At 42.4% G+C, this 121,806-nt stretch overlaps 1 protein-coding gene and 1 pseudogene across 11 annotated transcripts; one reads left to right on the top strand and one right to left on the bottom strand.

Annotated features, from left to right (window-relative positions):
• Positions 1-521: 521 nt before the first annotated feature.
• MARK3 (microtubule affinity regulating kinase 3) lies at positions 522-117,914 on the bottom strand. 11 transcript variants are annotated; one of them, XM_054449374.2, is made up of 18 exons: positions 117,216-117,914; positions 98,137-98,328; positions 75,463-75,516; positions 54,922-54,970; positions 51,939-52,004; positions 47,005-47,075; positions 41,777-41,833; positions 38,455-38,691; positions 38,160-38,279; positions 37,809-37,908; positions 37,064-37,176; positions 36,088-36,241; positions 29,048-29,265; positions 23,795-23,898; positions 12,331-12,588; positions 5,837-5,863; positions 4,162-4,206; positions 522-1,473 (listed from the first exon to the last, which is right to left on the bottom strand). In XM_054449374.2, the coding sequence occupies exons 1-18, from the start codon at positions 117,264-117,266 to the stop codon at positions 1,128-1,130; spliced, it is 2,262 nt and encodes a 753-aa protein (XP_054305349.2). In that variant the 5' UTR covers positions 117,267-117,914; the 3' UTR covers positions 522-1,127. The 11 variants fall into 11 exon arrangements, with proteins under 11 accessions (XP_054305349.2, XP_054305353.2, XP_054305351.2 ...); XM_054449378.2 differs by having other exon boundaries at positions 36,088-36,193; XM_054449376.2 differs by lacking the exon at positions 4,162-4,206.
• On the top strand, positions 82,520-91,436 carry LOC129013184 (large ribosomal subunit protein uL1-like; annotated as a pseudogene).
• Positions 117,915-121,806: the final 3,892 nt, after the last annotated feature.

Genomic DNA, 121,806 nt, shown 5'->3' with positions numbered 1-121,806 from the left:
CAAAGTTCTGGGCTCACAGGTGTGAGCCACTGTGCCCGGCCTCCAGACTTTCATACTCCGACCAACAACAAACCCAGAACCCAGAATAGCACACCAATCAGTGTGACAACTTCCCTGTGAGAATAAAGCAACACAATGAGTTATGAGCTCATTACCCCTACACAACCATGTAGGTGTTGGACAAAAGCTGCAGGTCTGATTCATGTACTGAATCACAAGAAAAGAGAAAGGAAATTTACATACTTCACAGAGAACCAACCCAGAACTGTTAAGACCTGGTGTTTCTCCATAGGGCTGTGCCACAACTCCCAGGGTTAAGCTGCAGCTGCTTTGGATTCCCTTCCTTCTTGGGTCACCATGAGGGCCATCTTCTCTCTTTACTGCCTTGGGAGAAAAAATATCCTGGTAATCACGAAACACTGGGATCCCTGCTAAGGTCCACGTGGCCCCAAGCCTTCATACACATTACTTTTGCTCAATTTGAGGGTGTGTTAAATACAGCATTAGGAGACAATGCAAGATTTTACTGAGAAAAAGTGAATTTTTAATTATCTTGTGAATCTACTTAGAAAAACACACACAAGCAATGTTCACAACTATAAATTTAAACCTTTTGCACTAAAAAAAAACACAAAACAACAAACACAAAACCACAGGCATGAACTGTAAACCTGTATTAACTATGAACTAGTCTTAAGGTTAATTCTTAGCAGTAATTCAGTATTTTCCTCCTTGGCAATTGTAATGTTTTAGCACCAGATGATCTCCCGCAGAGGTACTAGTAATGACTGGCTGCCAGTGTAGGGAGATGCTTCCATATACACCACTTCACACACACACTGTCCACTCTCACACCCACCCAGACGGGAGGCACATGGAGATGGGGCCACACACTGACTCTCAGGGCAATGGAAGTAGGGCAGGGGGCGCATAGGTTGCACATCTTTAATGTAGTGCATTCGTAGAAAAAAGGCCAGCTTTCGCTCCCAGGCGTGCTCTCGTCCTCAGACTTTAATATCATGATTTAGAAGATGCAGACGTTATTGCCTAAATATTATTCTATACATTTCCATCAGTGTTCAGGAAAACACTTTAATTGCTACTTAATTTACATCATAATTACTGGGTTACAGCTTTAGCTCATTGGCAATTTTGGAAGCAATATTTTTGAAGGCTATGGATGTCCCCGATATCCGCTTAAACCGGACCCCGTTCAGAGACAGTCTTGGCAGCTTGCATACTTCCATTTCCCACTGCACGAGGTTCTCTGCGTGCCCATCTCCGTGGACACAGAAGAGCAAGAAACGCTCCCTCTGCTCATAGTCGCAGTTATTGGCATCCAACACTTTGCGGATTTCCCGCATCATGTCCCCGGGATCCATTGAACTAGTGGTTTTCATGCTCCAGGTGAAGCGTAGGGATCGAGGCTTTGCTTCTTTGTTTTCATCTTTTTGCTCAGCAGATACATTGCGACTGAAATGCATAGAGGCAGGTTTATTTTTAACTGTACAGGAAAATCAACCTCTTATACTTCAGCTAGTTCCTCATTCACATCTTTGATACAACACAACTAACGACTGACCTCCACATTTTCCTGCACAGACTCACATTTGTAACTAAGTCTATTTTCGTCTATTTTCTTCCCCCACCCCCTAAAAATCATAAGCCACATACAAAAAGATCTACCTGGCTGGAAAATCTTCAGCAGCCACCTGTGCTTACTAAAATGAACAAAGTAATTTGTTAAGCAGAATCCTTGGAAATCAGGCAAAAAGGACAGCCCCACTCCTCAGGGCTCTGCAGGCCCAGCTCAGGGAGGGAGTTGGCAGCCAGCTCCTGCCCACCCCACCCATCCACCCTGGGCTGTCCCTCTCCTGCAACACTGTTCTTTCAGATGTGAATCACTGTAACTGGCACTCAGGGTAACTGGAGACTCAACACCCGCAGTCTAAAATTGCTTTGCTGTACAGCCCTGAGGCTGAACATGATGCTCTACCCACCTCGTTGTTTTTCCTCCTCTCTGGTTTGTTTATTAAACGTCCAATTATACAGTTAAAGAAAATCTTAGATGACACAATCTTACTACTGGAATAGATGGAAAAATGCAATGGGACACTTCTCTTGTCTGTGGAGGACTGACACCACCCATGTGGATGCCCTGTGGATTCAGAATGTAAGCCTTGGTCTGATGCCCAAGAGGCAGCATAAGTAGGGCCCAGGCCTGGGTCTCTAGGGAACACCATGGTTTACCAGCCATTCCTTGGCATTTAGTCATTATTGCCACAAGCCATTATTTATATTCTCATGTGTGTATCTGGTGGCCTCAATTAAGACAGTGAGTGCCTAGCATTCTTGGGAGTAAAATAGTCTATGTACCTTAAGTACACTCCAGCCTATGGCCAACTAACCAGAGGTGAGGGGCTACAGCTTTTACATATGCACATAGCTCTCCGTGTCACCAACCTGCTAGTATTCAATTTGGTTCACATCCACCAATACTGATGAGAAGCTTCCTGCGTATCAAATGCCACGTTGGATACTAAATGGGTTACAAAGATAAGCAAAAGCTCTCAAACTCATCTGGAGCCAGGAAGACTAAGGTGAGGCAACCGTGGCAGCACAGGAAAGGTTGGCCATCTCCTAGAGGGCAGCAGAAGAGGTGGAGCCCGCCTAGCAGGAGAGTGTGACAGGCAGGATGAGACAAGGAGGAAATGGCATGGGTGGGGGTGGGCCTGCATCTGAGGAGAGCTATGAAGAGCCATGGGATTTCGACAAAATGCAATGAAGATAGGGAAGCGTTTTTGTTTTGAGTAGAGGGGATCACAGCCAAAGGGAAGGTAGGAAAGTACAGGATGTGTCTGTGGCATAATAAAGTACACAGACTGAGTGGAACTGGAGGCACAGTGTCATCACCCCTACAACAGCTGGTGGCACTTAATGAGCACTTGTGGTAGTCAGGCCCCAACTTACTTGATGCCCACGTAGCCTCCATTATCTCACCTTCCTATTATGGGTGGGGAAACCAACCAGGATCTAGAGCCTGCTCCTGGCTGGGATGGGCAGGCCTGGAGGGGGAATGCTGCCTGGCGCTCACCCCAATGCTCTGCCTTGATGGGGCAGCGGAGCTGGGGCTGCTGGGGCAGCCTGGACCACGCCACTCAGGGCCTCGCAGGGACGTGTCCGGGTGAAATAGTGGAGGTCGCTGAAGGTTTTAATTCAGAAAGGTCATATGGCCAGAAGCGGGCTTTTAGAGAGACCAAAAGGACAAACGGTGAACGAGGACCTGAAATAGCCTGCTGGTGACTGGCATAAAAAAGGGCACAAGTGGAAGAGACCTAGAACAAGGCACATAGAGTCCTAAGGCTACCTGGTGATTGCCTCCCCCCAAATCCATGCAATGATAACTACACAAAATGGAAAAGCAAGGCCAGGCGCGGCGGCTCATGTCTGTCATCCCAGCACTTTGGGAGGTTGAGGTGGGAGGTTCACTTGAGCCTAGGAGTTTGAGACCAGCCTGGCCAACATGGCGAGACCCCCATCTCTACAAAAAATACAAAAATTAGCCAGCATGGTGGCAGTGCCTGTGGTTCCAGATACTCAGGAGGCTGAGGTGGGAGGATCGCATAAGCCCGGGAGCCTGAGTAAGCCGTGATCACGCCACTACACTCCAGTCTGGGTGACAGAGCAAGACCATGTCTCAGAAAAAAAAAAAAGCAAAACACTCAACTATATAATCACCATTCTTAGAAGAAAACATATCTAGTTTGAAATATTGACATTCTATTAAGTACTTTGCTTTTATTCCTTGTGAAGAGAATCATGTGAGGAGTCAGTGATGAACTGAGAGCTTATTTCTCTGAGCACTGCTACCCAACCCAGACCTCCAAAGGCTGTTAACGCCCAGGCAGGAAGGCTGAAGGCATCGCCATGCTTTTAACACAAACACAAATGTAGAGCAGAGGCCGAGCTGGATCTGGACGGTGCTCATGGCAGGCTGGCGCCCCCTTGTGGCCACCCTCTCTACCTGATGCCAACCTCTCTAAGTAACTCCTACAGAGACAGCAGGAATACAGAAGGGAACATTCAGAAAATAGTGTCGCCTCTGCCACAGAAATGAAGTAAACAACTGAAAAAATTTTAAGTAAAAATCATTTCCCTCACCTTGAGCCCTCATATCTCCCGTTCCTCTCATATTCAGTTGGAAGCCTCAATGAACAGAATGTAGAAGCAGAGAGAAGAGGGAAAGAGAAAAGAAATCTTACATGCTAGTACATGACCACCAATACCAACACCAACACCATAAAATGAACAAAGCCAAAACACGTTTTAAACACCAGCTGGGCTTATGAAAACTCTTCCTCTCATTTGACTGAGCCAGCGCTACCTTCTTCCATAAGGCTGCAGGGGTGTGCACAGGGGCCAGCTCCATGCTGCACACTGCACACATCACACACATTGCACGCCATACCGCTGCACACTGCACACACTGCACACCACGTACGCACAGCGGGCACTCCTGCTGGCTCTTCAGCCTGAGCACACTCGGCCTCAGAATGGGGTTATTCTCACTTTCTAACCGTGCCACACAGTATAATGGGTTTCCAATTAAAAGCCAGTGAGGCTATCAGCTGGATTCTATATTCAGTTATTACCTGTTCCGTCCAAGGGAAAATCAGACAAGTGGGAAGATCAATTAAAAAATAATAATACAATGGAACTGCTAACAGGAAGAAAGTGCTTTTCCCACAGTTTTGACCTGCAGCTTGGCCTTCTGGTGACTTGAGAGGCACAGGTACAACGTAGCCCTTCATGAAAGATTTCCTGCCTCGTGTGCATTAAGAAAGCAGTATTTTTGGTCTCTTGATTATCACCATCAAAAAATATGTTTTTCTTTTTTGCGGCGGGGTCTCACTTCCCTAGGCTGGAGCACAGTGGCATGATCATGGCTCACTGCAGCCTTGGCCTCCCAGGGCTCAGGTGATCCTCCTGCCTCAGCCTCCTGAGTAGCCGGGACCACAGATGCGTGCCACCACGCCCGGCTAATTTTTATATTATTTGTAGAGGCGGGGTTTTGCCATGTTGTCCAGGATGGTCTCGAACTCCTGGGCTCAAGTGATCCGCCTGCCTATGCCTCCCAAAGTGCTGGGATTACAGGCGTAAGCCACCATGCCTGGCCTAAGAAATATTAATAAAATCAGAACACCACTTTCTGTAGTGCTTTAAGTAAAAATAATGAGATACTCTTTCTTCAGTGGTTGCTGGAAAGTGGCTTTCAACTCTGAAAATATTAAAACATTTCTGCTACGCAGCTGTTCACATTTTAATTTCTGAAAAAGCCAAATCAAATGAGGCTGTAGCTTTGAATTTTATGCTTGTTTTCTGTATTAGCTAATTTTCCTGTCATTTTAAAGCCTTTTGCTAATTCCATCCTCAGTGAAATAAAAATAACACAATTACCACTTACCTTCTGCATGCCTGTGGATAATCATTAATTGTACATTAACATTACTGAGCATCTCATTCTTCAAACAGGAGCATGCTAAGTGTTATTAGTATGAAGACAGAATTATTTGGATGCTAAATAATTCTACCAAAGAAAGAAAATACACAGAGCATGCATCAGCCTTTTGTTGCATGGGTGCCATAGTCCCTTTAAAATGCCTGACAGAGTTAATCTATTTCTTTTCAATTTCCTTTCAAGGAATTAAGTACTTAGTTCTCAGCAGAAAGTTTAGTTTACAAGGAAAAAACAGGGCCAGAAAGCCAAACCTAATGTTAATTGCAGGAGCCATTTGGGAGTGAGGATGAAAAATAAATGTGTATATATAAATCCTACCTTTTGATAAACCTGAATGACATGTTTCTAAAAGGAATTAAGTAAAAAAAAAAAAAAAAAAAAAATTAACAAAAATAACTCGCACAAATTAAACAGAAAATCTAATCAATTACAGAGAGAAAGAAAAAAACAAAGCAGGGTTCCTTCTCTGGCCAATCAACAAAGAAATGCTGACATTTGTTGAAAAAGTAAAATTATTACAGGTAATTAAATGAGTATGTGATCTTTTAATATATCAAAAAAAAGTAAGAAAAGGTTTAGCAGTACATATTGACATTAGCTGTAATTAAAAGTTCTTCAGATGGACATACTCTTTTTTTTTTTTTTTTTTTTTAAAGACAAAGTCTCGCTCTGTCACAGTGCAGTGGTGCAATCTCAGCTCAATGCAACCTATGCCTCCTGGGTTGAAGCAATTCTTGTGCCTCAGTCTCCTGAGTAGCTGGAATCACAGGTGCGCGCCACCATGCCCAGTTAATTTCTATATTTTCAGTAGAGACAGGGTTTTGCCATGTTGGCCAGTCTGGTCTCGAACTCCTGGCCTCAAGTGATCAGCCCACCTCAGCCTCCCAGAGTGTTGGGATTACAGGCATGAGCCACTGCACTGGCCAGATACACTTTCTAAGATAAAGTTTATGTCTTATGTTAAAGAAGTGACAAGACATTTGCAATGTACTAGTAATAAAACATTTTTCAATTCTCTTCAGAATACCTTATGAACAAAAATCTTGCCTTATTATGTAAACATTAAAAATTTCATTATAAAATATTTAACCACTAAGAAAAAATCATTACTTCTTTCAGGAAAATGAAACAAACATTAACATATTATTTGCTACAGTGGTATGACGTAAATCACTTTTTAAGAAACAAATAGGTGACTGGGATTTAAACTAAAGTAGACTTTTCAGTCTTAGATCTCAAAATAAATAAAAACTAAGTGGCAAGACAACAGTATGAATTTTATGTAATAAACAGGAAGAATTCTATTTAAAAGGGGTAACTCTGGTCATTAAAAAAATTTAAGGAGATGTGCAGGTTGTGCTGAAAATAATCTGACAAAATATTTTTCAAACTACGAATGAGGTTTTTATGATCAATGCGATCAGCTTCTCTGGGCAAAAATAGGCTGAGTTTGTTCATTTCTATTTGTAAAGTCCAGTTCCGTAACTGTACATAGCAGGCAGTCATCTATATCTGCTGAATGACTGAATTAATGAAATCCTTGGTTGGGATAACTTTGGCATTGCTTTAGGTATTAATTTACCAATTTAAAAAAAGTCTAACTACTATAAATAACTGCTAACCACTTCATAATCAGATCAGTGTATACAGCAGGGTCATCAACAGTACAATCATGCATGTGAAAATCTTTAATATATACTGCCTAAATATAAGGCAGTATTATCCAAAATATTTTAGTTGAAAATAATTAAAAAGTCTTTAAGATATATTTTTATTTCCTAATTTTCTTTTACTTTTAAATATTTATTTATTTAGAGACAAGGTCTTGCTCAATCACCCAGGCTGGAGTACAGTGGTGTGATCATAGCTCACTGTAACCTCAAACTCCTGGGTTTGAGCAATCCTCCTGCCTCAGCCTCTCAAGTAGCTGAGACTACAGGCATGCGCCACCACTCCTGGATAATTAAAAAATGTTTTTGTAGAGATGGGAGTCTCATTATGTTGCCCAGGTCAGTCTTGAACTCCTGGCTTCTAATGATCCTCCTGCCTCACCTTCCCCCAAAGTGCTAGGATTACAGGCATGAGCCATGTACAGTGCCTGGCCCATTTCCCAACTTTTTTTCTTTTTATTAAAAAAATAAAAGGCTGGGTGTGGTGGCTCATGCCTGTAATCCCAGCACTTTAGGAGGCTGAGGTAGGCGGATCACTTGAGGTCAGGAGTTTGTGACCAGCCTGGCCAACATGGTGAAACCCTGTCTCTACTGAAAATACAAAAATTAGCTGGGCGTGGTGGCATGCACCTGTAGTCCCAGCTACTTGGGAGGCCGAGGCAGGATAATCGCTTGAACCCAGGAGGCAGACACTGCAGTGAGCCGAGATCATGCCACTGCACTCCAGCCTGGGTGACAGAGCGAGACTCCGTCTCAAAACAAAAAAAAAAAAAAAAAAAGGTAGAGATGGGGTCTCATTATGTTGTCCAGGCTGGTCTTGAACTCCTGGGCTCAAGTGATCCATGTGGCTCAGCCCCCAAAGTGCTGGGATTACAGGCATGAGCCATGGTGCCTGGACATTTCCTAATCTTCCACCAGGAAAAATCAGGGTTACTGGTCAATTACTATAGGAGTGCTTTTCTTAACTTTTCCTCCTATAATCCCTTGAGGTATAAAGAGGAAGGAAGCAGCTGCAGGAGGAGGCCTTCACACTGCCCATGACAACATGGATCAACCTGAGGGCAGAGGCACTTGCGTGTGCCTGGCTGTTCTGCCTGCAGGGTATGGGTGACTCTGCAGTCTCTGAGCAAGGCCAGGCCTGATGCCAAGGGGAAAGAGTTTTGCTCCTGACTACAAAGGGCCCATAGCTCTCCAAAGCCATATGCTCTCCAAGCAGAGTGCAGGCTTCCTGACTCCAGCCCCCTCCAGACCTGGCCACACCAGGTCTCCCTTGCAGCATCTAAGTGCAAACACCTCAGCCTTTCAGGCAATGCAATTTTAATCCTAGCAATTATTGCTAAAGGAGGATAAGAACTTTCAACCACTCTAGCAAGGATTTTGATTGTTTTTAAGAACGAACTGTCAATAGCTGATTAAGTATAGCACTAAGGGCGACAACAGACCTCAGTTAATAAACTTTAACAAGACAGAATAAAAGACTATCTTTCTGCAAAAATCTGGGGGTGGAAATAGCCTGGAAATTGTAAATAAGATGACCATTTAGAATTTTTTTAAACAACAAGCCTGAGTCTCCAATGTTAATTCAAATATATGAAATAAATGTAATGCAACTGTCACGCCTGCAACTGTTTTTTCTAAGGGGAGCACAGTGTAGTGGCTAAAAGGGCAGAGTCTGGTCAGATAGACCTGGCTTAGCCTGATACTTTTTTTTTTTTTTTGAGACGGAGTGTCAATCTATCGCCCAGGCTGCAGTGCAATGGTGTGATCTTGGCTCTCTGCAACCTGCGCCTCCTGGGTTCAAGCCATCCTCTTGCCTCACCCCCACAAATAGCTGGAATTACAAGCATGTGCCACAACATCAAGCTAATTTTTGTATTTTTAGTAGAGATGGGGTTTCACCATGTTGGCCAGGCTGGTCTTGAACTCCTGACCTTAAGTGATCTACCTGATCTACCTGCCTCGGCCTCCCAAAGTGCTGGGATTACAGGCGTAAGCCACTGCACCAGGCCCTGACACTTTTTAAAATATGTGCCTTAATCTCTCCAAACTTCACCTTCAGTATCTTTTACAAAATGGGGTGGATTATGGAGATTAAATTAAATGAGTGTGCGTGCACACTTGTACATGTGTATAAATATACTCATTTCACACATATAAGTGTGTATATATGATACTCATTTTATACATAAAATATGCATATATATAACGTACATACATATTTATATGTATAAAATGAATATGACTGTATCTATGTATATAGACATCTACCTTAGCACATAATAAGCATTCAAATAATGGTAGCTTTGGCTGGGCGTGGTGGATCACTTGAGGTCAGCAGTTCAAGAGCAGCCTGGCCAACATGATAAAACCGGGTCTCTACTAAAAATACAAAAATTAGCCAGGTGTGATGGTGGGCGCCTGTAGTCCCAGCCACTTGGGAGGCTGAAGCACAAGAATCACTTGAACCTGGAAGGCGGAGGTTGCAGTGGGCTGAGATCATGCCACTGCACTCCAGCCTGGGCGATAAAGTGAGACTCTGTGGGGGATAAAAAAAGAGGTAGCTGATATTTTTATCAATGATAATCTTGTTTCCTTTTTTCCATTATATACATGTAATAAAATCAATGCTAGTCTTTTTTTTTTTTTTTTGAGACAGAGTTTCACTGTTGTTGCCCAGGCTGGAGTGCAATGGCGTGATCTCAGCTCACCACAACCTCTGCCTCCCAGGTTCAAGTGATTCTCCTGCCTCAGTCTCCCTGGGATTACAGGCATGTGCCACCATGTCCGGCTAATTCTGTATTTTTAGTAGAGACTGGGTTTCTTCATGTTGGCTAGGATGGTCTCAAACTCCTGACCTCAGGTGATCCACCTGCCTCGGCCTCCCAAAGTGCTGGGATTATGGGCGTGAGCCACTGTGCCCGGCCAATCAATGCTAGTCTTTTTTTTTTTTTTTTTTTTTTTGAGATGGAGTCTCGCTCTGTCATCACCCAGGCTGGAGTGCAGCGGAGCGATCTTGGGTAAATGCAACCTCCGCCTCCCAGGTTCAAGCGATTCTCCTGCCTCAGCCTCCAGAGTAGCTGGGACTACAGGCGAGCGCCATCACCCCTGGCTAATTTTTGTATTTTTATTAGAGATGGGGTTTTGCCATGTTGGCCAGGCCTGTCTCAAACTCCTGACCCCAGGTGATCCGCCCCCCTCGGCCTCCCAAAGTGCTGAGATTACAGGCATGAGCCACCCGGCCCAGCCCAATACTAGTCTTAAAATGACTGAAAAAAGAGTACAAAGAAGAAAAATAAACTCAAAGGTTTTTTTTTTTGTTTTTTTTTTTTGAGACAGAGTCTCGCTTTGTCACCCAGACTAGAGTGCAGTGGTACCATCTCGGCTCACTGCAACCTCTGCCTTCCGGGTTCAAGCAATTCTCCTGTCTCAGCCTCCTGGGTAGCTGGGACTCCAGGTGCCCACTACCATGCTTGGCTAATTTTTGTATTTTTAGTAGAGATGGGGTTTCACCATATTGGTCAGGCTGGTCTCAAACTCCTGACCTCAGGAGATCCACCCGCCTCGGCCTCCCAAAGTGCTGGGATTACAAGTGTGAGCCACCACAGCTGGCCAGGAAGGAATGATTTATTCTGAGAGTCACCAGACTCTTCTCAGATTGAACTCACTGTCTCTCTTGCCGGCTGGTCATGAATGGGTGCCCCAAACCTGGCAAAGCTCTTTGGCTGATTCTGTTTTGCCCAGTTTAAAATGAGGTGGCTTAATAAACGGGCTAGGAAGTGAGTAAGAGGGTAAATAGAAACCTTCTGACGCATCTGACTTCTAGTTAATGCTAATGGATGTCAGAAATCCTCCCTAATCCAGGCGGAGGTTGAAGTTAGCCAAGATTGCACCACTGCACTCCAGCCTTGGCGACAGTGAGACTCCGTCTCAAAAAAAAAAAAAGGAATACTCCCTAATCTATTCCATGTCCTAATAATAAGTAGATCAGACTTTAATGTGACTCACCGAAGTTTCAGATGATTGAATATAAGATTACATTTAGCTTAGTTTAAATAATGGAGATGGAGTGAAATGAAGTAATAGGCTATAGGCCATAGGGAATGCAGAAAAACAGAGGAGGGTACTGATCATTTCAGACACGGGAAAGACTCCTACTGCTGTCCTGTAAGCTACAGATGACAAATAAGAAGGTCCATCCCAGGCAAACCTGCAAGATACTACAGACAGACTCATCCACAGCTAGGCTTAATTTCAAAACATTTCCCCAAGGATGTCCTGAAACTGCAGGGGCTCTTGGGTTTCCTGGGCTCCTTCTCGGAAAGGTGCCTTTCACTATTGTTTATGGTTCAAAGTGGTATCCTTTCTTTTTCCTCTTGAAGCAGCCAGTATTTCTGGGCTTTTGTAACAGGTAACAAGGTTATGGAAATGAAGTTATCTCAAAGGACCCTTGAGAGTTTACTGAGGCCCCAGATGCTAGCCTACTAGACACATGGAACTTTTTAAAAAATTTCCAGGACCATCAGCCAAGAATCATGCGGCATTTAATAAAAATAACTTAATAATACTAACATTATTTTTTGATAATAAACCAGAGATTTTATCTCTAAAACTATACCATTTAAGGACATTACCTTGCTCTCAACATAAATTACTAAGACTGAGAGAGAAACTTTCAAGATTTGGATTCTAAGAAACTTACTACTCCTTAATAACAATTAAGTGAGAAAAGAGAAGCTGTCTCCTCTGGGGCTGGAGATGATTATGAAAGACATGCATGGCCTTTCCTGCTGATTGTTACAGAGTGCCAGCCCCCCACCCCACACCAGAACTTGAGGTCTGCCTGCTCAACAACAACGAACATGCCATGCAGACAGATACGTGAGCAAAAGGAACAATAATTAAAGAACAGTAACAAAAACCTCCTAAATGCTAGTTAACTTTTAGTGTTATGAAGACTCTGAGCTCTACAATTTCTACTTTAAAGGTTTTAAAGTATAAAGTTAGATATATATAAAACCAGAAAACCATGAGCCGAAGGCAGACTGAAAAGCATCCAGGCAGCAGTGGCTTCACACAACAAAAAAGACATCTTTCCTTTTGCTCTACGTGTTCACTCCAAAACAACCAGCACCTAGCACTTACCTCCTTGTGAGTTTTGAAGTTAATTTACTAAAGAGATTAGTGGAGCCTCGGCTTCGAGTCTGGGACAACGGTGTGGCTTCATGGGACAGGCTGGGAGAGGCAGGAGGGCCATTATATGTTGCGGTTCGCCGTTCCCGGGGCTGGCCGTGGAAAGTGCTACGACTGGCAGTGCCTCTTGGGAAACGGATTCGATCCGGGGTGGCTGCACTACTAATACTGTGTGTTGAAGCAACTGGAGTTCTCTGATCAGGAATAGTGCTATGAGATCAGAAAGTAAGAAGCTCTCAGAATATGATTTACAAAAATTTACAGTCACAATATACCTTTTATACACAGTGGAGAAAATCGGGTATAAAAAATCCAGATCCAAGGGGTATTTTATAGGACTTAGGAGCAAAAGGTAAGTTAAGTGGGAAAGGGTACCAAAAGAACAATACATAATGAGACAAAGCCTCATGGAGTTTAAGGGACCAGTATTATATATATTTTCAAGGACAAGATTAATGCAGGGAAATTCTAGGACAGAGAACAGCTAACTCAAACTTTTCCCCTTTGCTTCCCTCTCAAATTGCTTACATACAGAGAACTGTGCCAATACGAAAGAAATAAAGGATATGCAGGCGTAACTGAAGAACAGGCAACTAAAAAGTTTTGGAAGTACACAAATGATATATGTATAAAATTCCACATGCTGAAAGCAACTTGGGAGGAGCAGGAACTTCTTATACACTTTGTAGTACGCAAAGGCACGAAGACACACAATACACAACCGAGGACATCATGACACAAGATGTGCTTAACTAAAATCACATGGAGGAAGGACACCTTGTGGACAACTGTAACAAAATCTCAGACTATAAAATCCACAGCACAAAATTAAGAAGCAGTGGGTACACATTAGTTTCACAAAGAATGTGTATTTTTCTTACATAGCCTTGAAGTTATCTCCTTCACTGTCTATTGGAGGTAACATCATCTTGGGGTGCCCAGAGGCTGACATGGACATCGACTTCTGATGTCTCAGCCGACAGGTAGATGTACAAACTGAGGCAGGGCTAGCTGCGTAAGCGAACATTTCTGTCAGGCTGGGAGGGGTTTGGGTTCAGGCAGAGGCAGAAACACAGTATGAAGGAGCAGTGACCACAGAGCAACCTGTGTGTAATGCACACACCTTCCTCCCAAGCCATCTCATTTTTGGTAAAGAATAAAAATCTCCTAAGCTTGTTTTGGAGATTCTGGAGCAACTGCTAACCTATAGTTGCTTTTTTTTTTTTTTCCAAACAGTAATCATAAAAATGTATTACCTTAAAAGAAAATAGCAGATTACGTGTTTGAATATCTGTTTCTATGAGAGGGACATGTCCTCTGAGGGTATGCACAAAATAAAACCTATTCTAAGAGATGCCGCAATTCAAATCTAAGTGGTAAAATGAATATATAATATGAGTATGCTATGCTTTCAATCTGTTCCCAAAACACACTGACATATTTTATTTTTTATTTACTTTTTTTTTTTGTAGAGACAGGGTCTCGCTATATTACCCAGGCTGGTCTTAAATTCGTGGCTTCAAGTGATCCTCCCGCCTTGGCCTTCCAAAGTGTTGGGATTACAAGTGTGAGCCACCACACCCGGCCCACACTGATGTATTTTAAATGAATTAATAAGATTATAGGTATAGGAACTAGCTGTTACATAACAGAGTATCCTATGTTGTTTGGTGTTTTTTTGAGACAGGGTTTTGCTGTCACCTAGCTGCAGTGCAGTGGTACGATCATGGCTCAATGCAGCCTCAACTTCCTGGGCTCAGGCAGTTCTCCCACCTCAGCCTCCTAAGTGGCTGGGAATACAGGTGCACTCTACCATGCCTGGCTAATTTTGTATTTTTAGTAGAGAGTTTTGCCATGTTGCCCAGGCGGTCTTGAACTCCTGGGCTCAAACGATACGCCTGCCTTGGCCTCCCAAAGTGTTGGGATTACAGGCATGAGCCACCATGCCCAGCCTTCCAATGTTGTTTTAACAATATAGTCTAGAACCTTCCTAATCAAAGGACATTTACTCCAAGATAAAAAACGGTCAGCAGAGCCCCCTTCTCCGAGATGGGCAAATTCATCAGAGCAAATTAACTGTTTACAGACACGGTAAGATAGAGTGGCTGGAAGTCTGCAGTCTCATCTAACACACAAAACTACCCACAGGAGTCTCACTGGGACACATTATTTGGAATTCCAGCTCAGTAATCATGTCCTTGGAATTCAAGGGCAGTTTCTTTCCTTTAAGGGTAAGTAGGAATACAGCTCTTCCAGTGTCTTTCTGCAGAAATCCTTTGGAAGGATTAAAACCTGGAAACTGGCAAGTTCTTCCTTTCCCTCACTCCCCATACACAGACTAACGACATCTTATTGGTGTCAACTTCCTAGTAGCTCTTCAGGTGGCCCATCTGCTCCACTCCTACCAGGGCCTCAGTATAGAGCCTCACTCCTTGTCTTCACTGGGTCCCCTGCCTTTGCCCCAACACCTCCAATCTATTCACCTTACAGCTGAGAACTTCTTAACATATAAACCAGACCTTGTCACTCATCCGCTCATACTTCTACAGAACACCAAGTCTTTGGTACAAAGTTCAGTCTCCTTGACTCGGAGCGCAAGTACACACCCCAGGCCCCTGAAGTCTGGCCCCTGCCATCTCTCTACGCTTTGCTTTCTATCATTCCCTCCTGGAACTTAACTTTCTAGCATTCCTGATGACGTGTGGTCCATTGGTCAAGCACCAGGTGAGAAAATGTTTGCAGGAGTTATTCTCTTGGTATGGAGGGCTGGGATCTTTCTATTCACTCTTCAAAAATGAACCAGACATCGTCAGCTCCATGAAGTATTATCTGATCCACTTTCCCTCTGAGAGTTAAATCACTTCTGTTTTTAGCTCATGCATGCCACATTGTATCCTAGTGACCCTTCTCTGCTGGAGGTCCCTGAAAATACAGCCCAAAATCTTGTCAATGTGCCCCACACCAGTGTAAGCAGAAAGCTTGGCAGGGCAGGTATTCAATAAATGTTCTCCTAACAGAGCAGATTAATCAATTAGCAACTGGAATTCTGATAGTCCCAACATAAGGGAGATACGTCTTTAAAATCAAGAACTGCTTGTCCCTGAATTAAAACATTTTTATTTAAATTTTTATTTTTGGAGACAGGGTCTTGCTCTATTCACCCAGGCTAGAGTGCAGTGGCACTATCACAGCTTGCTGCAGCCTCAATCAAGGGGTCAGCCTCAATCGCCTGGGGTCAAGCGATCCTCCTATCTCAGCCACAGGAGTGTGCCACTATGCCTGGCTAATTTTTAAATTTTTTGTAGAGATGGTGTCTCACTATGATGGCTAGGCTGGACTTGAACTCCTGGGTTCAAGTGATCCCTCTGCCTTGGCCTCCCAAAGTGCTGGGATAATAGGCCTTGTGAGCCACTGTGCCTGGTTCTGTCCCTGCATTTTTGTTTGAGAATTCTGCCCTCTGACTTGGGAGAATTTATACAGTCTGAGAAGGACTGGAAACAAATGTCTTATAAAGGCAAAAATTTATTCAGTTTCGTATTTCTGCCACTCAGTATCCATTCTTTTCCTGTAGCAACAATACTCAAATTTTGGTTTGGTGGAAGCAACTCTAGGCCCCACACAGATCAAGGAGACAACCTGAGGGCTTCTGGTTGAGCATAGCTGTGTGCGGGAAGAAGTTATGTCTGATGGTGCCGAGCCCAATCATGGAACTACGGCCAAGGAGGCAGAAGCAGATGGACTCTAACTCTAGCCCTGGACTTTTTTTAGTTATATGAACTAACAGCCCTTTTATATTTAAGCCTGTTTAGACTGGGTTTTCTGTCACCTGCAACAGAGATAGTTCTAACTGACTAAGGTTTTTAAAGAAATGCTCAGTTGTTTTTTGTACATGTGTACAGACACGCGTACACATGAATGCACACAAATGTTATTTTTTTTTTTTGAGACTGAGTCTCACTCTGTCGCCCAGGCTGGAGTGCAGTGGCGTGATCTCTGCTCACTTCAAGCTCCGCCTCCTGGGTTCACGCCATTCTCCTGCCTCAGCCTCCCAAGTAGCTGGGACTACAGGCGCCCACCACCACGCTCGGCTAATTTTTTGTATTTTTTGTAGAGACAGGGTTTCACCTTGTTAGCCAGGGTGGTCTTGAACTCCTGACCTCGTGATCCACCGCGCCCGGCTACACAAGTGTATTTTTCTAACAAGATACAGCTAAATACAACTATCTCTTGTGCCCCTACCTTTCAGGGTGAGTCCAGGGTCAACACACTCTACCTCCAGCTGTTGACTTTTTTCTTGCCCAAATTAGGAGCTAGTATCAGTAGATGCGCCAAGAAAAGCAGGGGAAGAAGATGCAGGAGTTGTTTGACCCTTTCCCTGGTGAATACAAATGGTCCCAAAATCTTTGGAGAAGGAAAAGGCTTTTAGTCAGCTTGCAGGCAGGAGGGTGCTGCATCGATTCCCAATGAAGCACACTGCTGACAGGCCAAGCTAGATCTTTAAGGCACACAAGCATGGTAAGAGGGTGTGGACAGATGCTTTGCAGCAAAAAAACCAGATCCTCTAGAGACCTAAGAAGGAAATGTAAATTTATTTTCTCATTATAAACTAAAAAAAATTTTTTTGGTAGAGATGGGGTTTCTTCATGGCCCAGGCTGTTCTGGAACTCCTGAGCTTTGGCAATCCGCCCGTCTTGGCCTCCCAAAGTAATGGGATTATAAATTATTAACTTGAGGCTGGGCGTGGTGGTCCACGCCTGTAATCCCAGCACTTTGGGAGGCTGAGGCGGATGGATTGCTTGAGGCCAGGAGTTCGAGACCAGCCTGGCCAACATGGCAAAAACCCATCTCTACTAAAAATACAAAAATTAGTTGGGTGTGGTGGCGGGCCCCTGTAATCCTAGCTACTCAGGAGGCTGAGGTATGAGAATCGGCTGCAGTGAGCCGAGATCATGCCACTAAACTCCAGTCTGGGTGACAGAGAGAGACTGTTTCAAATTAAAATAAATAAATAAATAAATAATAAATAAACTTTTTGACATACTAATTTTAAAGGCAATTAAATAAACTTTTTAGAAATTTAATCCATGTCACATCATGAGTTTCACAAAGCAAGCAACAAAATATTTCCGATTTTTCTGACTTCTACAGTAGGCCTAACACCCAGAAGGAAACAGTAATCTCAGTAAGATGTTTGCAAATTTCAATTTTGTACAATCGAGCTCACAAAAACCCTATTTACAATTTACAACAGGCAGCCTCAACATCACAATGGTCTACATATATATTCTAAAAGGTCATCAAGTTAATTGTTATGAAATTCGAATAATATTTTTCCCCAGAAAAGTGTTAAAAATGATAGTTTTATTTCCTATTCTAGCCCACAATCTACATAAGCAAAACACCAGCAGCATTACATTTTTTTTAATAATTAAAAAAATTTAAGTTTTTGTGGGTTCATAGTAGCTGTATTACATTAATTTTTTTTTTTTTTTTTTTTGAGACTGGGTCTGGCTCTACCGTCCAGGCTGGAATACAATGGTGTGATCTCAGCTCACTACAACCTCCATCTCCCAGGCTCAAACCATCCTCCTGCCTCAGCCTCCCAAATAGCTGGGACTACTGGCGTGTACCACCATACCTAGCTCATTTTTGTATTGTTAGTAGAGACGGGGTTTCACCATGTTGGCCAGGCTGGTCTCAAACTCCCAACCCCAGGTGATCCACTTGCCTCGGCCTCCCAAAGTGCTGGGATTACAGGTGTGAGGCACTGCGCCTGGCACCCAGCTAATTTTTTTATATTTTTGGTAGAGATGGAATTTTACCATGTTGCCCAGGCTGGTCTTGAACTCCTGGGTTCAAGCAATCCTCCTGTCATGGCCTCCCAAAGTGCTGGGATTACATGGTGGCGTGAGCCACCATGCCTGGTCTACATTTAAACCTTAATTGATAGAAATAGCAATGTTTTTCTTAAAATTCAAGTTGCATGAAGTTGAGTTCCTATTAATCTTCCCAACTGTTTTGTATTCATGACTATTTTTTTAAATTAAAAAAAATATATTTTTATAGAGACAGGGGTCTCAAGCTACTTTGTCCAGGCTGGTCTTGAACTCCTGGCCTCAAGTGATGTTCCTGTCTAGGCCTCCCGAAGTGCTGGGATGACAGGCCTTGTGAGCCACTGTGCCCAGTCTTGACTATCTTTTCTAAAACATTAATCCACTTAAGGTTACTAAAGGATAGGCACTTTGAATTTGTTGCTATGACCTCTAGCCCCTATCAGAACATTCTGATAAGAAATGTATTGGCTGCTGATTAAAAGCATACTCAGTGATTGGACAGAAGCAGAATTAAAAATATAGTCCAAGGGCAGGCATGTTGGCTCATGCCTGTAAGCCTAGTGTTTTGGAAGGCTGAGATTGGAGGATCCCTTGAGGCCAGGAATTTGAGACCAGCCTGGGTAACATGGGAAGACTTCATCTCTACAAAAAATAAAAAATTAGCCAGGTGTGGTGGTCCACGCCTGTAGTCCCAGCTACTCAAGAAGCCAATGCAGGAGGATCGTTTGAGCCCAGGAGTTCAAGGCTACAGTACACTATGATCACGTCTGTGACTAGCCACTGCACTGCAGCCTGGGCCACACTGCAAGACTCCAACCATCTAAAAAAAAAAAAAAAAAAAAAAAAAGGCAGCCTTTTTTTTTTTTGAGATGGAGTTTTGCTCTTGTTGCCCAGGCTGGAGTGCAATGGTGTAATCTTGGTTCACTGCAACCTCTGCCTCCTGGGTTCAAGCGATTCTCCTGCCTTGGCCTCCCGAGTAGCTGGGATTATAGGCATGCGCCACCATGCCTGGCTAATTTTTGTTATTTATTTATTTTTTTTGTATTTTTAGTAGAGATGGGGTTTCTCCATGTTGGTCAGGCTGGTCTCAAACTCCTGACCTCAGGTGATCCACCCACCTCAGCTCCCCAAAGTGCTGGGATTACAGGCGTAAGCCACTGTGCTCAGCCCTTTTTTTTGTTTTTGAGACGGAGTCTTGCTCTGTTGCCAGGCTGGAGTGCAGTGGCGCTATCTCGGCTCACTGCAACCTCTGCCTCGTGGGTTCAAGTGATTCTCCTGCCTCAGCTTCCCAAGCAGCTGGGACTACAGGCGCATGCCATCACGCCCAGCTAATTTTTAGACAGGGTTTCACCATGTTGGTCAGGATGGTCTCAATCTCCTGACCTCATGATCCACCGGCCTCAGACTCCTAAAATGCTGGGATTACAGGTGGGAGCCACTGCGCCCGGCCTAAAAAAAGCAACTTTTATATGTAGTCCAAAGATACATATGCTAAGTGTCCTCAATCCTTCTTTGTTCAATCTCTATGTGGCTTGATGCAGGGTAAGTGGATAAAATAATAAGCCACTTCACAATTTTGAAACTTTACAGTAATATCCAATATCTAAAATTTATTTGAAAGATTCTGGGCCTGGCACAGTGGCTCATGCCTGTAATCACAGCATTTTGGGAGGCCAAGGCAGGTGGATCACTTGAAGTCAGGAATTTGAGACGAGCCTGGCCTAGTGAAACCCTATTTCTATTAAAAATACAAAAATCAGCCAGGTGTGGTAGTGTGTGCCTGTAATCCCAGCTACTGGGAGGCTGAGGCAGAAGAATTACATGAACCCGGGAGACGGAGGTTGCAGTGACCCGAGATCATGCCATTGCACTCTAGCCTGGGTAAAAGAGCGAGACTCCATTGCAAAAAAAAAGAAAAAAAGAAAAAAAAATAGAAAAGATTCTTTTTGCATTACTGTAACATAAGCACGTCACTTCTCTGGGGTCTTTAAATGAAGTAGTCTAAACAGTGTCGTCCGGGTATCTAAAGCATATGAAATCATAGGAGCAGAGTGTCTCTGCTATGTAGGTGGTTTAGCAACATTATTAACTTGAAAGATTAGGTTTAGTCAGTGCAAACTAAGAAAGTTCTGCATAACCTTGTCTGAACAGTCTATAATTAATAATGAAAGCTAACACTTGTTGAGCACTCACTATGTGTCAGTGCTATGTGGTTTAAGACTCACTGCAAACCTATACCATCATGATAGAATCATACAATTGAAGGTGTAATCAAACCTTCTCATGCCTAGTTTACAACAACCATTAGTCACACCTGGAATCTGGCCATTTTTTGAGAATATTATCAGAAGGCAGAATAATTACAGCAGAAAGTGGGCTGGCCTTCAGCACGACCAGTTTAAAACTAGTCTCAGAAAACTACTCACAGGTGTTTGTGCCAAAGTAACAACTGGCCCTAACCTATGCTCCCTGCGTCATTAACTTTATTGTTCCCACAGGAAAGCTGATAAAGATTGGCCTAGTAAGAACCAATTAATAAAACTAATTTTCAAAAGAAAAAAGCTATTAAAATTAATTATATTGCCTATGACGAGAAAAAGCCTTGCATTTAGTAAGCCTTTAAAATATCCTGTTTACAGTAGGATTCTGAAGGTAGTAAGGGCTTAAGATATGTGGAGTCTTTGGTTTAAACCTTTACACAGTTTTTAAAAAATTAGCCATCATTATTCTCATGTTGAAATTCTGTATGAACACTCATATAAAGAAGAAAACATTTAAGGCTAAATGTCGAAAATATTTAAGGCTAAAATTGGAACTTAACGTGTTTGTTTCAGAAGTTAACATAGGTCCAGGCATCCTACAGCTCACTCATATTTTAAATTAGTGAAGAAATAACATATATGGGTGGGTGAAGAGAGGGAAAAGGAACAATTTGCCGAAGAAGTCATCTGTGCAGGGAAAGCTACTTGTATCTCACTGAAGACTCAAGCATCAATTTTAAGGGAAAGTTGTCACGTTTAGTGCCTTAACTAAAGAAGTTAAACCCAATAATTTTCCAGTCTTTTAATTCATTTATAAGATAGGAAAGGAAAATCCAAATATTATTATAACGATGGGCCCTGTCTTTTAAGGTTTGGCGCTGAGACTCTCTTTGACTAAAGAGAAAGACGACACACCTTCAGAAGCAAAATATTTCAATGAAATACTAAGAGAAGCAATGAGACAGGTCAGGATACGAAAGAGTTGGCCCCAACAAGGCAGGTGTCTCCAGGGGGAATGCAGAAAGGAAATGATGCCAAAGAAATTAAAGAAGTCTTAAATATTATTTCCAAAGAGTGAAACGAAAAATTTTAGGAAAAGAGAATCAGAAGACACAGGCATATATGCATGTGCCTGGTGTATGATACATGTAGCACAGGATGGGAGCAGAGAGCAGATCTTAGTCTTAACACCCTTGAGGAGACTGACTCTGCACCTCAGACAGTCACATATCCTAAAGTTCAGAAGGAGCTGGGTAGTGCATTTTCAGAATTTAGAAGTAGTAAAGGTAATGAAACTTTTTTTTTTTTAGACGAGTCTTGCTCTGTCGTCCAGGCTGGACTGCAGTGGCGCAATCTCAGCTCACTGCAAACTCTGCCTCCCGGATTCAAGTAATTCTCCTGCCTCAGTCTCCCTGGTAGCTGGGACTACAGGCGCGTGCCACCACACATGGTTAATTTTCGTATTTTTAGTAGAGACGGGGTTTCACCACGTTGGCCAGGCTGGTCTCGAACTCCTGACCTCAAGTGATCCACCTGCCTTGGCCTCCCGAAGTGCTGGGATTACAGTTGTGAGCCACTGTGCCTGACCATAAAACATTTCTGTAGTCCTGTAGACTACAATCTATAACACCAGAAACTTCTAATTAAGTCTTCTATTGATATTTTCTATTAAGTCACTTTTGAACTAGAAGAAATTTGAGAGTTAAGAATTGAACTATAATACAAATCTTCCAGAGAGTAGACTACTATTAAGAAATACCTGGCCGGGTACAGTGGCTCACGCCTGTAATCCCAACACTTTGGGAGGCCGAGGCGGGTGGATCACAAGGTCAGGAGATGGAGACCATCCTGGCTAACATGGTGAAACCCCGTCTCTACTAAAAATACAAAAAATTAGCTGGGCGTGGTGGTGGGTGCCTGTAGTCCCAGCTACTCGGGAGGCTGAGGCAGGAGAATGGCGTGAACCCGGGAGGTGGAGCTTGCAGTGAGCCGAGATCAGGCCACTGCACTCCAGCCTGGGTGACAGAGCGAGACTCCGTCTCAAAAAAAAAAAAAAAAAAAAAAAAAAAGAAATACCTATACCAATCATTATCTGTAAACTGTCTACCCCAGCTCAAGTTCTTAATAGTTTTTAATCATAAGAAAAGACAATGTTGAAACACACACACACACGAGTCAGAAAAGAGAACAAGAGAATGTAAATATTGCTAAAAATTCAATGAATAATAACCATAATCTTACAGAACAAATGTTACTCCTCATATCAACTCAATCCTAAGTGGCCTATGGAACAGGGAAGTGATAAGCAGTTTGGAACTAAGGATGAAGGAGGAGAGAATTTTTGATTAGGCTGTCACAAAATGTAGTGATCAAACATTTTGTTTGACTAATGAGATCAAACATAGGTTAGGATTAAGAAACAGAACCTTACACTGTAACTGCAGAAAGTAAATGTCAGAACAATTCTGATGCAAACAATGTTCAAGTTAAAAGAATGATGTACACTTACTGCTCTTCCAAAAACAAAGAACGAAAATCCATGCCAGCCTGGGAAATTTGTTCTGAACAGAATATAGCATATTTAATGATTCTCTACCAATCTAACTTCTCTTTTCTCTCCACCCAGACTAACCCCACCTCAGAGTCTCTACACCTATCTAATCCCATTTTACTGACTCTACTTATTTTATTTCAAAACCCCAAGAAAATCATGTGCATGATAGGATGCTCTCCTTATTGACATGTAACATCATTGTCTTTTTAAAATCACGCTCATCCTATGTATGCTTGCTATGTAGCCAAATTAAAAGCATTCAGAAGGCTGGACTCTCCACTTCTCTTGGCTTCTCCAGTGTTTCTATTTAGACTCAGCCATCTCGACCCTTTGGTAAACTGCTGACCTTTAATGCTATCTGGTGCTGTACCTTCTCCCGAGGTATGACTCTCTGCCTCACGTCCTTATCTTCCCCACTTTCGGCTTTTGCTCAAGTTATTAATGAGCACAAGACAATCTCCATTTCCTTATTCATTGTTCTACAACATAACCACAGCTTACTATCTACTTACTCTAGGAAACCTCCTGGGTTTAACTCAATCCTTTTAACCATCATACACAGCCAGGCAGGAGGATGATGCTCTGGACAACAAAAAGAATTTAGAATTCTAGTATCTTGCTAAAAATTAGTATACAAATTTAACTTACCTTCAGAGAATACTTACAGTTTTAATTTGAAAATGATTATAAAAACAGAGCAGTAAATAACATGCTTCCATTTCTCTTGGGAAAAACAACTTTTCTTACACACAGGTAGAATTTCCTACCTGTTTTCTTTGCCATTCTGAATCACTGAGTGTCTATCAGCTGTAGTTCTCTCACTGCAAACATAAGTATTTCGTCGTGTCATTCCACCAGATGCTGTGTTACTCTATAAAAAAGGGCATTTTTGTCTTAAATTTATTTGGTAAACACAGTACAATGAGAAAAAATGAACTTATCTACATAAATAGGAATACCAGTCTTTTATTTACCTGTTTTTTGAGGCAAGGTCTTACTCTGTCACCCAGGCTGGAGTGCAGTGGAGCAATCTTGGCTCTGCCTCCCAAGATCAAGCAATCCTCCCACCACAGCCTCCCAAGTAGCTGGGAATACAGGCATGTGCCACCACATTTGGCTAATTTTTTTTTTTTCTTTTTTGAGATGGAGTCTTGCTCTGTCGCCATGCTGGAATGCAGTGGTGCGATCTCGGCTCACTGCAACCTCCCCCTCCTGGGTTCAAGCGATTCTCCTGCCTCAGCCTCCTGAGGTGCCTGGCCTGACAACCTAATTTTAAAATCGGCACCTTCAATAGATATTTCTTTAAAAAAGCTATACAATGGCTGGGCGCGGTAGCTCACACCTGTAATCCCAATACTTTGGGAGGCAGAGGTGGGCGGATCTCCTGAGGTGAGGAGTTCGAGACCAGCCTGACCAACATGGAGAAACCCCGTCTCTGCTAAAAATACAAAATTAGCTGGCTGTGGTGGTGCACGCCTGTAATCCCAGCTACTCAGGAGGCAGGAGGCTGAGGTAGGAGAACCACTTAAACCTGGGAGGCGGAGGTTGTGGTGAGGTGAGATTGCACCACTGCACTCCAGCCTGGGCAACAAGAGCAAAACTCAGTCTCAAAAAAAAAAAAAAAAAAGCTATACATATGGCCAAGAAGCACATGAAAAGATGCCCAATATCATCGGTCATTAAAGAAATGCAAATCAAAACCATGAGGTACTACTTCACACCTGCTAGGAAAACTTTAAATAATAAAATAATTGTTAGAAAGAATGTGAAGAAAACAGGGACTCTCACTATTGCTGGATAAAATGGTGCAGTTGTGAGGAAAACAGTTTGGCAGTTTCTCAAAAAATTAAACATGGAGTTACCATATTACTCAACAATTTTATTCCTAAATATATACCCAAGAAAAATGAAAACACAGCCAGGTGCAGAGGCTAACACCTATAATCCCAGCCCTTTGGGAGGCTGAGGCAGGAGGTCTGCTTGAGCCTAGGAGTTTGAGACCAGCCTGGCTGGGCTACATAGGGAGACCTCATCTCTACCACAACAAACAAACAGAAAAAATAAGCCAGGCATGGTGACGCATGCCTGTGGTATCAGCTATTTGGGAGGCTGAGGTGGGAGGATCACTTGGGTCTGGGAGGTCGAAGTTGCAATGAGCCGTGTTTGCATCATTGTACTTTAGCCTAGGTGACAGAGTGAGACTGTCTCCTCCCCAAAAAGGAGGAAAGAAATTAAAACATTTAAGTCCACATAGAAATTTGTACACAATTATTTATAGTGGCATTATTCATTTTAACCAACACATGGGAATAACATAAATGTCCATCAACAGATGAACAGTTAAATTGTAGTATATATACAAAATGGAATACTACCCCCAAAAGAAACAAAGTACTAATACATGCTACAGGCCGGGCGCAGTGGCTCACGCCTGTAATCCCAGCGCTTTGGGAGGCTGAGGTGGGTGGATCACCTGAGGTTGGGAGTTCGAGACCAGACTGACCAACATGGAGAAACCCCGTTCTCTACTAAAAATACAAAATTAGCCAGGCATGGTGGCGCACACCTGTAATCCCAGCTACTCAGGAGGCTGAGGCAGGAGAATCGCTTGAACCCGGGAGGTGGAGGTTGCAGCGAGCCAAGATCGTGTCATTGCACTCTAGGCAACAGGAGCGAAATGCCATCTCAAAAAAAAAAAAAAAGGGAAAAGAAATACATGCTACAACTTGGATGAACCATGAAAACATTATGCTGAGTCAAAGAAAGAAGTAGACACAAAAGGATACATGTGAAATTATTCCATTTATATAAAATATTCAGAACAGGCAAATCCAGAGACAGAACACAGACTGGTGGTTGCCAGGGCATGAGGGGGAAGGGAGGGGGAAGGGAGGGGGGCAGAGGGGAGAGGAGGAATGGAAAGTGATTACTTAAGGGATACAGGTGTTCTTTTTTTTTTTTTTTTGAGATGGAGCCTCGCTCTTTCACCCAGGCTGGAGTGCAGTGGCACCATCTCGCCTCACTGAAACTTCTGCCTCCTGGGTTCAATCGATTCTCCTGTCTCTGCCTCCCGAGTAGCTGGGATTACAGGCGCCCGCCACCATGCCTGGCTAATTTTTGTATTTTTAGTAGAGATGGGGTTTCACCATGATGGCCAGGCTGGTCTTGAACGCCTGACCTTGTGATCTGCCCGCTTCGGCCTCCCAAAGTGCTGGATTACAGGCGTTAGCCACTGCACCCAGCCACTTCTTTTTTTTTTTTTTTTTTTTAGGACAGGGTCTTGCTCTGTTGCCCAGGCTGGAATATGATGGTGTGACCATGACTCACTGCAGCCTCAACCTCTTGGGCTGAAATGATCTTCCCACCTAAGCCTCTCAAGTAGCTGGTACTACAGGTGTGCATCATCATGCTCAACTATTTTCTTTTTAATTTTTTTTGTAGAGATGAGATCTCACTCTGGTGCCCAGGCTGATCTCAGACTCTTGGGCTCAAGTGATCCTCTCACCTCAGCCTCCCAAAGCACTGGGATTATAGGGGTGAGCCACTGTGCCCAGCCTAAACAGATGCTCCTTCTGGGGAGCTCAAAAAGTTCTGAAACTAAAGAGAGGTGTTGGTTGCACAATACTGTGAGTGTACCAAATGCCACCGCATTGCCCACTTTAAAATGGTTAATCATTGTCATGTGGATTCACGTGAATTTAACTTCCAAAACAAAAAACTAAAAAGTAAGGAATAAGTCACAGCTATGGACTTTTTAAAAATTTTTTGAGATGGAGTCTCGCTCTGTTACCCAGGCTGGAGTGCAATGACACAATCTCAGCTCACTGCAACCTCCATCTCCTCGGTTAAAGCAATTCTCCTGCCTCAGCCTCCCGAGTAGCTAGGATTACAGGAGCACGCGACTACACCCGGCTGATTTTTGTATTTTTAGTAGAGATGGGATTTCACCATGTTGGCCAGGCTGTTCTTTAACTCCTGACCTCAAGTGATCCACCTGCCTTGGCCTCCCACAGTGCAGGGATTACGGGTGTGAGCCACCGTGCCTGGCCATAGCTATGGAATTTTATCAGATAATTTTTAAACAAAGATAGAGCAGTCACTTTTACTACAGCTTGAGCAGACCATCTACAGAGAAATCCCGAAGACTCATGGGAGAAAATAATAATGTTGCTAACTACCTTTTTCCCTTTGTAAGTAATTTAATATGGGTGGAATGAAAATACTCATGATTCACTTTCAGAAGGGCAGTGTGCAGACAAGAGCAAAGGGGAAGAGAAGTCGTGAAGGCAGGGAATAATGCCCTCATCTTCTCTGGTAACTGTCAATACACGTTGGAGACTGAATTTTAACCGCAGGAGTATGGAAACAATAATCCTACTGTATGGCATTTGGAGGCCAAAATAAACTTTTCACACAGGGTTTACTTCGACTAAGCATAAGGTCAGAGGATGAAACACGCAAACCCAGTCCCCAGAATGGAACAATGAAGGGCTTTCAGAGAAGAACAGGGTTTCTCAACAGCCTCCTCAGTCCAGGGTTTTTCTGGAGTTAGAGGCAGGGCTGCATCACTGTTAATTTTGTAGGGAAAAATGTGCTTATAGAATAATCTTAAGATTGTTTACTTCTCTGCAAATTCTTTAATATGTTAGGTTAGATAGAACATACTTCAATACACAGAAAAAAGTTTCTGAAGCTGAATGGATTCAATTTAATTTAGTAAATATTATCTACTTACTGGGGAGATTTTGTTACAGATAGGGATTAAGAGCTGGATTCAGGTTGGCAACGTAATTTTAGGCAATTACCCAACTTTTTTTTCACCTTAAAATGTAGCTAATCCATGAAAAAGCACTTAGCATGGTCCTTCGCACATGGTAAGAACTCAGCCAACACTCTTCATCATTAGAGCCCTTTGCAGACTCAGTGTGAACACCACATCTTTGGGGCATTGGCCGTCAGACCTCCCCGTGTGTGCACATAGGCTTCTGTCTGCACTGTCATTGTTTTCATTCACTTCCTGTTAGACTGTGAGGTCTTTCCATGTCTCAGCACCTGACAACCTAAGGCTCAGCAGGTGTCTGTGAAATAACTGGAACCAGCCCTTGCAATAAAGGACCTATCACCATCTAGTGTCTATGGTGGGTGTGCTATGCTCTGAATGTGTCCCCTCCAAAACTCATGTTGAAGCTTTATCTCCCATAGGAGAAAACAGTATTTGGAGGTGAGTCTTTTAGGTGTTTAGGCCATGAGGGCTCCGCCTTCATGAATGGATTAGTGTCTTTTTTTTTTTTTTGAGAAGGAGTCTCGCTCTGTTGCCAGGCTAGAGTGCAGTGGTGCGATCTCGGCTCACTGTAACCTCTGCCTCCTGAGTTCAAGCAATTCTCTGCCTCAGCCTCCTGAGCAGCTGGGATTACAGGTGCCGGCCACCACGCCCGGCTAATTTTTGTATTTTTAGTAGAAATGGGGTTTCACCATCTTGGCCAGGCTGGTCTTGAACTCCTGACCTCGTGATCCAGCCACCTCGGCCTCCCAAAGTGCTGGGATTACAGGCGTGAGCCACCGTGCCCGACCGGATTAGTGTCTTATAAAAGGGCTTGAGGGGGTGAGTTCACCACTTCTGTCCCTTCAGCCCCATGAGAACACAGCATTCGTCTCCTCTGAAGGATGCCAGCACCAAGGTATCATGCTGGAAGCAGAGAACAGGGCCCTTGCCAGACACTGAACTTGCTGGTGCCTTCATCTTGGACTTCTCAGCCTCCAGAATTGTAAGAAATAAATGTCTTTTCTTTATAAATTAGCCAGTCTCAGGTATTTTGTTACAGCAGCAAGAATGAACTAAGAGAGTGTCAACAATAAATACCTACAATGCAGCAGGTAGATCTCTATAATTAAGACTGGGCATCTGCCTAGTACAGAGGGTATTCCAGGTATGGGGACCACAGGAGTAAAATGAACACCTGGCTTCTAGCCGGTTCCAACCCTACCACCCTAAGACCACTCTATAGTTCAACAACACTTACACTAGGTACAGTGGAGCTTTTCTTGCGTTCAGGAATATCCGCCTTATTGGGATTACTTGCATTCCCAAGCATGGGACTGGCTGGAGCAATTCCCTTTCCTCCAACAGCACTGCCACTTGATTTCCGGGAGGAAATTCCATCTTCTTTGAGGTCACTATCTGCAGTGCTGGTCTGACTCCTTTTCGGATACGCCACAACAGAAGGAATAGCTGGTCCAGCTAAAATAAAGAGTTTACTTTTTAAATGACTGAATATAGTTTCAAGTTTTATTCTGTGACAGTAACCGTATTTTGTAAGATGATCTAAGGTTGCTATTCACCTAAAAAAATGTAAAACAGTAAAATCCTCTAAGATGTTTCCCACTTATATCTAATGTTTGCCTTATGCAATGAATTCAATATTGAAATTTCACTTAATACCCCTAACTTTCTACTTAAAAGATTTTTTTTTTTTTTAATAATAAGTGTTTAGAGTTGTTCTTTGGAAACATCTTAAGGTGGTGGTACTGCATAGATTCAAACTAATTAGATGCATACATAACAAGCAGAATGAACCAGTTCATCTTGTACATCTGAGTGAATTACATCCTCTTTTGTAGGAGAGATGCCATCACCTTTTGGAAGAGAAAAGTATAGATTTTATGGGCCACTTCTTTTGAAGTTTTATCTTGGATCTTTTTAAAAGCACTCAGTCTTCTAGATAAACCGGAGTTTGAGTAGACAGGGGAAGGTGTAGAAGCAGAAGAATCATGCAAGCGACAGGGAGGAAGTCGGTGGAGGTCACTAGTCATTCCTGCCACTCCAGGAGGAGTGTGTCCAGGGACATGTGCCTAGGGACATGTGGATGACAGACTAATGTCCTGTAGTAAACCACACAGAGACTCCAACAGCAGCACAGGAGATTCAGAGGGCAAAGAATCTTGGAAATGAACATGACAACTAGTATATGCCTCAGATATGATAATCCAGTGGTAATCTTAAAAGACAGAGTCAAATGCTTGTTTTTTCTTTTCTTTTGAGACGGAGTCTAGCTCTCTCGCCCAGGCTGGAGTGCAGTGGCGCAATCGCAGCTCAGTGCAACCATTGCCTACTGGGTTCAAGGGATTCTCCAGCCTCAGCCTCCGGAGTAGCTGAAACTACAGGCGCGTGCCAGCTTATTTTTTTTTTTTTTTGTATTTTTTTTTTTTTTTTTAGTAGAGACGGGGTTTCACAGTGTTAGCCAGGATGGTCTCGATCTCCTGACCTCGTGATCCACCCACCTTGGCCTCCCAAAGTGCTGTGATTACAGGCGTGAGCTACCGCGCCTGGCCTGTTTTTTCTAAGGCAGAAGAGAATTTATATTTTAGATATATTATATCTAAAATATGATATATTTTACATATATTAAAGGTGGGAGGTGTGTGGTAGCTCATGCTTGTAATTCCAACACTTTGGGAGACTGAGGTGGGAGGATGGCTTCAGCTCAAGAGTTTGAGGCTGCATGTGGCTTGGGTGACAGAGTGAGAACCTGTCTCAATAAATAAATTTAAAAAACAAACAAACAAAAACTGGGAGGGGGAAGGAGCTAGTTCTTGGACAAAAATCTAAATGGCAAACCTATTTGGAACTGAATTAAAAGTAAATAAGGGCTTTATTTTATTTATGGGAGAACAACAACTAAGCTTTTGGTTTAGTAATTTTAACATATAAAACAAAAACTTAATCAAGTATAGGGTGATATTAGCCTCAATGCTTATCTTTCTTCCCAATACCATGAGACGTCTACTGACATTGTGAACTTTCAGGTTACCACTGATTTGCTTTCCAACTTTTATTTGTGTTTAGAAAATATAAAACCTTTTAAGATTTGAGATCCTGAAGAGAAACAGACCTTGATCTAATCCACTGACCTCGTTCAGATTTCCCCAGTTTTACTTGCACTAATTTGTATGTCTGTGTATTTCATTCTATACTCTTTTATTACATGTTCAGATTTATGTGGTCACCATCAGTCAAGATTTGGAACATTTCCATCTCAAAGACCCTGTGGACTACCCTTTCATAGCCACAGCCACTTCCCTCTTAACTCTAACTCCCTTTTGCTAAACCCCTGCAACCGCTAACCTGCTCGCCATCTCTAGAATTCTGTCATTTCAAGAATGTTATATGAATGGGCATCCATGGAATGTAACCTTTTGTGTACTTTCACCCAGTATAATTCCCTTGAGATCCATCTGAGTTGTGCACATCATAGTTTGTTCCTTTTTTTTTTTTTGAGATGGAGTCTCGCTCTGTGGCCAGGCTGTGGAGTGCAGTGGCTCAATCTTGGCTCACTGCAATCTCCACCTCCCGGGTTCAAGCGATTCTCCTGCCTCAGCCTCACGAGTAGCTGGGACTACAGGCGCCTGCCACCACGCTCAGCTAATTTTTTGTAATTTTACTAGAGACGGGGTTTCACCATGTTGGCCAGATGGCCTCGATCTCTTGACCTCATGATCTGCCTGCCTCGGCCTCTCAAAGTGCTGGGATTACAGGCGTGAGCCACCGCACCCGGCCTGTTCCTTTTTATTGTGAGTAGTAGTCCACGGTATGGATGTGTCACAAAGAAATTTCATTTTTTTTTTTTTGAGACGGAGTCTCGCTCTGTTGGCCCAGGCTGGAGTGCAGTGGCATGATCTTGGCTCACAGCAAGCTCCACCTCCCGGGTTCACACCATTCTCCTGCCTCAGCCTCCCGGGTAGCTAGGACTACAGGCACCTGCCACCAAGCTCAGCTGATTTTGTTTTTGTATTTTTAGTAGACACAGGGTTTCACCGTGTTAGCCAGGATGTTCTCGATCTCCTGACCTTGTGATCCACCTACCTCGGCCTCCCAAAGTGCTGGGATTATGCAACCGGCCAGAAATTTCATTTTTATGTAATCAAACTTGTAAGTCTTTTATTTCATGGGTTTGGTGTTTGGGGTGACAGAAACACCTTCACCAGTCCAAGTTACAAAGCAAATAATCCCAAGTTTTCTTTCAATATTTCTGGAGTTTTATTTACATCTTTTTTTTTTTTTGAGACAGAGTCTCACTCTGTTGCCCAGGCTGGAGTGCAGTGGCTTCATCTCGGCTCACTGCAAGCTCCGCCTCCCGGGTTCATGCCATTCTCCTGCCTCAGCCTCCCGAGTAGCTGGGACTATAGGTGCCCGCCACCACGCCTGGCTAATTTTTTCTATTTTTTAGTAGAGACGGGGTTTCACCATGTTAGCCAGGATGGTCTCAATCTCCTGACCTCGTGATCCACCTGCCTCGGCCTCCCAAAGTGCTGGGATTACAGGCATGAGCCACTGCACCCAGCCCTATATTTGTATCTTAACTCCAATTAGAATTCATCCTTGTATAAGATGTGAGAAATTGATCCAGATTAATTTTTTTTCTGAGAACTACCAAATTGCCCCAATACCACTCATTGATTAGTAAACAGTGATTTTTTTTTCATTTTTTAAAAAACAAGCAAAAGAACCCCTTGAAAATCAGATGAAGATCACCATTCGCAGAAAAACCGTGTACACACATATGGGGTGTTCACACGTGGGTCTCAAACTAGGAAGGACAGCTACAGATTACATTGTGGCTTTAGAGAAGCAGGCACCCATGCAGAGGTCAGCATCCACAGGCAGGGAAAAGGGAAGGGAGAGGTGAGACGAGGCAGGAGGATGAGGTGAAAGTCAGCCTGGCTATACAGGCTTGCCTGCCTTCAGAAATTCCAAGAAAGATGAGGATTATGAAAAAGCTACTCCAATGAGGTACTTCAGTGAAGAAAAAACACAGGGCTGGGACTAGGAGGCCTGAGCTCTGCCCCAGGTGTTTCTCATTTACTATGTAACCTTGGGAGACTTGGTAATCTCTCTTGGTCTATTTCTTTAGGGATAAAACAGAGGTTTGGTGAGTGTACAATACCATGTCTAAAGCTCTTTTTATCTCTAAAACTGAGCTAGGGGAAAAAAGGCACTAATAATCCGGATGGAATCTATGTGCTTAAGGAATAACTTACTAACATATTCCTTACAGAAATGTGAAAATCCCATTGTCAGGTTTCTTCTAGGATTGAGAGACAATTTAAACCAGATGGTTTCAGGGCAATATACAGGCGTTTAATTGCCATGTGGTCCATAAGCACTAGAAACTCCCCTTGTTAGTGACTAACATGAACACAAAAAAGGCAGACCTAGATCAACACGTCACCTACAAATGCTAGGATCACAAATCCTGATGAGAATGAGTTCTGAGCTCTCAGTCACACCCTAGAATAGCAGGCACTGTAGATGGTTTACACTAGTGATATTAGTACACTGTTGCTTCAGTCCAAACCATGTAGAAAGGCAGGCAACAGAAGGAAGAGAAATGGAAATCAAGCCAAGTGTAATCATTTTTAGTACAAAATCAAAGCTGTCCACACCTAAAATGCCCTGTGCAGTCCTAAGTGTCAAATCTCAAGATGAAAGTACTAAGATGGAAAATGTCCAGAGAAGAGAAATAAAATGAGGCTGAGCGCAGTGACTCATGCCTGTAATCCCAGCACTTTGGGAGGCTGAGGCGGATGGATCACCTGAGTTCAGGAGTTCGGGACCAGCCTGGCCAAATGTGGTGAAACCCCGTCTCTACTAAAAATAAAAAAAATAGCTGGGCGTGGTGATGCATGCCTGTAGTCCCAGCTACCTGGGAGGCTGAGGCAGGAGAATTACTAGAACCCAGGAGGCGGAGGTTGCAGTGAGCCGAGATCGTGCTATTGCACTCCAGCCTGGGCGACAAGAGTGAAACTCCGTCTCAAAAAAAAAAAAAAAAAAAAAAAAAAAAATAGATTTAGTACCTGAATCCTGGAATAGTAGAATTAAAGGAAATATCTGCAATGTTAACATTTATAGTTATGGGTGAGTAAACACACATGCTAGTCTCAGGACTCTGACACACAGGCTGCCTTGAAGGCAGAGCAACTGTACAGCCTGGTAAGCCTACCCACTGGGAGTCTTATGTCTCATAAAGGACTGGCTTCTAGGTGAAGTTTAAAAGGGAGAGTGGCTTAACCACACTAACAGCAAGAGTATGGACGAGAATGACACAGTAAAACATTTAAACCAATTAAGGCAAAACTGAGGTTCCATATATTCTCCAGGGCTGTCCTGTCTATTATGAGAGTTACTGGCCACAACTGGCTATATATTACACTTAAGTTAAAAAAAAATTTTTTTTTTTTTTTTTTTGAGATGGAGTCTCACTCTGTCACTAGGCTGGAGTGCAGTGGCACGATCTTGGCTCACTGCAACCTCTGCCTCCCAGGTTCAAGCGATTCTCCCGCCTCAGCCTCCTGAGTAGCGGGAATTACAGGCACACGCCACCATGCCCAGCTAATTTTTTAATTTTTAGTAGAGATGGGGTTTCACCACGTTGGTCAGGCTAGTCTCGAACTCCTGACCTAGCGATCCACACGCCTTGGCCTCCCAAGGTGCTGGAATTACAGGCGTGAGCCACCACATCTGGCCAGGAAAATTTTAAAAGGGTAAAAATCAGCCAGGCCAATTACAGACTCACACGTGTAATCCCAGCACTTTGGGAGGCCAAGGTGGGTGGCTCACCTGAGGTCAGGAGTTCTAGACCAGCCTGGCCAACATGGTGAAATCCCATCTCTACTAAAAACACAATATTGGCCAGGTGTGGTGGCGTGTGTGTATAGTCCCAGCTACTTCGGAGGCTGAGGTTGCAGTGAGCCGAGATCATGCCGTTGCACTCCAGCCTGGGTAACAAGAGCGAAATTCCATCTCAAAAAATAAACAAATAAATAAGGCCAGGCGCGGTGGCTCACACCTATAATCCCAGCACTTTGGGAGGCCAAGGTGAGTGGATCGCTTGAGCTCACAAGTTCAAGACCAGCCTAGCCAATATGGTGAAACCCTGTCTCTATTAAAAATACAAAAATTAGCCGGGTGTGGTTGTGCATGCCTGTAATCCCAGCTACTCGGGAGGCTGAGGCAGGAGAATTGCTGGAATCCGGGAGGTGGAGGTTGCAGTGAGCCAAGATCATGCCACTGCACTCCAGCCTGGGCGACAAGAGCCAGATTCCATCTGAAAAATAAATAAATAAATAAATAAATAAATATAATAAAAAATACATAAAAATAAAAAGGGTAAAATTCATTTCCTCAGTTCAAATACTTGATAGCCACAAGTGGCCAGTAGCTTCTTGACTGGACAGCACAGATATACAAAACTGTAATCATCTCAGAAAGTTCTACTGGACAGTGCTACTCTGCAAAGTAAATACAATGCAGAGGTGAAGAGAGTGAATAGAACTACAGACTAAGCGCTGGGCATAGTGGCTCACGCCTGTAATCCTAGCACTTTAGAAGGCTGTGGTGAGAAAATTGCTTGAACTTGAAGTTTGAGACCAGCTTGGGCAACATAGCGAGACCCCCATCTCCATTTAAAAAAAAAAAAAAAAAAAAGAAAAAGAAAAACTACAGATTAAAGCAGAGGTTCTAGAAGGGCAAATGGTAAGGTTTCCACTCAACTAAGCTTTATCCAGCAAAAATCTACTGAATGTATAAAGAAGATCAGAGCCTTGAAGTAATATGTAATCATGGCAGCACCTGCAGGAACACTAAGAAAAAATGCTGGCCAGGCACGGTGGCTCATGCCTGTAATCCCAGCACTTCGGGAGGCCAAGGCAGGCAGATCACTTGAGGCCAGGAGCCGAAGACCAGCCTGGCCAAATGTGGTGAAACCCCGTCTCTACTAAAAATACAAAACTTAGCCAGGCATGGTGGTACACGCCTGTAGTCCCAGCTACTCGGGAGGCTGAGGCAGGAGAATCGCTTGAACCTGGGAGGTGGAGGTTGCAGTGAGCCAAAACCGTGCCACTCCACTCCAGCCTGGGCAACAGAGTGAGACTCTGTCTCAAAAAAAAAAGAAAAAAGAAAGAAAGAGATGCCAAGCCAGGCTCTGAGCAAGAGAATGCTTCCCAGTGCTAGGAGATCTCTTGCCTGGACTCTTAAGAGAAGGCACTGGGATACTCCAAAACTTACCATGGTCACTGTAGCGTCTTTGCTTCTGGCTTGAAGAAACACTTCTCTGCACTTTGTGGTGAGGAGACTGGCCAGTACTGTTGTTGAGATCACTGCTCGGCCTAACCTTAGCAAGTGAAAGATTGCTGCTAGAACTGGAATCACTAGCATCCAGCTAAGAGAAAATGAGAAAAACAGAGCAAACCACAACACGAACCCAAATGGCTTATTAGGAAGTTAAACTTTTCATTAACACAGACCTCTCATAAACCGTTCATTCAGAGAGAGGAGGAATCACAATGTACAAAAGTGACAACCCTAAACTCAAGCAAAAGTAGTTTTCTGACTGCTGGAAAGACACTAAAGGTAATGTATTCATGATTTTCTTTCCAGGCTTTCTCAAATAACTTTAAATGCTGTATTTACTTCATCTGATGCTTTACGTCATTTCTAAGCTATTAATGACTACAGGTTAATTTATGAAAGACCAGGTTTATGACAACATCCATCTTTGTTTTTTTTTTTTTTGAGACAGAGTCTCACTCTGTCACCCAGGCTGGAGTGCAGTGGCGTGATCCTGGCTCACCGCAACCTCCGCCTCTCAGGGTCAAGCAGTTCTCGTGCCTCAGCCTCGCAAGTAGCTGGGATTACAGGCAAGCGCCAACATGCCCGGCTAATTTTTTGTTTGTTTGTTTTAGCAGAGACAGAGTTTCCCTATGTTGGCCAGTTTGGTCTTGAACTCCTGGTCTCAAGTGATCTGTCAGCCTTGGCCTCCCAAAGTGCTGGGATTACAGGCATGAGCCACCACGCCTGGCCAATAATCCATCATTAAGGGTTAAGTTATAATAGTCATAGGATTTAGATTTGCTATTTGCAGGTAAATCTAAAAAATGATGTATCAAATGTTACAAATATTCAAAAGATAAAAACTAAGAAAACAGTTTATATAAATTATAACTACATAAAGGGTATTTCAGCTCTTTCTGATTACTCTTACCTCTGAAGATTTTCTCCCCAATAACAAATATGTAGCTGTGATTTCATCATATTTCATTTTACTAAGAGATTCTTGAATTTCTTCTTGTGAATATCCCATTCCCACCATAATATCTAAAAGAAGGGCATAATACAGTTTATGTGTTTTGTTTGGGTAAGAAATCATCTTTTTTTTTTTTTTTTTTTGAGACGGAGTTTCGCTCTTGTTGCCCAGGCTGGAGTGCAATGGCACGATCTTGGCTCACTGCAACCTCCACCTCCCAGATTCAAGCAATTCTCCTGCCTCAGCCTCCCGAGTAGCTGGGATTACAGGCATGAGCCACCATGCCTGGTTAATTTTGTAGTTTTAGTAGAGATGGGCTTTCTCCATGTTGGTCAGGCTGGCCTCGACCTCCCGACCTCAGGTGATCTGCCCGCCTCGGCCTCCCAAAGTGCTGGGATTACAGGTGTTGAGCCACCACGCCCGGCCAGAAATCATCCTTTTATAGGGTAAAATAATTTTCATTTGACCTAAAAGATGACATATTACATACATTTTGTAACATAAATGGGCACTTGTTTCAGTTACTGGGTGCCATTATGGGAAACTGCAGGTAGTTACGTCCCTAAATATGACAGAACAGATAAACGGTTCATATAACTTGTGCTTAACTTTCCATTATTCACATTTTAGGCACAGACATGAGTCAAACAGAAATATGTTACTTAGACAAAAACACATGAACATGCAGGCATGGAGTGATTACCTATTCTTTTTTGGTCTGAGATGTCTAGCTCTGGTTCAACAAATGGTTTGAGTTCATCTTCTTCATGCCCTGCATTGATCCACCTGTCCTTCATGATTTGCTAAAAAAGGTAAACTGTTCATTAGCAGAGTAAAATGAAATATTCTGATAACCATAATATTTACAAAAATTTATTTTCAACATTTCATTGACTATCGTTCAAAGCATAAACTCAAAAAATATTTTTTAATGTTTCAATTCTTGCTTAAAAAGTCGCAGGATGTATCCAGTATGGCATACAAATCAAGCAAAGATCTAAGGTCACTCTAAAGACTCTCCAAAGTTATGGCTTGTTTCCACCTACATGATTACCTCTAGAGTGCCACGTTTAATTGGATTTAGCACCAGGAAACGTTTGAGAAGGTTTTCACAGTCTGTAGACATGTAGAAGGGAATTCTGTATTTCCCTCTTAATACTCTCTCTCTCAGTTCCTTTGGGGAGGTAGAGAGGAAAGAAAACGAGTAAGTCAACCTTTAGGTTTAGTTAACAAAACAACAAAAAACCCCCTGAAACCCCCACACTGATATAATGTTAAAAATATTAAGCCATGTAATATTAGGAAACTTCTTTTAGTTTAGTGAAGTACATGGGTGCAGCTTCTTATACCTTCAGGTTTTGCCCATCAAAGGGAAGTGAGCCACTGACTAGTGTGTATAAAATGACCCCCAGACTCCACACATCCACTTCTGGCCCGTCGTATTTCTTGCCCTGGAAGAGCTCAGGTGCTGCGTATGGAGGACTGCCACAAAATGTGTCGAGTTTACCGCCAACAGTAAATTCATTGCTAAAACCAAAATCTGCTATTTTAATGTTCATATCGGCATCTAACAATAGATTTTCAGCCTAGAGGGAAAACATCAAGACAAAAATGAAATTTAACCAAAACAGAATTAATTGTGACAGGATTAGGCATTTTAGAAAAGCTTTCTGTAATGATATGAAGTTACCTCCTAATTAATGTGAAAACATTCTTTCTAGAGAAAAAAACAGGAGACAAGTTAGAACTCCTCATTTTATAATATTAACAATAACAAACATGAAGTACAGATTAATTCTAGCAGTAATCTAAACATCAATGTCCCAAGATCAAGAAAAGCCTTGATGAGTTTTTCAATTAATAATAATAATATGGGGGCCGGGCACGGTGGCTCACACCTATGATCCCAGCACTTTGGGAGGCCGAGGTGGACGAATCATCTGAGGCCAGGAGTTCAAGACCAGCCTGGCCAACATGGTGATACCCTGTCTTTACTAAAAATACAAAAATAGCTGGGTGTGGTGGTACACACCTGTAATCCCAGCTACTCAGGAGGCTGAGGCAGGAGAATTGCTTGAACCCGGGAGGCAGAGGTTGCAGTGAGCCAAGATCGTGCCACTGCACTCCAGCCTGGGCGACAGAGCAATACTCCATCTCAAAACCAAAAAACAAGAATAATACGGGGCAGGGCCAGGTACAGTGGCTCACTTGAGCCCAGGAGTTCAAGACCAGCTTGGGCAACATAGTGAGACCCTTTCTCTACAAAAGATTTTTAAAAATTAGCTGGGTATGGTGGCACACGTCTGCAATCCCAGCTACTTGGAAGGCTGAGGTAGGAGGATCTCTTAAGCCTGGGAGCTTGAGGCTGCAGTGAGCTATGACTGTGCCACTGCACTCCAGCCTGGGTGACAGAGTAAAACCCTGTCTCAAAAAATAAATAACTTTTTTTAAGAAGGGGCATTTCATAAAAACTGCTAAATAGCTATAAAACGGCTGTTAATGAGGAGGGGAGAATCCTAAACCTCATTCAAGAGCCAAATCATGGCTGAGTGTGGTGGCTCACGCCTGTAATCACAGCACTTTGGGAGGCTGAGGCGGGTGGATCACCTGAGGTCACAGTTCGATACCAGTCTGGCCAACATGGTGAAGCCCCATCTCTACTAAAAATACAAAAAATTAGCTGGGCGTGGTGGTGGGCGCCTGTAATCCCAGCTACTTGAGAGGCTGAGGCAGGAGAATCGCTTGAACCTGCGAGGTGGAGGTTGCAGTGAGCAGAGATCGCACCACTGCACTCTAGCCAGGGCAACAAAGTGAGACTCCGTCTCAAAAAAAAAAAGAGACAAATCACAGTCACTTTACTTTAACAAACATTTCCTATGTGGCTACTCCACAGCAGATGCTATATTAGTGTCTGGATGGATAATGATGAACAAGACAGATAAAGCCCTACCCTCAATAGCTCACAGTTTAGAAGGGAAGAGGCAGAATGATAAGCAGCTGTCCTGAGACAAAATGCCATAACTGAAGAGGCACAGGGAGTTGTGGGTTGGCACTGAAAGGTGTGGATGGCTTCCCAGATGAAGTGAAATCAAAGCACCAGAGGGTGCATCTGATCATAATGGATGTGTTGATAAGGGGTATTTCAGGCAGAATAAAGAGTCTGAGAACCCATGTGAGACAGAGCATGTTTCACACAAGAAACTGAAAGACAGTATGTGAGACAGAGATGTGTAGAGGGGGCTGGGGAGATGGTCAGGGCTTAATCACAAGCGACTGTACTTGAGAAGTTTGGGTTTTCATCCTAAGAGCAACGGGAAGCCACTGAAGAGTTGTTCAAGCAGAGAAATGACCATCTTATTTGTGTTTCCTTGAAAGACCATTCTGGGTGCAGTGTAGAAAACATACATGGGAGGAAGAGGCACTAGAAACAGAGAAGAACATATAAGAAAGCAGTGTCGGAATCACCTATGAGATAATGGTGGTCTGGCCTTGGATAGTGTAACAGGGGCATAAAAGAGTGAGCTTAACAGATATCTGGAACACAGCAGCAAAAGGACCTGGTGACTGAGTGGGTAGTACAGAGAGAGTAAGGCACTTGAGGGACATAAGTCACCTGAATGAGAAGTGAACATTCATGTTTATAGGATTTGAACCTGCTGCACCCAAGGGATGCTTATACAAAGATACCCTTTGCTCAGCTGGGTCCTGGATCCCAGAAGAGTGCTCTGGCTGCAGGAATGGATTTGGGGCCATCAGCATACAGTTGGCCACTGCAGTTGAGAGAGTGAATGTGAATGCTCTAGGGGCGGGTGCAGAGAACAAGCAAGTCAATGACAATTACGTAAGGGGAGAGTGAAAGTGAGTGCCAAGTTAAGACACAGAATCTAGGAAATGTTTAGAGAAATATGGCTATGAAGGGGAAGAGAGAAAAAGCGTGTATCTGGAAGAGGAACAGAGACGGCTTTTTAGTTAAAAAAAAAAAAAAGGCATATAGACTTGAGCATGTGTAAATGCTGCTGGTGAAAAGTCAGTAGAGAAGGAGAGTGAATAAACAAATGGAGAGAAAAGAGGCATCAGACAGAGCACAGCCCCCAGAGGGAATGAGGACCCAGAGCTCAAAGCAGAAGCATCCCACTTTCCTGTAACAGGAGGAAAGAAGTGATGGATGGGAGTAGGTGCAGCTAGGTTTGAGGGCCTGGTAAAAAATGAGAGTTTCTGCCTGGTGTTTCTATTTTCTCTGTGTGATACGAAACCTCATCCTATGCCAGAGTGAGGGCAGAGGCTGAGGACCTTGAAAGAGGTCTCAAACAGGCACTGCTGTTAACGGGAGAGAATATTGATGAAAGCAGCAGAAATGAATGCCGGGTGGCACTGAGGATGCTGTGGGCGCGACCATACACTTCTGGAGGCCCCCATTTGTTTGGCTGTGTGATGACTGTCCTCCAGAGATCAACCACCAGTCACCGTAACTGAAATGTAAAATACTTTCAATAACCTTTATTATTCTTTATTTTTAATGCTCTTTCCCATAACTTGATTAAGAGGATTCAATTATTGTGGGATTTTAAAAAATGTTAATAAGGCTAATCTACACCTCATTTGTGTAACGACCACTGAGAGAACTGCACACATACAGACAGAGCATACACTGAGTAAGGCACTTCTACTCACCTTGAGGTCTCGATGTACGATCCGTTTCTGATGGCAGTATTGAACTGCAGACACAATCTGAATAGGAGAGACGCAGAGTCAGTCATCACTGGTGCAGATTCATAATTAAGATGAAAATAACTTTGTTAATGTTCACACATATAGAATACTCAGTATACACTCGAATGTCCGTGTGTATTTCTAAAAACAATTTTCCTATGCCTTGAACTTTCCAGTCTGGAGAAATTCGGGGGTGAGGGCAAAAACAAATAGGTGAGGATGTTCTTCCGTTTTCTACTGTTTTAACTGAAGTCTCTTTTTGGACCCTATCCGTTGACATTCCACTTATAGTGTAGTGCCAGGACCCAACAAATTGCCTGGATCTGGAGGACCCTGGCTGCCCCTAGGCCCCAATGGCTGTGGTGTAACTTTTTTTTTTTCTTTTAACAGAGTCTCGTTCTGTCACCCAGGCTGGAGTGCAATGGCATGATCTTGGCTCACTGCAACCTCCCCATCCCGGGTTCAAGCAGTTCTCCTGCCTCAGCCTCCCGAGTAGCTGGGATTACAAGTGTGCGCCACCATGCCCGGCTAATTTTCTATTTTTAGTAGAGACGGGGTTTCACCACGTTGGCCAGGCTGGTCTCGAACTCCTGACCTCAGGTGATCCGCCTGTCTCAGCCTCCCAAAGTGCTAGGATTACAGGCGTGAGCCACTCCGCCCGGCCTGTGCAACCTTTCCATATCCATAGAGTCAACTCCAAACCAAACCAGCGGTTAGAGAGTTGCCAACACCCAGGTGTTAATCCAGGTTGGCTCTCTTCTGTAAGTGCCCTTCTCAGCCTGCTCCCTGCAAGTCTTCCTTCTAACTGATGTGGATCATGGAGAGCAAAAGTTAGTTAACTTCTCTGAGGGTCAGTTTCCTCTTCCTTTATTAAAATGGAGGAATGAGTGTTGCAACATATGTGAACTATGAAAACTACTACGTGCACTATTAAGGATTCCTCCCACTTTCAGCAAATAGTATGCTTTTATTTAGTCAAGTTGCAATGATGTCTATGATTAAACAATTGTTTTACTGAAATTTCACACTTACTGGTCACTTAAAAAAAGTCTTCTAATATTAAAGCTTTATATGCTCATTGTAGAAATTTCAGGAAATACAGAAAAGTCTATAGAAATATATTCCTGCATTACCACTAAGTAGAGGTAACATCTCTTGTTATTTTGCTGTACTTGCATCTAGTCTTTTCTTTGGTATTCTGCATGTATATTTAGACACATATGATTACATATATACAAAACTGAGGTTATAATAAAAATACTGTTGGTTCCTCCAAATCATCATCAACTCTTAGCTGTAAGCCCCATGGACCCACCTGTGGACATAAAATCTCAGAGGGCTGTACAATATTTTGGTTCAGAATAAGCAGCAAGGACAAGGTGAACTGGGGTTAGGATGAGATGATAACAAAAATCAGCACTTTACTAAGCAACTTCATTATTTAAAATTAACATTCAGAATATCAGACCCACTTATAATTAACTAAAGGTACAAAAATTCCAATGCCAAAAAAAGGTTTTAGAGCATCTGTTACTTTGGATTTATCACTATTGTTCTATTCAGTCAGCATGAAAACTTGACAAGTAAAATAGTTTTGTTTTCCCAAAACAAAGTAACAGCTCTGTCACCTAGGACACAGGTAAATTTTATCTAATCTTTTTCCTTTTCTCATTCAGAAATTATATTAGTTTTTCCTCATATTGAGATTTCTCTTATAGGTTATTTTCAAATTCTGCTTTTGAATCAGATTTGATTTCCTGCCCTTTCTCAAAGAGATCAAAGGATTTCTCTCTCTCTTTAGCTCCAAAACAGCTCAAAGCTAACCTGATGCCACAATAAGCTGAAAAGACTCAACTTGAACTTACTGTTTTTTTTTGCATTCTATTACCAGCTAGAAATGGTGATGTCTAACAGATGTTATTTATGTTAAACTATGAATGCTAGCCTAATTCACTTTCAATCATACATAAAAGAGCGTCAAATCATCAAGCCCACCAAGAAAGAGGTAAGTAAAAAAGATGGAGCTGTGCCGGGCACGGTGGCTCACGCCTGTAATCCCAGCACTTTGGGAGGCCGAGGCGGCTGGATCACAAGGTCAGGAGATCGAGATCATCCTGGCTAACACAGTGAAATCCCGTCTCTACTAAATATATAAAAAATTAGCCAGGCATAGTGGCAGGCATCTGTATTCCCAGCTACTCAGGAGGCTGAGGCAGAAGAATGGCATGAACCCAGGGGGCGGAGCTTGCAGTGAGCCGAGATCGCGCCACTGCACTCCAGCCTGGGCGACAGAGCGAGACTCGTCTCAAAAAAAAAAAAGATGGAGCTGGAAATCTATTCTTTTCCTCGGAAAAGAACGAGCTCAACCAAAAAATTAAAATGTCATAAGCAGTAACTAGGATGGGCATGGTGAAGGAAGCAGGAAGGGGAAAACCCATCTAGTGATGAATATGGAAAAGGGATCACACACAGTGTACTTTGTGTGTGGCATATCTTCCTTTTTGTCATAAATAGAAAAACTTGTTTTACTTAGTCAAAGTAATTATGACTTATAAGCTCCTAGAAAGCACAGAAATTGAGGCCAGGCGCGATGGCTCACGTCTGTAATCCCAGCATTTTGGGAGGCTGAGGAGGGCAGATCACTTGAGATCAGGAATTCAAGACCAGCCTGGCCAACACTGGTGAAACCTTGTCTCTACTAAAATTACAAAAAAAAAAAAAAAAAAAAAAAAAAAAATAGCTGGGCGTGGTGGTGCACACTTGTAATCCCAGCTACTCGGGAGGCTGAGGCAGGAGAATCGCTTGAACCTGGCAGGCGGAGGTTGCAGTGAGCTGAGATCGATCAGGCCACTGCACTCCAGCCTTGGTGACAGAGGGAGACTCCATCTCAAAAACAAAAACAAAAACAAAGAAACCACAGCATTTGAAACAGAAAAATGGAAACACCAATATCATATGTATCCTTCCAAGTCTAATGAAGCTGTTTTAAGCAAATATCACGGAAGAAGGGGTCAATTCTAAAGCACTCTAAATCAATTTGCTAATTGAAAAAACGCATACATACAAACCATCTTTTCTAGTCCAACTAACAGGTTCCTCAAATAAAGGCTTCAGAATTTCTGCAGGGAATTTACAATAAAAATTGGAGTAATTTCCTCAAGATTTAGGTTAGTAAGCTCTTGCTGGGTGACACCAGCCCCTTCCTCATAGTCAGTAAGCCATCTTCACACATGTTTGCAAGTCAGATTCATCTGAGTAGGAAGGAATGTAAACTGTATGAAGCACAAAAATTTTACCTTTTAGGTGGCCAATTTATAAAAATTAAGAGTACAGTTATAGAAAGAGCCAAACACTTTTTTTCTAATGAAAATCTGAATTTCCTTTAATAGACCATACAATCAAATTATATTAGAATTGCAAAGAACTATGGAATTCATCAAGTATAATTTCTTTTTTTTTATAGCTTTAAAAACAGGATCAGAGAAGTTAAACGACAGCCAAAGTTGATTTTTACTTTGGTTTTACTAGATTTGAATCCAAAGTACCATTAGTATTTAAGCAACAGCAAAATATAAGCAACATTTATAAGAAACTTAATAAGTCCTATCACTTACAAATGTAAACATCAGATTAAGCAAATCAAAGGAGACTTGAACTTTAATAGTCTGTCCAGCTTGACAACCTTGTATATGGATAAAACAAAATATAAAGGTTCTAAGAAAAATGAGGCTATAATTCCATTTCAACGTAGGCCTTGTGAGAATATAGAGTTAATTTAAAAGCAGTGAAGCACTGCTCCTTTCCTTAGTCTAAATCAGGGGTTGGCAAATTATGGCCTCTGGCTACATCCGGCCCATCCCTGTTTTTGTAAATAAAGTTTTGTTGGAACACATCATGTTCATCCATTTGGTATTGTCTACAGCTGCTTTTTTTTTTTTTTTTTTTGAGATGGCGTCTCACTCTGTCACCCAGGCTGAAGTGCAATGGTGCGGTCTTGGCTCACTACAACTTCCGCCTCCCAGGTTCAAGCGATTCTCCTGCCTCAGCCTCCCCAGTAGCTGGGATTACAGGCACCTGCCATCATGCCCGGCTAATTTTTGTGTCTTTGTAGAGACAAGGTTTCACTATGTTGACAAGGCTGGTCTCGAACTCCTGACCTCAGGTGATCCGCCCACCTCGGCCTCCCAAAGTGCTGGGATTACAGGCATGAGCCACCGCACTCAGCCTACGACTGCTTCTAAACTACAACAAGAGAGTTAAATAGTTGCGACAGAGACAGTGTGGCCCACAAAGCCTGAAATGTTCACTATGTGGCCCTTTACAGAAGTTTGCTGATTCCCAGTCTAAATAATAGCACAATATAATGACTGCAAATCTGAGTTTTGGGGTCAGAGGGTTTGGGACTCTGAGTCTACGGCAGGTCTCCTACTTGAAAGGCAATTCTGGGACCTGCCCGGGCAATACAGCGAGACCCCGTTCTCCACAATAAGGGGGAAAAAGAAAAAAAGAAAGGCAATTCTAGGCAAGTTATTTAATCTTCCCATGTCTCAGTTGTCTTATTTTTTAGCAAATGGGTATAACAGTCCTTAACTCACAAGGCAGCTGTAAGATTTACATTAATGTTGGTAAAGTACTTATCTCAGTGTGTGGCATGGTCAATCGATAACAGTAATTATTATTAATAAAGACAGGAGAGTTAAGTAACCTGTTTGCTTCAAACCTGCTTATTAAAACCCAAGTCTCTTTAAAAATCAGAGTAAAAACAAACCAAGAAGTAAAGTTACTAATTAACAGTTTCAGTTACACTTGGTCTTGGTTTATGTCAGACAAAGCTAATAATGAATTTTGGGGTTCTGACATTCTGCTTGCTAAAAACTCTGAAATGGTTTTAATTAATGTAATCACAGGTGTTTTTGAAAGGCTCTAGATTTTTAAGGCTCAATTGTAAAAAGGGAAGGTTAAGTATAAGACTAATGCTCCCATTACAAAGCTAGGAATAGAACCATGGCTGCCTCCAGCACAGTGCCTTAGGTATGAAAAGTACTTCATAAATTTTTGTTGAATTGAATGGCCAACTCCTGCTATCCAACAGGCCTTATAAGCATTTATAGAGGCAAACACTTGTTTGCTTCAGGGTTTAAGTGAGATAAATTATCAAATTAACAAAGTAAAGACACATTAATTCATACCTGTCTAAATTTAGATCTTGCTTCTTTTTCCTTCATCCTGCCATGTGCAACCAAATAGTCAAATACTTCACCTATAGGTGAGAGAAATAAAAGTAAGTAGAAATCCTACTTCTGAGCATTAATTTTCCCATAAATTGATAATGTTTCACTTTTAGCAATGCTCTAATTTTTAAATATAGATATAAAGTTAGCCAGAAATATGTGGAATTTGAACTAAGCTGGCTTTAACTACAGACATTTAAATTCACCAACAAAATCTTTAAGCTGAAGAAAAGCCTTAAAATTAAATTCCCTATACTTAAATTATATAACTCTTAAAGAGCGTTTTCAATAGGCTTTAATAAAAACTAAGCAATTAAAACAGAAAATTAAAATGGATGAAGTTATTTGTGTTAGAAGAGGACATCCTCACTGCGGGATTATGACAACAAAGCGTTTCCTGAGTATATTCATTCACTGAACAAGTATTTCCTGAATGTCTACTAACTGCAAGGCACTGTTCTAGGTAGGCTCTGGGGAAATGCAGCAGCGGACACAAGATCCTTTTCCTCACAGAGTTTACATTCTAGTTGGGGGAGGGGGCAATAAATGAATAAACATACAGTGTATCAGAGGACAGTAAGTGCTGTGGAGAAAAAGTAGGAGAGACAGACAAATGAGCCTGTGTGTGCACATCCTTGTGTTCTGCTGACTACTTGAGGGTGTGGACAATGTAGTTATCTGGGGTAAGATTCTACAGTAATGAAGAGAAACAGCAAGAAGGCCACAGGGCTGGAGAAGTGTGAATGAGGGGAAGAGGGTAGTTCATGAGGCTAGGAAGAGTCCTGTAGGCCGTGGTGAGGACTCTGGCTCTACTATAAGTGAGACGAGAAGCAGAGATGAAAAAAGACTGACCTCTTAAAAGGATCACTGGCTGCTCGCGGGGAAGAGGCTTCCAATGACGGGAAGGGACAGGAAGACCAAGAGGGAGATCAGTACAATAATCAAACCAATCATGAAAGTGACGGGGACTAGAGTGGGAAGCACAGTGGTGGTGAGAAGTAGGAGCTCAGGATACAATGGAGGTGAAAACAACAGAACTAGCTGATGTACGCCTAGGTGGCAGTTTACACAACATTAATTATTTGGGGAAGAAAGGTGACACTTCAAGGAATATATTATTAGCACTGTCAACTGCTTATCAATGTAGAATAAAGAATCAACACCTCTGAAATCAATAGAAAAGAATACTAATTTAGAAAATTAGATATAAAGTGTTTTCAGGAAAGAAACATCTTTACTTCATACAAAGAAGGAATACCTCCATCAGCTTAGTGAAAATATTAAACTAATATTCTGATACTTGAAAGTCATCATGAATTACACAATTATCTGACTTTGAAACTCTTATTAACCCTAACTCTGAAAGAATAAATTTTACATAATGAATGGGCATAAATATTTTCATGTTATTACTTGATTGCATAATGATTTTTTTTTTTTTTTTGAGAGAGAGAGAGTTGTGCTGTTGCCCAGGCTGGAGTGCAGTGGCCCGATCTTGGCTCACTGCAACCTCTGCCTCCCATGTTCAAGCAATTCTCGTGCCTCAGCCTCCTGAGTAGCTGGGATTACAGGTGTGTGTCACCACACCCGGCTAATTTTTGTATTTTTAGTAGAGATGGGGGTTTCACCACGTTGGCCAGGCTGGTCTCGAACTCCTGGCCTCAAGTGATCTGCCCATCTTGGCCTCCCAAAGTGCTGGGATTACAGGCGTGAGCCACCGTGCCCAGCCTGCATAATGATCTTTTAAAAGGCATTACATACATACTGTCAAGTTTACACGACACAATTCACTTAACTATGATGAATTATGAAGTTAAATGTCAGCTCGGTAAAGTGTCAGCATTTTCTATGCGAATGACCTTTCTATTTGCAGAAAAGCACACAATGTCAAAACAAGTGGTTAATAAGCAAAAACAACTAAACATGAGTGAATATCATATAGAAGAGTTTTTACTTAAAAAAATTAAACGATTAAGCCCATCAGCTGTTGTAGAGTAACACAGATAAAATCCAAGTCTGTCAATATAATTTTGACAGATTTTTTTTCTAAATTTGAATTCAATATAAACCTCTTAAGAGATTTGTGGAACCATATGTCACACTCATAATTACTAAATTATAATTCAGGAGTTCAACTGTTAAACCAGGAATTCAATCCAGATCTTTTTTTCCTTATTAAAAATGTATTAACATTCAGGTTAAGCAGCTGAACTGAAAAATACTAAGGCTATTTATTACAGATAAAAGAAGCAAGAAGCAAAGAGTGGCTCTCCTGCCTGGGCAGGAACAGGTGGCTGGATGGAAGGACACTGACAGGCCAGTTCAGAAAACCCTTAGTTCTAGTTCAGGTCCTGAAACTAACTAGCTATGGATCCCTTGACATAGAACAAACTTTCTGAGCTTTAGTTTCATCTGTAAAAATTAGACCGTTGCCCTAAAATTTCTAAGATTATTTTCAATTCTAAAATTCTATGAGTCTACCAAATCAAAAGGCAGCAGGCTGGGGGGTGGGGGAGATGCAATGGTGGAATGGGTGGCCAATTTAATAAAACTTTTCACAATGGCAAACACATCAACAATAAAACATATGTCCTGGAAATTGTTTTAATAAACTCAACAAAACACTGTTAAAGAGGCCAGGTGCTGTGGCTCACACCTATAATCCTAGCAATTTGGGAGACCAAGGCAGGTGGATCACTTGAGGTCAGGAGTTCAAGACCAGCCTGGCCAATGCGCCAAAACCTTGTCTCTACTAAAATTAGAAAAATTAGCCAGGTGTGGTGTGTGCCTGTAGTCCCAACTACTCAGGAAGCTGAAGCAGGAGAATTGCTTGAACCCAGGAAGCAGAGGTTGCAGTGAGCCGAGATGGTGCCACTGCACTCCAGCCTGGGCAACAGAGTGAGACCCTGTCTCCAAAAAAAAAAACAAAAACCCAAGGTAATACAGAACCACCACCACCTTGGATTAAATGATTAAATGCTGTTACAATGTTGCCAAGTGCACTGAGCCCTCAGAGGTGGCTACTATGCTCACTGTGAAGCTCAGCTCAGCACATGTTACTTGCCAGGTCACATGGCCAATGAGGGCCACTGGCTGGATTCACTCCATGTCTGTCTTTTCCACAGCCCATCCTCTTTCTACTAAACCTGGATGACTCTTAGATGTTTTTGTCTTGCCCCTATATGAGTAATCTCTGTGACCTGGGTAGCTAAAACAGATGGGAACAGAAAGCTGTGACCGACCAACAAACTAGAAAGGCTATCTGCTGTCAGAGCACTGGGGGTCCAGGCCCAGAGTGCCCACAGTGAGACTTCCCAGCCTCCATTTCCTCAGGGGTAAAAAGCCCATCACTCACTGCCTGGCCACAGCATGGAGTCGCTGTGAAGGTCAAAGGAGATCTGGTAAGAGAAAGCACCTTGTACACTGTAGAGGCTGTACAACGAGAGGGCTATGAACATTACTCTGTGTTGTTTGCCCACAGAAAGTATTAGAACTCCATAAAGCTTTTTGGTCCTGAAATTAACCTTCCCCTCTTTCTACTACCCCTGAAGTTTTGAAAATCCCAATGAAATTCCCAAACTAGACATACATAAAGTATAAAATACACAACTAATAATGAATTAGGAGTATAAAAAAGTGGTGTCAGAGGTATGCTTACTACAACTCATTGTTTTCCACAACAGGTTTACAATCTTTTTATTTTCAATGGTAAACTCACTCAAATGAGACTATAATCCAACTTTCTGTCTTCAGGTTTTGTAACATGGATCAAAGTGCTAATGATAAAATTACTATAGAGTTTAACAGAATGTGTACCCAGTAGTTTATAATTCATAAATGCAGTCTAATTCTTATCTGTTGAGTATCTGCTGTGTGCCAGGCAGTGTGCTAGAGGCAGGGGACACAAAAAGATGAACAAGAAAGCTTCTGCCCTTCACAGACAATGAAACTCAAGTGTGGTCGTAAACTACAAACCCAGCCCAATCTCAACCATAAAATACAAATCATTATAAAAGACAGTAGCTATAAACATGCATTTCAGAAAATGTCTACATTTTTACAAAACCATAGGCAAATAGTTACTAGTCATTAATCTTCATTTTAAGGAAACTCTAGTGATGTGTACTGTAACCATCATTTCTGGCCTTGGGGAAGACAGACACCAGCGACATTAAAATCTGGTAAAGAAAAGCATCTAAACCAGAGCACACATTTGTTTCAAACAGACTAAGCATTCATATGTTTAAACAGCCACATACTCAAGATAAACAAAATGTGGAGTGTGTGTCCCACACACACAATGGAGTATTATTCGGCCTTAAAAAGGAATGAAATTCTGACACATGCTACAGCATGGATGAACCTTGAGGACACTATGCTGCATCAATCAGCCAGACACAAAAAGACAAATCCTGTATAATTCCACTTGTATGAGGTTCCAAGAGTAGTCAAATTCATAGAGACAGAAAGGAGAATGGTTGCCAAGGACTGGGAGAAGGAGAAATGGAGAGTTAGTGTTTAATGGGTAGAGAGTTTCGTGTTGGAAAATGAAAACATTCTGGACATGGGTGGTGGTGAGGGCAATGTGAACGTGCTAATGCCACTGAACTGTGTGCCTAAAAATGATTATAATGATAATTTTAAGTGATGCACGTTTTACCACAAAAAATATCCAGGTATTTAGATATTATCAATTAACAATGCTAATAGTGAAACACTTCATGGCAACCCCTAGAAGTGCTAGGAGTCAGCTTTTCTGACTCTCATCCTAGTGTATTATGGCTCTGGACGTTAAATGAGACCTTAATGATGACCCATATGGGCATTATGGTTGTGTATTTTTTTAAAAGGGAGAAAGAAAAAAAACCCAATATATATAAAAATGTTCTTACCTCCACTTGCATATTCCATGATTAGGTAGAGTGTTTTTTCAGTTTCAATGACTTCGAATAACTTCACTGGGGGAGAGGAGAGGATACAGAAGAAAAAGAGACAAATGTCTGTATGCACAAACCATGCACATATAAACTGTAACTATGAAAAGCAACCTTTTCCCTGTTAAAGATTTTAATAGCTGGCCCTCTAAAAAATGCTTTTAGGGAATTTTATCAAATACCACAACAACAGAAAAGAGTCTATGAAAGCATGGAATTCCATAAAAATAAAGATTATTTCTGAGTGTTCAGTGTGACTTCCATATGTGTTCAGTAGTCCAGCAAGGTGTACCTGAGCTCACTTCCTCTGTCATCCTCACTGTCCTTCAGCATGTCTGTGTTGACTAGCTGCCCTCCCAGCACCCCAGGAAAAGTGGTCAGCCTGCAGCAACTGCTCAGTTCTACTCTGCTCCAACAAATGCAAATCTAGCTGCTTATGATTATGGCTTTAAGGATGTAATTCTATTTGAGACCTTTATTGCTTGGGAAACTTAAGACAACTTTCAAAGAACAAGGTTCCTTTGTTACTTTTCTGATGCCAAAGATGGAAAGAAGTAGAGGGATTATACTGCAATTAATTGAGGGGGGGAAAATCTTTTCTATAAGAATCATTTTCAGTAGGTCAGGGTGATTTTCCTATAGCAGTCTTTTATTACAGATGGAAATATTTCTATTATTGCTAATTCATAAAACCTTATTAGAAATATATACATTTTTGGCTGAGTATGGTGGCTCATGCCTGTAATCCCAGCACTTTGGGAGGCTGAGGCGGGTGGATTGCTTCTGCTGAGGAGTTGGACACCACCCGGGGCAACATGGCAAAATCCCCTCTCTACAAAAAAATGCCAAAAATTAGCTGGGTGTGGCGGCGTAGTCCCAGCTACTCGGGAGGCTGAGGTGGGAGAATGGCCTGAGCCAGTGTGGTGGAGGTTGCAGTGACCTGAGATCATGCCACTGCACTCCAGCCTGGACAACAGAGCTAGACCCTGTCTCAAAAAAAAAAAAAAAAAGAAAAGAAAAGAAAAGAAGAATACACACACACACACATTTTAAAAATGAAACTGGAGTAAATCTCTGAAGCTATCAAATCACCATTGTGCGTATCTACTTTACTATGTTAATATTTACTTTAAGTTTACCCAAAACTGGGGGGTATGCTAGTGTTTTATATTTCAGGCAATTTTCTGAGGCTTTAATAGAGTATCAGGCCAAACAAAATGCCTAACATAGCAGTCAGTAAATGTTTGATGAACTGATGAATAAAGCTATCATACCATTCCCTAGATTCTGATATGTTCAGACTGTGAAGAAAAGCCACTTCAGAAAGTTAAGGCACATGTGTTGGTAAGCTGCATGAAAATAAAACCCTTCTAATCTTCCAATGAAAATTTGGGTCTTCTGGGAAAACTATGTTAATGCAATAGGAATTTTTTAAAATTTCAATTTATTATCAAAGATATGTCAAGTTTTAAGTACAAAACTCTAATCAGGTCACAATTTAAGTAATTAAAAGACAAAATAAATATGTTTACGTTAGCTAGTTCTAGGCAATAGTGATAAAGTTTTTTTGTGGGGGGCAGGAGGATAGGTGTGAAAAGTTAGAATTTGAAATCCAGAGTTGGCTAGCTAGCCCCAAAGGATTGAAATGAAAATCAAGGAAACAAGATTTTCTTCCCACTATTATATTCCTTGTGATTTTTTTAAAAAATCCAACTATGGAGTTGTTCAGTGGTTTTTTCTTCAACCATACTTATCGATTCTAAATTTTTTTTCACATTTTAATTAATATCCCTGATATCAGGATGAAGGCTTGCTAGCATTTCTCTTAGTAGTATATGAAACAAGGAAACAAGAACACCTTTAAAGTAATGGTGGCTTAGACTGATGCAATAGGGCATACGCCTTTTGTTTACAAAGCAGCTCTCTGTGAAAGCTTCTTTCTTCCTGTGGTGGTTCTGTGTTACTCTTCTATTCTTGTGCCTGATGCATTCTTGATAGGCTATCCTTGATACTAAACATCTACCCTTTCATTTCCTAAAACTGATGTTGACAGTAAGCTGATTATGGGCTGTCTTAAGAGTCATTTCATTCTTGAAATATTATTTTTAGATTGTATGAGCTATCACTATACAAAAAAGCAGTTACGTAATTTTTTAAAAGCCCTATTACGATGTATATGGGATCAAAAGTTTTCATTGGGTCAGTATTAAGTCATTTGCTTATTCTCTTCTTGTTCCTACAGTTACTCTAAGGGTAGGACCATGTCCCGTCCTCATCTTTAACCACACCTACTAGCACCTGGCACAGAGTTGTGCACACAGAGGACACAGAAAACAAATCTTTGATTTATAAAATAATTCCTATCACAATTCCATTAGATAGCAAGTATTCCATCTTTTAAATAAGCATTTTCTTAGGGCACACAGCAAAAAGTACTGGACCTCTGAAATATTCTTTTTACAAATTTTTAAGTTTATTATTATTACTACTTTTTTTTTTTTGTAGAGACGGGGTATTGCTCTGTTGCTTAGGCTGGTCTTGAGCTCCTGACCTCCAGCAATCCTCCTGCCTTGGCTTCCCAAAGTGCTGGGATTACAGGCATGAGCCGCTGTGCCCAGCCCCTTTGAAAATATTAATTCTGACTTCCTATAATTCCCTTCTATCTACTCATGCAATACAATTTCCTAATATACTTAAAAATTAGAAAATTATAATCAGATTACAGATGTTTCTACCAGATTAAAGCTTTAAATTCAACGTTTAATACCTAAGCTTTTAACCTGTCTTCAGTAATTTCAAAAAGCTAATACAAATGATCAACAACTTGTATATATATTTTACTAGAAGTGTACTCTACCATTTCTAGAATACGTGTTTAGCTTTATGACATAATTTCAAGTATGTATTTAGACCCAAAAGTATTTAAAAAAGCAGAAAGTACCTATATTGGGATGATTTAAAATCTTCATTATTCTTACTTCTCTGAAGAGCTAAAAAAAAAAAACAAAACACATAATCCCCCCAACACAAGTTATTAAACATTATATTCCACTGTTGTAATATAAATTTAAATTTTTCTCTTAGATAACAGATTCATTGCTAATGTTTATTATTCCATATCTAAGACTAATATGAAAGTCCAGAATATCTCTGAAGTAGTTTTAATAAACTATTACCAAATAGTATTCCCAAATGCTTCCATTTATTAAAAACAGCAGAGGTCTCAAAGGGGGATGGTAACATACTCTGAATTTTACAATGCTATCTTGAAAACATAAGATCAGACTTATGTAGGAATAATTTCTGTGATTAAACTTAGTCTGATTCAGTATCTACCCAGGGCTCCCAACTCTGCGAATCAAAACCTGTATGGTTCCAGTGAAATACATCATAAGCATATTAAACTGATAATTCCAAATAATTCTATTAGAAGACTATGAACAAAACCACCTTGGGAAATCCTCACTGGAGAATATAGGTAACTTAGCATGGAGGTTGTGGTGACTATTACATTAGTGACCCTCATGAGTCATGCCTTACATGTTCATGCTTTTGTGGAGTGCCCCTTTCACACTGACATTAGACCTGGCCATGTAATCTGCTTTGGCCAGTGGGACCTCAGCAAACTGAAGCAAGCGGAGGCTGGATAAAATGCTTGGGCATCATGGCTTGCTCTCTTGGAGCACTGTGAAGGAGCTGGTCTGGCCTCTTTGGGGATGAAGGGTAGTTATTTAAAGAGACAGACCCTCTGTTGTAACTGCATCCAGCCCCTGCCAAACCACCAGCTGAATTCAGCCACACAAGTGAACCCAGGTGAGACCTTAAGAAAAATCAGCTGAGCGCGGTGGCTCACGCCTGTAATCCCAGCACTTTGGGAGACCAAGGTGGGTGGATCACTTGAGCTCAGGAGTTCGAGACCAGCCTGGGCAACATGGTGAAACCCCATCTCTACTAAAAATACAGAAATTAGCTGGGTGCAGTAGCATGTGTCTGTAGTCCCAGCTACTCGGGAGGCTGAGCAAGAGAATCACTTGAGCCTGGGAAGTGGAGGTTGCAGAATGCTGATGGCGCCACTGCACTCCAGCCTGGGCAACAAAGCGAGACCCTGTCTCAAAAAAACAAAAAACCGTCCAACCAAGATCAGCAGAGCTTCATAGTCATTCCACAGAATAAGGAGAAATATTAAATTGCTGTTGTATAAATACATGTTGTGAATTCAGAGCAGGTTCTTATCATTATGGCCTGGGTTACTATAACCCAGAAAAACAACAGGATTTTAGAGACCATCCTATTCAACCCTCTTGCAAACAAGAGGAAACCAGGAAAAGAAAGAAAAAGATCTTCTAAGGTCCTGCTATCCTTCTGTGGGGAATGTGTCCGGAACCCAGTCTCCTAACACCTAGGATACAACCTCCAGAAGGCAAAAGCTGGGAAAAACCTTGGAAGAGGAGAAGCAGCGGCCTATGTGGAAAGGAAGCTGGTGAGAAATCACAGGACTCTCACCATACTTGTCCTTGTCCACTACGCCTAATATAAAATTGAATTAGCAGCTAAGAGGAGATGGGCATGGACCAGATTTTTTTGTTAATTTATTTTTATTTTTATTTTTTGAGACAGCGTCTCGCTCTGCTGCCCAGGTTGGAGGGCAGTGGTGTGATCACAGTTCACTGTAGCCTTGACCTCCTGGGCTCAATCAATCCTCCCCCCCTCAGCCTTCCAAAGTGCTAGGATCACAGGTGTGGGCCACCGTGCCTAGCCCATGGACAGGATTTGACATATAACCTTACGCTCAGAATTTTAAAACATGTAATCAGATAAATAACCTTTCCTATCTAAAATACTGTCTCATTTTTGAAGGGAGGAGCATTTTTATCTCCAACATAAACATCTTCCTTTGCTACTGTGTAATTCCTACATTTTATGTTCTGAGATGAGAAGACAGTCACCCAAATAAATTCCTGACAACCATTCAGGCCTGAGTTCTTTTTTAGCTCTCCTCTGTTAAACTAACACAGAAATCTTGTTTTCCAATCCATTATAGTTGAATTGGTAGCTAGAATTCAAATCCTCCCAATTACTTCCCAACTGCTAAATTAGAACACCTCCTGGAGGTTGCAGTGAGCTGAGATCGTGCCACTGCACTCCAGCCTGGGTGACAGAGCAAGACTCCATCTCAAAAAAAAAAAAAATGACAACAATCTCCACTTTGGATGCCATATCAATATAGCTCAGGATACAGCACTGAGAATGAAACCCTGACCATGGCCATGGCATCCCTGCATCCTGCAACTTCTGCATGCCCCTCAAAGGTATGTTCTAGTCACCCCAACTCCTTTTAGTTACTAGAACATACTAAACATACTAAGTTTGTTTGTTCATTTATTTATTTTTGAGACGGAGTCTTACTCTGATGCCCAGGCTGGAATGCAGTGGCACAATATCGGCTCACTGCAACCTCCGCCTCCCAGGTTCAAGGAATTCTTCTGTCTCAGCCTCCAGAGTAGCTAGGATTATAGGTCCCACCATGCCTGGCTAATTTTTGTATTTTTAGCAGAGATGGGGTTTTGCCATGTCGGCCAGGCTGCTCTCGAACAGCTGACCTCAGGTGATCTGTCTGCCTTGGCCTCCAAAGTGCTGGGATTACAGATGTGAGCCACCGCGCCTGACCACAGAACATACTAAATTCCTTTAAATGTCTTCTCCCTTTTCATCCTTTAAGTCTCAGGCAGATTCTCTGAAAACATATCTAAGTAGGTCTCCTTGTTTTACATCATAGCCCATCTGTTCACTTCTTTCCTGGGAGGTCTTTCAAGCTATGAAGACACATTTTTGTGCACCTGTTTGTTATCCTTGTGTCACCCACAGGGAGCATGCCTGTCTGTGTACCTGAAAAAAAACCAAGCATGGCACACAACTGAAATACATTTGTTTGATAAATGCCTGCATGAAAGCACCAACTACTAACAACTGTGGTCTGAGCCAGCCTCAGCATTCTAATGACCACATAGCTTTTAAATCCTCCGCAGCATAATGCTTGTTACAGAGCTGTCACAGGTCTGATGACAGGGGAGCAGGTCAAATGAAGGCAATCATTTTTAAGTCTCTACTAACAGTACAGTAGAAATGAAACAAAGTGAATTAGAGCCAAAAAGCAGGAAAAAGATAGACTATTAAAGGAATTCAAAAGAATTGGCTTTAAGTTGCTAAGTTCTGGAGGAATTTGTTAGGCAGCAGTGAATAACTAATATTCTGCAGACACCATATTAAAATGTGAGAACCCCTGAGTTACAGCAGAGGTCATACCAGGGATGCAATGTGAAAACAAAAAGGACAGGTAAATGGGACCAGATAGATGACTAGTACAAATTTAATTCCATTGGCAAAAAGAGCAGCCAAAGAATCCCAAGAGAGGTAGTGGCAGGATATTAGCCCAAATAACTTTATGTATTCACCTCTCTATTGGGATTATGTATTAGGTAGATACTGGCAGGCAGCAAATGTGTAAATAAGCTTCATGCTAAGTTAAACAAGCAGGACAGGGAGGAAGCAGGAAGCTAACAGTTATCTAGTGCCTGCTATAGCTGATGCACAGAGCCAGATGCTTCACATTCACAATCTTATCTAAGCTTAATTTTCACAACTCTATCAGCTGAGTATGATCATCTCCAATATACAGAGAAAGACGACTGAGACAGGTTAGGAAACTCGTCCAAAGACTCAGCTAATATATGCTGGAGCCAGGATTCTCACTTTGGGTTGCCTGACTCCAAAGTCTACGCTCATCTCAGGATCCCACATTGCTACCTTAGAAATTTAACTAAAAAAAAAATCAACAAATTATAAGCTGCTGATATAGAGAAGCCCAGAGCAACAGGTGGGTACGGGCACAGAGCTTTTTACGAAGTTGACAATTTGCATACAAGTGAGATAAAAATGCCAGAGACTTCATAATCTCTGAATCTGATGACCAAAGATAGTTAAATTTGGATAGGAATAATGTATTGAAAGGCAAATGTGAACTTTAAGGAAAGTCCCTATAAGGACTATACCAGAAAAATTTTAAAGTTTTGTAATCGTAAAAGGCCATTTAAATAAGAGAAACTCACCTTATTTCTACTATCTTTTTTTTTTTTGAGATGGAGTCTCACTCTGTCGCCCAGGCTGGAGTATAGTGGCGCCATCTCGGCTCACTGAAAGCTCCGCCTCCCAGGTTCACGCCATTCTCCTGCCTCAGCCTCCCGAGTAGCTGGGACTACAGGTGCCCGCCATCACGTCCAGCTAATTTTTGTATTTTTAGTAGAGACGGGGTTTCACCGTGTTATCCAGGATGGTCTCGATCTCCTGACCTCGTGATCCGCCCGCCTCGGCCTCCCAAAGTGCTGGGATTACAGGCGTGAGCCACCGCGCCCAGCCTATTTCTACTATCTTAATACAACTTATTTCTCCACATTCCCTTTTCAATCTTAAATAGATGTTAGTTGGAAAAAAGAAATCAAATTACATAGAAACGTATAAATTGAAAGAATTCTCTCCCTACTGATCAATCTATATCCTCTACACATTTTCACATCTATACATCCTCTATGGAACTGGCACACAAGAGGAGAATAAATATCTCTGAAGGCAAAGATTTGGAATCCTGGCAATGGGGATATCAAGGATACTAAATCTATGGTATCAGAGAAGTAAAGAAACATGTCCCAATAGCCAGGACCTGGGGGTTGTCAAGTATGACCACTGGAAAAATAAAATTTTACCTTTTGACAAGTAGAAAAAAGAGAGACAGAGAATTTTAGTCTCTAGTTTAAAAAAAAAAAAAAAAAAAAAAAGACAATTTTACCAACCAATATGAAAGTAAAATGAGTATGTGAAAGAGAACACGGGGGTTACAGACATAAAACTGATCTAAACCATCACAATGAAGGTGTTCAGGCTCCCTTCTCCAGATACACAGATAAGGGACAGAAGACCAGGCCACCTAAGTCACTCCCTCATCACTCTACAGAAACTGTCCCTTTGCCTCAACTACCACAGCACCTAAATGGAAGAGTGCATCAAAGGCCCTCTCAGACAAACCAAGACAGAGAGGCTGGCAAAGTTCATGAGAAAGAATTTTCAAGAAAATGCATTTGTGTAAAAAAGGAAAAAAAAAATTGCTTCTTAATATACAGAGTATCTCTGGAAGGACTCAAAGGAACTGATGTCACTGGTTGCCACAGGCTGGTCTGGTCTCCCAAGTGCTAGGTAGGTAACCTATTTTAAAGACGACCCCTTCCCCAGACGCTCTAAGTCTCAAAGACGACTTCCACTGTGACGGCTGGGTATCTCCTCCCTCTCTTGGGGTTCTTCCTGAGAATGCCTCAGTACTCAATTCCTGGACTCTTTTCCCCTCCTTTTTAATTCCTTTATCATCATTTAGTGAATCTTTGGGGAAACAAAGATAAATGTACCAGTATTTAGTCCTATATGCTAATATTTTTAATTCCCAAGTTTAGAATGGATATAAGTGAAACTGAACTGTAGTTTTCTTTCCTGTTTCCAATATATTTCAATAACAATGTTTCTGAATTTGAGAAAAGAATTTGGAAGTTCCTCTTCTTAAGTTCTGGAACAGCTGAACAGAGGCAGAGAATGTACTCACAGTAGATCTCAAAGAATTCAATCATGAATTCCAGGTTTGGCAATATTTTAACTACTTTCTCAACTTCTGTTGTTACTGATGTGTATTGATTCTTTTCTAGAGTTAATTTTGGTAAGTCATGTTTTCCTAGAAAATTATCAATTTCTTTGGATATTCTAACATTTTTCAGAGTTGTAGAAAAGGTTCCTTTATAATAATTTAAATTCTTCAGTATCTGGTATTTCCCCCTCATTTGTCTGTGTTTTTCTCTCCCTTCCCCCTGGCAATACCTAGTAGCTTATCTATTTCATTGCCTCTCTTCTCACTGCCTGGGCCGGGGTGGGGGGACCCACCAAAGTTTTGGATTTACCATTTCTACTGTTTTCAAACTCATTATTTTCTGCCTTTAGCTTTACTAACTCCTTACATTATTATTTATTCCTGAGATTTATTTTGTTCCCTTTTCTAAACTATTAGTTTAATGTTTAATGCATTCCTTGTCATTCTTGTTTAATAATGTGTTTAAGGCTACAAATTTCCCGGAGCACCAAAAAGCAGTATTACTTAGGTTCTGACACACAGCTTATTATGATTAATTTCTAGATATACTGCAATTTTTGTCTGCAATTTTTCTTTGATCCAAGGATTCTGTGTATTTTAGGTTCCACATGTTTGTATATTTTGGTTTGGTTCTATTTTTATTGCTCTACATTAGAACTATAGCCTAGAAAGATGTTAGTCTGGCTTATTCAAATGTTATGTATTGCCCAACTCTGAGAAAATAATATACTTCATAGTCATCACACATTGGAATAGTTATGACAATAATATCCTAGCACACAGCTGTTAGGTATCCTGAAAAGGGGATTAAAACAGCTATAATATGGGCTAATGGAAGTGCTGTATTTTTTCTTTTTTTTGAGACGGAGTCACTCCAGTCACCCAGGCTGGAGTGCAGTGGCACGACGTCCGCTCACTGCAAGCTCCACCCCCCTGGGTTCACACCATTCTCCTGCCTCAGCCTCCCGAGTAGCTAGGACTACAGGCGCCCGCCACCATGCCCAGCTAATTTTTTTGTATTTTTTAGTAGAGACGGGGTTTCACCGTGTTCACCAGGATGGTCTCCTGACCTCGTGATCCGCCCGCCTCGGCCTCCCAAAGTGCTGGGATTACAGGTGTGAGCCACCGCACCTGGCCATGGAGGTGCTGTATACTAAGATATGTACCTTTTTTCCCTGCTTACTGTGTAATTAATGAATGGCCTAAGAGAGTTAAGTGATAAAGTCTTCTCTGTCATGCCTGTGTTTCTATTAATTTAGCTCAGATTTTCACCTATGTATTTTGGGGTTCTGGTTATCATTGGTGTCCTATCATTAAAAATAAAATTTAAAAATATGAAAAAAAATAAAAATAATTGCTTTTCAAATGGCAATTGTTAAGTGAACCAGAATAACCACTTCTGGAGAACAAAGTGTGTGTGTAGACATGCAGACTCTGTCCATGATGCAGATCAGCAAAGAAAGGAGAGGTGAGGCAGCAAGTGATTATACATACGAAAAACCATGAAACTGGATCCCTACCTCGTAACATATGACTGCTGGTGGCTTAAAGATTACTTTAAACACGTGAAGACAACAGAGAAAAATATGTTTATGACCCCAGATAGAGAAGAATTTCTTAAAGAAGACACAAAAAAGGCCGGACGTGGGGGCTCACGCCTGTAATCCCAGCACTTTGGGAAGCCAAGGTGGGTGGATCACGAGGTCAGGAGATCGAGACCATCCTGGATAACACGGTGAAACCCCGTCTCTACTAAAAATACAAAAAAAAATTAGCCAGGCATGATGGCGGGCACCTGTAGTCCCAACTACTTGGGAGGCTGAGGCAAGAGAATGGCGTGAACCCGAGAGGCGAAGCTTGCAGTGAGCTGAGATCGCGCCACTGCACTCCAGCCTGGGTGACAGAGTGAAACTCCGTCTCAAAAAGAAAAAAAAAAAAAAAAAAAAAAAAAGAAGACACAAGAAGTGCAAAGCATATAAAAAAAAAAGACTGATAAATTTAACTGCTTTAAAATTAGGAGCCTCTGCTATTGAGAGACAATATCAAGAGAGTGAAGATATACCATCAAGTAGAAGGTATGTGCCACATATATAATAGTATCCATGATATATAATGATATCCTAAAATAACTAAGAAAAAATCCACTAGAAATTAAACAAAAGATGAGTAGGTACTTCACAGAAGAAACAAAAAACCTAAATATGAAAAGATGCATGACCTCATCAGTAATTAGGAAAATGTTACATTAAAACCACAATGAGATTTTTCTTTCTTTTTTTTTAAGAGAGGCTCTTGCTCTGTTACCCTTGCTGGAGTGCAGTGGTGCAATCACAGCTCACTGCAGCTGTAAACTCCTGGGCTTAATCAATCCTCAGCCTCCCAATTATCTGAGACCACAGCTATGTGCCACCATGCCCAGATAATTAAAAAAAAAAAAAATCTTTTTGTAGATACAGAGTCTGGCTCTGTTGCCCAGGCTGGTCTTGAACTCCTGGCTTCGAGAGATCTTCCCATCTCAGGCTCCCAAAGTGCTGGAATTTCAGGAGGAAGCCACCATGCCTGGCTAAATATCACTTTTATATTTATCAAACTGATAGCACAAATTTTTTGTTTTTTTGAGACGCAGTCTCGCTCTGTCGCCAGGCTGGAGTGCAGTGGCGCAATCTCAGCTCACTGCAACCTCCACCTCCCGGGTTCAAGCAATTATCCTGTGATGGCACAAATTTTAAAAAATCAGAGAAAATCAAATTTTGATGAGGATGCTACATTACTTGTGCTCTCTTACACACTACCGATGGAAATATAAATTAGCACACCTGCTCTGAAAATAATTTGGCCTTCTCTAATGAATAAGGAGGATGTGCAGACAGACTCTGTGACACAAGAATTCTAAGTATATATATTTAAGAAACTTCACAAGTGTGCCAGGACACACAGAGGACAATTCACAGCAGTCATGTTTGCAATACAAAAAGCATTCCAAATGTCTCTGAATCACAGAATAAATACAGAGTGGCATATTCACATAATGGGGTACTATATATTCTTGAAAATGGACATAGCAGTGAAGGTGAATTACAGCAAAATACCTCAACATGGAACACAACGTAGGTAAAAGAAAGCAAAAGCGGCTGGGCATGGTGGTTCACACCTGTAATCCCAGCACTCTGGGAGGCTGAGGTGGGCGGATCACTTGAGGTCAGGAGTTTGAGACCAGCCTGGCCAACGTGGTGAAAACCTGTCTCTACTAAAAATACAAAGATTAGCTGGGTGTAGTGGTGCATGCCTGTAATCCCAGATACTTTGGAAGCTGAGGCAGGAGAATCACTTGAATCCAGGAAGCAGAGGCTCCAGTGCTGAGATCACGCCACTGTACTCCAGCTTGGGTAACAAGAGTGAAACTCCGTCTCAAAAAAAAAAAAAAAAAAAGAATCAAAGCAAAAGCCAATAGGAGAATACACATAGCATGAGTCCATTTATACAATTTTTTAAACTTTACACTACATTGGCGGGGTGCGGTGGCTCACGCCTGTAATTCCAGCACTTTGGGAGGCCGAGGTGGGTGGATCACTTGAGGTCAGGAGTTCAAGACCGGCCTGGCCAACTTGGTGAAACCTGGTCTCTACTAAAAATACAAAAATTAGCTGGGTGTGGTGGCGCACGCCTGTAATCCCTGCTACTCAGGAGACTGAGGCACGAAAATTGCTTGAACTTGGGAGGCAGAGGTTACAGTGACCTGAGATCGCACTATTGCACTCCAGCCTGGGAGACAGTGCAAGACTCAGTTTCAAACAAACAAACAAACAAACAAACAAACGAAAACAAAAGAAACAAAAAACAGACAAAAAAACCTTTACACTACATTGATGAGGGATCCATATGTGGTAAAATTATACGGACAAAGCAAGAAAATAATAACACAAAATCCTTGTTAGTGGTTACCCAGTAGGTGGGCAATGAAGAAGGGGAATCAGGTTGAGGAGGGGCATAATATGACACTGATTTAAAGGTATGGTTGAAGATCTATTTCTTGAAGCAGGTAGTATAAGGGTGCTCATCTCATATACATATTTATATGCTAAACACAGAAAATTCTTTTGTATGTAGTCAGTATTTAATAAAAATTAAAAACTAAATTTTAAAAAATTGCTTAGCTTTAGCTGAATAATACAACAAAGCAGTTTTCTAAAAATGTAAAATAAGAGTAGCAACAATGTGTGTGCTTTTTTTTTTTTTTTTTTAATTAGGGATGGAGTCTTGCTCTGTCACCCAAGCTGGAATGCAGTGGCATGAACATGGTTCACTGCAGCCTCGACCTCCTGGGCTCAAGCAATCCTCCAACCTCAGCCCCCCAAGTAGCTAGGACTACAGGTGTGCACCACCACATCTGGCTAATTTCTGTATGTAGAGACAGGCTTTTGCCATGTTGCCCAGGCTGGTCTTGAACTCCTGAGCTCAGCAATCTGCCTGCCTTGGTCACCCAAAGTGCTGGGATTACAGGCTTGAGCCACCACGCCTGGCCAATAATGTGGTTTTTATGATCAAATATTTCAAAGACAAACTAAGAATTTTCCCATCTCCCAAACTCAAGGTTCTGGTGGTCAAGATTCCTAGAATCAGAGCAACATCAGGAAAAATTAATTTAGTGTTAAAATGAATTTGGTACTAACAAAATTAACTTATCAGATTTTACTAGGTATCTACCACATGCAAGCTGAATTTCCATATGTTCCTTTGTTATCCTTCCCATATGGAAATTACTATGAATGACTGGCTCCAAGGGAATTTATGCAAAGAAAGCTATTTGATGTTATAAATTTAGGTTCTAAGGCTAGTTCAGTCCCTTATTTACTGGATGAGTGAACAAACCACAAAATCTTGAGAGCTTTAACCTACTAATCTATAAGATAGATTTTGAAAACAGCTACTTCGGCCTGACGTGGTGGCTCACGCCTGTAATCCCAGCACTTTGGGAAGCTGAGGCAGGTGGATCACCTGAGGTTGGGAGTTCCAGACCAGCCTGACCAACATGGAGAAACCCCGTCTCTACTAAAAATACAAAAAAATTAGCTGGGTGTGGTGGTGGGTGCTTGTAATCCCAGCTACTTGGGAGGCTGAGGCAGGGGAATCACTTGAACCAGGGAGGTGGAGGTTGCGGTGAGCTGAGATCACGCCATTGTGCTCCAGCCTGGGCAACAAGAGCAAAACTCTGTCTCAAAAAAAAAAAAAAAAAAAAAAAAAGAAAACAACTGCTTCACAGGACTGTTGTGAAAAGCACACGCAATGATATAAGATAAAGTGTGTGTAGAATTTGACCAGGAGCTATACACTACCTAATCCCAACCCAGCTGTACCACTCACTGAGTCTAGGTAACTTGACCTCCCTGACCCTGTCACCTCTACAATGAAAGGATGCTTGACATACAGAGTGCATGGAACAGCACCTGGCACACAATAAACTCCTGACATGTGTTTGTGATTCTGGCTGATGTTACTGTTATAATTCTCTCACAAAGGCCTAATTTGTACCCAAGTTTATATTTTCTGCAAATGGGTCCAGGCTATGCTCTAAGTTTAACCCACTTAAAATACTTGGTTCCTTAGTGACTTTTCTAAAATAGCATAATGAGTCCTTGGTACAATGAAAAATATACTTTAGCTGGGTATGGTGGCGTGTGCCTGTAATCCCAGCTCCTTGGAAGACAGACTGGAATCCTCGGAAGGAGGATGCTTGAACCCAGGAGTCTGAGACCAGCTTGGGCAAGATAGTGAGACCTCCATTCTAAAAACAAACAATCAATCTCTAAAATACACTCTACTATTCTCAGTTTATAATGTATTCTTTTTTTTTTTTTTTTTTTTTGAGACAGAGTCTCACTCTGTCGCCCAGGATGGAGTACAGTGGCGCGATCTTGCTCACTGCAAGCTCCGCCTCCTGGGTTCACACCATTCTCCTGCCTCAGCCTCCCGAGTTTATAATGTATTCTAAATATCAATCTGTATTATTTCTTGCCAAAACAAAGTCTGGCAAGAAATTTAAAAGTTTATAAGGAATAAAGAAGCAACAATACTGAAAGCCATATCTTTTTCTATTTCTTCTATCTCTTTTGAAATCTAAAAATAAACAAGCATATATACATTTTTATTCTCAATTTTTTTTTTTTTTTCCCCACAGAGTTTCTCTTTTGTTGCCCAGGCTGGAGTGCAGCAGTGCCATCTTGGCTCACTGCAACCTCCGTCTCCTGGGTTAAAGTGAGTCTCCTGCCTTAGCCTCCCGAGTAGCTGGGATTACAGGCATGCGCCACCACACCTGGCTAACTTTTTTGTATTTTTAGTAGAGAAAGGGTTTCACCATGTTCGTCAGGCTAGTCTTGAATTCCTGACCTCAGGTGATCCCACCCACCTGGGCCTCCCAAAGTGCTGGGATTACAGGAGTGAGCCACCATGCCCGGTCTATTCTCAATATTTTAAATATGTATAATCAGGCTGGGGGGTGGTGACGACTCATGCCTATAATCCCAGGGCTTTGGGAGGCCAAGACGGGAGGATTGCTTAAGCCCAGAAGTTCCAGGCTGCAGTGAGCTATGATCATGACACTGCACTTCAGCTTGGGCTACAAAGTAAGACCCAGTCTCAATCAAATCAATCAATCAATATAAGAAGTGCCTGTCTTGGATTTCATTTGCCATCTCCTATTTGTATTAATTTATCAGATTTATGACACTGATGTGAATGCAGACACTGGATTTTAAATAACAGGCAAGACTGTAACAACTATTTTTACAGTGGTTACTACTGTTGTTAACAGCCTGAAAAGTCAGTATAAGAAAATGAAAGAGAAAGGTAGTTTAAAAAAAAAAAAAGAAAGAAAGAAAAGAAAAAGATGAAAAGAGTTGTTCAATGAAAAGGATTTCCAAAATAACTTGTGCTTCACCCAAAGAGAAAGGAGGCCAGGAACTGGGTACTAAGGCATTCCTAGGAAGAGTTCCAGAGAGGGAGAAAATATTCAGCAGTGGCAGTGGCAGTAGCAGCTGTCTATGAAACTTAGAATATTTGGGGAAGGGGTCATCTTTAAAATAGGTTACTTTGCCAGGCACGGTGGCCACACCTGTAATTCAGCACTTTGGGAGGCCGAAGTGGGTGGATCACTTGAGGTCAGGAGTTCGAGACCAGCCTGGCCAACATGGTGAAACCCTGTCTCTACTAAAAATACAAAAATTAGCTGGGTCTGGCAGCGGGTGCCTGTAATCCCAGCTACTTGGGAGGCTGAGGCAGGAGAATCACTTGAACTCGGGAGGCAGGGGTTGCAGTGAGCCGAGATGGCACCACTGCACTCCAGCCTGGCCAACAGAGGGAGGCTCCATCTCATAAATAAATAAAATAGGTTACTTTAGTTGGGTGTGGTGGTGCGCGCCTATAGTCCCAGCTACCTCAGGAGGCTGAGGTGGAAAGATACTTGAGTCCAGGAATTCAAGGCTGCAGTAAGCTCTGGTCTTGCTGCTACCTTCCATCCTGGGCAACAGGACAAGACCCCATCAATCAATCACTCAATCAATAAAAAATAAATAGGCCGGGCACGGTGGCTCACGCCTGTAATCCCAGCACTTTGGGAGGCCGAGGCGGGCAGATCACGAGGTCAGGAGATTGAGACCATCCTGGCTAACACGGTGAAACCCTGTCTCTACTAAAAATACAAAAAATTTGCCGGGCGTGGTGGCGGGCGCTTGTAGTCCCAGCTACTCGGGAGGCTGAGGCAGGAGAATGGCATGAACCCGGGAGGCAGAGCTTGCAGTGAGCTGAGATTGCACCACTGCACTCCAGCCTGGGCGAAAGAGCGAGACTCCGTCTCAAAAAAGTAAATAAATAAAAAAAAATACGTAAAATTGCAAGAAGAGAGAAATTAAGAACTTTGGAGGAAACTGAAGGCAGACTAGGAGCCATTCTCATCTGGGGTGTGTATTGAGATACCACATCTCTAGACCCGCCAAGATAGGACCTCTAGGGAGGAAAGTACTGTGAAGGAAATATGCTTTTTTCAAACTCCACAAACGTTTCTAATGCACAGGAAGGGTTGAAAAGTACTGGCTTAAGAAAACCAAATCAACAGTGCCCAAAATAACCCAGTGATGGCAGCAGTAAAAGTCATTACACGACAGACCACATGAAGAGCATGAACTGGTTCTCCTTGCTTTCAAATTATAAGGTTCCCTGCTACATCCTATGACCAAGATTCCCTAGGACGCCAAAAAAGGCCACTACTGCTACTGCTACAGAGCTCTAAGCACTAACAGTGGCTCCAAAGCAAATACTAGCTTTAAAAAGAAAACAGCCTCCCTCTTCCTGGGTAGGTGTCTGGTGCTTGAGGGGTATCAGAGTGGACCAGGCTTGAGGGGCACAATGAATAACCCTATACCTTCCAATTTGAAATTAGAAGCAAAAAAGGCTGCTAAAATATTAATTCACAGAAATGACTTCCAGAAATGACCTGATAAGATTATTCCTGACTGAACTAGATTCTGAATTCTTCTAGTTTTCTTTAATATCTGGCTACAACTTGCCAATGAAGAATGAGCTGCTCAATTTCAGAAGCCCTATAAACCAAAGCTGACAGCTTGATGTAAATTTCGAGTCTCATGCCTGATGTGTAGGCCACACAGAGAATTCACCAGAATGCCAGATGCCACAACCAGAGACATTCAAACTGCGAACCAGGATGAGAAGTTGTGGACTGCAGGCTATGGACAGCTTTTCCCAAGACTGTCAGAACAACAAGACTTCATAACAAGGCTTTTGCCCCTCTTAATTTTTCCTTACTAATGCCTACCTCTTTCACTTTGGCAGGATCATGCTGTAGCTAAAATTTCACAGTCAGTAGCTTCTGTGGGTAACTTGCACTCCCTGCTTTATACTTAGCCCGGTCATGGAATGCTGGACTGCCTACTAAACATGGAGGAATCTGTGCAGTTCATGACACTTCTCGTTGCGATTTGGGTATGGTAGAGCGGACCACTTGGTTAAAATTGGCAGACTCCTTGTTTGGCTATACAATTTTAGTTGATTTAGTTCATAAAAACCCTGGCTTAGGAGCATACTCTAAATGCTTGGTGTGATCCTCATGATAGTCATAATGGTAGTCTCTCTGGTATGCTGTATCCTCCCCCAGAGTGTTAAGTGTCTCCATGTAGCCACCTATCAGATGTCAAATGGTTTCTCTCTGGCTAGAACAACAAAAACTCAAAAGAAACACACAATAATGAGAACACCCCATCAATGGCATGCTGAAATGTGAAACCCAAAATGATGGCAACTGAGAACAGCAGGGATATCCTAGGTTTTGGTTACACTCTTATCTAGGTGAAAGCCTGACCAAAAGGGAAGAATTGTTAAATAAAAATTATAGGAAGCCATTGTTTGGGACTAAACCCCTGCATTAGGCCCCAGGAAACCAGGTTAAAATTAAAAATGGAGTAATCCCTACTAAGGTTCCACATTCCCAAACCTAAGTTAAGTTGTTATCTGACCTTCCTAGAAATCAGAAGAAAAGGAGATAACAGCTAATTTCCCAAACAGGACAGTTTATTATTTATTTTTTGAGGCAGAGTCTCGCCCTGTCACCCAGGCTGGAGTGCAGTGGTGTGATCTTGGCTCACTGCAACCTCCGCCTCCCAGGTTCAAGCAATTCTTGTGCCTCAGCCTACTGGGTAGCTGGGGCTATGCCACCATGCCCAACTAATTTTTGTATTTTTAGTAGAGACGCAGTTTCACCATGTTGGCCAGGCTGGTCTCGAACTCCTGGCCTCAGGTGATCCACCCGCCTCGGCCTCCCAAAGTGCTGCCATTATTGGCGTGTGCCACTGCGTCCAGCCCCTGATTGAAGATTTAAACTGTCCTGGCTGAGCACGGTGGCTCAGGCTAGTAATCCCAGCACTTTGGGAGGCTGAGGCAGGAGCATCACCCGAGGCCAGGAGTTGGGAGACCAGTCTGACCAACATGGTGAAACCCTGTCTCTACTAAAAATACAAAAATTAGCCAGGCGTGGTGGCACGCACCTGTAGTCCCAGCTACTCAGGGGGCTGAGGCAGGAGTATCTCTTGAACCCGGGAGGCAGAGGTTGCAGTGAGCCGAGATCACACCACTGCACTCCAGCCTGGGTCACAGGGCGAGACTCTGTCTCAAAAAAAAAAAAAAAGAAAAAACTTCAATTGGCACAATAATAAAGTTCCTACTGCTTTAATCCTTACAGAAAAAAATGTAGTGTGAAGTAACCTGATGTTAACTAATCGGTTACTTTTCTATGTGGTATAGTCTATTGTGGTCTATTGTTCTGTTTCCCTGTCCCTGCCTTACAAAAAAAAGGAACTCTGAAAGGACCAATACACTCTTTGTTCTTTGCTTCAGCTTTTTTTTTGAGACAGGGTCTTGCTCTGTTGCCCAGGCTGGAATTCAGGGGCACCATCATAGCTCACTGCAGCCTCCAACTTCTAGGCTCAAGTGATCCTCCCATCTTAGCCTCCTAAGTAGCTGGGACTACAGGTACACACCACCACACCTGGTTAATTTATTTAATTTTTTTTTTTGGTAGAGACAGGTCTCTCTATGCTGCCTAGGCTGATCTCGAATTCCTGAGCTCAAGTGATCCTCTCACCTCAGGCTCCCAAAGTGCTGGGATTACAGGAGTGAGCCATTGTGCCTGGCCTGCCTCAGCCTTCTTCAGCCTTTGCCTGTCTCTAAAGCCAACTTTTGCTCAGCTCATAGGAACACTTATTCTATTTTATGGAATGTAGTGCTGCCCTATTTTACAATCACAATAAAGCCAATGGAAGGAAGGGAGGGAGGAAGATTGAGGTGGGTATAAGCAGGATTTCCCCACAAAGACCGTGATGAAATCCATAGTCAATAATGCTTTAATAAATCCTACTGGGTATTTTGCATATATTTGTGTTTAATGTTCCCTTTTTTCTTCCTCTGTAAATCTCATTAAAATTTAAAAACAAAGGGATTTCCCTTCCTGTCCTACTAAGTCTAGATTTAAGAATGGTGGTTAAACCTTACTCAAAACATGCTTTACACTGGGTCAGCAGTATCAACTTGGATGAATTCTCCATTGAAAAGTCTTGTTCTTGCCTTATTTAATATTTTAATTGGATGGAGACATCCATATCCAATTTACATAGCAGCTAATACAAATGACCCATTATTCCAAAATCCCCCAAAAGACTGGAATTAAGGCAGAAAATCAATTAAATGAATTTTAGCAGGAATCAAACAAATTCAGGTGGGGGGGGAAAAAAAAACAATTCCAAGTATGGAATAAAGTAGGTTTCTGTTCAGCGAAACTCCTGTGGGAGTACCCAAGGAGGCTGAGGGGATTTACTCTGCATAAGAGAAAATCAACAAGACCCAAAATAGCAACTTCTAAGGGCTGGTTATGTTTGGAGTGACTATAACTCCATATGACAAATAGCAAACAGTGTTGTAGAAGTTTCTAGAAGACAGATGCTAGTCTGAAGTAAGGGGAAAAAGGCTCTAATAGCAAAGCCACTGAACACTGGAACAAGATGCTACGGGAAGGAGTGTGTCTCCATCCCTGAATGTGCTCAAGGTTGGCTAGCTAACCAGCTGTCATAAATACATTACAAAAAATCAATTATTTCATTACCTGTTACAAATTTCTTGTTTTTTTTTTGAGACAAAGTCTTGCTCTGTCGCCTCCTGGGTTCAAGCAATTCTCCTGCCTCAGCCTCCTGAGAAGCTGGGATTATAGGCGTGTGCCACCATGCAGCTAATTTTTGTATTTTTAGTAGAGACGCGGTTTCACCATGTTGACCAGGCTGGTCTCGAACTCCTGACCTCAAGTGATCCGCCCACCTTGGCCTGGGCATGGTGGCTCACCTGAGGTCAGGAGTTTGAGACCAGACCAGCCTGGCTGACATGGCAAAACCCCCGCATCTACTAAACATACAAAAATTAGCCAGGTGTGGTGGCGTACACCTGTAGTCCTAGCCACTTGGGAGGCTGAGGGAGAAGAACTGCTCCACTTGGGAGGCAGAGGGAGATTGCAGTGAACTCAGATCCCACTACTGCACTCCAGCCTGGGCAACAGAGCGAGACTCCATCTCAAAAAAACAAAAACAAAAACAAACGAACAAACACAAAACTGACCTAAAAGATGTGTAAGAATAGAATAGTATTCCAGATATAGTAGTGAGACATTGGAAGGTATATAGCCAGATGCTGCGGTGTGCATTTGCTGTCCCAGCTACTTGGGAGGCTGAAGTGGAAGGACTGCTTAAGCCCAGGAGTTCGAGTCCAGCCTGGACAACAGAGCAAGACCCATCTCTTAAAAAAAAAAAAGTACAAAAACAATGGAGAAAAATAAATCTCTCACCAGAATCTAACGTTTATTAATTCAATGGCTGCAAAAATACAAAGGAAAAATGAAGAGACTCATCTGTGAAAATAATATCAATTTGCAAACATAGTCAACTCAGGTTTACTTATATGTGCATTTAGTAAATGTTCATGACCCAGCATGCAAGCCTGAATATCATGAAACTGATATTTTAACATGTGTGTTCACTGTTAAAATACTGCCTGAATGAGCCAGTCCACCTTTTTCGGTAGTGGTGGTAAAAACAGATTGCACACTGCTGATGGCAGAATGTTCCTTACGATGAATGTTAGCTGCTAGGGCATGCTCCACAGCTTTAAATCACTATCTAAGAGAGCTGTTCCTGAAGCAAGTGTGATACAACTATGAATGGTGCTGGGAAGAAAAAAGGATGCAAGAATGACTGCAAAGGGGGCTGACAAAGTTGCCTGGTACATTCTACATTGTTGCAAAATTCGGGGGGGGGAGGAAGATGGGGGGAAGATGGGGGGGTGGGGGTAAGATACTTGGTGAAAAAGAATTGGAAACAAATGTATGTAAAATGCTTCTACTTTACTTTATAAGCATATGAAGTTATATACACAATTTTAAACAATGCCCTATAAACTGAAAATATACTTATCAAGTTATTTAACTTGGGATAGAGCTGGCTTTAGAATAAGTCTTCAGTGAATGGTTCATACTTGAATAATACCAAAAACAAATCTTAAAGTTTTAATTATTATTATAAGCCAAAATTAATTCAGATGCAAATATGCATAATCACACTAATGGGCTAACCAAACTACCATGCACTAAACTGATAATGATGTGACAAATAATAAACGAAGAGCAGCAATGAAAAATCATTACCAAAAAAATAAAATAAAATAAAAAATGAATAAAGGAAGCAAGCAAACAAGAAGGAAAAACTGCAGCCAACTTGATACAACACCATCGTAAAAATTTTTCCAGGAAAACTGTTAGGATTACAATTATATCCAGGTACACATGAATAGTGGAAGGTATGTAACATCATAGAATAATAATTAGAGTCCTCATTAAACATCCGTGTATATTAATTTTAGTTATGAATACCACATTTTATTAACCCCTAACGTATTTATTAGTACCAAATCCTTAGATAGGTGAAGATATGGAAGTTTAAGGAAATAGATAAAATTTACTCTTCAGGACAAAGGACTGGAATTTTTAGATGTTTCATGCCCACCTTGAGAAGCCTTAAGGCCCATTATGGGTTGCAGATCACAAAGAACCACTTGTTGAAATAACATTTTTAGTGCAGAGAAAGTCTATCTCCCTCCCCACCTCCCACACACAAAACAGGGACAGGGCTTCAAAATTACCAAGATATAAATAACCACGAGGAATACATTAGAAATGTATATAGAGCATTGCGCTTATCAAAATATCACACAACTGTACAGTGCTGTGCAGTTTATAAAGCCCTTTTATATGCATTATTTCATTAATACTCACATCCATCATAAGAAGATGAAATTATCTCCATTTTAAAGATGAGAAACCCAAGGTCCAGAAAAGTTAAGTGCCTTGCTCAAGGTCAGATATTCGGCTAAGTGGCAGAGCCAGGACTGAAATTCAGTACTTCCTGTCCCTATTTCATGGTCTCTGTACCCCCCACAACTACTACAGGTCAAATCCAGAAATCAAATGAAGTATGTAAAAAGACTCTGCAAAGCTAAAAACAACTAGAAGGATTTTATTATGAAGATCATTAATTATTTGCTGATGTTCTACCAGTGAAATACCTATGCCTGGGCCCAACCTAATTGCTTAGGCATTATTATGTAAGTGTTAAGACTTTCAAAAATCTGCCCAGGTGATTCTAAAAGGCACTAGGGCAAAGACTTGATCTACGTTAAATGATACCAATGGCAATACTGCTTAATGAACACACTTTTCCACTTTCAGTTTTACTTTAACATTTCCCTTTTATATTAATCATCAGTCCTTAATCAGATGTGGTGTGTCAAGAGTTTAAGGAAGCCAAAGTGTTCACTTTAAAATTTTCAGTATTAGCTACAAGAAAGGTACAAATTTGCACAATATCAATTACATGAAAATATTTTTGTACTGTATTTTTTAAAAACTCTAGTCAATATTAAGAATATTCAATAAAAAGTACAGCCTTGTACAACTATATCAATAAAAAAGTACAAAAAAAAGCACAGCCTTTAGTTTGTGCTGTTAAGAACATTTAAAAATAATCTCCGACCGAAGATAACCCAACAATTTTTCATGAAATACTACATTAAGTTGCATTCATTTGAGGAATAGGAAGCTTTATGGCATCAAACATAAAATAACAGTTGAGGTATTTAAGGGACAAATTAGATGGCAATTAGCACTGACGATCTTTTAAAAAGTACTAGACATTGAACCAATCTTACCTTTTGCAGACTTGTTGGATTCAACTGAGTTTTGTCAATTATTTTTATTGCAACCTAGAAAGAATAAAAAATATTTATGGATTTTAAGAATTTAGTAATTATGGACTGATAAATGCCAAGATATATGGCATTAAGAAGCAAGCAAGCAAGCAACAAACCGCAAAACCTAAAACTCAGCTGGTTACAATAAGCAATTGTAATTTTATAAAATTGTGCAACTGAAAATAAGGGCTTCTATACCAGTGCTTTCTCACTAAACCTCTCCCTACCCTAAATACAAGAGACCCTAATAGGCAGGAATATCATCACCCCTATTTGGCTTGAAGAAGTTACAGATGATCTTTGTCCCGCTACAATTCTTAAGGATTAAGGGTCCCCCTGTAAAAGGGAGGGGGGAAATATGTCAGAAGTGTTTGAACCAGAGCAACTCCATCTTGAAAAGGGGCTGGGTAAAATAAGTCTGAGATCTACTGGGCTGCATTCCCAGGAGGTTAGGCATTCTTAGTCACAGGGTGAGATAGGAAGAGCTTGGCAGAAGATACAGGTCACAAAGACCCTGCTGATAGAACAGGATGTGGTAAAGCAGCAGGCCAAAACCCACCAAAACCAAGATGGCGATGAAAAGTGACCTCTGGTCGTCCTCACTGCTCATTATACTTTAATTATAATGTATCAGCATGCTAAGAGACACTCCCACCACCACCATGACAGTTTACAAATGCCACGGCAACCTTGGGAAGTTACCCTAAATAGTCCCCTAAAAGGGGAGGGACCTTCAGTTCCAGGAAATCTCTGCCCTTTTCCCAGAAAGCTCATGAATAATTCACCCCTTGTTTATAATCAAGAAATAACTATAAGTTAAGTAGACTCAGTCAAGCAGCGGATACTGCTGCTCTGTCTATGGAGCAGCCATTCTTTTGTTTCTTTTTCTTTTTTTTTTTTGAAACAGTCTCCCTCTGTTGCCCAGGCTGGAGAGCAGTGACATGATCTCGGCTCATTGCAACCTCCATCTCCCAAGTTTTCATAGTTTCTCCTGCCTCAGTCTCTGGAGTAGCTGGGATTACAGGTGTGCACCACCACGACTGGCTAATTTTGTATTTTTAGTAGAGATGGGGTTTCACCATGTTGGTCAGGCTGGTCTCGAACTTCTGACCCCACGTGATCCACCCGCCTTGGCCTCCCAAAGTGCTAGGATTACACGTGTGAGCCACAGCACCTGGCCTGTTTCTTTACTTCTTTTATAAACTTGTTTTCACTTAAAAGAAAAAAAAGAAAAGAAAATTGGGGCTTCAAACTAATAAACTTATTGTTATAACATTTTATATTTAAGTTACTTATAGACAAGGGGAAAGCCTCCTCCAAACCAAGAAAAAAAGAGGGACAGAGAGATTATACACAGAAAGCACTTCTAAAAACATATGCAATGTAGCAAATCTTTTCTTTACAATTTACTGACACTTTAAATTTAGCTGACTCTGGGATGGGTAAGCATACAAACAGGTGGGTATTGAATCTGAAAACTTTAAAAACTTTTTTTTTTTTTTTTAAATAGAAAAGTTCTTTGGGCAGTTAAAGAAGGAAAGGGAATTAGGTCCAAACCAATCTGTGGGCTAACCAAGTGAATATACAGACAGGCAACAGAAGGGTCACCTAGCAGCCTTTGTTCAGAAAGGGTGAGTATGCCCCAGCCAGTGTTTTTAAAAACCATTAGGAAATAGGAAGTACTATAGCTTCTATAGCTTCTGGTCAGCTCATCATTGTCACGTAAAAATGATTTCTATGGACTACAGGAAAAGAATGGAAGTGACAATAGAAGGGAAGAAAAGTGGAGAGAGGCTTTGCCATGACCAGGGAATATCAAGTAACTCGGCTTTGCACCTGAGCTCCAAAACAGCAAGTGAGCCCACCCCCATAAGATCAAAGAGGCTGTGCTTCCTACTGGGCATCCTGCAGGACACAGGCCCAGAAGACCCACCCCTGCAGAAAGCACCTACAGCCAAAGTCCAGGGAATGAGCTTGGAGTTTCTCTACATCAAATATTCTCACACTTTTTGGTCGCTTTTACACTTTTAAAGATTACTGATTCCCCCAAATGTGGGTTGTATCAATGAATATCTACCATAATACAAATAAAAACTGAGAAACTGTAAAAAAAAAAAAAAAAAAGTAACAATTGATTTCAAAATAACAATAAGCCCATTATAACACAAATAATATATTTGTATGAAATTTTCATACAAGCTTCTATATTCAATCTGTTGTGATATCACACACCATGTAACCTCTGGAAAATTCCACTCTACACTTGTGAGAGAGAGAATAAAAAAAGCAAATGTTTTACTAGTATCACAAAAATAGTTTTGACTCTGCAGACTCCTTAAAGGGGTCTCAGAAAACCTCCAGGGGTCTCCCCATGCCATACTTTTGAGAATGGCTGCATTATGTACCTTAACACCATGTTTTAAAAACCCTGCTTAACTTGGTCTAAAGCCTCCACCTGACCACATTATTTATTCCCTATGAGTCTATAACCTCCAGAGGAGCTACAGAAAAAATCACTGCAACAAGGCATCCAGCAATTCTGACCCTGGAGTGGATGGGCCATCACCCCCATTTTTAGGAGGAAGCAAATCAGAACTGGGGAAGGAGTGGAGGGTAAATGAGTGTGTGCGCCTGAAAAACGCAAAGTTGGAATTCTAATTTTGTATTTGGAAAACATAAGTTTCAGCGGAAACTGAATAAGCAAAAGAAAATACTGACTACTGAAATAGGCAAACACGAACTGTCTTATACATATCTCAACTGGGGAAAAGACATCTTATTCATCTTTATAGCCCTAACTGGTACAAAAGGAGTACTCAATAAATGCTGAGTTGTCCGGGTGCGGTGGCTAATGCCTGTAATCCCAGCACTTTGGGAGGCGGGTGGATCACCTGAGGTCAGGAGTTCGAGACCAGCCTGGCCAACATGGTGAAACCCCATTTCTACTAAAAATACAAAAAATTAGCCGGGCATGGTGGCATGGGCCTGTAATCTCAGCTACTCGGGAGGCTAAGGCAGGAGAATTGCTTGAATTTGGGAGGTGGAGGTTGCAGTGAGCCAAGATCGTGCCACTGCACCCCAGCCTGGCAAGACAGCGAGACTCCGTCTCAAAATAAATAAATAAATAAAAATAAAATACTGAGTTGATCTGAGGCCTTGAACACTCATAATCAGTAACCAAGAAACAGGGCTTCTGGTGTATAACCAGATAATGAGGTTTTAAAAATTATATAAATCAAAGTCGAATGAATTTTCCTGAAACTTCACCTTCGTAAGTAATTTTAAATGGTTTACCTGGACCTCCCAATTCCAAAGAAAGCCTTAGACACACTCTCTCCTGGCCTCCGTTCTGCTTTCCCCCCCCTCATGGCCAAGTCCATCAAAGATGCTGCCTTTCCAGCTCTTCTCTCAGCTCCTGAGACCTGGTTTCCATTTTCACACCCGGACTCTTAATCACTAGTTTCTTATGGTTCTGCTCAATATCCTCCCCTATTCTAAAGATTCTTTCTTTTTTTTTTTTTTGAGACGAGGTCTCACTCTGTTGTCCAGGGTGGAGTGCAGTGACATCATCACCGTTCATTGCAGCCTCGACTTCCCCAGGCTCAGGTGATCATCCCACCTCAGCCTCCCGAGTAGATGGAACTATAGGCACGTGCCACCATGTCCAGCTAATTTTTTGTAGAAATGAGGTCTCCTTATGTTACCCAGGCTGGTCTCAAACTCTTGGGCTCAAGCGATCTGCCCACCTCAGCCTCCTGAAGTGCTAGGATTACAGGCGTGAGCCACGGCATCCGGTCACTATTCCAAAGATTCTGATTCTGTGTTTTTTTTTTTCTCTTGAGACAGGGTCTTGCTCTGTCGCCCAGGCTGGAGTGCAGTGGCGCGATCTTGGCTCACTGCAACCTCCGCCTCCCGGGTTCGAGCAATTCTCATGCCTTGGCCTCCCCCAAGTAGCTGGGATTACGGGCGCGTGCCACCACACCCAGCTAATTTTTGTATTTTTTTAGTAGAGACAGGTTTTCGCCATGTTGGCCAGGCTGGTCTTGAACTCCTGACCTCAGGTGATCCGCCCACCTCGGCCTCCCAAAGTGCTGGAATTACAGGCATGAGCCATGGCGCCCGGCCTGATTCTGTTCTTATACACTTTCATCTTCAGGTACTACTATTCAATAGCATCTGAAGCAAACATAGGAGCTCAAATATGTTTCATTCAGCTTAACCAAACTGCAGAAAAGTCATTTTATCAAAAGCAACTATGTCCCCAGAGTGAAACACCATCATTTGATGTGACATGTGTACGTGCAGCAAGGAAGCCTGAGTGGGAGTTCCTAATCCCCTCTTCCTCCTAGCTCCCTGCTGGGATGACTCCACCAAAATCACCTTGGCCAGAGCTGGAGCCTGGAGAGCTCAGGCAAAGCTGAAACCTTGGGGTCACCAAAAGAGGTGATAACTGGGGTGTCCCCGATTGCAGGGCCTCAGAAAGGTGTAGACTGGAGAGAAGACCACCCCTTTATTCCAATGATTGTGGGGTTGGGTAAAGGGAGACTCAACAAACACCAAGGGGGCTCACTAAGTGAGAAAGCCACTTGCTGTGGAAATTTCTGGGAAATTCCATTTACATTCACTTTGATGCCAGCAGCAAAGTGGAAAATTACAAAATAGGGATAGGGACAGCTCATACATGAGAAGGGCTTCTCCCAACAAATCCACAGCAAACACCCACTAGAGAAAAATCCTTATCTTCCACTTTCTGTTGGTTCACCAACGGTCAAAAGATCCTAACACCCTGTTTCTGAAAGTGTTAACAGCATTCACAGCCACTAAAAGAGGAGGCAAAAAAAAAAAAAAAAGACTGCAAGTCCTCTAGGGGGACAGAGTGGCCTGAAGAATGATGCATTAGTCATCTTGGGCTGCCATAACCAAAATACCACACACTGGGGGACTTAACAGTAATTTATTTTCTCACAGTTCTGGAGGGGACCTTCTTCCTGGCTTGCAGATGCCCACCCTCTCCCTGTGTTCTCATGTGGTGGAGAAAGCTAGCGTTCTGGTGTCTCTTCATGTAATAACACTAATCCTATCAATCAGGGTTCATACTACGCTTCACTTAACCTTCTATAAAGACCCTATCACCAAATACAGTCACACTGGGGGTTAGGGCTTACACATATGAATTTTGAGGCATACGATTCAATTCATAGCAAATGGAGACCAAGCCAAACAACAACAACAGTTGGTTACAAATGAAAACCTCAACATGGAAGAATATCACAAGCATGAAGTACAGTAAAAGAAATAGACACAAAATAATACACTATTATTAATATACTCTAACATTCTATTAGTACAATGTTAAAACAACAAACAGACAAAACCTATGGTATTAGAAGGTGGCACAGTGGTTCACTTGAGGAGGTGGGGTAGTGAAAGGATTTGAAGGACACCAAAGGGAGGCTTCTAGGGTGTGAGTCACAGTATATTTTTTGCCTGGGTCATGGTTATTCAAATGTGTTTACTCTGTGATAATTCATCAAGCTGTACACTTATGATTTGGGCACTTTTTATGTATGTTACATTTCTTTTTGTTTGTTTTTTTTTTGTTTTTGAAATGGAGTCTTGCTCTGTCGCCCAGGGTGGAATGCAGTGGCGCGATCTTGGCTCACTGCAACCTCCACCTCCTGGGTTCAAGCAATTCTCCTGTCTCAGCCTCTGAAGTAGCTGGGACTACAGGCACACACACCACACCCAGCTAATTTTTGTATTTTTAGTAGAGACAGGGTTTCACCATATTGGTCAGGCTGGTCTTGAACCCCTGACTTCAGGTGATCTGCCTGCCTCGGCCTCCCGAAGTGCTGGGATTCATAGGCATGAGCCATTGCACCCAACCTGTGTTACATTTCAGTAAAGAGTTTCTGTGTTTTTTAAAGTCAATGATGACTTTAAATAAAATGTCAATAGATAATGCCTAAACCTGAAAAACAAGTAAGACTACAAGCATGTTATAAAGTATGAAAGAATCATTTAAAAGACTAAAGAATCACTTTAAAAGATTAAAAGTGGCCATCCTGGGAGACAAGGAAACAAGGAGTCTAGGGGACTCTTTTGTAACAAGTCTTGACTCTTTAAACTGTGTGTAATATGTAACTTGAATAAAAATAATTACATGAAAAGTTATTTTCATAACCATAATGAGGACATTGGTTAAAGATGGCATATTGATCACATGCATTTCTCTGTCCTGCCACCTGATAGGCCCAATGAAGAACAAAGACCAAATGACAAAGAATGGCCAAGAGAAGGGAAGGGGTGCCACCAGAAGACAAGTGACTTCAAAGAATTTCTGGGAGATAAAAATCTGACAGCAGTACAGTGGCACATGTAGCAGGGCACAGAAAGACAACCCTAGAATATGCTTGGAAAAGGAAAAACTCAACTGTCCATAGAAAAGAACTCTGTGTTATGTGTGTGGAACGTCCCAGTGTAAAGGCAGACGTTCCTCTGGCCTCTATGAGGCTAAGCCAGGCACTCGTTATCCTTTTACTGGGAGCTCTCAGTTTTCTTCTTAGGGCTCCACTCTTGAAGACATGAACAGAATCAAAAATTACACAAATGAGGAAAGCCTGTGATTTTTCCTGATGCCTTGCTCCATAATTAAGCCTCTTCTTTCAAAAAAGCAGCTGCAGTCAATTCTCACTGTTCATTCTATGCAGTTACTGTGCTCACTGAATTAGTGAACACGAAATCATTGCTTCTAGGGGGTTAGGTTTCTGCAAGCCTCTGGTCACAACATTTTGCAAGAGCAGATTAATACATAAGTTTGTTTTATGTGTGTGTCTGTTTAAGAACACCTTCTTTACTATATATGATTGGTTAACACTGAATTCACAGCCACAGCACTGTAACGCATACTTGAGTGAAACTTCTAACATGTGCATCTTCTTTGTAAAGCATCATAGCCATGTGCAGTGCAAGGAAAAACTCAACTGTCCAGAGTTTTATCCATGGCAAGGCTACGATGTGCCTTACAAAGAAAATGCATGTGTTAGGTAAGTTTCACTCAAGTGTGCATTAGGAAGACTAGACAGCACTTCAGCGCTATGCTTGGGGCCCATTTTAAATGGCAAAATCATCAACAAAAAGTACAAAAACGAAAAAACAAATGGCATTAAATAGATCACAAAAAAGACGCTGGTTTACGGCACAAAGACTGAAAAAAGAAAGCAAAGTGTCCCCTTGCTGAACCTCAACTAGGGATGTGCATATTTTTTCCCCGTTCCACATATGTCCAAAAAGGATTACCAAAGCGCTGTACTGATTTTGGGGTTACAAATAAATTTTATCAAATAGGTAAATTTGCAAATATAGAAACCACAAAAAAATGGGTATTAACTATATGCCTGGAAATGAATAGTGGTGATGGTTGCCCAACAATGTACATATACTTGATGTCACTGAACTACACACTTAAAAAATTGTTAAAATTATAACTTTTATGTTGTATGTATTTTACCACACACACACACACAAAAAAGTGTTGGCCAGGTGTGGTGGCTCATCCCGTTAATCCCAGCACTTTGGGAGGCCCAGGCAGAAGGATCACTTTAGCCCAGGAGTTCGAGACCAGCCTGAGCAACATGGGGATGCTTTGTCTTGTAGAAAATACAAAAAATCAGCCGGATGTGGTAGCACACACCTCTGGTCCCAGCTACTCAGGAGGCTGAGGTGGAAGGATTGCTTGGGCCCAGGAGGTAGAGAGCTGCAGTAAGCCAAGACTGCACCACTGCACTCCAGACTGGGTGACAGAGCAAGACTCTGTCTCAAAAAGAAAAAAAAAAAATGTTCAAAACTGTGGAATTCAGTGATTTTTTTATATACAGGGATTAGGCTTATATGGAGCTTTTTTCCTGCACATTAACTATACCTCCAGGTTGTACTAAAAGCATGCTGACTGCTTTTATGCTTTTTGGTTATATAAGATATGTATTCTATATCTTATATAGAATATATAAATTATATCTTACACCAAGGCTTTCTTTCACCCTTGTCTGCTTGTTTCCAAAAGTTTCTGTTTCTTTTTCTTTATCTCGCTATGTTCCCCAGGCAGTGGCTATTCACAGGAGCAATCTTGATCCCAATCCCCATCTCACTGATCAGCAGAGGAATTTTGACCTGCTCCGTTTCTGGGCCAGTTCACCCCTCCCCTCAGACAACCTGGTGGACCCCTGCTCTTGGGATATAATTAATTTTTAATTGAAGTAAATCATTCTGGGTTTTAACTTTTTTTGTCAGTCACTACAGTTGTTTTGAATAAAAATTCAGTTCATCACTGTCTATCCACCCCCAAGAAACTACTTGCTGAGTTTTGGTATAATGTCAAAGAACGATATCCACAATCACCTGAAAAGGGTATTAATATGCTCCCTTCCTTTTGTAGCTACATTTCTTCATACACTTCAACCAAAACAACATACTGAAATAGTGTGAATGCAGAGCAGACACAGGAACCCAGCTAACTTCTATTAAGCCAGACATTAAAGGGGTTTGCAAAAAATTTAAACAATGTCACTCTTTTCAATAATTTGCTTTGGAAAATAGTTGTTTTTCACAAAAATATGTTATTTACATTACCATGTAATAGGATTATTATTTTTGATGAATATATATTTTAAGTTTCCTAAGTAATAACTTCCAATTCAGCAGCTATCAATACATATAACCCTAATAAATAAAAGCTTTGGGGAGTTATCAATTTTCTGTTTATTTATTTATTTATTTATGAGACGGGGTCTCGCTCTGTCACCCAGGCTGGAGTACAGTGGTACAATCTCGGCTCACTGCAAGCTCTACCTCCCGGGTTCACGCCATTCTCGTGCCTCAGCCTCCTGGTAGCTGGGACTACAGGCGCCCGCCACCACGCCCAGCTAATTTTGTTTTCGTATTTTTAGTAGAGATAGGGTTTCACTGTGTTAGCCAGGATGGTCTCGATCTCCTGACCTCATGATCCGCCTGCCTCGGCTTCCCAAAGTGCCGGGATTAAGGCATGAACCACCGCGCCCAGCCTAAATTTTCAATTTAAAGGAGTTCTGAGACAGAAACGTTTGAGAACTGCTGTTCTCATCAATGGCATTGTACATAACCACTGAAATGAACAATTATGACGATTAGTGGCAACACAGAAAACTGCTTTGGATAAAATTCCGAGGGCGGAAAAAACAAGATACAAAATTATAATCAAAAATACGTTGAAAAAACATATATATGGAAAATATACACAAACAAAAATGGTATTCAGAATATTAGGATTCTGGGGTTCTTTTTCTTCTCTATTCTCCAAACTTTCCGTAAAGTTGTTAACATAGTCTTCACCAACAAACTCGTGACTAAACATGTAACCATTTATGCAGTCTCAGGAAGTTTCACACACCCGAGGATGAAGAAATGTGGTTTCAACAGGCCTAGCCAGAGGACAGGAGTGAAGCACCAGATGAAAAGGCAGGAGGGGGAGGACTAAGTGACTGAGGGGTGGGATCATCAGTTCCTCCCAGGCAGAAGAGAAGATTCTTATCTAGAGAAACTGAATACTCTCAGAAATCTAAGGACACAAATATCTGGGGTCTTCAATAAAAGCACCAGACAACTCCCAATAGGAAAGCTCTGTGGTCAAACATGTCCTATTCACACAAACACAGCTTGTGATCAGATGCTTAGGGCTCCACATTAGGTACAGACAACCAGAGGCTACCAGACATCCAGAGAAAGTCTCTATATGAAACAGAGGTAACAAGAAAGAACCCCAGAAAAAAAGAGAAACAATGCAGGGAACAAAAATCTACTTTATAAAAAAGCTAAAAAAAAAAAAAAAAAAAAAAAGCCTTTACTATTCTCAGGGAGTCAGCAGAAGAAACAACATTCATAATACCAGGGCTAGATGCTGTAAAGACAATAACAACAGATGAAAATGATCAAAGAGTGAGCTGGGGAAGAAGAGAAGACACACACACACACCTTTCTTTCTTCTTTTTTTTTTTTGAGATAGAGTTTCGCTCTGTCACCCAGGCTGGAGTGCAGTGGTGCGATCTCGGCTCACTGCAACCTCTGCCTCCTGGGTTCAAGCGATTTTCCTGCCTCAGCCTCCTGAGTAGCTGGGATTACAGGTACACGCCACCACGCCCAGCTAATTTTTTTGGATTTTTAGTAGAGGCGGGGTTTCACCATGTTGACCAGGCTGGTCTCAAACTCCTGACCTCAAGTGATCGTCCCGCCTTAGCCTCCCAAAGTGCTGAGATTACAGGCATGAGTCACCGTGCCCGGCCCACACACAAATTTTTAACAGAAAGAATGGAAGATGAAGTTAAAAGTATCTCCCAGAAAGTAGAAACATAGAGACAGAAGACAGATTTGAGGCTCTTTTCAAGCACTCCAGTCTCTGCTTAAGGATTCCAGAATGAAGATTTTTAAGTTAAAAAAGAGACAATTTTCCAGAACTGAAATACAAAAACCTCTATATTAAAAGGGTCCAATGAGCACCAAGAACAATGAATGAAGACTAATCCTTGGCACTTCAATGGGTAATTTCTAAAAACCAAGGATAAACTTCCAGAAAGAAAAAAAATGTTACATACTTAAGCTACTTACATGGTTATACTCCAGTCTTTGACATTACCAGTATCTGAAAACCTTTCATGATCCAAGTTTGAGCTTCCCATTCTTTAACCAACTTCTTCTAGCTTCCTGCTCACTCAATCTAGTACTCCAATAACTGTCGGAATTTACCAGGATCTGTAATCCACTGACCCCACACCTTCATAGGGTCAGTCTTCCTCCTCAAGTTCTTACTTCCTAATTATATCACTAATTTCATTGTGATCACTCCCTGGGGGGTTCTATAACAATGCTCCTTTGTCCTTTCACTATACTAATGTGACAAAACCCCAATCTCTGCAAATGCCATGCCTGCAGCTGGGCAACTGAATGCAGCTGGAGAGTAACACACCACCAAGCTGACTCTTCCCACTTTAAATCCTTGGTCACCAACCTCAGGGAAGCCTTAAGGCTGCCTGGCAATTCTATTACATTTCTCTAGTCCATTCACTCTCCTGCTTATCTGGCAATTATTTTAACCTCCTCACATCTCTAATACATCTCCTCATGGTAGCAGATCAGTTTGCTTTCCATTTTACTGAAAAAATAGTTTGCACTCAGAAGAGAATTTCTACAAGCTCCTACTACCATAAGGATCTCCTCACCTGCACTGATGCCAGCACCCTCTGCTTTCCTCCTATTTCTTTATTTTATTTTATTTATTTTTTGAGACAGAGTTTTGCTCTTGTTGCCCAGGCTGGAGTGCAGTGGTGTGATCTTGGCTCACCACAACCTCTGCCTCCCGGGTTCAAGCAATTCGTCTGCCTTAGCTTCCTGAGTAGCTGGGATTACAGGGGCAAGCCTCCATGCCCAGCTAATTTTTTGTATTTTTAGTAGAGATGAGGTTTCACCATGTTGGCCAGGCTGGTCTCGAACTCCTGATATCAGGTGATCCACTCGCTTTGGCCTCCCGAAGTGCAGGGATTACAGGGATTACGCCTGGCCTGCTTTCCTCCTATTTCTGTGGAAGAACTGTCCATGTTATCCAAAGGCCAATGCCTCCACCATCCCCTCACCTATTCCAAAATCTCTTCGACAGCACCAATTTCCTCCTTTCTATTAGATTATCTCCATTAGTAGAGAAATGTTGATATTGTGTCCATCTTCTAAAAAATACCTTGGCCTAATGTCTTCCTGTAGCTACCATCCCACTTATCTGTGCCTAGAAAGAGCTACCTTGCTGTCTCTAATTTATACTCACCGATTCTCTCTTGAGCTAATACATTATATTATATGTGTGAGTACTGCAAAATATTTGAAAGATAAGATAGAACATTTTGGCCAATTAGCAGTAACACATAAAACCTAAGAGTTTATAGAAAAAGCAGCAACTAATTTTAGACAAAGCTTTACAATTATATAAGAAAATAAATGATCACTGCCAAAACTCAACAATACTCACACAGTCTTAATTTAAGTAAATAAGCCAAATACATCATTGCAATAGAAAAGCTAGGGAAAGAAATGTAGATATGGAAGTCGGAAATGGAAGTCAATGATGTTTAAAATGATAAATTTGGAGAAAGCTATTAGAGTATCAGAAGAAAGAGCTTAAAAAAGTCGGGGCCTTTGAGTAATAATGCTGAGGAAAAAGAGGGATAAGAAAAGAAACTTCTGATTGTCATTAGAACTTTTTAGTATATTTGACTTGTTAAGCTATGTGCATGCACTACTTTAGGAAAATAATTTTTTAACAATAAATAACTCCAATAAAGCACAAACGACTGAAACAAGTGAGTTCTGTAGTTCATGTGAGGGGAAAGGTCTCTGCAAGGCTATGAAAATTAGTGGGGGGAAAATAATGAACTTGAAAGAAAACTGTGGTGTAAAACAGGCAATATTTCACACCAAAATAACCATAAGCTATGAAAAGTTGGTCAAAAGCAAGACAGCAGATGCAACTAACATCCCCAGATTCAGAGTAAATATGGGATAGATGCTTCCAGGACAATATGGATAATGGGTAGCATTTTCATTTAAGAGCTAAATCAGATGAATTTCACAACTGGTACATGTATTTTAAAAATATATAAAATGAGCATTTTGATATCCATTTCTGATTGGTTCACGGTCATCCTGGGGGAAGTCTCATCTAAACTGAACTTACACCATAACTAGGCTATTTAAAGGCTTGATTTAAAACGGTCTCCAGAGTGTACATATTAATGTATCTTGTTTACAATTCTTACTCCAACATGTTTGTTAAATTAAAACACCTTTCTTCCACACCTTTCTTCCAACGAACACATAGTTTTTCATGAGTATTTTTTTTTTTTTTTTTTTTTTTTTTTGAGACAAGGTCTTACTCTGTTGCCAGGCTGGAGTGTACTGGCGCAATCTCGGCTCACTGCAACCTCCGCCTCCCGGGTTCAAGTGATTCTCCTGCCTCAGCCTCCCAAGCAGCTGGGACTACAGGCGCACACCACCATCCCCGACTATTTTTTGTATTTTTAGTAGAGATGGGATTTTGCCATGTTGGCCAGGCTGGTCCCAAACTCCTGACCTCACGTCTCGATCTCTTGACCTTGTGATCCGCCCACCTTGGCCTCCCAAAGTGCTGGAATTACAGGCATGAGCCACCATGCCCGGACTTTGTGAGTATCTTTTATGTTCACGACATCCTTGTGACTTAAATGCATGATATAGATTGTCCCTACTCCCTTCTTTCAGAAAATTCTTTTCACTATATAATTCTACATCTCTGTTCTTATCCCAAGGATAGCAGTTAAAACTCTCAACATAATACACAACAACCCTTTAACTTATACTGACTCAGAATGAATTAAGTCCCCAAATCATCAATGCCACTCTTCCCACAACCCTCTGGGTTTTCTTCAGAGGTTTTAGTTCTTCAATAGGTAAGATACATCACATTCCCATCACAGGGCAAGAGAACACTGAGAAAAATAAAGATCTTAGCTGAGAAAAGTACTAAGTAGCCGGGTGCAGTGGCTCATGCCTGTAATCCCCGCACCTGGGGAGGCCGAGGGGGGCGGATCACCTGAGGTCGGGAGTTCAAGACCAGCCTGACCAACATGGAGAAACTCTGTCTTTACTAAAAATACAAAATTAGCCGGGCGTGGTGGCACATGCCTGTAATCCCAGCTACTAGGGAGGCTGAGGCAGGAGAATTGCTTGAACCTGGGAGGTGGAGGTTGCGTTGAGCCGAGATTGAGCCATTGCACTCCAGCCTGGGCAACAAGAGCAAAAGTCCATCTTAAAAAAAGAAAAGAAAAGAAAAGTACTAAGTAATAAAAATACACCAATTAACAGACCAGAGGCTTTAGGTTTCTTTCTACTAGGAATATTATACTGTTATATAAAACCAGTTTTCTAGTTAACAATTCACTTAATTCTTCACCACATGATCCAGTAATGTCACTCCTGGAGAAATTAAAACTTATGTTCACAGAAAAACCTGTACAGGAGTTCTATTCATAATTGCCAAACACTGGAAACTATTCAAACGTCCTTCAGTGGGGGAGCTAATACCAACTGTAGCACAGCCATACAACAGAATACTTCTCAGCAACAAAAAGGAACAAACTGTCAATATATGCAACAGCCTGAATCAATCTCAAAGACATTATGCTGAGTGAGAAGAAGCCAGTTTCAAAAGGTTACATACCATATGATCCCATTTTATTTGACATTCTCAAAAGAAGACAAATGACCAGGTGTTGTGGCTCACGCCTGTAATCTCAGCACTTTGGGAGGCCGAGGCAGGCAGACTGCTTAAGCTCAGGAGTTCAAGACCAGCCTGGGCAACATGGCGAAACCCCATCTCTACCAAAAATAAAATAAAATAAAATAAGCCAGGTGCGGTACTGTGTGCCTGTGGTCCCAGCTACTGGGGAGGCTGAAGTGGGAGGTTGCTTGAGTCCAAAAGGCGGAGCTTGCAGTGAGCCGAGATCACGCTGCACTCCGGCCTGGGCGACAGAGCCAGACTCTGTCTCAAGAAAAAAAAAAAAGCGTGCTATTAAAAAACAATGTAAACTTAATCTTCGACGTTCCAACTGAGAGATCAAAAGTTTCCCAAATGCAAGAAATTATATGATTATTGCCCTCTTGAGGAAAAAAAGTTCCATTTACATTAGCAACAAAAATTATAAAATAGCTTGAAATGAATTTAACAAGCATTATATAAAACATAGATGAAAAAAGTTACAAAACCTGAAAACAAATTTGAGACACATACACATTCCTGAATAGAAACACTTGGCATTAGCTGGATGCGGTGGCTCACAGCTGTAATCTCAGCACTTTGGGAGGCTGAGGCAGGCGGATCACCTGAGGTTGGGAGTTTGAGACCAGTCTGACCAACATGGAGAATCCCGTCTCTACTAAAAATACAAAAATTAGCCGGGCATGGTGGCGCATGCCTGTAATCCCAGCAACTCGGGAGGCTGAGGCGGGAGAATTGCTTGAACCCAGGAGGCGGAGGTTGTGGTGAGCTGAGATCACGCCACTGCACTCCAGCCTGGGCAACAAGAGCGAAATTCCGTCTCAAAAAGAAAAGAAAAAAAAAGAAAGAAAGACTTGGCATCATTAAAATATCAATTTCTTCCCAAACTATTAATAATTTATAAAACCAACTAAACCCTCTTTTCTGGTTAGTGTGGCATGAGAAGCCGTAAGCAACAAAGTCTCTCGCGACACCCTGGATGAGGCGGTGCAGGAAGTCCTGCACGGGAACCAGTGCAAGTGCCCCAAGTTCCTGAAGACGGTGGAGTTGCAGATCAGCTTGAAGAACTATGACCCCCAGAAGGACAAGTGCTTCTCAGGCACTGTCAGGCTTAAGTCCGCTCCCTGTCCCAAGTGTGGGTCCTGGGGGAACAGCAGCACTGTGACGAGGCCAAGGCCATGGATATCCCCCCACATGGACACTGAGATGCCAAAAAAACTCAAGAATAAGAAACTGGTCAAGAAACTGGCCAAGAAGTATGATGCATTTTTGGCTTCAGAGTCTCTGATCAAGCATATCCCACGAATCCTCGGCATAGGCCTAACAAAGGCAGTAGAGTTCCCTTCCCTGCTCACACACGATGAAAACACGGCAGCCAAAGTGGATGAGGCGAAGTCCACAATCAAGTTTCATATGAAGATGTTACGTTTGGCTGTGGCTGTTGGCCACGTGAAGATGACAGACGACGAGCTTGTGTATAACATTCACCTGGCTGTTAACTTCTTAGTGTCACCGCTTAAGAAAAAACTGGCAGAATGTCCGGGCCTTATATATCAAGAGCACCATGGGCAAGCCCCAGCGCCTATATTAAGGCATATTTGAATAAATTCTACTGCTACTAGTAAAAAAAACAAAAAACAAAAAACCAACTAATCCCATGAAAACTAATCTAATCAAAATTTCATGTTCTGCTTTTAGAAAATGGCAACTTAATTCTAAAATTCATGTGGAAGAGTAAATGACCAAAAAAAAAAAAAAAAAAAAAAAAAAGCTATGAAAATTTTGAAAAATAAGAGTCATTGGCCGGGCGTGATGGCTCACACCTGTAATCCCAGCACTTTGGGAGGCTGAGGTGGGCAGTTCATGGGTTCAAGATATCAAGACCATCCTGGCCAACATGATGAAATCCCATCTCTACTAAAAATACAAAAATTAGCTGGCCGTGGTGGCACACACCTGTAATCCCACTTACTCAGGAGGCTCAGGCAGGAGAATTGCTTAAACCCGGGAGGCGGAGGCTGCAGTTAGCCGAGATCCCACCACTGCACTCCAGCCTAGCGACAGAGTGAGATTCCATCTCACCAAAAAAAGAGAGAGAAAAAAAAAAAAAAGAATCATCAGGAGGGGAACTTGACCTAAAACATACAATCCACAGCTGCAGTAATAAAAACACCACGGTTTGTGTATAGGACTAAATAAACAGACTGGAGAAATAACAGGACACATATGAGAATTTATTATGTGTTAACGCAGGTATCTTCAATTGTGGGGAGAGAACTGATGGTTCTGGGACAATTGTAATCCAAGTGGGAAAAAAAGTCAGATCCCTACACCTAATACTAATCTTCCCAAATATATACCACATGAATTAAACGTTAAAATGTGGGCCATAGGAGGAGTATTAGAAGAAAATACAAAACTGGTTGTTTTTTTTTTTTTGGTTTTTTTTTTTGAGACGGAGTCTCACTCTGTCACCCAGGCTGGAGTGCAGTGATGCAGTCTCGGCTCACTGCAAGCTCCGTCTCCCGGGTTCATGCCATTCTCCTACCTCAGCCTCCCGAATAGCTGGGGCTACAGACGCCCGCCACCACGCCCGGCTAATTTTTTGTATTTTTAGTAGAGACGGGGTTTCACCGTGTTATCCAGGATGGTCTCGATCTCCTGACCTCGTGATCCACCCACCTCGGCCTCCCAAAGTGCTGGGATTACAGGCGTGAGCCACCGCACCCGGCCTATAGAACTGTTTTTTAAGTCATGGGACAAATCTTCAAGAAGACATGAAACCCAAATGTAATAAAGAAAAAGATTAAACGATTTTGCCACATAAATACTTAAAAACTTCCCTAAAACAAGACATCATAAACAGTTAAAAGGAGTAATCTAGGGAAAGATATTCACAACCTACATTAACAGACACATCAGACAGATGACTGAAACATAAAGGGTTTAAATCACTAAGATTAAAAAAAAAGAAAAATGAATAAAGGATATAAACAGGAAACTTGTTTTATTTTTATTTGTTTTAGAGAGTGTCCTCTGTTGCCCCGGCTGAAGTACAGTGGTACAATCATAGCGCAATGCAATCTTGTACTCCTGGGCTCAAGTGATCCCCCTGCCTTGGCCTCCCAAAGCACTAGGAATACAGGCATGAGCTACTGCGGGTGGCCAGGGAACTTGCTTCAAAAAGAAATTATGAATGACAAAAATATATAAAAAGATCATAAATCTAAGTAGTGAAAAGGGAAAAAGCAACTTCTGGTTTTTTCTACACCCTTTTTTTGTCCATACGTGCTATGGTTTGAATGAATGTCCCCTCCCAAACTCATGTTGAAATGTAATTGCTGTTGCAGCAGTACTAAGACACCGGGCCCTGGAGAGGCAATCAGACTGCAAGGGCTCTGCCCTCTTTTCTTCCTTTCTCCTCCTCTTCCCTTCCCTCCCCACTCCTCCCCACTCTTTGCCCTTCCATCACGCCCTTCAGGTATCAAGAAGGCCCTGGCCAGATGCAGCCCCTGGATCTTGGACTTCCCAGCCTCCACAACTGTAAGAAATAAATTTCTTATCTTTATAAATTACCTAAGTCTCTGGTATTGTGTTACAGCAGCAAAAACAGACTAAGACATTCAGATAGACAAAAATTATCTACAGCGTAGACGCATGTACGAAAATGAACACTCTATTTCATTTTGGTAGAATAATAAAGTAGGTACATCACTTTTTATTCAAAACCAACATAGTAGTATCTATTACAATGTCAAATATTCATCCACTTTCACCTAGGACTTCCATTTCTAGGAATTATCCTACAGAAACACTTAACAAGGACACACAATGCTAAAGAATGTACATTGCAGATCTGTTTGTAACAACAAAAACTTACAAACAACCCTAATGCCCACTGATAGGAAATAAACTACGGTACCACCATACCCAGGAAGACTATGCTGCCTTTAGACTAATATGTCAGATCTATAAGTACTAAGACCCAGACACAGTCAAGGTACATTACTAAGTAAAAAAAACTATCATCATGTCCCATATGAGTCCCTTTCTGTTAAAAATTTTTTAAAAGTTAATGTCTATATTAAAAAACTCTAGGAATATATACCAAACTGCTGAAAGTGATTATCTTTGAAGAGACAAATTTCAAGGAACTTACTTTCTACATAATGAATTTCTATATTTCTATAATGTTTACATTTTATATGTCATATCTACAATAGGCAAAAAAAACCCCACAAGAGTAAAATGATTCTGTTCAAAGTTTTTTCTTTCTTTTTTTTTTTTTTAACTTTAAGTTCTGGGATACTTGTGCAGAACGTGCAGGTTACACAGGTATACATGTGCCATGGTGGTTTGCTGCGCCCATCAACCCGTCATCTACATTAGGTATTTCTCCTAATGCTATCCCTCCCCTTGCCCCTCACCCTCTGACAGGCCCTGGTGTGTGATGTTCCCCTCCCTGTGTCCATGTGTTCTCATTGTTCAACTCCCACTTATGAGTGAGAACTTGTTCAAAGTTTTAAAAAAAACTGAGAAACTGAGAAAGTTTTTAAATTAAACCACTCTGCTAGTCATATTCAAGCATTTCTAGAGAAAGAACCTACTAGAAGTAAACACCACAGGCCAGACTCTAGATAATGTAAGTTAGGTGAGGTAAATGGAAGAGGGTGTGTCTGTCTCAACGCTCTCTTGGCCCACCATCTCTGCCCACATAAGGAAGCTGGCAAGTAGCCACCTGGAACTGGTGAGAACTAAGAAACTCAGAGGTCTGGTTCCTTATCTCAAGAAAGCTTTAATCAAGGACAAGGACAGCTCCGCCCACACAAGCTGTTTACAGATTCCAAAAGCAGTCTATAAGGCAGCTCAACAACAAGGAGTCTTCACTAAAAATCCACAAGAATTTTATCACTAAAATTGATGAACTGTCAAAAGGCAAATTTCTGGCAACAGTCTTTTAAAATTCCAGTTAGCACAGCCCAGTGCTTCCCAACCTTTTCCCAAGTCTCAGCACACACAGGAAATGAGAATATTTACAGGGCACACTGCTGCAAACAGAGGATGCGTGCTGACAGATGACAGACCCAGGGCTCATGCTCTTGCAGCCCCAGGCCTGGTGGGCTGCAGGCATGAATGCTACGCCATATGTGTCACAGTCTTGGCACATCTATCAGAAGGGTCTCGCACAGGGAGAGCATTTGTTTTAAAAGCTTCCTTCAAAAGTACTACTACATTCGGGCCAGGCATGGTGGCTCACGCCTGTAATCACAGCACTCTGGGAGGCTGAGGTGGGTGGATCACCTGACATCAGGAGTTCGAGACCAGCCTGGCCAACGTGGTGAAACCCCCTCTCTACTAAAAATACAAAAAATTCGCTGGGTGTGGTGGTGGGTGCCTGTAATCCCAGCTACTCGGGAGGCTAAGGCAGGAGAATCGCTTGAACCCAGGAGGCGGGAGGTTGCAGCGAGCTGAGATCACGGCACTGCACTCCAGCCTGGGCAACAGAGTGAGACTCTGTTGCCAACACCACCCCCCCAAAAAAAACGGTATTATTACATTCATTTAACAAATATTTATTAAGTACCTAACAGGTTCCAAGCACTGTGTTAAGTTCTGTCATCTTCCCCTACAGACTGGAGATAGCCTACAAACTAGAGAAGGAGACAGACAAACGAGCAATTCCAATACAATGTAAATTGTGCTATATAAGGGGAGTATCGGGATTTTTATGGAATCCCATGCCTGGGGAAAGGGGATTTGTCAATGATTACTTCTCAGAAATGTTCCCTTAACAGAAGAGTAAAGAGTATTTCAGGTACAGGGAAAAGCAGGCACAAAGACCTAAATGCAAGAAACTACATCAAAGGTTGGGCACGCTGGCTTATATCTGCAATCCCAGCATTTTGGGAGGCTGAGGCGAGCAGATCACCAGGTCAAGAGATTGAGACCATCCTGGCCAACATGGTGAAACCCCATCTCTACTAAAAATACAAAAATTAGCCGAGCATCATGGCACACACCTGTAGTCCCAGCTACTCAGGAGGCTGAGGCAGGAGAATCACTTGAACCCAGGAGGCGGAGGTTACAGGGAGCTGAGATCATGCCACTGCACTCCAGCCTGGTGACAGAGCGAGACTCCGTCTCAAAAAAACAACAACAACAACAAAAAAAGCAAAACAGGCTCTGTACCATATAACAATAGGAGGGAGTTAGTTTTGTGGTTTTAATGCATGTATTTTTGATTAATAGGAATGGGGCTGAGCAGAAAGCCATTTCACAAAGGTTAGGAAAGTATGTGCCTTCCTACACAATAACCAATTAAATATACACTATGAGAAAAGTAGAGAGATTAAGAAACTTCTTAAAGATAAATCTGTAAATATTGACAATGCTATTGATTAGCAAGTAACATGAGCTCATACACATAAGTGTATACCTGAAGTTAAAGACAATTTTTACTGTGGTAGCAGACATTTGCTACTGAAAAAGAACAAAACATTACCTATTTTTAAAGGTAAAGATTATTTAAACCCTCTATGATATTTCCAACGTTTAAAGTAATAGGAAAGCAAAAGAACTCCCAGATGGGCCAGGCACGGTGGCTCACGCCTGTAATCCCAGCACTTTGGGAGGCTGAGGAAGGTGGATCACGAGATGAGAAGATCGAGACCATCCTGGCTAACACAGTGAAACCCTGTCTCTACTAAAAATACAAAAAATTAGCCGGGTGTGGTGGCGGGTGCCTACTCGGGAGGCTGAGGCAGGAGAATGGCGTGAACCCAGGAGGCGGAGCTTGCAGTGAGCCGAGATTGTACCACTGCACTCCAGCCTGGGTGACAGAGCGAGACTCTGCCTCAGAAAAAAAATAAAAACAAAAACAAAACAAAAAACTCCCAGACACCTAATATATGTTTCATGCTCTTTTGAGAAAGCTTAATGAGGCTGGGCGTGGTGGCTCATGCCTATAATCCCAGCACTTTGGGAGGCTGAGGCGGGCGGATCACTTGAGGTCAGGAGTTTGAAACCAGCCTGACCAACATGGTGAAACCCCATCTCTACTAAAAATACAAAAAAAAAAAAAAAAAAAAAATTAGCCTGGCGTGGTGGTGTGCGCCTGTAATCTCAGCTACTCAGGAGGCTGAGGCAAGAGAAACGCTTTAATCTGGGAGGCGGAGGTTACAGAGAGCCGAGACCACCACGCCACTGCACTCCAGGCCTGGGCTACAGGGCAAGACTCCATCCCAACCCCCGACCACCCCCCCACCCTGAAAAAAAAGAAAAAGCTTAATTAGTGAGGTATGGCTCATGCCTGTAACCCCAACACTCTGGGAGGTTGAGGCAGGAGGACTGCTTGAACTAAGGAGTTCAAGATCAGCCTGGGCAACATGGTGAGAACCCTGTCTCTACAAAAAAATTTTTTAAACATTAGCTGGGTGTGGCAGTGCATGCCTGTAGTCTCAGCTACTTGGGAGGCTGAGTTGGGAGAACTGCCTGACCCCAGGAGGTTGAGGCTATAGTGAGCCATAATTGCGCCACTGCACTCCAGCCCGGGTGACAGGGCGAGGCCCTGTCTTGAAAATAAAATAGGCTGGGCGCGGTGGCTCATGCCTGTAATCCCAGCACTTTCAGAGGCCAAGGCGGGCGGATCACGAGGTCAGGAGTTCGAGACCAGCCTGACCAACATAGTGAAACTCTGTCTCTACTAAAAGTACAAAAAAAAAAAAAAAAATTAGCCTGGCGTGGTGGTGTGCGCCTGTAATCCCAGCTACTCAGGAGGCTGAGGCAAGAGAATCACTTGAACCTGGGAGGTGGAGGTTGCAGTGAGCTGAGATCGCGCCACTGCACTCCAGCCTAGGCAACAGAGTGAGACTCCATTTCAAAAAAAAAAAACCTAAAATAAAACAAAACAAAACAAATGAAAAGCTTAGTTACCTTAGAAATAAGGACAAATAAGGCCGGGCGCTATGGCTCACGCCTGTAATCCCAGCACTCTGGGAGGCCGAGACGGGCGGATCACAAGATCAGGAGATTGAGACCATCCTGTCTCTACAGAAAATTAGCTGGGTGTGGTGGTGGGCACCTGTAGTCCCAGCTATTCGGGAGGCTGAGGCAGGAGAATGGTGTGAACCTGGGAAGCAGAGCTTGCAGTGAGCTGAGATCATGCCACTGCACTCCAGCCTGGGTGACAGAGCGAGACTCCGTATTAAAAAAAACAAATAAGGCCTATATCTATATTCTTTTCTCTCTCTTACATGGAAATAAACAGAGCAACTGTCATAACAGAAATAAGCATAACTGGTATTTACCTCTCTGCCTGTAAGGATATGTCTTGCCAATTTTACTTTTGCAAAATTCCCCTTGCCGATTGTTTTCAACAGTCTGTAGTTTCCGATGTGAGGTTGTTCATCTGCACAGGAAGCTATAGAGTTTCTACACCGAGCTCCTGAGCGGCTGGTACGAGAGGTAACTTCTTGACGCCCATCTCCATGTGACGTGTGCTGCAATACAGCATATACAAAGATAAGGAAATGAGAGAACACAGAGTACTTGCCAAGTTCTAAGAGCTTCTGGTTGAAGAAAAAACATTCCTACTTTAACTTTAATCTTAAAGTATCTAGCACTTCAAAGGAATTTAACCACAATATAAATTTGAGGAAAATAAAAATTCTGAGATGAAAAATACCAAGTGCTGAAGTTCAATTGAGTGTTCAGGAAGAAATGAGATATTTTGCATACGTGGCTGTCATATAAAACAGGAGTAAAAGGGCTACCTTCCGGTTATACAGTGCTTAACTTTTCCATATGTTAGCAAGTGCACCTGCACACCTGAGCCTCACTACAGCCCATGCAGCAGGGGAAAAGCTCATGTCACCATTCACTAGATAAGGATACAGCCACATAACTCTTCAGGGGGAAATCCACAGAGAATTCGGATTCCCAATTTCCTTCTACACTACACTTGCTAACAGTAATTCAAAACAATGTGCTTAACAGAAACAGCTAGACTGTGTGGCCCTTAATAGATGGCCCCTGTTGAATAGATGAATAAAGTACTCAATATGTCTCTATCCTATGAAATATTCAGGCCCAAGAATTACACTTCTGTGTGCACACTGTGTACATGGCTGTATGCGCAGGCCTCCTGCTACTACTGCTCCCTTGGCCCCCACACACTCAAAGGATTACATGCCCCAATCCTTTCCCCACTGTGGCTGTTAACTCCTGCCCAAGGGAGGCTTCTCATTCCACATACACTCACAGCCACTTTCCACCCCCTTTACACGTTTCTCTTTTCCAACTTTTTGTCCAGGAAAATGTCCTGTCTTTCTCTATATACCTATAAATCAAAACAAGCCTGATTTTTAACTAATAAACTGCTTTGTAATGCACTCAAGTCAAAGGAAATGAAACTCAGGTGTTTTAAAGTGAAAGTAAGCTTTAAAACTTGCGCCATCTACCTCTGAATTTCTCAAAAGATGTCCTTTTCAGAATTTCCTCATTAATCTCCATCTACTTCTTCATTATTTCTCTAATATTTTTCACATTCACATACCAGGTTTGGGGATAGGCTTTTGTCTGTTTTACTCAGTTATCACATAATATGGCATCTCAACAACAATTTCTGTTTGTATTGCAAATGTCTATTTTAGATTAAACAGGCTTTTTATGACCTCGCTACAAATCTAGGCAACTTGTAAACATTGTTCCTCTAACAAAAATGATTGATTTCCATATTAGAACTTTCGGAAAATAGACCATTTATAAATACGGAGTTGATAAAAGACTAAAATGATAATAAAGCTTTGACACTAAGGCTTTAATACAAAAACAGGTAGTTTTGTTGTGCACAAGATGCATGCTGTTGTAATGCAAATTATTACATCAACTGTAGTCTAGTTTTAAAAGAAGCTGGGTGATCATGTTTATGTTTATTTCTACATGATTTTAATTACACTAGAATTTAAGTTTCATGAAAACAGTAACAGGAATTTATTATTTCTTATATCTTAGAACAGCAGTTGGTACAAAACTGGTACTCAATAAATATTAGAACGGCTGAATAAAAGATATAAATGTTAACCACTATAGTGTTCAGAAGGTTAAAAATAGGAAATTTCTCTTTTTTATCTTCTGAATTTCTTCATTCATTCACTGAATATTTACTGAGTGAGTTACACACACACACACACACACACACACACACACACCAGGCACTATATAAGGTGTGGGAAAAAGCAGTGCATAAAGCAGTCCATGTCCCCATGAGGTATGTATCAAGTGGTTTTACTATCTGTGCAATGAAAACATATTCACTGAAATTATACTACTGGCCAAAATTTTTGTTAAAAAAGCTTTTTGCAATGTAAACATGCATTTTCAAATTTACATGCTTCATAAATTCAACCTTCATGTGTGAAAGCTCATCATACTAATTGGGTCATTCTATTCATATTCAACTAAATCAGAGTTGAGGGGTGGGGATGGGGTGGGGGGCCGGGGAGGGGGAGGGATGTAACATTGCTCCAAGATTACAATTCTCTGTAAGCCTGGCTGCCGAAACTGCCTATTGTAACCTGAAACCAGTTTATCTAATGGCTACTGAAACAACTTGTTGCTGACTCTAAGACCAGTATTACCCACCACTCTCACTCACCAATCAGGGCTTGCCACCTCCCCAAAACTTTACTAGTGCCAATGACCTGTATTTCAAAATATGTAACACTTGTCTTTATAAAATCGCCAATCTTTACTTTGTTCTTCATACATACTGAAGACCACCCTGTGGTCTGTGTGCCCCAGATTGCAATTCTTGCGTCCCAAATAACATATTTTAACTTCAGAGATTCATCTCTACGTTTTATTTGACTTCAATATGTGTTTTCTATAATGAGGCAGTCAAATTGATGAAATAATAATTTTCATGCAAACCAACTGCCTTCTATTTAATGTAAAATAGAAATATTAGAAAAATCTTGGTTTTTGTTGAGATGGAGTCTCACTCTGTCAGCTGGAGTGCGGTGGCACAATCTCAGCTCACTGCAACCTCCGCCTCCCAGGTTAAAGCAATTCTCCTGCCTCAGCCTCATGAGTAGCTGGGACTACAGGTGCGCGCCAGCATGCCCGGCTAATTTTTGTATTTTTAGTAGAGACAGGGATTCACTATGTTGGCCAGGCTGGTCTCGAACTCCTGACCTTAAGTGATCTACCCACCTCAGCCTCCCAAAGTGCTGGGATTACAGGCATGAGCCACCGCGCTCGGCCAGGAAAATCTTAAGATTCACAGGCATCCAATGTTCCTATCTGCTTACTCACTAATGTGCTTATAATAAAATACTAACTCCTTAGCGCTTCATCCACTAGCATGTAACCTTCACGAGGACAGGCTTTTTGTGTTTTGTTCATTATCAGATATTCCCCAAACCTGAAACAGTGCCTAGCACATGGTAGACATTCAATACATTTTTGCTGAATTTTAAACGAATTCAAGGCCCGCTCATCTCTTCTTCCTCTCCCACGACATCATCCAGTAGACTCTAGCTTTGAGTCTAGCTCTGACTCAGTCAGTGTTGTTCCCTTAGTTTGAATGTCCTTTCTTCTCTTCAAATCTAAGAAAAACGTGCTCATTCTATTGAGTTTGTATCATCTGTCACCATCTTCATGAACCCTTCTATGGTTCTCCCTGCATCTCATCAGAATTTCTTACTTCCCTCCTTACTGGGATCCCAAAGTACTTTGCCTGTATCTAACTTTATTATGCTACTTTTTTTTGTAGACAATACTATATACACCATACTGGCTTTTTTACATCTCAGTTACTGGAGGGCTGCACTCCCTTCCCTTGAGGTTAGGTATAGATAGCCATGTGACTAAGCTGAACACGTCCTGTGAGTGAAAATGAATGACATTCCCATGCTGAAGCATTTAGTTGCCTGTGCTTAACTCTCCAGCCCTGTGTTTTGCTCTCCTGACCCTAAGCACTGCCCTAAAATGGATGGCCACAAGACCAAACTGGCCTGGACATGGAGATCAGTTTCCACGGAGCCAATGAGCCCTCAAGCAGACTTGGTGTGAGCAAAAGTTTTTTATTGTGTTAAATCATGAGGATTTTGGCGGTATGTATTACCACAGCATAACACAGCCTAACCTAAAACACACTCATGCAAATCAACAATCGTAATAGAAAGCAGAAAGAAACTTGTATTTCCTCATACAACAGATTGAAAGATCTGATGCTTGTTAGGGTTAAACTCAATATATTTAATTTGATGTTTCCTGACGAAGTCCTTAAATTAAAAAATTTAAGAATTAACTTTTAAAAAGTTCCCTTGAAACAGAAGCAAATTAAATTGTCTTTTGCTTCCGTTTGCCCTTCATTTTATTTTCCCAAGAATCCATCACCGACCCTAAGAAAAAGTTCCCTATTCCTATGCCACAGCACTCAGTACCAACATTAAACATTTAAACAAATAATTATGAATTCTTGTACTATTATTAATCAATTATTTCATACACATATTTTTTTCTTCCTAAGGAGCCAATAAACAACCTGCACACACACACACACACACGTTATATAATTCTTTGATAACCCTTTTTTTTTTTTTTTTTTTTTTTGAGACAGGGTCTCATTCTGTTGCCCAGGCTGGAGTGCAGTAGTGTGACTGATCATACCCCTCACTGCAGCCTCGAACTCCTGGACTCAAGGGGTCATCCCACCTCAGCCTCCTTAGTAGCTGGTACTACAGGTGCGTGCACCACACATGGCTGATGTTTTAATTTTTTGTAGAGATAGGATCTCACTATGTTGTCCAGGCTGATCTCAAACTCTGGCCTCAAGCAATCCTCCTGCCTTATTCTCCCAAAGTGTTGATATTACAGGTGTAAGCCACCATGCCTGGGCTACTTTATAATATTTCATGGCAGACTATGCACATAACGGGTACTCGAAAGCTGCTGAGTTTAATTCTTATGGATTAAATGAGTCCTGATTCTTCTCCCTCCTGTGGAACTGAGCTGGTACCACTTCATCCACTATGAAAACTAGAATATGAACACTGCTACTGAAAATAATGCTGAATACAGCCAAAGATATGAGATTTCCTTCTTCAAGAAGTTGAACACATGTTTAGGGAGACCACATTGGCCAAATACTTGTTTTCCCAAACCTCTCTGCAGCTAGAGATAGCCATCTGGCTTAAGTTCTGGCCAGTTCTCATTAGTTAAAGTCTACTAGGTGGCAATGTAGTAGGGGGTAGGGGTTGGTAATGCCTTTGTTTATCATAAAAGGGGAGGCCAGGAACTGTGGCTCACACCTGTAATCCCAGCACTTTGGGAGGCCAAGGCTGGCAGATCACCTGAGGTCAGGAGTTCGAGACCTTGCCTGGCCAACATGGTGAAACCCCATCTCTACTAAAAGTACAAAAATTAGCCAGGCATGGTGGCACATGCCTGTAATCCCAGCTACTCGGAAGGCTGAGGCATGAGAATCGCTTGAACAAGGGAGGTGACGGCTGCAGTGAGCTGAGATCCCGCCACTGCACTCCAGCCTGAGTGACAGAAACTTCATCTCAAAAAAAAAAAAAGGAGGGTGGGGGGGTAAGGACAGAGTTGCCAGTACAGTTCCTTCCTCCTTCCTTGAATGCAACCATGTAGCTGTAGCTGTAAAACATTATCCTGTAGCTACGGGGTCTCAAACATGACAGAAAAGACAAAACTACTTTAAAATACCACCGACTCCAATATTACTGAACTGCTGATCCAAAGCTAGACGCTGCATACCTCCAAATTTCTTTTTCTTTTTTTTTTTTTTGAGACGGAGTCTCACTCTGTCACCCCAGGCTGGAGAGCAGTGGTGCCATCTCGGTTCACTGCAAGCTCCGCCTCCCGGGTTCACGCCATTCTCCGGCCTCAGCCTCACCAGTAGCTGGGACTACAGGCGCCCGCCACCATGCCCGGCTAATTTTTTTCGTATTTTTAGTAGAGACAGGGTTTCACCGTGGTCTCGATCTCCTGACCTCGTGATCCGCCCGCCTCGGCCTCCCAAAGTGCTGGGATTACAGGCGTGAGCCACTGCGCCCTGCCCCAAATTTCTTTTTGGAGAAAAACAAACCCCTATTTGTTTAGGGCACTGTGTTAGGTCTTTGTGACGTTCAGCCGAAGCACTACTAACTGACATAGGGGCCATATCAACGCAAAGCAATAAGAAAAATGGGAATGTGCTCCATTTTGTTTTACGTATTAGTTCTTAATTTTGCCCACATATAAAAGAACCATGGATTGTAAATCACTGTATAATCAGAAGACAAATTAAAACATTTCTTAGACACATTTAAAAAATCTTTTTAAAAAAATCCTTGCCGGCAGGAAGTCCGTAAAAAATTTTTTAACATCAATACGGTTCCAGGATAGTTTTGCCCTTGTATCTACCAGGCAGAGAACCAACGTGAAATTTGAGAGGCCTACTTACGTACCTCCCACATGAGAAGAAATCAGGTTTACAAGTTTAAAACAGCAACAACTTTACACTATGTTTCAAATCTTCCTCAAAAGAACTTGGTCCCTTCTGTAAAACACAAGAAGTGTGCCCTTACATGCGTTCTATTCCTTAAATCACAAGCCACCTACTTAACACATAGGTATGGTTTCCAAATGTTAAAAAACAAAAACAAAAACAAACCACAAAGCCAAGTTGTGACAATAAATGGCTGTCCTCCAAGTATTCTGTACTTTAGAGATATTCACAAAGTCACGTTTCACTTTTGAAAGCAGCTAGGCAATTATTTCATTCAACATAGAAAAAGGATTTGATAAGATTGAACAATTTATAATTTAAAAACTCTTGGCCAGGCATGGTGACTCATGCTTGTAATCCCAGCACCTTCAGAGGCTGAGGCAAGAGGCTTGCTTAACCCCAGAAGTTTGAGACCCACCTGGGCAAACATAGCAAGACCCTGTCTCTACCAAAAAGCCCCCACAAAATTCCTATAGCAAACTAGGATTAGAATGGGATGTCTGTCCTTGATTTGATAAAAATCACCAACCCCCAAGAAAACAAGAATGCACCCAAAGCCAAGGAATGTATAAAGAGATTCTAAAAATCATAGAGAAATACAAGTTAAAACCACCATGTAGTATCACATTAGGCCTGTTAGACAGGGAAAAGTTAGAAAGCTCTGAAATGTTGGCAGAGAAACGGGAATACAAAAACTGTGGTGCACTATTATTGATGGAAGCAGCCATCTAGAAGAACAATCTGACATTTCCTGTGACCCAGCAAGTCTATTCCAAGCTATATATCCCAAAGAAACTCTTACATTGCTCCATAAGGTGACAAGTATGAAGATGTTGAAGCATTTTTTTTGTGGTGACAGAGTTGGAGAAAATTAACATGTGCACCTCTGGCAAGCAGACTGGTAAAATGTGGTAGATGCATACATCTCACTGCTATTCAGCAGTTAGATGCAATATATTAAGTGCACAGATGAGACATATGTAGTATTTACATAAAGTACCAAACATACCAAAATAAACTATGTAAGAACACATACACATACTAAACACATTAAAGCAGTAAAGTGGGATGGAGGGTAAGAGCAATGACATATGGAGACTAACAGGAATAGATAAAACAAGAAGATAGTCTCACACGGATCAAAGATAATGTGACTCTTCACAGCTGAATTTATGAAAAAGCATCTAAGAATATGAATAGGAAGGGGGAACTGTTATTGTCCCATAAATACAGTAAAATCTGTTGCACTTTTGAATCAAATAATTGTTACTGGTATAGGAGGTGAACTAATGTAATATGGTGAAAAATAATTTACTTGTCTAATCCTTATAATAAAAAACTCGTAAGGCACAAGTTGTGGCTAAAAAAAATGTTGATTCAGGCCAGGTGCGGTAGCTCACGCCTGTAATCCCAGCACTTTAGGAGGCCGAGGCAGGAGGATCACAAGGTCAGGAGTTCGAGACCAGCCTGGCCAATATGGTGAAACCCCGTCTCTACTAAAAATAAAAAAATTAGCCAGGCATGGTGGCAGGTGCCTGTAGTCCCAGCTACTCAGAAGGCTGAGGCAGGAGAATCACTTGAACCTGGGAGGCGGAGGTTGCGGTGAGCCGCCGAGATCGCGCCACTGCACTCCAGTCTGGGTGACAGAGCGAGACTCCATCTCAAAAAAAAAAAAAAAAAATGTTTATTCAGTAACTTTCGGCTAGTCAACTATATGGTAGGCATTAGCAGGGAATAAAAGAAATAGAAAAGTGTGGTGTCAAACCTTCAAGGCACTCATGATATACACGGGGTGCTAATGGGGGAACAGCAACTGAAACAAGGGGCAATTCCTGCCCCATGAGAAAATCAGAGTGAATACTCTAATGCTGTCCAATAGGTGTATAATGTGACATACATATATAATTTTCAATTTTCTAGTAGCTCCATTAAAAAATGTAAAAAGAAACATACTTAATATGTTAAATTAATTTAAATACCATTTTATTTAACTCAATATATCCCCCAATATATCAATGCATAATATAAAAAGGCTTTATATCCTATTTTTGAAATACTGTCTTTGAAGTCTGGTTTATCTTTTATACTTACAGAACACCTAAATTCAAACTAACCACGTTTCAAATGCTTGGTAGGCCTACATGTGGCTAGTTGCTACTGTGCTGGATATTGCAGCTCTAGGCACCCAAAGGACATGATCACATTTGGGTGAGATGAAGGAAAAAAGGTACCCCAAGATGTGAAGGGATGGAGTCCTCAAAGGGCAAGTAGGAGAGTTCTTATGAGAGATTAGGAACATCTCAGGCCAGGCACCATCCAAGAAGAGCTAAGAAAGCTTGGGTGAAAAGGGGAAATGCGACTCTACTACAACAACCCAAAATTAGCCAAATTTACCGCCAATTTTTCAAGAAGCCTAACAATCTTAGTTTGTTATTTATAATAACAAGTACTAGCTAAATTTTAAAGACATGTATTGACATATGTAAATACCTAATCCAAGTCTGGTTATAAATCATGGCTGCATTTACCTCCCCTCCCTCTCCAAACTCCATTAATATGAAAGTAAAGGAAAAAAAATAAGGCATAAGGAAAAAAGCCACAAGACAAAGAAAATAGAAGTGATGACAGATACACTTTCAGAAACTAAAAAAAGAAGGAAAATGACTTAACACTTACAAGAAATATTAATCCTAAGCCAGCTATGGAGATATTGGAAAATCATGATTTGTATTATAGAACCCTCAAAAGGTTCAGGAACTGGTAGTACAAGCACCTCTAGAAGTGTGAGTGAAGTACGCCTGAAACAAGAAGATCTGTCAGTCTTTTAAGTAACAGACCCCCTGGGTCTCCTCTCCCACTCTGGCAAAAAACCGGAGGTTCTTTAGAAAAGGGCAAAATGGAAAGTCTCTGGGCTTGGGGACACCGGGCACGACTGAGGGCAGGGACACTGAAAACAAGAAGAGAAAGCAGAAAGCCACAGACCTTTCCTTCTGCCCTCTCCCCTGACTCAGCTCCCTGGAACATGGGCATTCTGTGCTTGCCCAGGCCAAGTGATAAGACAAAATATATTGGTATCAAGAGCACCACAAAGAAATAACAGTGTGCCCCACTGTTGTATTCAAGATCCATCCAAATGCACAGAACTTCCAATCAGCCTTAAATAAACACAGAAAAATAAGCAAGACTCAAAATAGCATTCTCTCTCCCCAAATCGGAGTGTCAGATGCTATATAAGACAAAAAACAAAATTCTGAGGAAAAAGGGCATTCAGTCTAGAATTCTATATGCAGCCAAAATATCAATCAAGTATGAGAACAGAATAAAGATGTTTGCAGATATGAAAGGATTTTAAAAATTTACCTCCGAGCAACTTTCTCAGAAAATCACTGGAGGAACTGCTGCAATGAAACCTGGGAGTGAACCAAGGGGAAGAAAATGGATCGAACAGGAAAGGCAAAGGGAATCCCTAGGATATGGGTGAAGGGAGATCTCAGGATGACAACTATGCAGCAGAACAGACAGACAGATGTGAATCTGGCCACAGAGGAAATTGAGAAAGTGAAGTCATAAAAATCTAAGTAAACAAACAAAAAAACCAAGACACAACTTGAGATGATGTTATCCTTTTGATTAAAAAAAAAAATGAGGCATAGCCAAGTGAATTTGTCCACAGTTACTTAAATCTCAAGACTAGTTTCAAATTCCAGTCTATAACTCTAAATTCTAACGTCTCCTTTTATATGTTGTTCCTTCTTTTTTGCTCCATCTTATGAGGTCCATTCTACCTCTTCAGAATCTTCATCTCAATCAGTCTTAGGCTCTCATTTTTGTCTTCCACTTTCAAGCCCAGACTCTTTCCATCACATATCCCTTCAGGAAAGTAGTGTAAGATTGTGGCCAGGCGCTGTGGCTCATGCCTATAATCCCAGCACTTTGGGAGGCCGAGGCCAGTGGATCACTTGAGGTCAGGAGTTCAAGACCAGCCTGGCCATGGTGAAACCCCGTCTCTACTAAAAATACAAAAATTAGCCAGGCATGGTGGCGGGTGCCTGTAATCCCAGCTACTTGGGAGGCTGAGGCAGGAGAATTGCTGGAACCCAGGAGGGCAGAGGTTGCAGTGAGCCAAGATCATGCCACTGCACTCCAGCCTGGGCAACAGAGCAAGACTCCATCACAAAAAAAGAAAAAAGACTAGGGTTATGTAAAATTCTATGAACAAAACCTGTGAATTCAACTTCTCTGATTTTATATTAAATTCTACCAATACAGATTTTTGTGTCAAATGTCCATACACAAACCCCACAATATTTAGGTCCAACAAAAAGCAACTGCCTATCTACAAGAAATACAGAAAAAACACCTGCTTTGTTTGAGCTTCAACACTGAACTTCAAAGTCCCACATAACCCACAGAAACAATGTCTTATTTAGTGCACACAGAAGTACACAAGACTAACCATAGTTGAGCAGCTTGAGTGGCTAGAGTGTAGTGCTAGCGAACTCTCGGCTGAAGACAAAGTTGGATGCCCCTCCCACCTCCAAAAAAAGGGCTTTTCTTTCAAAGCCAACTTCTGCCCTTCCAATCATTCTGTAGAAGCAGGTGCAGATGGGTCCGTACAAATTCCTTATTACTTTTGCAGACCAACTCCAAGCACAACCTTTAACTTCTTGTGTGAGACAGGACATTAAGGCTTCCCAGTAAGAGATTTATTTTCTCCTTCATGTTTAATTTGAAATTTTAAAATGGATATGAGACAAATGAATTTTCTGCTTTAGTCCTCCCAGTGGTGATCAGAGGGTACTGCATTCCCTGACTCCTTTTTCTTTTTTAACCAAAGCCACAAGTCATGGAATATTCCGACTCTTACTAGGAATTTGTTCCAGCCCAGGAACAAATTCCAGGCATAAAATTTGGCTATATCTTAGAATAATAAAATGCAGGCCGAGCGCAGTGGCTCAAGCCTGTAATCCCAGCACTTTGGGAGGCCAAGGCAGGCGGATCATCCAAGGTGAGGAGTTCGAGACCAGCCTGGCCAACATGGTGAAACCCCATCCCTACTAAAAATACAAAAAATTAGCTGGGCATGGTGGTGCATGCCTGTAATCCCAGCTACTTAGGCTGGGAGGCAGAGGTTGTAGTGAGCCAAGGTCACGAGATTGCACTCCAGCCTGGCAACAAGAGTGAAACTCTGTCTCAAAAAAAAAAAAAAAAAAAAAAAAGGTAATGAAATGCAGAACAATCCTCTTTGCAATTAAATAGTTAATACTAATTTTTATTAGACTGTACTGTATAAGCCTCTATGTAATTACAATGTAAATCATGCACCATGTAAGTCTAAATAGTTACAATGTATATATCATGAGCTACATAACCTAAATGACCAAAATTCTATTCACTGCAAATTTCAACCTTTACCTAATTTACATACATAAGGATGCTCAAATTGAAGTCTATAAGATCTTTCCCTGAAAACTGACTAAATATTTTCATGAATTCTTCAGAGATCAACTTTTTTTTTTCTTTCTTAAGATACATAGTTTCACCATGTTGTGCAGGTGGACTGGAATTCCTGGCCTCAAGTGGTCCTCTGGCCTTAGCCTCCTGAGTAGCTGAAACTATAGGCCAACTTTTTTCTGATAAGGCCCAGACAGCTTGATTCAATAGGTTGTGCTTAGAAGTTAAAAAGCTGATTAAGCCAGGGGCACAGTGGCTCACGCCTGTAATCCCAGCACTTTGGGAGGCCGAGGAGGGAAGAGGGAGGATCATGAGGTCAGGAGTTTGAGATGAGCCTGCCAACATGGCGAAACCCCATCTCTACCGAAAATATAAAAAAATTAGCTGGGCATGGCACCTGTAATCCCAGCTACTTGGGAGGCTGAGGCAGGAGGAGAATTGCTGGAACCTGGGAGGCGGAGGTTGCAGTGAGCCGAGATCACGCCACTGCACTCCAGCCTGGGCAACAAGAGTGAAACTCTGTCTCAAAAAATAAAATAAAATTTAAAAATTAGCTGGGCTTGGTGGCAGCCGCCTGTAATCCTAGCTACTTGGGAGGCTGAGGCAGGAGAATCACTTGAACCTGGGAGGCAGAGGTTGCAGCGAGCGAGATTGTGCCACTGCACTCCAGCCCAGGCAACAGTGCGAGACTCCGCCTCAGGAAATTAAAAAAAAAAAAAAAAAAGCTGATTAAATAAAACCATATTACATATTTTAAACGAGATACTCTACAAAGTATTGCTGGCTGGTATACAGTTAAGTGATCACCAAATGGCAACTATTGTTATTTTCCACAACCACAATTTTTAATAAACAGTTTTTTTTAAACTCATGGAACCTGAAAACTCAATTAAATGGTCTGGAAATCTTCCTTTGATAGTCACAGTACAATCTAAAAGGAGTATAGTTTAGTTAGCAAGGCTTCACTGAACACTAAGGCAGTGATTTTTTTTCTCTTAATAAATAAACATCAGAAATTCCTGCTATAGTGATTCTTAAGAGTGGTCCCCGGACCTGGAGCATCAACATCACCTGGCAACTTGTTAAAAATTCCAATTCTACGGGTAAAATCAAAGTCTAGGGGTAGGGCCCAGTGATCACGGTTCTAAAGCCCTTCAGGTGATTTTAATGTTTGCTTAAGTTTGAGAGTTACAGACTAGTTTCATAAAGCTCAGGCTGCTTTGTCCTGCAAGGAGCAGGAAATCCTAAAAAGCAGGAAAGCTGTGTGTCCGAGGTATATGGCCTCTACAGCACCTAGCACAGTATTATACACACGGTAGGCATTCACACTTGCTGAATAGGTTAATTGAGTCTCACATAACCTATGGCTGACTAGACAACAGCATCATCACTTTCACAGAGGTCAGAAATTTGGGGGACTATTTGCATTAACTAATAATAAGTACATGACGCACACATATCAGTAACTGTTAAATAACTTAACTGGGAAAGCCCTGGGCCTCTGGTACTTTGGCCAATAACGTTACCAGGCTTACAAAGTGTCATATCCTTTGAAATTAAGGTGAAAAATATGTTTCTAATTTTGCCAGTACAGAAAAAGGATGTATCCGTGGCCCCATATAACTATAAACATAAACTGAAAGGCAAACTGTTTGGTTGCCTTTAAAAAGCATATTTTGACCGGGTACAGTGGCTCACGCCTGTAATCCCAGCACTTTGGGAGGCCAAGGCGGGCGGATCACCTGAGGTCAGGAGTTTGAGAACAGCCTGACCAACATGGCGAAACCCCGTCTCTACTAAAAAAAAAAAAAAAAAATAGCCAGGCATGGTGGTGGGAGCCTGTAATCCCAGCTACTCGGGAGGCTGCGCACGACAGTCGCTTGAACCCGGGTGGCAGAGGTTGGCAGTGAGCCGAGATTGCACCACTGCACTCCAACCTGGGCGGCAGAGCAAGACTCCGTCTCAATTAAAAAAAAAAAAAAATATTTGACATATCAGCCAACTATAACGTATGAATTCAAGCTGGATTCTAATTTGAACAGTTTAAAAATTAGAAATGTGAGAAAATTTAAATACTGCATATTTGATATTAAGAAAATATGATAAAGGTATTGCTTTTATTTTTCTTAAAACAGACTTTATCACTTCTAAAAGCTTTAGAGAGGAAATGATACTGCATTTGCTTCTTCATTTATAAATGAAGTAAGACTGGCCACCGAGCTGCGCTGTTGAGTACATGGGTGCTAAGTACATACCAGGGTTTCTCAACCCTGGCCCTACTGACATTTTAGGCCGGGTAATTCTTTGCTGTGGAAGGCTGTCCTATGTAATGTAAAATGTTTAGTAGCATTCCTGGTCAGCCGAACCTTTCTCCAGTTGTGATAACCAAAAATGTCTTCAGACATTGTCAAATGTCCACTAGAGGGCAAAATCACCCTGTGGCTGAGAAGCATTGATAAAATTCTATTTTTTAAAATTTTCCTATAATAAAATATTTTAAAAAAATAGTTTTGACTGAGTGTGGTGGCTCATACCTGTAACTCCAGTGCTTTCGGAGGCTGGGACAGGAGGACTGCTTGAGCCCAGAAGTTAGAGACCACCTTGGGCAATATAGGGAGATCCCATCTCTACGAAAAAATTAAAAATTAGCCATGCATGTGGTGGGGCACGCCTGTAGTCCCAGCTACTCAGGCGGCTGAGTCGGAAGGATTGCTTGAGCCCAAGAGGTCAAGGCTACAGTAAGCTGTGATTGCTCCACTGCACTCCAGCCTGGGTGACAGAGCAAGATACTGTCTCAAAATAAAAATAAAATCTACAGCAAGCTTGTCCAACCCACAGCCCAAGGGCTGCATGCACCCTAGCACAGCTTTGAAAGTGACCCAACACAAATTCATAAACTTTGTTAAAACACTGTGAGACTTTTTTTGCAGTTTTTTTTTTTAAGCTTATCAGCTATTGTTAGTGTTAGTGTATTTTATCTGTGGCCCAACACAATTCTTCTTCCAGTGTGGCCCAGGGAAGCCAAAAGATTGGACACCCCTGATCTACAAGCTTAAAAAAAAAGTTTTAGAAATACTCTATGTACAGGTACATCTCCTTGTGGAGCCTAAGCTAGAGATCTGGGGCCCAGTAGAGGCTTTGCTACTAAATAGTTAGTGGTCTCCTGTCATTACTAGCAGCCTTTGTCACCTCTCCGAGTGTCAGCAACCTCACTGGATCAGATTGAGTAGTTCTTTTGAGCTATAATATGATGCGGCAACAGTGAACTTTTTTTTTTGAGATGGAGTCTCGCTCTGTCGCCCAGGCTGGAGTGCAGTGGCACGATCTCGGCTCACTGCAAGCTCCGCCTCCCGGGATGATGCTATTCTGCCTCAGCCTCCCAAGTAGCTGGGACTACAGGCACCTGCCACCACGCCCGGCTAATTTTTTATATTTTTAGTAGACACAGGGTTTCACCGTGTTAGCCAGGATGGTCTCGATCTCCTGACCTCGTGTTCCGCCCGCCTCGGCCTCCCAGAGTGCTGGGATTACAGGCGTGAGCCACCGCGCCCGGCCTTTCTTTCTTTTTTTTTTTTTTTTTTTGAGACGGAGTCTCCCTCTGTCGCCCAGGCTGGAGTGCAATGGCTTGATCTCAGCTCACTGCACTCTCCATCTCCAGGGTTCAAGCAATTCTCCTGCCTCAGCCTCCCAAGTAGCTGGGATTACAGGCGCCCGCCACTGCACCCGGCTAATTTTTGTATTTTTAGTAGAGACAGGGTTTTGCCATATTGGTCAGACTGGTCTCGAACTCCTGACCTCAGGTGATCCACCTGCCTCGGCCTCCCAAAGTGCTGGGATTACAGGCGTGAGCCACGGCACCTGGCCAACAGTAAACTTTTATATACCCATTCACTAAGAGTGGACATTAATATTTGGAAATCAAATGAAAACAAATTAGTGTACAAGGACGAAGATAATATTTATGTTGCAAATTGTCTGCTCTTTTTTTTTTTTTTTTTTTTGGAGACAGAGTCTTACTCTGTCACCCAGACTGCAGTGCAGTGGCATGATATTGGCTCACTGCAACCTTTGCCTCTTGTGTTCAAGTGATTCTCCCACCTCAGCCTCCTGAGTAGCTGGGATTACAGGCATGCACCACCGCACCTGGCTAATTTTTTTTTTTTTTTTTTTTTTTTTTTGAGATGGAGTCTCGCTCTGTCGCCCAGGCTGGAATGCAGTGGCCCGATCTTGGCTCACTGCAAGCTCCGCCTCCCAGGTTCACGCCATTCTCCTGCCTCAGCCTCCCGAGTAGCTGGGACTACAGGTGCCTGCCACCACGCCCGGCTAATTTTTCGTATTTTTAGTAGAGATGGAGTTTCACCATGTTAGCCAGGATGGTCTCGATCTCCTGACCATCCTGCCTCTCAAAGTGCTGGGATTATAGGCATGAGCCACCACACCTGGCCTGCCTTTTCTTAGTCTTGATCTAATAAGTGACATTCTTATCACAGTTATATACAATTATTTAAAATTTAAATAAGATTCCTGGGATGAGCACAATAAAAATTATTTTTTACAGAATACTAAAACAAAACTGTTCTAGTCACAATAGCCAAAAATGTCCATCACTGGTGAGTGGATTAAAAAAAATTGTGGCACATCCAAACAAGGAAATACTTACACAGCAATAAAAAGGAATGAACTACTACTGATACACATTCAAATGAATCTCAAAAGCACTACTCTAAGTGAAAGAAGACACAAAAGATTATTTATTCTGTGACTCCATTTACACAGCATCCTAGAAAAGGCAAAACTACAGGGACAGAAAGCAGATCAGTGTTTACCCAGGGGCTGAGAAAGGGAGAGGGCACTGACTATACAGGGCCATAAGGGACCTTTCTGGCGATGGAAGTGTTCTACATCTTGATTGTGATAGTGGTTACATAACTATACGCTTGTCAAAATTCACCAAACTGTATACTTAAAACAGATGAACACTACATCTCAACAAACCTGACTTTAAGAAAAAAGGTTCTCAACAGAATGAGAGCTCCCATTCATTCTTGTACATTCACCACTCAACTGGCAGGAAGTCTAATACTTAGCAGTGCAGTAATAATGTAGGTAATCAATATGGTCTATACCTGAGTTGTAACACTGACACAAGGGCTCCACACTGTGAAAGCTACACAGCTCCTTCCAGAACATGCCAATACAAGAGTTAAAAATGTAACAAGGCATGGTAAATTAATGCAACAATGTGTGATAAACTTGATTTTAAAAAAAGTCAAAAATTCATTTTAAATACACTACATGGCCGGGCGTGGTGGCTCACGCCTGTAATCCCAGCACTTTGGGAGGATCACCTGAAGTCAGGAGTTCGAGACCGGCATGACCAACATGGAGAAACCCCGTCTCTACTAAAAATACAAAATTAGCCGGGAGTGGTGGCACATGCCTGTAATCCTGGCTACTCAGGAGGCTGAGGCAGGAGAATCACTTGAACCTGGGAGGCGGAGGTTGCAGTGAGCTGAGATCATACCACGGCACTCCAGCATGGGAGACAGAGCCAGACTTCATCTCAAAAAAGAAAGAAAGAAAGAAGACCCATTTGAAATCCTTCATTATCACAAATCTGCTATGAATGTTTTTGGCTTCAGTTTAGAAAGCATGGAGCTTCTACTCTGGTTCAATGTAAGGTTTTGCTTCTCTGAGTGAAGATCAATGATCAAAACTAATCAGTTGGGCACACTGGCTCACGCCTGTAATCTCAGCACTTTGGGGAGCCGAGACGGGCGGATCACATGAGGCCAGGAGTTCTAGACCAGCCTGGCCAACACGGTGAAACCCTGTCTCTACTAAAAATACAAAAATCAGCCGGGTGTGGTGGTGCACGCCAGTAATCCCAGCTACTCGGGAGGCTGAGGCATGATAATCACTTTAGCCAGGGAGGTGGAGGCTGCAGTGAGCCAAGATCGCACCACTGCATCCAGCCTGGGAGACAGTCTCGGTCTGTCTCAAAAAAATAAATAAATAAATAAATAAGGTTTCTTTAAAAGGACTATAAGAAAATTAGTTCCCTGACTCACCTAGTCTAAGAGTTTCTATTACTCACTCTTTATATAATTTTCTAATCTATCTCAGGGGGAGAAAGGTACATCACTGTTCTACTTACTCAGGGCTAAAGAGCATTAAATATTGTATACTAATATGCTACAGGGATGCTTTAGGCTATGGTTTACGTTTACGGATTAAATTATCAAACAGCTATCCAGCAAACAAGTGGCATTTTTGAAGATCAAAATGAAAGCATTAACACCACTAGGCCACAACATCTCAGGACATTACTGAAAGCATGAAAACACTCAAAGCAAGGAAGCATTCCCTAAGAGAAGACATTTCGTGCCAGCAATTACCTCATAACACTTTTAATGAAAGGCCAGTGAAGTTTCTTTACAAGTTATTTACTAGATGTTTTACAGAATATAGGCAACGACTAGATTGAAACACTTTTGAACCCAGCGTTAGAGGAGAGTTCAGAAAACGAACAGAGTCAAACGTTTCTTCAATGGAATTTCTACTACAAGTTCTCATTCTCTAGCAATGCTGTTCCTGGCATTTTGAAGTTTCACATGAACAAAATCAAAGGTTCCTTTTATAAAACCATAGCCTGTGAGCGCTGAAAGAGACCTAAGAGCTCATCTAAGCCAACCTCTTTTTAGGGAGGAGGACAGCGAAGCCCCCTGCGGGTGTCCCTCAGCTAGGCAGTGAGTGGCAGAGCAGAGCTTCACTATACATCTGCTTTTCTGCTTTTCAAAATGTTTAACAAACTCCTTCAAAAAAGATTTGTATGGAAAGGAAACTATGCCTTAATAAAGGCTGCGCGCTAGTGTTTTGGAATTCCTAAGGGGACCGCAAAGATCCCTCAGTGGACACTTAGTGACTGTGATTAAATTTAGTTCCAGACCATCTTAAAGAACGACACAGCCCACTTGACACAATTGATTACTCTTAATCAGCACCAGTAACATATTATTAATGTGACAGTCTCTCAAGAATTGCCTGACCAAGTTAAAAGCAGAGTTCGGTTAAAATAAGCACTGACCACTAGAGTGATCTGACACACACATTTGCACAATCCCTTGCGCGGCAACTCGGCCTCTCAAAGCACCGATCCGCAACGCTGCAACTCATGGGCTGTATTAACCGACTAGACTGCCGGCATAATCGATATACTTCGCAGACCCGCCCGCGAACAGCGGGACAGGGCGGACTTCTGGAGGAAACGGTCCGACCTGGCTGCCTCTTGGGTGACTAAGGCCTGCCCTCTATTTCCAGAGCGTTCGGCTGAGGGGGAACACCCGACTGCAAGGCACTGCCCGAGGAGCACGAATGCCACCCCGAAGGTCCGCCAACTACAACGCCCAGGTTACTTACGTTTTCAGTGTCTCGTTCATTCACCGTTGGCAACGGGGTCCTAGTGGACATTTTACTGCACTTTAATTCTGCACAATGCGAGGGTGAAAACAAAACAGCACAGCCCTAGGAGGCCGGCGACCAGCGTCCTCGAGTCCACGGCAGTACTGAAAAGGCGCCGTGGGGAGGGCGGCTCCCTTCCCCCTACGGCCGTCTAGATCCCGGGCCTGGCCCGGGCCGTCCCCCGGCGGGTCCCGGGGCTCATTCTCTCCTTGCCTCGGCGGCCGAGGCGAGGAGCCCGGGAGGGCGGCAGTGGCGGAGCCGAGCCTGCGGGCGGCGGGCTGCGCTTCGGCCCGCCGGCGTCCCCTCGCCTCAGGGCGCCCCGCGATCCTGGGCCCCCTCGCCTCCTTCTCCACTCCTGCCCGTCGCACCGCGAATTTCAGCTCGCGGGCCTCCACACAGCGCCGCCGGCGGCGCCTGAAAAAGAGGAGGCGGAGGAGGATGTGAAGGAAGTAGAGCGCAAGACAGGCTGCCGCGGGCTGTGGGCGCCGACCATGGAGCGGGCTGCGGAGGAGGCGCCTGCGCCCGACTGCTTCTCCCTCTCTAGCGAGCTTGCTGCCTCAGCCTCCGCCCTGCTGGCCGCCGCTGCCGCCGCCGCCGCCGCCGCACCCCGGCACCTCCGAGCCTCACGGACCCAAGATGGCCGCCCCTCGGCTTCCTCTGCTGCCTCCCGCTGCCGGAAGTGACGACAGGCCGCCACCCGGAGTCCCGCCAATCAGCGTGGCCTGAGAAAGCCGGCCCGGCTGTTGTTGCTAGGGGCGACTTGGTCCAGACCCCGCCGCGGGGGCGGTGCAGAGGGCGGGATAGTGCTGGTCCGGTCTCCGCTGACTCCCGCGGGCTGCGAGTTCCTCCTGTCCGGAGCGCGCAGGCCACCCCGAAAGAGCCGAGAAACGGCTCTGGGCGACAGCCAGAGCCCTCCCGCTGAGTTGGCATTTACAGACTACAGGCCTGGGTTGGCTGGATTACAGATCCAGAGCCTACTGTGCGCAAAAGTTGCGGTTGCATCCCTGGGACTGCGCTGCACCGAATGGAGCCCCAGCATTAATTAATGACAGGGCCAGGGCTACGGGAGGGCGCCGGGCTCTTGCATCCTTAACTGTGACCCGGGCGTCAGGCTCTCGCCAACAAATCTTCCCGTCTGCGGATCTGAGTAGCTGCGGGCTGGGCGCGGACCCTGAGGGCAGCAGGCGCCTCTTGCCCTCAAGGAGCTGGTGGTCAGACGGGTGACAGACCCGGACCCAGCTAAATGCCATCTGGATGGAAGAGTGCAATAACGAGGGTGGCACAAAGGGGATGGGGTCGGGGGCGAAATGAATCTGTAGAGGCCCCCAGGGACCAGTTTCCAAATGCCTGTAGGGGGGTTATAAGCAGGCTTTTCTTACAGTCAGTGCGTTGCTGCTGGAAGACCGGAAGCATCTCTGGGTGCCAGCCTCGGGCCAGGCTCGGTAGATGCCTGCAGGCTGGAACACTGGAAATGCTACCTGACCTGGAAGCCTTCCTTGCCCGTTCACCTCTTCACGTGCTCGGTGCCTCTACTCAACTCCTGGCCAGCGGTGGATGGAATCCATGGGTGCAGGATCCGAAGAGGGAGAGTAGTGTCAGATGGGGGTGACACGAACTGTTACCGAGAGTCGAGTCTACCTTGTGGGTTCATGACATTTGTTACCTCATTTAGCCTCAGGGTAACCCTATGAGATGGGCAGACACACATGCGATCCGAAGTCTAGACAGGTACACTGACTTGGCTAAAGTACACAGGTTGGTTAGCGACAGAGCTGGGATTCTAACCTAGTTCCCAAAGCTTGGATAATAGGTAAGCCCTTGTAGTGGGTGGCTATGTCATGCTTGCTTTCCCTTTGGTCCTTTGGCATCCCAATTGTCTTGCTATGTTTGAAACATTTCTTGCTCCAGGAAATATATGTTTTTTTTGTTGTTGTTGTTTTGTTTTGTTTTGTTTTGAGACGCAGTTTCGCTCTGTCGCCCAGGCTGGAGTGCAGTGGCGCGATCTCCACTCACTGCAAGCTCCGCCTCCCGGGTTCACGCCATTCTCCTGCCTCAGCCTCCCGAGTAGCTGGGACTGCAGGTGCCCACCACCATGCCCAGCTAATTTTTTTGTGTTTTTAGTAGAGACAGGGTTTCACCGTGTTAGCTAGGATGGTCTCGATCTCCTGACCTTGTGATTCGCCCATCTCGGCCTCCCAAAGTGCTGGGATTACAGGCCTGAGCCACTGCGCTCGGCCAAATATATGTATCTTTAAACGCCAGATTCACTCCCAGAGAGGCCAGAGTCTCCCAGTGTTAAAACACCTGAGGACTAAGATAACACTCAGGGCTCCCATCTAACCCTCAGAGAGGAGTGCTCAGGGGGCCAAGAGTGGTTCTATTTAAAATGTGAATAGGGACTGGGCGCGGTGGTTCACGCCTGTAATCCTAACACTTTGGGAGGCCGAGGTGGGCGAATTGCCTGAGCTCAGGAGTTTCAGACCAGCCTGGCCAACATGGTGAAACCTCATCTCTGCTAAAATACAAAAAATTAGCGAAGCACAGTGGTGTGTGCCTGTAGTCCCAGCTATTAAGGAGGCTGAGGAGAGAGAATCTCTTGAACCTGGGAGGCGGAGTTGAAGTGAGCGAAGATCACCCCATTGCACTCCAGCCTGAATAACAGAGCAAGACTGCATCTCAAAAAACAAAATAAAATAAAATAAAATGTGAATAGGGAGATGGCATGCACATCTGTAATCCCAGCTACTTGGGAGCCTGAGGTGGGAGGGTCACTTGAGCCCAGGAGTTGGAGACCAGCCTGGGCAACAGAGTGAGACCTTATCTCTACAAAAACTTAAAAAAAAAAAAAAAAAAGAAAAAGGCAGAAGGATGATGCCCATTGCACTCCTGCCTGGGAGACAGAGCAAGAACGTGCCTCAAAAATAAATAAATAAGTAAATAAATAAATAAAGTTATTCTCTTTCTCCTTCTGGCCAAGAAGAGTTAGTGGAATTCCATTAGTTAAATGTGTGCTTCACACACTTCAACTGCAACATTGGTTATGATAAGACGGGGTGAGCATAAGTGTTGTGGGAGACCCAAGCAGGGACATCTAGCTCAACTTGGGAGTTTGGATCAGGGAAGGCTTCCTGGGAGAGGATGTTTATGCTGAGTCTAAAAGCATGAGGAGAGTTAGCTGTGGGAGGATGGGTAGAAAGGACAGTCCAAGCAGAAGGATGGCCTGATGAGCACCGCAATGAGAAGCCACACGCTGGGTCTGGGTAAACATCAGGAGAGTGAGTGGTGAGAAGTGAGACTGCAGGAGAAGGCCAGAGCCAGGCCAGGTTTGGACAGAGCATGGCACCTGGTTCTGCATCCCATCCTGATGACAGCTGGGAAAACACCCCAGAAAGGGTTTCAGCCTCAGGCAGAAGCTGCAAGAAAGCATATGGGAAGTTCAGAACAGTCCCCATTGGCCAGAGAAGTAGCTGGGGGAGGAGGTTTCCACCCAGGTGCTTTTCTCACCCAAGCCACATATGAAATAATGAGTCAGTGAATGCCTAAAGTTAGGAAATGAAGATAATAGTACTTAACTCAAGACGCTTCTGGGTTTTGTAAAAGGTAGAATTAAACGCCTTGAACTTTTCCTTGCACTTATGTTAAATGACATCATGACACTATAAAGAGTGGGAGATGGGTGTGTGTCTCTCTTTCTTTCTTTTCTTTCTTTCTTTCTTTCTTTTTCTTTCTTTCTTTTTCTTTTTCTTTCTTTCCTTTCTCTCTCTCGCCCTGCCTGCCTGCCTCTCTCTCTCTTTCCTCCCTCCCTCCCTTCCTCTCTCTCTCTCTTTTTCTCCTTCCTTCCTTCCTTCCTCCCTCCCTCCCTCTCTCCCTCCCTCCCTCCCTTCCTTCCTTTGTTGTTGCTTGAGCCAGACAGGGTCTTGCTCTCTTGTCCAGGATGGGCCACCGTGGTGTGATCATAGCTCACTGCAGCCTTGAATTCCGGGGCTCAAGTGATCCTTTGCCTCAGCCTCCTGAATAGCTAGGACTACAGGTATGCACCACCACACCTAGGTAATTTATTTTTAGAGACCAAGTCTTGCCCAGACTGAACTCCCAGCCTCAAGCAACCCTCCCATCTCTGCCTCCCAAAGTGCTGGGATTACAGGTGTGATCCACTGTACCCAGCCACCTGGGTGTGTGAATTGCAAGCAAAAAAGAAAAGGAGAGGAAGAGAAGAAAGAGTAAAGTATTGTTCTGTCCAAAGGACTCTCTGTGGCCCAGAATTATGTGCATCTATGGTCTGGAAGGAATAGAGAGGAGGGTTTGGAAGTTGTCCTTGGAATGCCTTCTTCAATCCCTTTTCATATTTCTTATTTCCCGTCTTCATAGTAAAATAGTTTCTACCTTGGGGCCCCAAGCTGAAAAGATGTAACTAAATTTACTAAGGTGTATATGTGCATAAGCAATACTTACTTTCATGGCAAGAAGGAAGGCACCATGAGACATAAGAAGCTAGTGATAATCTAGCCCTACTGTGTCCCTGTGGGACAGATGAGAAACTGAGTCTCAA

Source organism: Pongo pygmaeus, chromosome 15 (genome assembly GCF_028885625.2).
Source record: "Pongo pygmaeus isolate AG05252 chromosome 15, NHGRI_mPonPyg2-v2.0_pri, whole genome shotgun sequence".
Taxonomy (NCBI): Eukaryota; Metazoa; Chordata; class Mammalia; order Primates; family Hominidae; genus Pongo; species Pongo pygmaeus.
The sequence above is the reverse complement of the archived record's forward strand: the minus strand, read 5'-3'. Positions and strand labels throughout refer to the sequence as shown.

What these genes read in the sequence shown, in the direction of transcription:
- MARK3 (XM_054449374.2), bottom strand. Translation starts at nt 117,266, where the DNA reads ATGTCCACTAGGACCCCGTTGCCAACGGTGAATGAACGAGACACTGAA. An exon ending in ATCCAACAAGTCTGCAAAAG is followed by an intron (nt 54,971 to 75,462) that starts GTAAGATTGGTT and finishes TTTTTTTTTTAG; the next exon opens with CTCTTCAGAGAAGTAAGAAT. An exon ending in TGGGGAGAAAATCTTCAGAG is followed by an intron (nt 36,242 to 37,063) that starts GTAAGAGTAATC and finishes ATTTTCTCTTAG; the next exon opens with CTGGATGCTAGTGATTCCAG.